Raw genomic sequence first — 142083 nt, 5'->3', positions numbered from 1 at the left:
CCACTGTCTGGAGGAAGAACCATGAAGCAGGAGTGCACAGGGATGCCCCGGGGTTCACCCCCGGGAGCCACATTCCCAGTGCTCCGGCGGAACACCAGCTGTGCTGCTGGCACGGGGAGCGCCCGGCACGGCTGCTTCCCACTCCATGCCAGGCCCATTACCATTTTTCAAAATGATAATCACATCTTCCCACTCTTGGAATTAACGAGGGGGCTCGTTGGAAGGAAAAGCAATCAGAGCCCTGGCCAAACAGCGGTGTTTGTGTCCCCTGCGCTGCCACCCCAGCCCTCGGGCCAAGGGGGTTTAACTCGCGTGGCACCGACCCCGGCATGGCCTGTGTGGGGACAGCAGGGGCTGCTCTGCTGGAAGTGACGGGATGTGCCACCATCCTGAGGCTCCAACAGCCTGCCTGGAATGTTTGCACAGTGAAGAGGTTTGTGCTGCAGGAAGAGGTTCCGAGCGGTGACACGGCAGGGGAGGTGGCAGGAGAGCTGCTCCTGGCCCAGTACGGGGCTGAGGGTGCTGCTGGGGGAGAGAACTGAGAGCCCCCTCCCTATGCAATTATTATTAATTAGGGCAGCTGTATATGGGCAGTAATTGTTGTTGCTGTAGTATAATACACTTGGATATATCAATATCCATATCCATATTCACATCCGTACATCCCTGATTTCTTTGCTGGTGACTGTGAAGCAAGAAGCCACCTCTGCCCAACCCACAGAACCCCGGCACTTCCTCCTGCTCAGTGCATAACAGGGAATCACAGAATCATGGAATTGTTTGGGTTGGAAAAGCCCTCTACGATCATTGAGTCTGACCATTAACCTGGCACTGCCAAGGCCAGCACTGACCCTTGTCCCCAGGTGCCACATCCACAGGGCTTTTAAATCCCTCCAGGGATGGGGATTCACCCCTGCCCCAGGCAGCTGTGCCAGGGATGGACAGCCCTTTCCAGGAAGGAATTTTCCATAATATTCAAACCAAACCTTCTCTGGCACAAGGGACTCCTCCTGTCCCTTGTTCCCTGGGAGCAGAGCCCAACCCCCCTCGGCTCCCCCCTCCTGTCAGGGAGTTGTAGAGAGTGAGAAGGTCCCCCCTGAGCCTCCTTTTCTCCAGGCTGAGTCCCCCCAGCTCCCTCAGCTGCTCCTGCTGCTCCAGCCCCTTCCCAGCTCCATTCCCATCTCATGGACATGCTCATGTAGCATCTCCAGCAGCCTCCATCCCTCCATCCCACCCTTGTCAGGTGGGAACCCACGGCACATGCAGGGGCTCACGGAGGGCAGAGACCCCCCCACCTCCATGCCCAGGGTGACTCCTCTCTGCAAACAGCACCGTGCAATAAAGCCTGGCTTAAAAGACCCATAAACCCAGCAATTATGAGACACGGAGCGATCTGAGGAAGGGCTGGCGCGGAGGCCTCCTGCCTTTGATGTTTATTGCCACAGCAGAGCAAAGAGGAACAATGCTGGGCTTCATGAGCCCCTCTTAGCGTTCGCTATTTCACATTTGTTTCCAATTTTAACAGTTGCCATTGTGTGCTTTCATTCTGCCATTGTCTGAGGAACCGCTCGGGCCGGGGCGGTTGTAATTTATCTTTTGTGCTCCGTAATTTGGAGCAGTCCAGGCCAGAAGGGAACATCTGTACGGAGGGCCCGGCACCCAGGCCCCGCACTCCTGCACCAGGACTTGTTGGAAGGTCACTTTCCTCATAAACTTCGTTATCGCTGTTGGTTTTATTCATTATATTTGACATATTAAGCTTCTGTATCTTGGCATAAAGGACACAATATTGCAGCATATTGGCAAGCTCATTTGCTTTTCACAGCTAGTGTTGTGTCCAAATAACAGTCCCCGGGGAGCAACACGTGTATATAGACTGCAGGAAAATGAGCCTCAGCAGCAGGTGGCCTTTTGCAGCCTAATGAACATGGCAATCTGTTACCAGCACGGCAAGGCTTTTCACCAGACAATTAGGCAACTAAGCATGTAATTATTCAGGCCAACAAGAAGAGCCTCTTCTCTAATTTCATCTTTTCATTGCTGTTTACTCACCCACACTCCCCTCATTAATGAGAGATTTTCCAGTCCATGCTAATTGGTTTCAATAACATTCATTTCAGTTGAAAGGGAACGATTCTGTTAATTGGGAATCGAAAGCGCCTTTTCATTTCGAGTGCGTCCCGCCACGGAAATCTGAACACCCTCAACAGGTTCGGGCTAATGAAATTAAGTTACACAGCCACCGGTGGTGTAATAGAAATAAAGTAATTTATTTTCACTGAAGCATGTGCTCTAGGTCCTGAACAATTAATCCAGCTCGTTCGGGAGAGCCTTCGGAGAGGGCGGCGTTGAATAAACAAGGCCTCCTGCCTCAGATCTGCCGCTGCAATTCTCAGGGTGCTGCAACTGCCAAGCTCTGCAGCATGGCCCCAAAATGTTTAATGAGGGCGAGAAGCATTTGTGGAAACACTAATTCTTTAATAGCTGCTTGGGAAATAAAAAAAAATTAGAGCGTGGAGCTTGCCAGCCCCGGCACGGGGGTGGGTTGGAGCGTCGTGAAATAAATAAATGGGCGGTTCCCTGCTCTGAAATCAGAGACCACCCTGTGGCACCTGATGCTGGGAAGGACTGGGGAGTGTAACCCGAGTTCTTCAGTGTTCAGGACCTGGAGAGCAAGAGGGAATCGAAGCCCAAGAGTCAAATGTGTGGGTTGTTTTCATGGACCACAAGTACTGGGAGTTATTTGCAAGGAAAGCTGAGATTCTTAATTATTGATGTAACTCCTGATGTTCAGGCTTTGAGAGAAGCTTTGGCCGCCTTGTTCCAACTTTGCAGTTGTAACTGTGGAGTTCCAGCTTTAGTGTTGGAACTGGATGATTTTTAAGGTCCCTTCCAACCCAACCCATTCTAGGATTCTGTGATTCCACCCCAAATAAACCCTGGCACATCTGCAGGCAGCATCGAGGTGGAGAAGCAGCTTGGAGGTGCCTGAGCTTCCTGCCTGCAGAGCAACTCTGTGGGGACCCCACCACCCCAGCCATGCCCTGCCTTTTCCCTGTCCTGTCAGAGAATCCCAGAGTGATTTGGGTTGAAGGGACCTTCAAGATCATCTCATTCCACACTTTGCCATGGGCAGGGATACCTTCCACTAGACCAGGTTGCTCAGAAGTTTCTTGTCTTGGAGTGGGGGATCTTGATCACTGCAGGTCATTGCAGTGGCCATTAATTAATTAAAAATAAATTTTCAGGCTGAGAACTACAGTCTCCAACCAACGAGAGGACTAAGGGATGGCTTTCCATGTGGGAAAAGGCAGGAAACTTTGAAAACTTCAGTGCTACACTGTGGAGGAGACCACAGATGGAGTGTTCACAAGCACTTTCTGTGTCTAGGTATGAGCCTATGGGCACAGGCACGTGGAAATCCCTGCAAATGCATGTGGAAATCCCTGCAAATGCATGTGGAAATCTCTGCAATTTCATATGGAAATCTCCGCAAATACATATGTAATTATTTGTTTTTCAACTACAATGCAGTGTATATTTAAAGTATCTCATGGTCATCCAAAATACTTACATATAACTGAATAAACAATACTACCTCAAACCATACGTTTTCTAGACTTCATCTACTTTTAAGGGAGACCTTGAGTTTTTCCTACTTTTTTTTTTTTCCTGGGATTAAAGCAGCTTGATGAATTTATTCTAACACAAGTGAAACTACAGGGTGTAACTTTTGTTTTTATCCGGTCTGATGATGGAAGGTACTGTTCCAAAGCTGTGTGAATAATCCTCCTCTGTGCAGTTCTTCCAGTTGGAGCATTTGCTTGGTGGGAGATGCCCTTTCCACCATTAAGAGGAGGAACCTGGAGTTGTTGCAGTTGCTGGTTGTGTTTCATCTTGGCTTTATTTATAAGCATTTATGCCAGCATGGGGTATGTAAATGCTAATGTTGGTTCTTTTCAAAGCTGGCTTCCAAAATGCATAATAGGCTGAGCCTTATAAACTAATACACTGCAGACTGTTATGAATATTTCAGGGAATTATTCCTTTATTTTGTGCATAGCTCATCGGGCTGACGGTTGATTCATAGCTGCACAAACGCACCTGGGGTTGCTAAGGTTACCCAATTTCATTCACCCACAGATAGTTGAGATCTACATAATCCCATCAGATCCTCCACTGCATTTCAAAGTGATATTGATGAATGGTGCCTTGCTCAGATGATATGTCCATTTACATGTGATATATCTCACGATTCCTGTCTTCTAAAATATTGCTGCTGATGAAATTTCCCATTATGTGCAGATACACAAAGCAGAGGTGCATGTCTTTATCCTCAGTTTGAACAGACCCCAGAATTAGGAGCCAGAAGGGGGGTGTTTTATGCTTGAAGCTCACTTTTTATGCCAAAATTCAGAATATTGTGGCTCTAATATCAGACTTTGGTTTTTGTCACAGTTCTCCACAGTGGTACCTTCTGGCTGCCACCAGAAAGGCTCAGCACCTTGTTTCACTGAGACAGAGCTTGCCAGTAGCATCCTCATCACCTTTTAATGTGGAATATCCCATGAAAGGTGAACAATTTTTGCAGCAGAAGTTGCAGACCCTGGAGGATGGCCCAGGATGGGCATCGTGATGTGGCAACGCTGTGGAGAGGGAAAGCAGGGAGCAACTGGGGCAGGGGGGAAGATGCATGACAGGAAACACTAATCCCCATCAGTGCTCTCCCGTTCCCACCTCACGAGGACATACATTATCCACAATATTTATTAATCTGTATGTTACAAAGCACAGCTAAGCCATGGTCACCCTTTTATTTGAGTTCACAGAAGCACAACAGCAACTTTTGGCCCGGAGTGTTTGGAGACAGGGGAGACTCAAACCCCATCAACCCACCCAATCCAAACCAGAGAGCGAGCCCCTCTCCCTGTGCCCCTTCTCCTCAGAAACCCAGCCCAAACCACATCCCACAGGGCTGGGCAGCAGTGGGACTGTGGTCCTGATGGGACCCAGGCGGGCTGGGAGGCGCCGGGGAACCCCAGGAGCCCCCAGCCAAATTCAAGGGTGGGTGCAGCCGGGGTGGTTCTCCTGGTGAGCATCCCCCGCTGCTCCAGTGCACCTCGGCTGTGCTGGGAGACAGCAGGACGGCTCCCGTTTGCATAAAAGGGATGGAAATCAAACAAATTTGGCACAGGCAGGCGTGGCTGAGGAGCGAGGCGAGGGCTGAGGGTACCAGGTCATTTATTCACAGCGAACAGACCTAGTTAGCATCTGATTTCCAAGCCCAGGGATGTTTGTCCCGAATCTTCCCAGAGATACATTTGTAAGCGAAATGAAGCGACTGCTATTGAGGCGATGTGAAGCCTGCGCAGCCCTGCAAGCCTCCGCTATATTTCATCCTTTAAAAGCTATCATTTTACTTAGCAAGCTGCTTACTACAATTATACAATGTTTTTCTTGGCCCCCAGCTACATTAAACATCCATTTTATGGCGTTCACTGTGTTACCCTGAAAGCCTGGCTCCCGAGGAGGGGGTTGTAAAGGGTTATACAGTAAAAAAGTACACGGGTTCCTCATTAACTTTATAGCTTTACTGCCTTGTTTTGGGGCACCTTCCCTTCCTCCCCTTCCGTGGCTGGTGGGGCTGAGCACGGCTACGTTACCCCAATGTATGTGGATGGGGAGGTTTTCCAACAGCATCCTCCTCTCTTGGCTGCAAAGCCCCTCCTAAAGTGGCTGCAGAGCCCCTCCTATCAAAGCCCCCAAGCTGAGTGTGGAATCTCAGAATCATAGAATGCTTTGGGTTGGAAGGGACCTTAAAGATCATCGAGTTCCACTCCCTGCCATGGGCAGGGACACCTCCCGCTAGATCAGGTTGCTCCTGCCCCACCCAAGCTGGCCTTGATCCTCTCACAGGATTTATCCCACGACGGCTCCTGTGCTATCAGGAATAAGGCACCTCCGCAGCGGCGAGGGCAGAGCTCCCTCCAGAGCCACCCGGCACAATATTTATGTTTCCCACACGTTCCCAGGCCAGCTGGACTTTCTTACGCCCCTGCACATTATCGAGACAGTCAGAGCAGGCGATTAAACCACGTTTGAAAGTGCATAAAACCTGCTCTCGTTCCTGCACAGCCCGGACAGTCTCACAGGCGGGCTCCGACTGCTGCTAATTATAGCGGATAAAAACTGCTCGGCGCTGCGGAGCCCTCCCGAGCAGACAACGTCTCGAGCTGTTGATTATTAAGCCCTATTATATATTGATAGGTCAGGATTTATTCCTGAAAGCAGAAGCCAATAGCTGGGGCTTGGCCGGGAGCGGGGCGCTGGGGAATCGGCGCGGGGGCTGTTAGCCCGGGGTAATCTATCAGCGGGAGGAGGAGTGTGCTCCGGCAATTAGGGAGCCGGCAATCGGCAGCCTAATAGAGATAATGGGTTTTACTGGACAGGACGGGTACAGGGCTGCTGGGGAAGCAGTGACAGTAGATAAATAGGAAAATGGCTCATTAGAACATGCTGCTGGTGCGGGGCAGCGCTGCGAGCGCGGGGCGCGAGGCACCAGAGTGTCTGGCTGGAGCAGATCCTCCCGATACGGGCGGATGTTGCAGGGAAACCTATATGGCTCCGAGTTTAAGGGCATACATTAAGCTGGTGTTTGTGACAGAATTAAGTTATTTCCATCCCAATGTGTTTCTTATTACAGCCCCCCCCCCATCCCCACGTTTCTATTTTTACTGCCTGCACTGGAGATGTCCGTTTTTTAACTCAAGTTTTTTGCTCCAAATACCCCTCCTGCCCTGGTGCTGCCTGATCCTCCCCAAAACTCACCTCTGCCAGGCACCAGCACTGGCTACCAAGGTGGCAAAGGGCAGCTCAAAGCCATAAACCATTACCTGGAAGAGAACATCATCTCGTGGGTGTGAAGTCCTCCATTACCCACCAACAGCACTGATCACCTAACATGAGGCACTGATTTCTGCACCCTGAGACCAGTGACAGGACATGAAGGAATGGCTGGAGCTGTGCCAGGGAGGTTTAGGTTGGATCTCAGGGAAAGGTTCTTCCCCCAGAGGGTAGCTGGGCACTGCCCAGGCTCCCCAGGGCAGTGGGCACGGCCCCAAGGCTGCCAGAGCTGCAGGAGGGTTTGGACAACGCTCTCAGGGACAGGGTGGGATTGTTGGGCTGTTTATGCAGGGCCAGGAGTTGGACTGATGATCCTTGTGGGTCCCTTCCAGCTCAGGATATTTCATTATTCTATTCTGTGAACAGCATAAGGGAATGGTGAGAACCCTCCATACCCAATTCTCCATATTTATTCCAGTCCTGCTAAACAGTTCTGATCCATTAAGGATTGGAAATTGGCTCCAAATGCAGTAATCTGGCCTTCATATAAACGCACGACCCATCCAGGCAAGGAGGTCTGACCTGCCACTGCTCCTGGAATTGGGAAGCGGATTTTGAGAGAAGCAGCTCTGCAGAATGAGAATGTGATTTACCTTCACTTAGTGTTTCACCCTTAAGCAAAGACTCTGGGCACTCTAATTAACATCTCTGCATTCCGAAGGTACCATTTCACACACAGGAATAAATTAATCCTTTACTATAAACCCGTTAAAGATGAGTGGGCAGTGAAGTGTACAGGTTAATAAAGAGTTCAATAATAAAGAAATTAAGATACTGGCAATAAACTATCTGGTTTTGTCGTCATCCAAGTTGGGAACTGCACTGTATGAGAGAGAAAATTCATATTGGGTTGGTGCTGTTTGAATTAATTGGGGCCGGGCACTGGCGGAGGCTCAGGGTGAGAATCTGGTGAACACCACACGGAGGGAGGCAACGAAAGGGTAGGGCCTGGAGATCTTCTCCTTCTGCATATTTCACTTTAGCTGAATATAAATAAATCAGGCACTTCCAGACTCAGCAGGATCCTACCTCCTGTGATATTGCTCTGTCATCCCATTCCTGCCCAGGCTTCCTTCGGCATCGGCCCGGCTGCAGCTTTTATTAGCTCTGAGCTCACAACTGGCTGGGCTTGGGTCCGGTTACCGGAAAACCCAACGGCACTTGGGAGGTTTCCCACCCACCAGTTTGTCCTACCGGTGCACAGGGAAAGCTGGGCAGCATGGGGCTGGGAATGGGCCCATCCCAGCAGTGACATCTCTGCCCTTGGCACCACCTGGCACCTGCTGCCCTCACCCCGGCAGTGGGATCGGGTCCAAAGGGAGCCCTGGTGGAGGCAGCAGGGACCATGTCCCCGGGGAAGGGATTACACTCCCACCATGGACAAAATCCCACTCGATCCAAACACTTGGGTTTGCTCTGGATTTGCTTTCTTTCTTCACAGTACCTGCCTGGGAGTCAGTGAATGTCCTGAATGTCCCTGAAGAGACAGTGAGCTGGGATGAGCTGGGACACGCTGGGGGCTGCTAGGACGTACTGGGATCAGCTGGCACATGCTGGGATGTGCTTGGACATGCTGGGATATGCTGAGATCAACTGGGACATCCTGGTACTTGTTGGGATGAACTAGTATGTTCTAGGATGAGCTGGGATGTGCTGAGGTGTACTGTAATGAGTTGGGACATCCTGGCACATGCTGGGGTGAGCTGGAATGTACTGGGATCATCTGGGACATCCTGACACATTCTGGGATGTGCACCACCGTGCTCAGCTCCCTGGTCAAGATCCACAGCAAGGGCAGCTGTGAAGGGCACGGGCACAGCTCTCTCCAAGCATCCTTCTCTTCCCACCACCTCTTCATTCCTATTCACATTTCCCACAGGCACACACAGGCATCAGGATGTGACTGCTGCTCACAGGTGCCAGACAAAGGGAGGGAAGCACAAATCTGGCAGAGAGCACCTTCATTTTGGAAGCTCTTCCATCACCGTCAATCACAGCACACGAAACACTGTGAACCTCACAGCAACAAGAAGAGGAATTATTTCCAAAAAACGTGCCTTCAGGTTTTCCCTGAATTTCTCTTAAGGTCCGTGAGCTCAGGCTGTATTAGCCAGGCAAGCTGAGTTTTCCTGCCATGCTCTGCTCAGAAAATGACCGAACCCGATAGTGATGGTCCGCACGGATGTATCGATCTCCAGCTCTCACAGTGCCTTGGCTCCAGGTGGATGAGGGCATGCAAAACGCAGATTGATTTTAGAAAGAGCTGCCAGGAAGAGCTGGGAGCACTGCAGGGATGGCAGGGGCACCTGCTTCACTCATCAAATATTTCTCCTCAAGCCTGGTGTTGTCCACAACCACAGGCACGGCTGGAGGACGCTGTTCCAGGGAGGGATGAGGGTGGGGGACCAGGGTGAGATGTGTGGCCTGGGTATCCCTGGTGGTGATGGCACCAGAAGAGGAGGGGTGATTTCATGTGTCTCGTGGTTCTTGGTGGGCTTGGAGCACCCTCCTGCCCCTCCTTGGGGTCCCCCACACCCCTCGCTGCTGCTTCGCTGCCGCAGTTGAGGAGCTGGGGTTGGTCCTTGTGGGTCCTTTCCAACCCAGGATATTCTGTGACTCTATGATTCTGACACCCCATTAAGCCCCTCACACTACCAAATTCCTGCTCTTCTCCAGGCTCTGAGCTTTGCTTTCTCTTCCCTACATGGATGCTGAAGACATTCCCGAGGAGATAAGCGGAGTGGAGGCACCACGAGACCCAGGCTTTGGGAACTGAAGCAGCACGAACCACATTCCTTCTGCCACACGCTCATTACACACTTAATTTGCATATGCTAATGTCCAGTGCACACAGAATTTGTGGTGAGCAGGACACCTTGAAAGCCCAGGTCTCCATCCTGGCTTGACCACAACCAAGGCCTGATCTCCATCCCAAGTCTCCCTGGGATGCTGGGAATTCTCAGCTAAGGGGGCTGAAGGACCACGGGTTAGGACTGGGGTGGGCTCCAAAACCCAAGGGAAACAACAACAAAAAAGCCATGACAGTCATTAAAAATGTCTTGTGTTTCTTTTCTGCACGAGGGAAACTATTTAAACTGGCACAGAATAAATTTAAGGAGCATATTCTTGGAATTACATAGAAAAATACCCCATACGTTTTGGCAGCAGCTAAACATATCCTTAATGGAATTCATATGGGGCCTGGAGTGATCACAATGTTTGGAGAGGAGCCAGATAGTAAGTAATTTAAACATCACAGGAAATTAAATTTTAGAATTCAATTTTGCATAAAGTTTTCTGTAATGAAAATGTCACACATAAATTATGAAGTCTGATTATATTCTTTTTTGACTTTTTAATAAAATAATAGAGGCACTTGACAGTCAAGAACAAATGCATATTTTATGTGAGGAGCATTACGTTAAACTAACGTCCTCTGGAAATAATGGAACAGATGTTAACACTGCTATATCAGTTATCAGGTGCTCTGTTAAACAGCTTCAAACACAAGTATTTATTAAAAATGCTAACGGGATTGTCTCTCAGGGTGATCTAATTGCGGGCTTAAAATGTAGATGTTTAATGTAATTAATTATATCTGTAGAATTATATAGTTAGGCCATAATTTATTGTGTATGTCCACATATAAATTATATGCTGTAATTAATTCAGTGCAGGCAGGGAGAATGACTTTGGTGAAAACACAAACTTGTTCATAAGAGAGAGATAAGTCAAAACTAACCCGAATTTTCCCTGCATTTTGGGAGAGGGACTTGGCTCTGGGACACCTTTGGGGGTGTCTCTCAAACTTCATCCACCCCTGGGGGCTGTGGAGGCCCCAGGTTGGGCTCAGACCCCGAGGGGAGGCAGAGAGAGCCCTGAGCTGGTGGTGGTGGTCCCTGTGGTGTGGTGGGCATTGTGGTGGACACTGCAACCAACAACCTGCCCAAATGTACCAACCCAGCCCTGCTAGAGCCACCAGGAGCAGGTTTAGATCAGCAAAACTCTATTGATTATCAACAAGGATGAGTTTTTGGCCAAGGACATTGCTCTGCAACCTTCCTCTAATAATACCAGCTCTTGGCTTTGTGGGTTTTCCCATCTCCTGACCAAGTCCTTGGTGTCTCTCTCCAGCCAGCGGGCACCGGGTGGCTGTTTTGACCCAGGGCTGGGTGGGATCCCTGTCCTCCTCCTCACCTTGGGGTGAGAGGGATGCAAAGCCCCAGCTGAGAACGCTGGGAGGTATCAGGATGTGCCCCCAGTGCTGGCTGTATCCCAAAAATTATCGTTGCAGGGAGCAGAGGGAGGGATATCTTCACTCCTAGCACGGAGATGTCAAAAAGCTGCATCCCTTTGATAGGGAATGTTAAAAAAAGCCCAGCACAGCAGCCACTGGAGCTGAACCAGCCCCGAGGATGGTCGGAGCTGCCGGAGGGCTGGGATAGGGAACATGCCCATTGCTTCCCTTGGGCTTTCCAGTACCATCCCCCCTGTGTTCCTGGCCCTAATACTTCATAAGTGTGCAAAGGACAGGCTGAAGTGAGTAAAATACATCAGTGGGTTTGCAGTTTGTGCTCATGCACAGGTTCCCTGCATCCCACTCCATCCCAGCCAGGAATGGGATGCAGGGATGGATGCAGGGAGGGACACCTGCAGCAGCAGCAGCTGGGGGAACAGGAGCCATGCAGGGGGCTGTCCTGGGGAGCTCAGGCATGGACAGGGTCTGGGGGGGCTGATAGAGCTCTGGGGAGAGACCTCTGATCCCCTTGGAGATGTCTTGGAGACGCCTTTTTCCCTCTCTGGGTGCCCTTGGGTGCAGAAAAGTTCCTGGGCAGGGGGTCCCCCTGGGGTACAGAGTCATCCCCAGCATGAAGTGGCACCAAAGGCTGACAAATCCCCCCTCCTGGCGTTGGTGGGAGACACATTTTGCCCCTGGGAGAGGATCACAACCCCCTTCCTGCTCCCGCAGCACCACGCTGGGTGTCCCCAGTTTGGGACTGGTGTTGGCTGGGAAACCAGGGCCCAGGAGGAACCAGTGGCACATTGTGGCATGTCCCTGGGGCACATCCCCATGAGGGCACCTGGATTCCTGCAAGGAGGCCCCACAGCTCCTGCAGAACCACATCCACAACAGGCTCCAAACATAATGCTTGAAACGGCTCCGGAAAATACAGCGGGATTTGTTTCCTTGGATTTAAATGGGTAAATTATTTGAATTTCTCCACCCCCAGGTGAATGATTTAGATGGCCTTGACCCCAGGCTGACTGCAGGGATTAATGTGGGATAATGATTGCTGAGGCTATCATTGCAGCAGGCATCATTAATTATCCTTATTGATTGGAGCTTTCAAAGATAAAGCATTATGCTGACTGGAAAATACCCTCTTCCTGCAAGGTCAAGGCTAAAATAGGGCAGCTAAATAATTGCATTAACAAACAAAGAAATAAAAATAACCTCTCGCAGAGCCGTGTAATTAAGATCCAATTACAGTGTTTGGCCCTGCTGGAGGAGCAGCCTTGCCTTGTTCAGAGTGGGATGTGGGAGAGAGGATGGGGGAGCACGTGGGATGGCTCCTGCCAGCTCCACCTGTGAGGAGCTGGGGGGATCCCCCTGAAAATACTCCTGAGATGTCAAATTAACAGGGTCAGATAGACAAAATGGTAATTGGCCTCAAGTCCTATTACATGACTTTTGGGTCATACAGTGGAGTTTAAGGCTGTCCCAGGGATGTTGATGTTCGTGTCTCCCACTGTTCCCTCCTGCAGCATTTCTTAGCACAGGGAGCACCGGGGTGTTATGGGGACACTTGGCTGCACTTTTGTCCCATGTTTGTGCTGCATCACTGGCCCCCAATGCCCAGAGAAGCTGTGGCTGCCCCATCCCTGGGAGTGTCTAAGGTTGGACATGGCTTAGAGCAACCTGGGATAGTGGAAGGTGTCCCTGACCATGGCAGGGGGTGGAATGGGATGAGCTTTAAAGTCCCTTCCAACCCAAACCATTGGGTGACTCTGTGATCCCAGCGCCAACATTCCAAAGGAAAAAGGTGCCTCTAGAAATGCATCTGCTCTACATCCACGTAGCAGCCTGCTGACATTTCTCTCCCTTCCTGGAAGCAGCAGCCAGGGCAGGCAGCCCCAACTCCATGTCCTCAAGTATCCAAATCCTCTCCTTAAAACCACCTAGGGTGGGAGGAGAACAAGCCTTGGACTCTGGTTCCCTGGGTGCTGGGTGAGAGGGAAGATTCCCATCTCCTTCAGCCCACGTGGGGTCTGGATGCTCATCAATGTTTGGGGAGAGCCAGGAGAGTTGAAACCCTAAAAATACACCTTGTCTTGGTGTTACTAAAGCCCTAAGAGTGGCTTTCATTGGGGTGCAGGTGACAGCTGGCCCTGCCACCCCACCACCCTCAGCCAGCACAGTGCTTTGGGAATTACCACTGTCTCTTTGAGGAATATTTGCCTAAAGGTCTCAGTTTATTTTCTGTTCTGTCATGAGCTCTGTTGCCTGATAGGATGTGATGTGAGGTTGTGAAGCGCATTTCCAACTGAAACATTTTTTTGACATCCATTTAATTAGAATTATTTTAATTAAAACATTTGTCATTAAGAACCAGACGATCTGGCGCACGATCCCGCTCCTCGTCATTAGGAATTTTCAAACCAATAAAATAATTTATTTCAACGTGAATATCAATTGCCATTTAAGGGATTGCACGGCTTGGTTTTTAGCTGAGGGAGACGGGTCTGTGTCAGCAGGAAAGAACAGGTCACATCATGGAAAATTGGTCCAAAACAAGGGGTTATTTATCCCTTACAATGGATTCCATGAAAGCTGGATCCTGGAGGATGAGAGCAGCATCCCACTGCTGGGGTTGGGCACTGCCAGGGGGAGGTTTCCCAGGAGCAGGGCCAACTCCTCAGGATGTTTCCCTGCTGCTGGAAAGGGGATGGGAATCTGAGCACAGGGCACAGGAAATCCGTGGTGTGTCAATCCTGCCCATCCCCAGGCAGGGACCTGCCCATCCTCTGTCCTCTGGCACCCAGGTCAGGGATCCTGCTCCTATCCCTGGCACAATATTACGTTTATTCCGTACACAGAGACTCCCCCAGAGCCCTGCAGAAGCATGTCGAGGATCTGCAGGGCTGTGAGGTCACACCCTGGAAGGATAAACGTTCGTTGGTTCCTCCCATTGCAGGTTCAACCTCAAGGAATCAACAGACACCAAAGGGGTTGGATTTCCAGCCTGGTTTTTTGCAGAGGTGATCCAGAAGAGCTGGAAGATGGATGTGCTGTGGTGATTCCGGGAGGTGCCAGTGCTGGATCCTGTTCCTGGGATCACTGGCTAAGGTTGGGAATAGCGGGAGCAAACACTGGCCACGGGCCAGCGCCCACGGCAGGGCAGCATGGGCAGCGTGCCTGCCCTGACAGCTTCATTAGCCAGGAGCAGTCTGTGCAGAGGTAGAGATGTCACGTTGGGTAATTAATACAGCCCCAGATATGCAGATTTCCCTGGGCTTTTTGGGCAGAATAACCTTGAGAGCAGCACGGTGGGAGCTGGGGGGGGGGGGGCAATCTCCCGAAGAATTGTGTGGTTCTTTAGAGTGATCCCTCACAATGGGTTGCAAGAGGGGGGGGAAATGTGAAAAGGCAACTGTAGGAGCAAAAAGAGTTTGTGTTATTGTTCACCCTGTGAAAAGCAAGGTGCAGGATGTAAAGCACCGGGGGAAAGCTGCCAACAATAGACCCCATGGCAACAACAACTTCTAAGGGGGAGCATGGCAGCTCCAGATCCCACTGCCCACCCTTGATCTCGGCAACCCCCTGGGGACAAAGGCCCCCTGCTGCCCACCAGACAAAGGCAGCTCCTTCCTCCCAGCACAATGCTCCTGGCACCCCGGGGTTGGGAAATGATACAGCCACACCCCTGCAGCCCAAACCTTGCACCCCAACACTGCTACACCCCTGCACCTCAACCTCCTGCACCCCAACCTCCTGCACCCCTGCATCCCAACCTCCTGCATCCCAACACTGCTACACCCCTGCACCCCAGCACTGCTACACCCCTGTATCCCAATCCTTGCACCCCAACACTGCCACACCCCTGCACCTCAACCTCCTGCATCCCAGCACTGCCACACCCCTGCACCTCAATCTCCTGCACCCCAACACTGCTACACCCCTGCATCCCAATCCTTGCACCCCAGCACTGCTGCAGCCCTGCAGGGTGCCCACTGAGGGATGGTGTGGGCAGGACGAGGGGGCTGTGGGCTGTTGGGGTATTGGGGTCAGGGTCTCATCCCAGTTGGCACGGACATGGTTGGCATCTCGGGGACATCACCAGCAGCATCCCACACAAAGGCTCAATAGATTGATTCCCTGCTGCCTCATCCCTTCCCCACCACCAGCCCCCCCACTGCCCTCACCCTGCAGGGCCTATTTTTAGCTTTGGGGGCACTGCTGGTGCCTTTGCCTGCCTTTGTCCCCGAACACAAACCACGGGGTTCAAACCACATCTCCCTCATTGCATTAGCGAGAACCGGAGCAATTCTGACTCAATTTTTACATGCAAAGGTCACCATTAAAAAGTCATAATTCAGAGCTGCTCCCAGGGCTGGGTCCTGCTGGTGCTGTCATTAGAGCAGAATTTAAGGAGGTTCTGCCTCAAACCATTGGGTATTTTTAGCTGAGAGCACCAGGAGAGGGAGCGGGGGGGGCGCGGGGAGATAACGGCGTGGTTCAGATTTCTGCCTTTACGGTCCCCGTCACATTAAAAAAAATAAATCATAATTTTGATTTTCCACATCCCTGAGGGAGAGATTGACAAGAGCATCCAGTCCTCGTAATTGGATCATTCCTCTGGGAAAGTTGGCTCCTCCGCTGAAATCCTTACATGCTCTGAGGAAAATTGCTCTCAGCGTTATTGAAAATATTTTAGGAGACTGAAGATCCTGAGGCCCTTCCAATTCAAGTGCTCTGACGGGTCATGCCAAAGGAAGACAATAAGGGGAACCAAATCTGGAGAGCATCACACTTAACTGGAGCCCAATCCTGCTCATGTCCCCCTCGAGGACTCCGATCCCTCCTTTGATGGGGACTTGCAGGAAGGAGCCATTCAGACACATTCCAAAATAGATGCCTGAAAGGAAATATTGAAAATCTTTGGGGTTTTCTTGATAATGAAAAATTCAAGTGTTTTGACATGGTTAAGGGCTGTAGGGCGGGGCTGCAAGAGGCTGGGATGAAGCCTCTCCTGCACAAGCCTTTTCCCTGCTGCTGTGGGGCCATTTGCACTTTGGAGACAAACTTTTGGGCTGTGTCTGAACAGCTGTTTGCAGCCCCTGTTTGCATGGTCTGGATGATGAGGTCCCTTGTAGAGATGCTCTGCCATCCTCACCTTCCACCTAAAGGAGGGGGGAACCGGGGGGGGTCGGGCTCTGCTCCCAGGGAGCAAGGGACAGGACAAGGGAAAATGGCCTCAAGTTGCACCAGGGGAGGTTTAGGTTGCATATCAGGGAGAATTTCTTCATGGAAAGGGCTGTCCAGCTCTGGCACAGCTGCCCAGGGTGGCAGTGGAGTCCCCATCATTCCATGTGACAGCAATGGTGCCCTGCAGCCCCGGCACGGGCGGCCAGTTTTACCCGGCTCGCTTTTGCAGAACAGGACTAAGGGAGGAGATTTTTGATGAGATATGGTCTTCCCTGCCTTCCACAGAAATTAATTGCACAGTTTAATAAACTAACAGGTGGTTCCACTTCAGACCCAGCAGATGTTTCCCTGAATGATCAGAGTCCCCCCTCGCCATCCCTCCGTCCCCCAGCTCTTTCTTCCTTTATATCTTCCCCTTTCTCCTCACCTCTTCCCTTTTCCCCGCTCTTCTCTCTCTGATTTATGAGCAGCTCCAATACGAGATGTTTTGTCTGGGCTGTATGAATATTGATGATGGTTTTAGCTGCATTCATAACTTTCTATGCTCCCTGGGATCCCCCCTTCTCGCCGGCACTGCCGCTGCTCCTCCGTCCCCATTCGTTTCGCGGAGCCCGTTTTCGGGAGGCAGCTCCATTTGTTAAACCTGCCTCTCGCCTGCACATTTGTCTTCGATTATCTTGCGAGGAGAAGACGATAAGTACTTACACAAACCCACGCAGAAATTAAACACACAGAACAAATGAGCCCGGCGTGTTCACATTCTTCCATTTCCAGTGATAATGCCCCGGAGGAAACACTTGTGCGACCGCAGATGGAGGATGGGGTGAGAGCCCCGGGAGGGCTGGGGCTGCCCTCTTTAGGGGAAGGCTCTCTTCTACTTCCCATATGGAGAGAAAAAATGAGAGCACTGCTAATGGCTGGGGCACGGCAGGGCACCAGAGGGAAGGAGGAGGTAGCTGGGGACGGAGGAAAGACTGGAAAATAATAATGGGAAATGTTTTGATAAGAAGCGTTGTGGTCTTATACAAATATTCCAAACCTTCTGGAGCCCATTTATCCCGAGATTGAACCCAGATGACAGCAAGCTGTTTGCATGGGCTGGAATGTGCCTCCAACAGACACCCTGTTCTGCGGGCTGGGGACCCGGGGGGGAATGTGGGATGGGGGCACCCACAGCCCTGGGTGGGTCATGCAGCCCTCACCTCCTCCAGTGCCCCAAACACCCCTGTCTGACCAGGGCTGGGCAGCCCTGCCCACCTGGGACCTGCCTGAAGTCACTCCCCTCCCTTCCTTCAGCAAAAGGGAGGCTTCCAACAGGGGCACAGCCCTGGAAGTTGTGAACTGCACATGGAAAGCACCTTAAGCTTTCCAAAGGCTGGAGTGAGCAGGCCCCTGGGGTCCAGCCCACACCAAAAGCCAAAGGCAGCCTGGCATGTTCCTATGCCTTGGAGAACTTCTACAACAGACCACCTGAGCATTCCCTCCTCTCCCTTGGCCACTCTTCCTTTTGCCTCCTCTTCCTCTAGCAGGAACCACCACTGAAATTTCCTTTACATCCTTCCTAAGCTGCTTCTGATGTGGCAATCAAAAGTGTTAAACACTAATCACTGATTTCCTACTGGGAGCTGTAAGTGTGATCCCGGTGTTTATTTTCCCTGGAGCAGCTGCAGCCCAGGAACATCCAGCCCTGCACTTGCAGGGCCACAGCATCATTCCCTGCTGGGGTCTGGCTCTTCACCTCTGCACTGGTGATGTTTGTAACTTGTAGTTTTATTACAAAAGTCAGCAGGAAAATCCAATGTCGGCCTCTTCTCCCAAGTAACAAGTGACAGGATGAGAGAAAATGGCTTCCAGTTGTGCCAGAGGAGGTTTAGGTTAGATATTAGGGAAAATTTCCAAGGAAAGGGCTGTCCAGCCCTGGAACAGCCTGTCCAGAGCAGTGATGGAGTCACTACCCTAAGAGGGGCATGGGGGACACTGGTTAGTGGTGGCCTTGGCCGTGCTGGGGGAACAGCTGGGACTCGATGACCTTAGAGGGCTTTTCCAACCTCAGTGATTCTGGGATTCTGTGATTCCTTGGGCTGCTGCTGGTCCCACGGGCCCGGGCTTGTTCCACCAACAGCTCCTTGGCTGAGGCAGAGCAGCTCCTGGAGAGCATCAATAGCCATCGGGAACAGCAGCAATGAACTCGGGATGTGCAGTTCCCATCCAGCAGGAATGAACTCGGGATGTGCAATTCCCATCCAGCAGGAATAATCTTCAAAGTCCTGCCGGGGTGCTTTTTGGACGCCAGCGGAGTTTTCCCTGCTGTAAATGGGAGGCGAAAGAATTAACCGGAGTTGGAATGTTATTGTTTGTGTCAGACTCTGTTAACCGCGTTAAAACTATATATAATACTTCAATTTCCTATGTCAAAACTCTCTAATGGGCAATATTCAGAAATCAAAGTCTTATGGAGCGGTTAATCTTCTGCACGGACAACGCCAAGTTTAAATCCAGTCCAAATGCCACTTCTCAGTCACAGCTTTAAAGGATTATAAATGATTATAATGGTATTTGTCTACTTGCCTGATACATAAGTTCATGTCAATGTTATCTCGAAAACTGACATTCGGTTTCATCTCTGAGGTGAGAGAATAAACTGTTGACTACCAGCTTCAGAGAGCAGAATGGATTAGCCATAATGTAATTAGAGCTCTATTCACAAATGATTATTTTGGGCCAGCGCACAAACGGCCGATAAGGCAGAGCTGGGCGGGGGAAGGCTGGTGCTGGCATTTGCTCCTCGTTCTGCACAGGGAGAGGGGCTCCCAGTGTGCAGCCCCTGTTTGACACCTACCCAGTGTTTGTGTGCAGGGCACAGAGGGCAGCGGGTGCTCAGACGCTGGAATTCCCAGGATTTCAGACACGTGTGTTAGTGGGGACGAAGGTTTGCTGCCAGTCTGCCTCCAAAGCCAGTCCAGCTCTCATCAGAGACATTCTCTGCTTTGATGCCTCCCTTTCTCCCAGGCCCTGCCCCAGCACACAAATGCCAATGCCAATCCCAACACCAACACCAATGCAAATACCAAAATCAACACCAACACCAACTCCAATGTCAATGCCAATGCCCATCCCAACGTGGCAGCCTCCTCCAACTCTTGCTATTCCAGCACTCCAAAACCACTGCAACTCTTTAACACATTATTTGTCCATGTGACTCTTTAGCTCTTAAAAAATACATGAAAGAACGAGGCTTGTCCCCGAAGATGGAGGAACAATGGGAAGCAGCGATTATTTAATGACAATAAATAAATTAATCTGTATACACTGGTGCTAATACAAATGCTTTGTGAACGGCATGACAGATTTTGCATTATTTTCAAAACAGCCCACAAAACTCTTTTCTTTTGCACCGTAAATTCAATTTAATTTTAAGTAACACGATAAATAACGGCAAATTGAACTTTATTAGGTATTCATGAACACATATAACGCATTCATGTAACACAATTGTTGTTTCTGGCGTTTGTGGTTTAAAGATAGTGCCTTCTGACACGATGTGATTTGTTAGAGTGCAAATTCAGGAGTAATGGCCCGTGGTTTCCCTGGTTGGCGGGTGCCAGTGCCGTGACGTGGGATGAGGCCTCGGCACCGGGGTTTGGTGCTGTGGGAAAGCTGCCTTCCCATCCCTGGCTCCGCAGTGGAGACCCACATGTGGGAAACTCCAGGGGAATTGTGAAGTGGAGATTATTTAATTCCGAAGACAATGCGAACTCCGAGGCATGAATGTCACTCCGGCGAAGCTCCTTCTCCTTGGCAGCCGGATAACGGCGGAGCCGGCCTGGGGAGCTCCAGGGAGCAGCTGAGACACGGCCAAGACGTCTTGGTTTGGGGCCTGGATTGTTCTGTTCCTGCATCAGCCCGGCCAAGTCCTCCTTATCCCGGCAAGGGGAGCCTCAAGGACAAGGCTGAGGGGACCATCCCCCTCCATCCCCTCCCACTGCTCACGCTGGCACGGGTGTCCCCAGCACGGAGCCACCAGAGGAGGTGACACCTGCACATCCAACTCTCACCTGCTGCAGAGAACACTAAACACCCACTCATCAGGAGGATGGACAGTATCCAACCACTTTTTAACAGAAGGGGATTTATAAAAAATATTTAAATCGTGATGGGGATTAAATATATCCATGCAAACAACAGAAATGCAAATTGCAGATGGAAATTCTGTTTGTGCACTTTGTTTTCTCGCACGGGTGGAGCAGAGGGGAGTTTGTGTCTGCAGGAACAGGATGCCAAGTCCTCAACCAGCTCCAGCGCTGGGCTGAGATTTCTTGCAGAGACTTAGGCAGAAAAATAACCACAGTTACTTTGAAAAACTTTTCCTCTTCTTGCTGGATACCCCTTAAATTTAGAATAATTTCAGATGGACAAATTAAAAAGTACACTTGAGATAAAATACACAGGCAGGCGTAGATTTAAACTCCAGATCTAACTCCAAAACCACTTGCAGTTTGACACGGCGCAATGATTTACTGTGCTCATGATTATACCCTGTGAGTAGCAGCTCTGCAAGTGGGAAATAATTCAGTCAGGGCTGTGGAAAAGCAACAACTTTCTTCTGATTGCAGGACTTCAAGGGGAGAGGCACAAAGCTGAAGCCCCACAGTTGCCACTACTCGAAGGGGGCTTGTAAAAGAGAGGGAGAACAACTTTTACATGGGCAGACAGGGACAGGACAAGGGGGAATGGTTTTAAACTAAAGAAGGAGAGATGTAGATTAGATGGTAGGAAGGAATCCTTCCCTGGGAGGGTGGGGAGGCCCTGGCACAGGTTGCCCAGAGAAGCTGTGGCTGCCCTGTCCCTGGGAGTGTCCAAGGCCAGGTTGGAGCAACCTGGGCTAGTGGAAGGTGTCCCTGCCCATGACAGGGGGTGGAACAAGGTGAGCTTTAAGATCCCTTCCAATCCAAGCCATTCTGGGATTCTGTGATTCCAAGGGATTGCAGAAGCAATTCCATCAGAGGCTGCCCTGTGATGGTGGAGGTTTGCACTGTGAGGTGGGGTTGAGGGTCCCCGTTTCATCCCACCAGCTCCTGGGATGAAACCTCTGGTCAGCAACTGTAGGGTATTGTACAATTACCCAGCAGCAGTGGAGGGTGATGATGATGATGATGGTGATGATGTGCATTTGGGATCCTGACCCCTAGGAGACCTTTCTCCTATTGTGCTCTGTGAAAATAATGCAGCCACACATGAAATAAACTCTTCCACACCCCTTTCCTCTGTGCACGAGGAAACGTTCTCTGAAGGCCCTTCATAAATACCCTGTTCCACCTTCTCAGATTTAATTATAAAAATACTTGAAATACAATAGTCCTTCACATCCAGGTCTCATTTCCTAATTGAGTTCTGATATGGATACACCCCCAGGAGACCCTAGGCTGATGCACATGCCAGATGGAGGGACTGAGCCCTCTCTCCCCTCTCCCTGAAGCAAAGTCACAGCAGGAGGATGTGTCAGATGTCCGGGCTCATCTCTCCATCCCCGCCTGCCCAGGGAGATGGAGCTTGCTCAGGAGCAGTGGATCAGCCCCAAACACCCCCTCAGTGGGGAACTGGGGGGCAGAGAGGGTTCCTGGGAACCTGCAGTGCCCGCCCCACCCTGGGAAGGAGGTACTTCAGCCTCTGTGAGGATCTGCCACCCACACTTCCCTGGGCAGTTAGATTGGCAAAATTAATTCTGAGCTAAGGTTTAAGCACCAAATTAGGAGCCAAGCCCTGTGAGGTGAGGCCTGCCCTGCCCGCACCGGCGCGGTGCCCGTGGGCAGCACGTCAGGGCAGGGATGACACCCCGGTGATGAATGACTCGCTCCTATAACACTGCCCAGCTGGAGTGGCTGGAGCAAGCCTTAATTTACTATTTATAAACCTCTCCAGCTGTATTTTGCTAGGCAGAGCAGCTGGCTCGGCGTGGGAGTGTGAAGGAGAGGATGTTAACAGGTTGGCTGGCCGGACTCTGGAGAGGGTTTTCGGCGGCACATGGGAAGGGGTTCACGTGCAGGACAGGGCTGCAAACCCTCCTCCAGCCAGGACAGGGCTGCAAACCCCCGGGGCCAGGCTGGCAAGGAGGATCTGGTTAGTGACTTGTTAAGAGATGGTGTTACTCCAATGATTGCTGATGAGAAACATCTCAGAAAGGCAGAGCCCAGGGCTGGTGGCTGCCAGCCTGGTACCCACCATGTGAAGTGGGGGAAAACCCCTCATTTACCTTTTCACCCTCATTTTCCGGCCTGGGCAGCCCCTCACCATCCTGCTCCTCCACCTCATCCCTCTAGAACCCATCCCTGGCAGCGTGGGATGCAGTCCTAGGGGAGGATGTGCCAGGAATCACAGAACCGAGGGGTCCCCCACACCTCAGCTGCCCCACTGGGGGAAACCCCACAGAGGAACAGCAAAACCCAGCAGAAATAGAGGCTTGCAGCACCCACACGCCTTCCCCGGGCCAGAACCATCCCAGGGTTTCTGTAATTCCCGTGCTCTGTGCTGGGTGACACATCCCCACGCTCTGCATAGGCTTCTCCTGCTGCTGCTAATGCAAACATTTAATTTTGATGATTTATAGCACGGCTATAAAAAATCTCTGGATTACACTTTGGAGTCAAGGTCTCAGCTCGAGAGCACATTTTTATAGAGTCAGCATCTCTGTTTTTAAAAGTTATACTTCAATATTAAATATGACTTTTTTTTTTTCAGCAAGTCAATAAAATCCCTTTAGACCAGATAATAAACTCATTTCTTCTGGGCTGGCTATTGTTTCTAAGCTGGGTCATATCCTGAAGCCTTTAAGGCTGTTCTTTGGCCTCTCTGATTAGGAATTTTGCCTTAAAACCCTCCCAGGCACGTGCTCGAGCAGGCACAGACCCACAAAGCAAGATTTCCCTCACACAGGCTCTGTTTTTCAATGCAACGTGGTTTGTAGAAGAAATCACCAGGGCTTGTCATGGTCAGTTTGTTCTCCAAGCTCTGACCCCTCTCTGTGGCTGCTCCTGGGCTAAAACCCCACCTGGGCTCAACCCATTGCCGTGCCTGTTGCTCATCCTTGTCCCTGTCCCATCCTTGTCCTGGTGTTTCTTGTTCCCAGGGCATCACCACCTCATCCTCATCCTCATCCCACCACCATCTCCGATGTGCTGCTGTGAAAACCCTCATCCCATCCCTGTCCCTTTCCCATCCTCATCCCATCCCCTACCCAATCCTTCCCTATCCCATCCCTGCAGTGCCTGGCAGCAGAGCTGGGCTGGGAATGTGGCTGGGATGCATCCCAAAGCTCTCTGTGCTGGGATCAGGCCCTGTTCCTGGGCACTGGGGGGTGGCTGCAGGGAGAAGATGCCCCTGGTGGGGGATTTGATGGTACCAGTCACTGCAGAAGCCAATCCGATGTCACAGTGTGGATGATGTTGCTATTGAAGAGCTGCACAATAAAACACGACTTCTGCCTTTAGAGGCACACAAGTGTTTTATGTTTCCAGAGCTCTCAGAATTACCCTGTAATCTTATTTATTTCCTAATACAAGTTTCTGTGGAAAAGGGTATCATAAGATAAATAGAAATTAACTGATTATAAGGATTGTTGTTCTTTAAGTACATATTTATCAGACCATTTGCTCATTCTCTTCTAATATCTTGACATAAGAGTGTCAAATTAAACACTACCCAGATTATGATAATACTCAGCACTTTTGTAGCTTTCCTATCTGATTTGCAAAGCTTTTTTCTCCGCAAATGCACTTGAAGTTGGGGCTTTATAGGGCTTGATAGAATTCATTTCAGGATTAATAAGCCTTCTCTGAACCATTTAACGAAATCTCTGCAGCATCCCAGCCTTGAATAGGGAACGGATTCCCAGCACCAAAGAGCGCTTTAATTAATTTGTCTAATTAATCGAGGGGAATGGAAGTTATTTCCTCTCTGCAAATTGGTCCGTGTTAACAGCAGCAAATGTCAGCTGAATTGGAGGGGTGATGCAGCCCCGGCTCCCCCCACACACGGGGTTATCTGGGGGGGCTGGAGCGGGACGTGAGATCCGATGTCGGCGCCCGTGCGGGGCCAGACGCCCGCGCGAGTCTGTAATTGCTTTTGCCACGTTGCCTTTGTGGAGTCATTCATTCCCAGCCCGGCCTTATCTTGTCATCCCCCGGTGTCATTAGCAATGTTTGAATGCATTAGTGACCAGAGGCAGGTCTAGCAGGCGGCGATTAGAGCAGCCTGAGTGCTGTTTGAAATATTGGGATTGTTCTGCTCCTTTCCATCCAAACAGCGCGGTGAGGTGTCAGTGGCCAGCCCGGGGCTGCTCCGAGGGGGAAACGCTTCCCTCTTTTATCACAGGCCATTGCTTTCACAATTAACCTCCTATTAACTGGGCTCCAGCCCCACGGTGTCCGGTGAAACGGGACACGTGGTGTCCTGGCTCCAAAGGTTTGTTTAAACAAGGAATGTGCTTGGGAAAGCAGCGTCTCACCCCCTCACGGCTCCCTAAAAGCTGCTCCTGCTGATGCCAGGATATATCCACACACATGTGCACCTCCAAGGGCTGGGCATGGGCAAGAGCTTTCAAACTCCACAGTGAAAAGGAGCTTTACAGGCTGAAGGACATCCCTGGGCCAAGAACAAAACACCTGTGGGCTCTCTGAGAGGTCCTTTCCTTCCAAACAGAGTTTCTGGTGTTCTGTTTTCTGTGAAGCTCCCGCAGCAGCCGCAGGAACACGGGTGTGCGCAGGGAGCACAGGGGCAGAAAGGGGAGCAGCCTGGGGGGCGTTGGATTGGTCTTGTCAAATTTGTGGAAGGGATTCTATCCTGTGGTTGCCTATGCACGTAGAATTTTCTTTCCCTGGACTCCAGCAAGTAGAAATTGTTGCCCCTTCCTGGCTCCCACGGCAAATTAAATCAGATACTCGGACAATTAGTACAATGATCATGTCAAGGGAACAGCCTGGAGATACAGCAAACACACCGTGCGTCTGATAGAGCTGAAAAATCTTTATAGTCAAGATATTTTACACGGAGCCCATTGATTTGCTGTCAATGGTTTTATATCCGAGTGTGTAACAGCGGCCCCGCAGCAAATACAATAAATACCAGCAGCCATCCATCCAACTGGCACCCAGCAGGCACTGCAGGAGCTCAGCTCACGGCCCCAGCACAGATAAATCAACCTGAAAACAAAAGCCAGCACGTAAATCCCACGTCCAACCTCCACCCTCACCAGGATGGGAATTCCAAGGGGGATGGAGAAGCTGCACATCTGGCGGAGCCGGTGGCTCTCCCCGCTCAGCCAAGAGTTTGCTTTTCTCCTCCCATTAAATTTTGCAAACATATTAGAGCTTCTCATCTGTCAGCCCTAATACTACCAAAGGGCCATATTAGCCCACGGATTACCTGGGCCCTGTCTCCTGCAAACTTTGATAAGACCAGGCAGGAAAAGCTCCAAAAAAGGCACATAAACATTCTGTGCTCTGAGTCTGGTTGATGGAAATGGGCAGGAGGAGATGGGAAGGAGGAACGGGAGGGCTGGACATGAAAAAATACTAATACTAATACTAATACTAATACTAATACTAATAGTAATACTAATAGAAAGAGGGAGAAGGAGAAGGAGAAGGAGAAGGAGAAGGAGAAGGAGAAGGAGAAGGAGGAGAAGGAGAAGGAGAAGGAGGAAGAGAAGGAGAAGAAGAAGAAGACAAGGAAGAAAGGAAGGAGAAGGAGAAAGATTAAGAGGATTATATATTATATATATGATATCTATATGATAGATTTTATATATATATATATATATATATATATATATATATATATATATATAAATACAGAATTGTAGAATCATTAAGGTTGGGAAAGACCTTTAATATCATCAAGTCCATCCGTTAACCCAACACTGACAGATATATATAGATATATATTATATTTAATGAATGCCATGGTGGTGTATTTTAGCTGAGTGAGTTTAAAGCCTCCACATTGAGTGTTTCATGTAACCTCCTGTAATATTTAAGAAGTTGCAGATGCGTCCTTGGAGCAGATACTGGAGCTCCCACGGTTTTCTGCAGCTGTGCGTGGAAGTTGCTTTTTCCAATTGATTTTTAAGCTAATTTAAAATAGCAACCCCAACAGCCTATGTGCTAAATCCAGTACAAATGTGCATACTTTAAAATGGGGTTAAAGCAATTTCAACTGGAGATATTTCTTCAGTCTGCCTGTAGGAAAAAAAATAAAATAAAATCAATCCTAACTTAATTGGAGGCCACAAAGCAACTTCCCCATTCACTGCTTGCTGTGAGGAACACGAGGGGCTGGATTTACAAACAGGATTTGGGGCAGGGAGCCTGAGAAACCTGTTGCATATTAAGCAGTTTTAATTTTTGCTGCTTTAAAAACCCGAGGTCTGTGGTGCTCCCAGGGATGGGAGTGGCTATTTCAGGGCTATGGATGTGAACAGCAAGGTCAGAAAGCCTTGAGAGTCCCTACAAGCCCTGTGGAAGTGCAGAAGATTATTAGTGTCAGATCAATGCTCGTATATCTCCTGTGACCGTGGTTATTGTGCAGCTGCTGTGATGGGATCTCTGGGAATCGGGTACCGGATCAATGGATCAATCCTGCCTGCCCAGAGCCACCTTTGGATGGGCATCTTGGGATCTCCAGGGGCCTCTGAGCCAGGGTTTGCACCCCAAGCCACACACCAGGGGCTGGATGAGGGACCACAAGCCCCCGTGGCCGGGGCAGGGGCAGGACTGGGGAATGGCTTTCCCTCCCTCTTCAGGAAAATCAAATGTTTCCTTTCCCAGTTCTCCTGAATGTGAGAAGCTTCTCTGTAAGTATTTTATCCACACGTGCAAGGAGGGGGGTTGATCCTCCCTGCATCCTCCAGATGTTGCTGTGGCAGGGAAGCAGCGACGGGGCTGCCGGGCAGTGATGGCGAGTTTAATTCCTCGCCAAAATAAACCCAACCAGAGATTACAGGTGTGGGGTGTGAGGACCAGAGTCCATGAGGCAAAACTGGGCAGGTCATGGTATCCACACTCCCGTGACTGTGAAGCAAGAAGTGGGACAAGGTTTCTCCCTTTCTCCAGGGGAAGGCAGTGCCACATCCCAGCTTTACTCCAGGAACGAGGAGCTGCAGCACCACGTCCTGTCCATCAAACTGCTGCCTGAAATGAGACTCAAAAAACAACAGAAACAAAAAAAAACCAACAAAAGAATAAAATTCACATTAGTGCTGGAAATTCAACTTTCTACTTTCCTTCCTCTACCAGAATTTAATAAACCCTTGTCCGGCCCCAGCGGCGCCGGAGCCGCACAAGCCCCGAGCGAGGGACCTCGAGGGCGACCACACGGCACAGACACCACTGCAAGGCTTTATTAAACCCAGTCCCAGGGAAAAAAGGGTATTCCTGCAAAACTGAGTAACAAACTGGAGACACAGAAGATACAAATAACACCCCCTCCAGAGAGGAGGGGTTTTCTTAGCAAGCTGCATCTGCTTGTGTGAAACTTTGAGGGAAAGAGGGAAGAGCTGCTCAGGCTGGAGGTGGCAGCAGCCACAGCTGGAGGGTGGGTGAGGCACCTCTGGCAGCTGTCGTGGTGGAACTGGGAAAAGTGACCATAACCCAGAGACTCCTTCAACAGGGTGGCTGTCAGCGACACCAAAAGTCGGGTCTAAACCAAGCAAGCCTCTTCTGTGTGCTCTTTTGGGGAATTAAATTGTTGGGGTTTCTTCTTTGTGAGTGAAACTAGTACAGGTGGTGCTGAGGGTTAGATGGAAGTGCATTCTCCTGCAGCCACAGCAGCCCTGCCCTGATGTGCTGGGCTGAGATGTTGGGGTTTGAGATGAGATTTGGGTTGGGTTAAAGTTTGGTTTGGGGTTTGGGTTTGGGGAGGAGTTCAATTGTGTTGGGTTGGGGTTGGCTTGAGATTGGGTTGGGGTTGGGGTTGGGTTTTGGTTTGGGTAGGGCTCAGGTTCAGGTTTGGATCTGGGTTGAATTTATTTTTGAGGTTGGCTGTGGTTTGGACTCAGGGCTGGGTTGTGTTCAGGTTCAGGTTCGGGCTTGGTTTGGGATTTGGGTTTGGATTTGAGTTCACGTTCAGGTTTTGGTTTGAGAACATGTTCAGGTTCCAGTTCAAGTTGAATTTCCAGTTCCAGTGTGAGTTTGGGTTTGGGATACGAGTCCAGGCCCCTCCCCAGAGCCACCCCCAGCTCAGGAGGGTCTGGAGTGGTGGCACGGACGAGTTGCACAAGTGAGGGGCTGAGGATCCAAATCCTATTAGGATGAAAGGTGTTTGCCATCAGAGCAGAACTTTCCCAGGGCACTTCTGAAGCGGAGCCTGTCGGAAGATGACTTTTCAAAATGACTTTTCTAACTTCTCTTTTGGCTCATGTTGGTAATTGGTTCATTTCCAGGTACCAGCAAGAATGTAAATATGGAATGAATCAACTTTTTCCACATTTTTTTAGCAGCCCTTTTATGAAGAACAGATTTTCCACAGAGGAAATTAAAAAGTACATAAAACTGAGAAGCCGTGGTGTTGTTGAGAACAGCATCAGCTTTCAGTGTCACTTTATAACTGGCAGCACAGGCTGTGTTTGAATGGCATTAATAGAAAGTACAAAGTTTGTTTCAATTAGCTCCGTTTTTCTTTCAGAAAAGGGATTATCATAAATCCCTGAAATAACATTTGTCCAAGAGAGATGTGTATCGTTACTTCAGAAATCTTTTATGTCTGTTTTTAAATTACACTTCCTTGTAAAAATGACTATACATTGATTTAATAAATACGCTTGATTTGTGTGTATTGCTTAAATTAAAAAAAGCCACGACACAACTCCGATTTCCTGTACAAGGCTGTCAAAGAGCTTTTTCTGCAGTAAATTCTGCGAGGAGGCTCTTGGCAATTTGTTCTGTGCATGGGTACGTTAGGGAAGGAGAAAGAAGGGGTTGCAGTTGCAGTTGGGTCGTGTTTCTTTCTGGGCAGAGTTGAACAGCTTCTAAAATAACCTTCCTCTTTGGTGCATCTGCACACGTGGGAGGGCCTGGGGTTTGATGGAGGGTGGTGGATGTGGGTGGTTCAGAGGGCAGGACCGACCATCCCAGCCCCACACCCACAGAGGGTCCTTCTGCTTCAGCTTCTCTGCTGAAGAAACATTTATGCCCCCCCAGCTGCCCAAGCTGTGGGTCATTTCAGCACTCCTCCTCCACGGTGCTGCTATCAAGCTTTCCAAAACACACCAATAAAATTAATTTGGGGATGATTTTCACCACAGCAAACCACATCCCCTCCGTCCACCGCTCCGCATCTCCGGGTGCTTCGCACACCCCTTCAGTCCTGGGGAGGAGGAGATGCTCCATGTCACCTCAGGGCTGGAGGATACTCCCCCCTGCCCCGGGGGAGGTGGGGACAGCAGTGACAGATGGCCAGCGCGGGCTCAGGGTGGTGGCAGTGGTGTGCAGTCACTGCTCAGCGCTGCCAGGGGGCAGGAGCTGATCCAGGAAATGCTCTGAACGTGTCCCAGCCTCAGCCTCCTGCAGGTACCTTTGAAGTTTGGAGGAACTTACACCCAAGCTCATAAAACCCCCTAGAACTCCTGAAACCTTGCAAGCCCCATAAACTTTATGGGTTGCACAGGAGCCCGTCCCAAAGGCCGTGTCCACTTCCAGGGCAGTTCGTGGTCTCTCCAGGAGCAGGACCTGACCTGTCCTGGCACTGGGCCAGGAGGGATGGAACCATGGAGCTGGGGCTTGGTGTGGCCCCTCCCCTGGTGCCAGGAGTCACCTGTGGGCATCCCCAAAGCCAAGGAGTGCTATGAAAATCCAGGTGCTCTGGTGCCCCCAGAAAAGAAGCCCCTTCATGAGAGATGCTCTATAAATTTTAGTTATCACAGGAGCTGGTGTTGTGCACACCTACGAAAGCATCTGGACTCGTGAGCCTTTCCACTGAAATCCAGGCTAATCCCAGCAGTTTATTTACATGAGTAGCCAAAAATATTTGTCCTCCCCTTGCTGGAGGCCTTGGCTCCCCCCGTCTCAGCAGCAAAGGTTTCCCAGGGCAGACAAGCTGCATCCCAGTCAGTGTGTGCAGCTCCTCGTGGCATCGTGGAAATGCAGATTACAGGACAGGCTGAGCCGTGTTTTAGTGTCACTGTCACATTAAATATTTGTTGCTTGGAGTCAGTAAATGACAGAGCCATAATGACAGTTATAGCTGCATCTGAAGTGGTTTTGGTGCCTAATGTGGATGCTGATATTGGAAATAAACCACATGCATTTAGCAGTAATTACACACAAGCTCTGATAACAGATTTATTTTACAAGGGCTGAACTGGGACCCGCTGCTCTAACAACAAACTGGGGGGGAAAATTGCTGAGATGAGTAACTGTGGTGCTGTGAAGGTGAATTGAACTCTTTCTCAGCTCTGCTTTGGGCATTTGGGGGCAGTTTCTGGGGTTTTGGGCTTGTGAAGTGATTAAGGAGCAGGAGACTCTTACCATGGAAGGGTAAAACCCCTGATGGGGTATTGGTTACCCTGGGCATGCTTAAATCAATGAATCTACAAAGTCCTTGCAGTGTCACACAGGGGTTAATGTGGGATCAACAAAATCCAAGGCCAGGCTGGACAGGGCTTGGAACAACCTGATCTAGTGAAAGGTGTCCCTGCCCACAACAGGGGGTGGGACTGGATGAGCTTTATGTCTGATTATGTCCATTTTGGTGAGGATTTTCAGGCACCTTTAATGGGAAATGCTCCCAGAAGTGGTGCCCATCAGGTCTAAAATATTGCATTTCATGGTCTTGTTTCACCCCAAACAAATACAGGCACTAACTCTTGATGTGCAGGAGATAAACCCAAAATCCCTGTGGTGTGGGAAGGAGCTGGAATGGTGTGGTGGCCGTGTGGGTGCCAGTGCTGGCGGCCCCAGCCCTGGTGAAGATGCACAAGGGGCTGACAAGGAGCCTGGTTTTAATTAAAATCTCACAAAGGTCTATACATGCAGCTGACAACAGATATAATTTATCTTGTCAGCTGTCCCCACATCAGAAGTGTCCTCTTTGAAGTAACAGTAATAATAACATTAATAAAAATCATCCCTGACTCCAGTGTGGAGCACGTTGTGCCTGCTCCCCTGCCTGTGCCTGCCCTGGGTGCTGGAGCAGCTCCAGGCTCTGCCGAGGCAGGACAAGGATCCATCACCCCACCACTGCTCCCGGGGACTCCCTCGCTATTCCTGCTCCAGGAAAAATGGATTTTCCCTGATATTTTGTGACTGTTGTCAGGAGACCATCCCATATTCCATGGGTGCATCCTCACCATCCCAAATGGTCCTGCCCTACGCTGAGGTGCTCTGGGGAAAAGAGTCACAATTGTGCATTTGCTGGGAGTTACACAGGACAGAGACAATTACAGAGTGAAGACAATTAAGGCCTGGAGCAGATCTGTTTCACTCCATTCCCCAAATTACATTTCCTGTTTCTCTTTTGTGTGCCACTCAACATACCTGTGATGTGTACAGTGCTCAGGGCGTGGCCTCCCCGGCCCCTCTTCACCTGGGAGCAAAATCAAACCTCACCAAGGGCTCTCCAAAACCCACCTCCTGGGTGGTTTGGTTTCCTCTCCCTTCCTCAGAGCCTCCAGAAAGTTTTAGAATTAAAATGATGACTGAACTTTTGGATTTGGCTCCCAGGGAGCAGGAGGATGAACCCCGTGGGCTGTGTTCCACAGGGGCTCTTCCCTGGTCACCCCAATGACCGGGGGCTGTGGCAGTTCCAGCCCCATCCCTCTCCCCCTGCCTGCATCCCTCCCCTCCAGCTCCCAGCGCAATTATCATGCAAACCAGCGCCTGGCAGCCTCGTTAATGCCTTTCAAACCTGAAGTTCCTTGAAGTTCTGAGGGTTTAAAAAACACTGGTCATTACTGGCAGCGTTATTTCCTGAGACACAAACGCCCAGGACACGCTGGGACGCGCTGGAAGCAGCAAAGGCGGCGTGGGGAGTGTTGTCGTGGCTGTTGTGGAAAACACCAGCGCCCTGATATGTGCCTGTTCCTTAAATTCTGTGAGCAGTTGTAAGGCAGTCGGATCCCACCCATGGGAGCGTGTGCCCTCATGAAACACAATTACAATGAGAATATCTCATTATCTCATTGGCTTTAGCTTACTCTTCTGTTACCATGGTTTCAAATACACAGAGGAGCCTGAAACTAAGCGCGCTGCTAACAAAGAACATCTCCTTGTACAATGACATCAGATCGTGTCAGACAGAGCAGACTTAATTAAATACCCCCGACACAGGGCAAAATACAGAAGTTGGGGACACTTTTGCAAACGGCGTTTGCTGGGTGTTGTGTGAGGGGGGAAGCTCTGCCAAGGCCCAGCCTGGAGGTGCCTGAAGGAGCAGCAAACACACGGCCGGAGTTCTGGCAGGAAAATTGGTTACAGAACGATCTCTCTCTCTCTCCCCTGAGCCCTCTCTGTGCCCCCTCCCCTCTGCCCAACCGCGGCACTGGCCCAGTCTGTGCGGTGCCAAGTGACTTTGGGTGATGCTCCCTGAAGGTTGGCGGGACGTGAGTGCCACCAACCCACGCTCAACCCACCTTTTCCCCCTCCTTTTCCCCCCAGGAGCAGTTTGGCCCCCGGGGAGGGGCAGAGCCGTGTGGCTCGGGGACCCTCCGGCCCCGCCGGTCCCACCACCCCTGTGGCTCCACTTCGGGTTTCCAGCGGCGGCATTAAAAATTCCACAAATCATTTATTTACCCTGGAGTATATCCCGTGACATAATGTGACAATAATGACATCCCTGGTGGTGTTAATTGATTTTGTCCTGCTAGAGGAGGTAATTTGGCGTCCACGGCAGCTTCTGGATCACGGACCTCCTGATTGTCTTGCGAGGTAATATTACTGTTAATGAAGAGAAAACATGCTTTCCTCTTTAAAAGACAATATGCTAATTAGGACAGACAATAGAGAGTCAGGGGTCATTTATTATTTTTAAACACAGAGTTAATGCTAAATGACTGGCATGGAAGTGCAAAATGCCTGTAAATTAATAAGTGCAATTCCTGGCTCATAAAATCCAACATCGCTATTAAAGAAAAGGAAGGGCATTCATGAAATATTCCAGCCACTGGAATACTTGAAGGTGTGAATAATTAACAGCCACAAGTTAACATCCACTAGCTTGTAAAAGGTCTGATTAAAGGCAGTGTTCATCATCCACCCAACTATCACAGCTCATCGGGTCAACATCTTCTAATTAATGATTTCTTATTAGAGAGATAAAACGTGTTTTCTCAGGATAATTATTTTTAAAAAGGAAAGAGTGTTTTCAGTGTAATGTGTGGAATAATTGGAATTCATTTGATGGGGATGAGGCTGCCTGGGTTCCTGAGGGGAGTTGGTGTGGGCACCAGTGGCTGCTGGAGAGGTCCCTGGTCAGGGGCTTCACCTGGAGCCTCCCACTCTGAGCTGAATTTGCTAAACCCCAAGCCCAAAAGTCCATATTTTCAACTTTCCTGAAAAGTACCATCACAGCAGCACCCAAACCAGCCACCAGCTGACGGTGCCCCAACCCCTTCCCTGGTTTCCCTCTCTGAGTGTCCCCAGACAGACCCAGGGAAGGCCAAGGAGAAAAGGCTCAGTTCCTGGGGTTTGTCCCAGCTTTCTGCTGGCAGAAGCTGGTGGAGGTGGCATTCCACGTGTTTTCCAGCACAGTGCAACTCAGGGAGCTGCTCTTTGGCAACAGGTTATGGATTTGTGGGCTGGGAAGCAGATACCAGTCAGGATTGGGTGCAAGGCAGGGGCTGGGGTGAACCAAATCCTCCAGGAGATGCGAAGGACAGGTCACAGGTTGTTTAACCACCCCCTGGTTCTGCTTGTTTAAGCTGCCATCACACAAATGCACATTTTTAGAGGCAATGCCAAAAGCTGCAAACCGAGTATGAGGGGAGAGCAGGATGAGAGATTTGACAAGCCTGATTCCAGCAGCAGCCAAGCACAGACAGACTTGTCTCTTTTGCTGTATTCATGTCATCTCAATCAGGTTTAATAAAGTATTAGCTGAATTCAGGGGAAGGGAGCTGACCTTTATTGCTCTTGGTTGGAAAACTTTTAAAAATTCATTATAGGCCATCACTGGAGGTGTCACTCTGCCCTTCATCTCTCTCTGCCTCTCCTGTTCCCAGCTCATCCTGCCTCGTGTTTTATGTGCAGAACCACAGCTCACCTGCAGCTGCCACCTCCAGACCTTCCAGAACCAGGGTCCAGCTGCCCCATACTCACAAGACTGGGTTTTTTTAGCTAAACTAGTCTGAAAACCAAAATGTGCTTAATTTTTATTTGAATTCTAGAAGACCTCCTGGACACCTTTTTTATCCTTTTACAATTTTAGTTCACAAGAATGAAGGCCACTTTTTTATAACCTGTTTTAACCTGCTCCACTGAATTTGTATATTTATTTTTACAGCTTTTCTTCGTAGGAATAAAGGACACTTTTTCTGATCTGTTTTAACCTCCTCAGTTGAACTTGTACATTTATTTAGCTCCAGAAATTGGGACTCCTTGCACTCACTTCACCTGCTGCAAAGTTCACAACAGCAGAAAGAGCTGGCATCACTTCAAACTCGGGATCACTGCTGAGGTGCTGCTTTCTTGACTTTACTCCTTGTGCAGCTACATTAATATAACTCTTATTTTCAAAAATAATTTGATTAATGGCTCCAGGAATGGATTTAGTGTTTGGGGTTTGTTTAAGGATAGTGGTTACAACACTGTGCAAGGTAACCTTGATGAAAAAATAACCCATGTTTTGAATATTAAAAAAAAAATATCCCTGGAAGGGTGAAGACAGTATCCTATAAATTAGGGATATAAATTGAAGACATTTCCTATAAATTAGGAATGTTGGTCACCGGGTTACTACAAACTATGTCAATCTGAATATTGAAGCACAGGAGGAAATACTATTTTAGTGCATTAAAAATCATCACAGGGTGAGTAAATCCCTCTCAGGAAAGGATGACAATGTCCTATTGAACCCCCTCCCCGAGTTATAGGGTGATTGTAATCCTATAAATATCCAGTTTGGAGAGATTGACTGAGACTGGTGCTGACAATTCTGCTCCCCCTGTGGAACAGGAGACATCACTGGGGTTGTAGGGGCTGTGGGGGGCAACCAAAAAACGTCTCTGCTCTGGGCCATGAATTATGAAGAAAGCTGGAGACACCCAGGTCTGGTTAATGTGACAAAAGGGAGAGTTAAAGGGCAATATCCCAGAGATACAGAGTGTCCTGGAAGGGAGGAATTAATGTGGATGAGATGGCAGAGACAGTGAATAATTGAAGAGCCACAGGGAACGGGCTGACAGGACCTTCCGGGGCAGGTCCGAGGATCTGGGTGCCACAGGAACAGTTTGGAAGGACTGGGATTGTTTCTTGGTCCTGCTTTCCTTTCTCTTGTTGTTGGAGATTGGGGTTAGTGCTGGAAGTGGGAATAGTTGCCCAGTCCCAGTGCTCCAGGTGTGCACTGCATTCTTCCTTCCCCATTGTAGGCTCCCCATCCCTGGAAGTGTCCAAGGCCAGCTTGGAGCAACCTGGTCTATGGAAGGTGTCCCTGCCCATGGCAGGGGGTGGGACTGGACGAGATTTAAGGTCCTTCCAACCCAAACCAGTCTGGGACTCTGTGATCCTGTGGTGTCACCCATGATCCTGGTGTCACCCATGATCCTATAGTGCCACCCATGATCCTCACTGGAGCAAGTAATCAGAGGAAAATGGGTTGTGGCAGACCTGGCAATTCAGGCCTGAACCCAGAGGAGGGAGGTGCTGGTTTATCACAGTCGTGGGACCACACAAACAACAACAAAGAGCTCTGGTGGCAGGTGGTCCCTGATGTTTGGGGGTTTGGGCTTTCATTTACCTTTTAAACACCGATTTCTGAGCGGTGACCTGCATTAAAAGCACCTCCTGGTGCTCATTTGCATTTGAAGAAGAGAAGTTCAAGCTCTCCAAACTCCAAATTGTGCGTGGAGCTGGGGCTGATGAGCCAATATTTACACTGGTTTCATTTTGGGGACTAAATGGCATTTTAGTCCCGGTTTAATGAGGGAGCTCTGCGCATGCCCCTGTGCTGGTTTGGACCTGCTCTAATGATCTGGGGGAGTGGCTATGCTTTAATGATGAGCTTTAATAATTTATCAATAGAGTTTGTAAGTGCTAATTTGCACTTTTAGGTGCACATTCTCCTTTTGAAGCCGCAGTACAACCCCCTATTAATGTTAATGGGAGTTGTGCTCACATTAAAAGGAGATTATACCCCCAAGGTGTTTAACATCTGACTTACCCAGGTCTTAAATTGCATCGCTGAATGTCACTCCTTTCATATGGGAAGATGGCTTTTGGTTGTGCTGTCACCACACCACCGCAAAGGCAAAGACAACTTCAAGGGAGGGAAAAAAAATTGAGAAGTGGTAAGTCAGTGCACCAGCCTTGACTTCTTGGTCTTGGGCTTAAATCCAGTTTCAGCACGAGGTTGGTGATGGAGCAGCTCCGTTGAGACGTGGCCACCAAAGGCGACGGCGTCACCCTCTGTGGTCACAGGGGGCTGCTGGGATGTGGGCAGCAGGTTAATTTATGCCCAGGGAGAAAGAGAAGGCCAGTATTCTGGAAGACAGGTTTCCTGCATGGGTTGAGTGCTGGAGAGAGGCTCTAATCACTTCTGGGGGCAGTTTTTGCCGTGGCGTCAAACGCCGGCGTTCCGTGTTCGTGGACTGACATCTAATTAAGGGGAAGGAGGTGAAGGCCTGTATGTATCAAATCACTTAAGCAGAAATTTAAACCCTATTTACTCGGCTGGAATTAATTGGGTTAAATGACACGTCTAAGGATCGATGCAGGAGGTTTTCACCTCTTAACCCTTTCCTAAGCCCACACTTATTAATAACTGGGATTTGGGAAGATAAGCGGAGAAGCAGGGAGTTATTTGGGGCAGGCTGGTTTGCACAGGGAAGCTGATGCAGAGAGGGGTGTGCAGACAAGAGGGGAGAGGATTAATTAGTTACTGAAAGCCATCTTTTTCCCCAGAAATGGTATCAAAGCTGGTCCCAGCTTGACCGCTCACCTGAGGTCTTCAGATTCGCCCTTAACTCCTTTGCAGGGGTTTGGGGAGCGAGCAAATTATATCCCTGGGGTCACCTGGGGCCAGATGTCCTGGTTGTGTGTCCCCAACTGTTTGTACACCCCCAGCTCCTCACTGGTGGGGTGAGGAGCAGAAAAGCCCTTGATTCTGTGTGAGTCCTGCTCAGCAGTAACAACATCCCTGGTTACCAGCCCTGTTCCCAGCACAAATCCAAACCACAGCCCCATCCCAGCCACTGTGAGGAAAATTAACTCTCCCCCAGCCAAAGCCAGCACATGTTAATCAGGAGTGAGGCAGAGCAGGCTGAGCCTGCTCATGAATTATGCATTTGCCCCACCTGGGAGTTCATATTTACCATATCTTGCTGAAATCCATTAGGAAGAACAAACATTGTATTTATCCAACAAGCTCCAAACCCGTTCATTTGCATCCCTGCCTGCGAGGGGCAGGTCCGAGGGCGGCTCCGGGGTGAGCCGAGCTCCGAAGGGTCGTGTCCCGGGGCAGTAGCCTCCGGAGGGGGAGGCTGAGCTCAGGCTGGAGCTGCTCAGCACCGGGATCCTGGAAAACCCTCGCCTGGACACGCGTGGGAACCACCCCCCCCGTGGGACCTTGACTGCAGGTGATGGGCAGGGAGGAGGAAGGACTTGGGCTGAGACCCGTGTCTGCACACCCTGTGCTGCTGCTCCCCCAGCACGCTCAGCACCCCCAGCACCCAAGTACCTCCAGTTCCCCAGTACCTCCAGTGTCCCCAGTACCTACAGTTCCCCAGTACCTACAGTTCAACAGTACCTACAGTTCCCCAGTACCTCCAGTTCAACAGTACCTACAGTTCCCCAGTACCTCCAGTGTCCCCAGTACCTACAGTTCCCCAGTACCTCCAGTGTCCCCAGTGGCCTCAGCACCCCCGGAACCTGCAGCACCCCAGTGCCCTCAGCACTTGGAGCACCCTCAGCAACCCCAGCACCCTCCGCATCCCAATACCCCCAGCACCTCCAGCACCCCAGTAACCCCAGTATCCTCAACACCTCCAGCACCTCAGTACCCTCAGCATCCTAATACCTCCAGCACCCTCAGCACCCCAGAACCCTCAGTGCCTCCAGCACCCCCAGCAGTCCCAGCACCCCCAACACCCGTGGGCAGGCTGGGGGAGCCTGGCCCGGGAGCCCCCCCCAGCTCCCCGAGCCCCTGCACAAGCCACGGCCGGGTTTGGGGAAGAGGGAAAGCAGAGAAATCCTGTTTTTAAAGAGATCGATGGTGGGAGGCAGCGGCAGGAGAGGCTTCTAAGCACATTTCATCTGCGGCCCGTCCCGTCCCCGCAGGACGCGCCGGCCGAGGCTCCGAGAGCCGCCGCTTCAATCGCTGCGCCAGCGCCGCGTTTGAAGATGCCAGGGGAGAACGGGGCTCTCTGTGAAGCGAGATTCAAGCAAATAGACTGTTCCTGTCCCTGCACAGAGACTCGGGATCTTTAAAGCCTCCACAACCCCCCCAAACCGGCACCGCTCCCCTCCCAGAGCGCGGCCGTCCCGCCGCTCCGCGCCTGCCTCACCTGCCCGGGCTGGGCTCCAGCACAGCAACACGGCGGGGCTGGGAGGCTCAGGAGTCCTCGGCAGCACTTGAGAAACCCTTTTCCTCCTTTCTTCCTGCTCCTTCTTTCTTCTTACTTAGCTGGATAAGAAAAAAATAATAAAAAGAGAACTTTTTGCCTTTTTTTTCTGACAACGTGTCGAGAACAGTCGCAGTGGTTTCTGCAAAGCAGGAGCTCCAGCGTCACCCAGGGTCTCCTCTACCCACCCTGGCAAAGCCTGGGCAGGTCCATGCTGGGCTGAGATAATCCCCATCCTCAGCAGCCCAGAGGACTCTGCAGTGATGAAATGGAGAGAGAAAATGGGAAAACTCCTTCGTGAGTAGCAGAGATGTCCCATAATTGAAGTGGGGTCTCTACAGAGCACGTGTATGAGAAGGGGGAATGGCTTCCCAGTGACAGAGGGCAGGGTAAGATGGGATGTTGGGAAGAAATTTCACCCTGTGAGGGTGGGGAGGCCCTGGCACAGGTTACCCAGAGAAGCTGTGGCTGCCCCTGGATCCCTGGAAGTGTCCAAGGCCAGGTTGGACGGGGCTTGGAGCAACCTGGGCTAGTGGGAGGTGTCCCTGCCCATGGCAGGGGTGGGATGAGGTGATCCTTAAGGTCCCTTCCAACCCAACCCAACCTGTGACTCTGTGACTGATGGCACTGAAAGAACAAGTGGTTAAATACTGATATAAATATTTAGACTCCACTGACGGCCCCAGCGCCTGTTTGCTCCAAAGCCTCCCGGTGGAAAGTTTACCCGACATGATCTGCAAGTTAAACAACTTTTCAAAAGACTCACCAGGGGACACACAAAGGACCAAAAACTCTCTGTATTGTCACGGGGCTGTGCTTTAACCCTGCCACCCTAAAAATGGGTGGTGGGTGTGATCTGGGCAGGGCTGGGCAGGGGGCGAGGGAGCAGAGGGGTCCAGGGGCCGTTCCCGGTGCCGCCCGTGGGCTCCCGGTGGCTCCCGGCAGGGGTGGGCACTCCCCACAGCCCGGGGAGAGAGCAGGCACATGAAAGCAGGGCTGGATTTGCCTTGCAATGACAGCTGCATATTAATCTAAAGAATTTCTGAAAAATCAAAAAGACATTTTTCAGCAAAATACACCCCTAGAGCCTCAATCCTAAAGCAAGGGAATAAACTTGAAACAGGATTGATTTCATCTTAAAGGGAAGAGCTCTTTGAAATGCTACCAGCTGCAGTTGTCTTATTTGGTTTTCAATACTATAACAAAATTGTGCCATATTGTGTCAAATAAGGAGATAATATAACAGCTTTAAACAAATTTTGTAATTATGGGATCAATCAGAAATGAATTAAATCCATGTGCATTAGAAAAGTGGTGCCACTGAATACTGAGTAGCTCCAAATACCAGCTCCGGGCCCGTCTCCAACGGCAGAGCTGGACCTGGGAATGTGGTGTGACACCAGCCAGGGGATGTGGGAGATGTGGGAACTCCCAGCGAGTGCCCCTGGGCTGGGCAGAGGAGCACAAGGCATCGTGTCCTGATTCAAAGCTAAGAACTAAAAAGAAAGTTATAAACTTCACAAACCTGTGCCAACAGAGCAATGCCCAGCACCAGCAGCACCTTCTGTCCCCTGTGCCAGTGGCTGGGGGAGGGTTGGGGCAGCTCAGGGTGGTTTTGTAACTGGCAGTGGGAATGCTGATCCCACATGGGGGTGTGCTGGGGACACTCCTTTGCTTGGGGTGTTCTCACTGCCTCAGTCCCAGGGTTGAAGGTGGGGTTGTATTCCTGGAGTCAGCTCAGATGGAGAGCCACTTCTCCATTAAGGCTGTGTGCCCCACACAGCCCCTGAATTCCTGGGAATTTATCTTGGGGTTTTAGGTTTATTCCAAGATGGAATGAGCCCCCATGCCAGCCCAGTGTCAGGTGTCACCCTGCCTGTTGGGTCGTGGCCAGAGTCCCCTCCCAGCCCATCCAAACACGCGTGGCCAAGGCACTCCACAAAAACCTCCTTAATCAAAAGCAGGACGGATAAAAAACCTACACAATGTAGTTCTGGGGCATCACAGAGATTACTGGAAGAAAATACACATGGAACAGTGTCACTGCTCCCACGAAAAGCTCCACAGTGGGATCCTGCCCATCCAGTGCTGCCCTGCCTGCTCAGAGCTCTGGGGCCCATCAGTTCCTGCCACTTAATTACCTGTTAATGAAGTTCTTATGCAAATGAGGCACCAAGTGGCCCTTCCAGCCGTGATGTGGGCACAGGGTCAGCTTGGGAGCTGCAGGGAGAGGGGACCCGGGAGCTGCAGGAGCAGGAGCGGATCCCGCGGCGGGAGCAACGTGCCAAATCCCTGTGTGAGCCCACCAGGGACTAATAAAACTATTATTTGGAAGAGCTTTTGCATATTTAATATTCTTATATAAACTGGAGCATTCCAAATCAGGCATTTCAGCTGTTTCAAAGGATGAGGAATGCTGTCAGGGAATAATGCATCAATAGCTGGAATGCTGCACACACTCGCTTTGCTGAGGCTGTTTCTGCACCACTTGAATAATTCTGTTGATTCCTCCACTTTAACATAAAATTCGTATTTGAACTGCTTTCTCAGAAGCTTCTGCCACAGCTGGAGGTACAGGATGAGTCAAAACAAGAATATATGAACACAGGGAGCACAGGAAGGGGGGATTGTGTGCAGCAGTGCTTATCATCCCTCCCGAAAATTTGGCTTTTCATTTCTTTGTTTGATTTCCCTTTTTCCACATTCCATTCAGATTCCTGTTTTCCTTCAGGGCAACTGAAGAGCTTGGCTGGGACAGGGTTTGTATGGAGCATCAGGAGCCCAAGTTTTGTGTGTCTGGGAAAAGCAAACCTCGTTTGCTCTTTTGGAAAGCAAATACCAGCAGTGTGAGTGATCAGGAGCTGAAAAATTTTGCAAACCCCAAAATTATCAATAGAATTATCACAAACAAAATCCTTCTCCCCACACCTTCCACCCTGAGCAGAACCCAGGAACCCCAAACTCCTGTAGATGAGGGGACCCAGAGAGCACCGTACCCCAACAGCAGCACCACCAGTGAGAAGCAACCATTCTCCTAAAAGCTGGAAATTTAATGTCCTAAAGTCCAAAAATGCCTTTGTTTGGTTGTTTTTAAAAGGACTGAATAGTTGTTCCTTCCATGTTGTGCAGGGCATCCTGTCCTGGGCACATCTCTGGGCACTGCACCCCTCACACCCCTGGGGCTGCTCCCCAGAGGTAGAAACATCTTGGGGGATAATTCTGAGAGGAGCTGGATTTTTTCCAAAGGAATTTCCAAATCTCCTCCTCCTCTATGTGTTTTATTGACTGGGGTCTTATTACTTAAAATGATTTATGATGAATTTGGGCTGATGCTCCTCCCTCAGCAACACTTTCTAAATATTTGGTAATTGCTCCAAAGACAAACCTCGGTTCCGTCACCCCTCTCCTCTGGCTGGTGCCTGCATTTTCAGTAAAAAAAAGGGGAATTTTCAGTAAATGCATGTTTAGAGTGCTCCTGAGTGGGCTGTCAGTAATGGAAATGCTTTTCTTCTGGAATACTCAGAGGATACAGGTTGCTCCTGAGCAACCTGCTCTGTGGAAGGTGTCCCTGCGCACGGCAGGGGGTTGGGATGAGATGAGCTTTGAGTTCCCTTCTGAGCCAAACCATTCCATGATTCTGTGGTGCTGGCTGGGAGGCAGCCAGGGAGGAATCCTCAGCAAACCAGACTTGCTTTATAATGAATGTATAATAAATTTGGGGTGAGGGGACAGCCGGGGCTGTGGTTGGGCCGTGATTTAACCCAGACTGGAGACACGAGCAGTGTTTGGGTGCTCATGTGCTGATGGGCTGCACTTCCACCAGCTTTTGTTTGCTGCCAGGGGCACGGGAATGCTGGAGATTCCCACATGTTTTGGATGAAGGATGGCCACGTGCAGCTGGTGCTTACAAGGCTTTACATCGCTCTGGATTCCACATCTGTCATGCTGGTTATTAAGGCTGGGATTACACTGCACTACCCTCTAACAGGGAGATGTATGGCAGAGAGGGGAGTGCCATCCCTGCTCCTGCAAAGGACATTGTTTTCCCATATTTCTCCGGGAAGATCACACGTTCTAATCGCTGTGTACACTGTACCCTGTGAAATGATCCCCATTTGTTTCATACAATAGATACTGTGTCGTTTAATTAATTTAGACTAAAGAGGAATGATCAAGCATTCACTAACAACTTTACCTTTGGGACTGGAAATGAAAAACCCTCGTGCTGTGCAGCAGCCAGAGCCAGGAGAGCATTCCTGGAGGGAAGGTTTGCATGGAGAGGGAAACGGCCCCTGTGCCCCTTGCTACCTAATGAAACATGTGAGTTCATACAGGCAGTGCACAGCTGGCAAGAAAAGTCTTTCTATATTATAGAAGTGAATTCATTAAAACAAACAAAGAATTTAAGCAGAACTGGGGAAAAAAAGTCCAGGACAACCCCATAAGAATACAGGACAGACCCACGGAAACGATGCCAGTGACTGAAGGAACCACCCACAGGGAACCAGCCTGACCGAGGGCACAGCCAGTGCCAGCAGAGCTCCTTCTTTTCCTGATACCTGGCTTTTTGGGGTGGTTTTTCTTTGTTCTCAAACGAACAACAGGAAAGCATAAAGATGCCCCTGTAATGATGATGTTTATGGTGCAGCAAGCCCGTGGCTGCCCGGGGTGGTGCTGCCTCCTCCCAGCATTCCCATCCCTGCAGAACCCAGCGCTGTATTATGGAGATTTCTGCAGACCTTGGGCCATGAGTATTGACCAGCCCTCACCCCTCCCAGCTCCTCATTGACCCACAGCACAGCACAGGCTTTTTTGAACATAAAAGCATCATTGACAGTGCTGTCTCACTCCCAGATCTTGGTTATCCACGTGCTCCAGGAGACTTTTAAACTTGCCGCTAATTAGCAGTACGTTGGGAGGCCAAGCCTGCAGCCAGTTCTCCCAGCTCCGGGTTTGCTGCTCCCACTGGAGGCATTCCCTGAACCCTGGCTGCACTGGCTGGGAAGTGTTCAAAAGCCATGTGGATGTGGCACCTGGGGACACGGGTTGGTGATGGCCTTGGCAGTGCTGGGGGAATCGTTGGGCTCAAAGGTCTCAGAGGGCTTTTCCAACCTAAATGAACCTCTGATGGATGTTGAGGTCCAACCCTCTGCTTTTTCACTGATCATTGTGCCTTGGGCACATCCCCTGCCCTGCCTGACAGGGGTGACACCACCACAGGCCCCAGGGTGGGACTGCAGACCTTCGCTGCATCTTCTACCTCACTTTTACCTTTCCCTCTCACATTTATATCTGAGATTTATTTCTTATACTCCTGCAGCCACTATTTCCAGCACCCAGTGAGTGAATTACCTTCATCACCCCCAGCAGAGCTCCTCACTCCAAAACAACTTCTTTTGCCTGAGGGAGATGCTGTGCCCTGCCCCAGCCTCCACCACACTCCTCAGTAAATTAGCCATGGAAAAGTCCTCCCTTGCAGCCTTTGGCAGTTGGAGTATTTAAAGACAACCACACAGCTTTCCTTGGATGGAATAACAGATTCTCCTCTGTGTTGCTGGGTTCGATATCAGTGGTTTGCCTCTCATGTATCACAGCTCATTTCAGGTCTGGTGATACAGTAATAGCTTCAATTGTGCCTTGAGGTCAAGGACAGACATTGATTCCTTTAAACAAATCCTGCTATTAATTAGAGGTGGGCTTGCCCTGAAATACCTGCCCTTTGTGGGACAGAAGAACTGGCATCAGGTATTTTCCTGATGGCTCTGCTGAGGGGGTTGGTCAGTGGAGGGTGAACCCTGACCACAGGATGAGGAAGGGTCGGGGGGACACCCAGGGGACACCCCTGCTGGGCTTCCCCCAGGTGCAGATCCAGCCAGGACAACCTCAAGGATAACCTCAGAGACAACCTCATGGATAACTAAAGAACAACCTCAAGGATAACCTTGGGACAACCCCAAGAACAACCTCAAGGATAACCACAGGACAATTTCAAGGACAACCACAGAACAACTTCAAGGATGACCTCAAGGGTAACACCTTCTGTCTCAGCACCTTCACTCCACTTCCCATCAATCCTCTTCCCACGTCTTTCTCTTCTTTCCTTTTTAAAGCCTCACCAATTCCTTTTAAATGAAGATGATTTCTCAAAGTCTCCCAGGCCATTTCCCATGTCTATAACTGGTTTATTACTCAGGCAATATGGCCAAAACCTGTCCCCTCTCCAAGACCTCAAACACACCAAACCAGCTCCCTGAAGTCCTCCCTGCCGAGCACACACTCATTTCCTGGCTACCACCGGCTCACCTGAAGGAAATCAATGAGTTTATACAAGCAACAGAGCTGTCAAGGAAAGCCTTTTTTATATTAGAGATTTGATTAAAGTATTTCAAGCAAAAACAAACAAAGAACTTGGATCTGGGGGGAAAAGTCCTGGACAAGGGATAGTGGGAAGCCCTGTGGTATCAGCCAGGAGCAGGGCACAGGGGATGTCCTGGGGTAGTCAGGTCTTCACCCAAAGGTGTTTGTCTGTAAGCAACAGGGGGAGGCAGGCAGGGGATGTACAAAGCTGAGCGTGGTCCCAAGTGAAAACCAGAGACAAACACAAAGCAAAGGCAGGACGAGCCCAGGCAGCTGCTGAGAAGTTGCAGAGTTATCCATCACTGTCAGGGCTCCCTTCCCTGCAGGAGCCATCCCAGCCACTCAGAACACGGGCAGAGCTGCTCCTGAGCCTTAAGGATCTCCTGCACAGGAGACAGCAGTAACTACAACACAACAAAAATCCCCTCCTCTTTTTTTTGTTTTTCAAGGGTCTCATCACACTGAAAACTTGCCAGGGTTTGTGACAGCACTTTTACATAAAGTTACAAGAATTCAGATTTTCCGCCAGAAATCACATTAGCAGAGAGTTGAGCGAGAAGGTCAACGTTTAATATGTCCCCATCATACACCTGCTTTTAAGTATAAAATGGAATATTGGATAAAGAGGGATTAAAATAAAACCTGTCTCCAGCTTTGTGCTTGAGGCAGCTTCACGTGGTGCTGCAGCCTCCAGGGTTGGGTTAAATTTGTTGGTGGTGGTATCAGGATCCAAATACACAACTAAAATAATGTGTCTGTTGTGCTTAGGGAAATTAAGCTGATAACTGTGGGCACAGGGAAGACTGGGAGGAAAGACAGCTCTAAAGGCTGAGACATCTGGATTATGTGTTATAATCAACAGGATCATCAAGTCCAACTCCTGGCCCTGCACAGGTCACCCCCAAAATCCCACCATGTGCCCAAGAGTAATGTCCAAATACTCCTTGGGCTCTGGAAGGCTGCTGGGCAGGGAGGGTGGCAAGAAAAGTGCTTGTGCTGCAGGTTCTTCTTGCACTGAGCAGCAAGATCTGTACTTTGGCAGCACCTAAATCTGTATTTTCGTGTCCAGGCAGCAGAGCAGGAGCCCGTGAGTGACTTTGCCTGCCCTGCCTCTCCCGTGGCAGCACCAGGAAAAGGCAGCAGGTAGGCATGGGAGAGTTACCTGCACAGGCAACAGTGAGTTTTGGGGTCAACAGCATCCTTTTGGGGGGTCTTTTGCAGCAGCAGCAGCAGCTCAATATCCAAACATTTCATCTCCCAGGACAAGCCGTGGCTCCCATCCTGCTGCCAGCCAGTCCAGCTGCTCCCAGCTCACCCTTTGCAGAAGTTACTGTTTCTAGGCACAAACGGGCAAAAAAAATGTTGGTTTTCTTTGCAAAGACTTCACCCCATCCTGTCCCTCCAGCCCCCCGGGTGGGAGCACTGATGGGTCCCCACCAGGAAAACCAGGAGAGAGGGTGAAGCATCCACAGCTGTGCAGGGAGAGAAAGCAATAAATAACAAATGAGATCTGACTAAGTAACATAATATTACCCTCAACGTAAAAGTGGATTATTCTGCGTGTGATAATAAATCACACGTTTGTTTTTCACCAGAGCTGCAACACGTGGAGCTCAGGCTGAGCCTGCCAGCTTTTGGGGGTACCTGGAGCCCAAGGTTCACCTCCAGCAGCTCAGATGGGAACCTCCCAAGTTCTAACTCCGCTGGTTCTCAGGAAAGCAGCCGCAGGCAGGGAGCAGAGGTGTCGGCTGTGCGGGCAGCACATCATTTGCTCCCACCTGGGAAAGACCCCCCCAGTCCGGAGCTGGGTCACATTTTGCTCTTAAGCGTTGCTTGATTGTAATCACCAGCTCGACGCTTTGGGCAAACCAGGTGAGAGGAGTTTGCCAAAAAAGCAAAGTTGGGCAAAACATGGACAGATCTTGGCCGTGCTCAGAAAGTGGAGGCTGCCAGGAAAAAAAAAAAAAAAAAGGCGAAAGACTAAAAGAACAGGAGCTGGGTTTTGGTTCTCGTGGCTCTGGGGCAGATTCACACCCGGGAGTAAAGACAAGAGCAGCGGGTCCCTCCCGGGGCTGGGGCTGCAGCCCCTCGGAGCCCGCGGGGTTTGGGCTTTCCCGGCTCGGCAGCGCTGGAACAGCAACTGCTCCATCTGCTGGGAACGGCCCGGAGGGTGCGGAGGAGGGAACGGACCGGCCACGGAGCAGCGGCGATGCCCGGCCAGGACGGAAAAGAGGGGCTCCCACCGCCCCAGGAGGGAGCAAACCACCCCAAAAAGGGACAAGTTACTCCAGAAGAGATCAAAGTGCCCCAGAAGGGATCAAACCACGCCAGAAGGGATCAAACTGCCCCAGGAGGGATCAAACCACCCAAAAAAGGGACAAATCACTCCAGAAGAGATCAAACTGCCCCAGAAGGGATCAAACCACACCAAAAAGGGACAAATCACTCCAGAAGAGATCAAACTGCCCCAGGAGGGATCAAACCACCCAAAAAAGGGACAAATCACTCCAGAAGAGATCAAACTGCCCCAGAAGGGATCAAACCACCCAAAAAAGGGACAAATCACTCCCGAAGATATCACACTGCCTCAGAAGGGATCAAGTCACCCCAAAAAGGAACAAATCACTCCCAAAAAGATCAAACTGCCCCAGAAGGGATCAAACCACAGCAGAAGGGATCAAACTGCCCCAGGNTCAAGTCACCCCAAAAAGGAACAAATCACTCCCAAAAAGATCAAACTGCCCCAGAAGGGATCAAACCACAGCAGAAGGGATCAAACTGCCCCAGGTTAAATCAAACCTCCCCAGAAGGGATCAGATCCCCACAGGAGATATCAAACTGCCCCAGAAGGTGTCAAACCATCCAGCTGGGGGTTCTTAGATGTGTGATGGGAGAGGTGGCCCACGCCTGGCCCTGCTGGCCCCGTGGCCAGGGGCTCACAGGGGATTTCTGCACCATCCCACTGACAAACAGGGACAAACCTGGATGCTGGAAGAAGAGGGGAAGAAATACTTCCTTGCTTTCTCAGCGTGGCATTTTTGTACCTCAGCAAATTGGCGTCGCCGCAGCCGCCAGTCCTCGCCTTAAAATATGGGCATTTCTGTGCTGCAAATGCTCCCCTGCACCACTTCTGAGAGCTGGGAGTGTCAATCCATCAGCACTGGAGTCTGCTGAGTGCCCAGAAATGAGGGGATATCATCTCCCAGATGAGTGACCACCGGGCTGCCGTGAGCCCTGCCAGCACGGGGGGGAGACAGCTTTTTGCAACTTTGATTTACTGGCAATTGTTGGGAAAGAAGCAAGCGAGGAATGAAAACCCAATATTTCCATTACCGTTTACTTAATAAAAAAATATTGTAGGGAAGTCAGACATCATAAAATGCCCGTCCTGGCTCGGTATTTACAGGGTCACACAATAACTCGAGCCAGAGCAGTAATCAATTTTACAAAGCCCTTTGCAATCGAAGGCACAGACAAGTGAGTGCTCAATATCCCCATGGCAGAGCTGCAGCCACATTTCATCGGGGCACCCCCGGCACAGCATCCTCTGCCAGAGGACAAGGTGGCTCCCAGGGAGCTCCCAGGGAGGGGGATGTTCCATTTCCAAGAAGCCTCTTTGAACAATTCTGCCTCCAACGTGCCCCAGAGCTCTCCTGCATCGTCCGCTCTCACCTTCTCTCCTTGATGGGGAAGGTATTTTTACCATCAAGCTCTGGAGTTCTGGCCAGTCCCTCAGGGAGCAGTGCTGCCTCTGGCAATAAAAGATCCCTTCTGATGAGGGGGTGTCCCCTCCCCTCTCCCCCAGCATTACACCCCCTTTCTGGGCTTCCTCTGGTCCTTCCCATTATCACAGAATCACGGAGCACTTCGGGTTGGAAGGGACCTTAAAGACCATCTCATTCCAACCCTGTGGACTGGTGGGTTTAGGGGCTACCTCAGGCCCACCTATGGTCCCCCTCAGAGCTCTGCTCATGGCCCATAAGTGGCTTGGGCAGCTCCACGTGTTCAGCTTCCTCAGGAGAACAGAGCCCTTCCGTGGGTCAGGCACTTTGGGCCATATCTACAAGGATTTCCTTTAGGAGGAGAAAGTTCAGGTTGCTGCTGAAGGAAATAAAAGGTCATTTCCCTGTGTTCAGACATTCTCCAGCTTGGGACTCCAGGCAGGGGAGGGTACAAGTCTGTGGCCCACCAGAAAGCCAGACAAAATTCTTTCTTCCTTAAGTTTGCAACCCATCCTCCAAAGACATTTAAATATAAAATATACTGTTTCAATAGTTGTTAATTTTGAGGCACGTGATGCTCGTGAAGAACAGGACCTGGGACCTGAACCTCCAGGGAGCAGCACAAGTTCCAGGGAGCAGGAGGAACTGCTGCTGTGGAATCAAACCAGCCCTTCTGCAGAGTCAACCAGCATTTCTTATTTCCCAGTCGATAGTTTAATCTATTTTAATGATTATCAATACTGATGTTGAGTGTAATCACCTTGTCTCATACAATTGCAAGAATCTAAAAGTCAACTTGGTTTTAATGGTTTATCATTAGGAGTATTATTTAGTGGGATTAAACTGGTCTTAATTCCTTCACAGCCATTATTTAAAAGCTGTTTGGATGACCCCCCTCATCCTGGAAGGAATCAATGCCCTGTCTCCATCCCATATATTTCCAGCAGCATCTCACAAGCAGCCACGTGATCACCAAGGTTTTACAAACTATTAATATTCATGAATCATCCCTGCTACATTCAGATTTCCTTAAAACACCCCCCAGCAGTGGCTGGATTCACCTCTCCTGGTGTGATGGGGGCCATTAACACCACCCTGCCCTGGGGATGGCCAGGAAACGCTCAGGGGCTGGGATTTGGAGAAGCTGGAGCAGCCCTTGCTGCAGTGCTGAGCTTTCAGGGGACAGGTCCAGACCTGCTGGAGCAAGTGCTGTGGTACCAGGGCAGCTCTGGGAGCAGTCCTGTGGCTTCCCAGGGCCACGTGGTGCCCACAGTGGCACAACCCAGCAGCAATCAGGGCTCATCCAAGCACGGAACAGGGGAACTGGGCTTCTCCAGCAGCACGGATGCTGCCCCAAGGCCCCCGAGCCCAGGGAGCATCGTCCTCCTGACTGCCCAACTGCTGCAGGGAGCAAGGACACGTCACCAGGGGCTTTGGGAACAAAACCTCTGCATCTCACCCAGGCCTTGGCCCCGGAGCAGGAGGTGGCTCCTGACCCAGGCCCTGGAGCAGGAGGTGGCTGCAGACTGAGCAGGGCTGGATCCATCGCTGCCTCCTCCTGCCTGGGTACCAAACCCACCCCTCCTCCCTCCTCCTCACAGGCACCACCAGCCCTGCCCACCCTCACCCACAGGTCCCTCCAGTGCAGGGCATTCCCTTCCCAGCCCTCTGTCCTTGGATTACTGTGCTGCTGAGGGCATGTCTGAGGTCCTGCCCTGCCCTGGCTCGGTGTTGTGGCATCAGCTCCCAGCAGCCACTGAACCAAGTCTTTTCCTTGTTATCCATTGAATCTTCCTCATTTTCTGTTACCTGGATACTGATAAATATCATTTGCAAGGACTCAAGTCCTGGTAAAGTTTCTTGTGGCTCCCCCAAAAAGCTTTGATTTGTGTAACCTGCAGCTTCTCACCGACGGGGCCGTGCCGGCGTTTAACTCTCCACTTCAAATTCCCCCTGGTTTTCCCTGGCATCCCTGAGGTGACAGAGGAATACGTAATCAAACTGTGATGGAGAACCAGAGCAAGGTGGGATAATCTTGCCTGGAAATCCAGAGGTTTTCGTGCCTCTGGATAAAGCCATGACCCTGCACCGACGGCAGGGACGCGGCCTCGGCTTCTGCTTTGGGAACCCGAAAATGAACTTAGTTTTCTTGCTGTGCTTTTGGCACCGCTGTAAAAAACCCCCCTCCCACTGGGGTTGTACTCAAAACATCGGGGCAGCACTGCTGCTGCTTCCAGAAGATTCTACAGACCTGAAAAGCTGGAAACAGAGGGAATGAGACGCCAGAGTAGCCAACAGTGGAGGTGCTCCCTGGGTATGAGGAACCAACTTTCCTTTGGACTAGTATCACTTTTGTCAGTGAGAACACAAGGGTGAATTTAGGGAAACCCTTAATTCCAACAGACAGTCAGAAGTTGCAAATTAAGCACATTTTTCTTATTTTAAACACAGTTTTCTTATTGAAACGAGTGATCGAACCCGACGTGTGACAGCCAGGAGTAATTCCAGCCCTGGAAGAGTCTTCTGAGGACAGCTGAGAACTATCTGAGCTAAATGATGTGATAATTTGTTTAAAAATAAAGCCCCGAGGACATTTTAGATGTTCCCTTTAGTTAATGAGATTTCCATGATAGTTATAAAAATAAAATTAGCACACAATGCTGTTAATCTGGGATTACAAGCAGCACCAGGGAAGAATTAGTAAAATAAATCAAGAAGATTAAGACACTTTGCTTTCCATCAAAGTAGCTGGGATGGAGCTGCACGCTGTGCTTCCCTGAGATTAAGGAAGAGGTGATCAGGATCTGCCCTTCAGCCTCTAACCTGGAATATTTGGGCATGGAAATAACATTTTTCCAAGTATAAGCATTTACTTAACCCATGGATTTATATATGGCCTATCAATAAATAACTATCGCTGCTTCACAGTTAAAAATTTGAATTATTTGCCATTAAAAAAGCCTCACATCAAATCACAGCAACTTTCTACAGCCCACATTTGGCTGTTCCACTAACCAGTATGAAACGGGGATAAAAAGCCATCCAAAAATAGGATTACACAGAGCAGCAATAAAAGGGGAAATAATCTTTGAAGAAGTGATGGAAGAACAAATTCTAAGGGCATTAAGAAGGAACAAGTCATGGTTTCAATCACCAGCCAGGCAAGGATTGCTAAGCTCGTGTGTGCAGCACATAAATCTGCGAGGAGACAAACTGCAGATTAATTCATGGGCTGGAAAGGTTAATTTTTAATACCCTTTACTCACTTCAGAAATCAGGGAAAGTACAGACTGAAACTAATAAAGGAACAGTTCTCTGAGGTGGATCCTCAGAAACCCTTCCCAGAGAAAACCAATTCATTTTTAGTGCTTCTGGCAGGGATTGAAATACAATCAATTGAAGTCATTGGTTTCGGTTATTATTTTTAAATAATGTTATTATTTATTTATATTTACCATTTATTTATACATTATTTAGTAATATTATTTATTAAGTTTTATTATTTAAAAACTAAAATTAAATTGTATCCCTTTAACTTACCTGAACTCAAAGGAAGGAGCTTCATGATCAGCCCACAAATGTATAAAAGGCTCATTCTGAGCTATTAAAACCCAGCCCTGTTATTCATGAACTTGGTGCATTATACACATTACACACAGATTCAATGAAATATTAACGAGAAGTTTATTCTTTGAGGTAATTTATTAAAGTTTTCTTCCAACACAACACAGTATTGCAAAAAAAAATCCTTTCCACCTCAGCCTTGTGCTTGCAAGGGTCCTAAGTGTGAAATTCAAGAGGAGAAGGATAGGAAAAAGGTCAGTCTAGGAAAAATGTGGAATAAAACATGTTGCCCTGCACCATTCCAGCATCAGTGCCCCAAATGCAGTGGGGTGGGCTGAGGTTTGTAAGGAGGGGAAGTTATTAAAAAGTTATTTAAAAAACTCTTCTTGGCAATAGAACAGCAGAGCCTGAGCAGAAAAAACAACTCTCATCTCCTGTAAAAATCTAGGCAGTTAAATTTCCAGGCACTGACACCCAGACAACAAATGACTCAACATTTAACGCTGTTTTCAACAAGAATTGTGCAATTAGACATAATTATTTATTCCCATTGTAAACCAGACCCTTGGAAACAGTGCTGATCTAAAAAGAATTAACAAGTATGTACTTGTCTTTTTTCCTGATGGTTCCAGCTCTCAAGTAAAATTATTGAGCAGGAACACAGCCAGCCTTTAAATAAAATTTAAAAAAAAAAAATCAAAATTCTTCAGAAGTTTTGCTGGATAATTGAGGACTTTTATATTTGAGTTTTGAACTTGAAACAAATCACTTTGTTTTCTGGTAGAGGTTATGGATGAGGTCGAGCAGGGAGTCTCCAACATGAGGATTTGCATGGAATTAGGTTTAAAGGGCTGTGGAGTAGCACTGGGCATCACTCTTGGCCACCAAGCTTTTATGGTGAATAAATGGCAAACACAAATTATGTGGAGCTTATAAAAGAGCATTTCCAGAGTATGTTTTTGGAGCAAATGCCCTCAGCTGCTTCTATTTTTTAAAAAATGCTGAACTGCCAAGAATACTTAATACAGGAACTAACTTGTTGCTTAAGCCTGACTTTCTGGGGGAAACTTTAAGATCTGAGCAGCCCAAAGTGGAGGAGACAACCAAAGTAAAGTTCCACAGTAAACTTCCTGACAGCCACAGAGCTACATATCCAATTTGTTCCACGAAATTAAGCTATTTAAGGACAATTTGAGAACCGAGATGGATTTCGAAAACTGAGTTTTTAAAAACTTAGGACAAAACCAAGCGTTTGCAGGAGTGCAGAGAAGTTGTGTGTTTGGCTGGGAAGCTCTCCTGGCTGAATTGTTACATTTTTAGCACAACAATTAAATTCCAAAGCGTGGTGTTTTGTGGAAGGACATAAAGGATTCCAAAGGTGCAGGAGAATTTTGTGTACAGACTCCTGCTGAATAAACTTGGGCTATTGAGTAACAACCTGACTATGCTTAATGAAAGGAGCCCACGAGGAGGAGCTGAACACAGCCCTGACAATGGCTGATGGCAAAGGAAAGGAAACAAGGCAAAAAAAAAAATCTTGGTGAAGGGCTTTGTCTGTCTAAACACAAAGCAGAGTTGTTTGGGTTTGGAGGGAGCAGGGGAGGAAGGACACAGGGCAGGAGATGGAGAGAAAAAGAGGAAGTTTTCCAGAAAAACTTGCATTAGATTCAGTCATAGAAACTTCAGTGATGGTTGCTACAAAACCAAGGGCAGAACTGCTCCCTGACTGATTTAATATTCTAAAATGCGTAGTATTGCATCCTTGTGTGCAAGGGGAACATTAAATAACCATGCACAGAAAATAAAGCTCTAATAGGATCCAAACCTGGATTAAGCATCTCTGACAAGACCCTTTAAAACCCTGAGCTCCTCAGGATCTTGAGAAACTTCAACCACCTCCTGCTGCAAAGGGGAAGGAAACATTTACTGGAAAAGAAAATGTGTCTAATTTATAATTCCAGTGTGTAATGCCATGAAACTCCTCTTAGAATGAAAAGGAGGACAGCTCCTACTTTACAAACAATTGGGCACTTGCATTATTTATGGAAATCACTGTCTTATTGTGCAATCAAATAACTGCAGCCACCAAAGGATGGGATGAGAATGTCACCCTGTCAAACCCAGACTCCAGGGGAATCCTGCTCTGGAGCTGCTGTTCCAGCTGGGAGCAGGAGCCCATTTATTCCTAGAATTAGTCACTGCCAGCCCTGGCAGCTGGAAGCCAAGGAACAGCAGCAGACACAGAGTGAGTGAACTCCTAATCCTGCCCTGGACCTTGAGAAATGAGAGTTTATTTTCCACCTAATGAAACTCTGGACACAATCAGGAATAAAGTCCACTAGAATTAGGCAGTTTCTGCGACTACTCCTCAAAACAGAGACTGGTACACAAATACCAATTATGAAACGTTTCTCTCTTAGAAATTAGGACTTTTTTGGGTTAATTCCTCTGTTTTCCAAAGCCCAGGTGACCCTATTCTTTCGTTTCTGGACTAAAGTGATGTATAAATGTCGGATTTTCATTTTCTTGCTTGGCAAGAGACAGTAATGAAGCTCTTTCTAAAAGCACTGCCTTCCTTACCTTCAGGGCTTCTCGAAGCAGGAGGTCTGCTTTTGTTTTCTCTTGATTACAAATCCTTCATCCATTCCCAACTAACACTATGTGCTCCACTAGATTCCTGCGAGCTCCTCACCCTGATTTGGGAGCATCTGTTTTCCATATAATTTGAACTGGAGGACTATTAGCAAGATTGGATTCAGACCCCAATCAAGAGAGAACCCAGGAATTAATGTCATGTGCAGGCTGGCACTGCAATCCCAGGGCAAGGAATGGAGAGGGGGGAGCCTTGGGGCCAATATAAAGTTGATTTTCAGAGCACACCACAGAAAGGCAGCTGCAAATACGTACAGAACGTACTGTAAGGGTCATCAAGATCGAGTTCTAGGAGGTTTTTGGGTAAATAAATACAGGTTTATGTTTCCAGCCGGGGGCTGGGGCAGAAGAAAGTCACTACTTTGTTTGTGGAATGAACTCCTGAATCCCCACAGTCTGCTCACAGAGGAAACTGGACTGTCCCATACAAAATAAAACCACACTTTGTTTCAGAACAGGGCAGGAACCCCAGTTCAGGCTCCCCAGTGTGGGGGAGGTATTTGTGCAGAATGTTTTAAACAATGCACAGAGCCCTGGACTTGGAATGAGGCTGGAATGCCATGGAGCATCCCAAGGCCAGCTCTGGCTCTCCAGTCACTCATCCAGTTTCAGTGGCTTAGGAAATTCCTTTAATCAGAAAGACAAGGCTGATGCCTGGGAATCATAACTTCTGGAGCAGCTCCAGGTAAATCTGGGAAAGAACTCCCCTTTAATCTGGAATGGATTAACTCAGTGTGCTGCAGCACTGCTGGAATCACTTCAGCCTGGTTTGAGTGCAGGGAGTGAAGCACCAAGAGGTTTTCACACACAAACCTACAGTTCTTACCTGAGGAAAAATCAAAATATCTCCTCTTTAAGCCCTTTTAAGTGGAAATCCAAGCAATGGCAACAACACAGGTGACTATGAACCTGTGAGACCATCCCTGTGCAAAGGCTTTTAAAGCAAAGGCACAACGTCACTCTGAAGATTTTGCTTTTCCTTTCTTGAGCACAACATGCCAAAGCTCCACCTAGAAAGAGCAGGGCTAACAATAACTAATGTACTGTGGGAATCAGGTATGAATACATTAATTATAAATATAGATCAGTTATAGGGGGTTATGTTTGCCCAGGATTTTCAAGACACTGGCACATGAACCTGGAGAACTGTGTAGCTGGTTGGCCCTTCATGACTCAGAGAGCAGAGTTTTCAGAGGCCCAAATTTTGCCCCAAATTACGCAAAATTAAGGGCTGCTGCAGCACTGCTTTGTTAAATTCTATTTTCTGAACCCAAATTTGCCAAACCCTCGTTGTTTGTCTCTGACAGGAACACAGTCTCACAACAGCAACTCCAATTTACCCAAACTCTCAAAGCTGTGATTCTGTATTTGCACTTAAAGACAGGGAAGTTTGGGGGTTGTTTTGATATGTTTGGGTTTTTTGGGGGGTTTTTCTATGCATTTAGCAGACAGCAAACCTAAGAAAAACAGCACAATATGGACCCCCCCAACTTGCAGTATCTACCTATTGTCTCCAAGACACAAATTACCCTGTGCAATGCAGCTGTAATGTAGGTATTTTAGATAAACTTGCTATTCTCAGCATGAATTATCATTATAAAAATCATACAAATCATTGTTCAGAAAGAAGATTTTATGATCAGGTCAGAAAAAAACCCCATGATTTCAAAAAAAATCCACTTCATTTCTGATCCACTTATGAACAAGCCTATCCTGAGAATCTCTGTTGTAACAGGAAAAGGACACAAAAATGTCAAGAAACAAGACTCCAAAGCTGCCAGTGAGCCAAGGAAGGTGGTGGACAAAGTAGAGGCCCCTGGAGGATTTGGTTTCTGGCATCTTTAAGGCAAGGCTCAGTTTTCCATCATGACCAAGGCAAAGACCAGGTAAAAGGTGCCTTCTGTGGCCCTTCTTCAGAACTAAACACAAATTTTGTACACATGTTGTTTAAACAGACATTTTATAAATACGTATTTTAACATTTCTTTGTATCACAGTAACCAGCTGTAGGTAATTTTGGCATTTTGTGGTATAACACATCCAAAGACTTTCTTCTCCATCTCTTCCTGGGCTCTGAATTTTCTCAGTTCAGTAGTTTTAGCACAAATCACTGAAAATACAGGGATTGTTACAGTTCTTAGAACTCTGGTTAATACCATTTAATGCCATTTTTATGGAAGTGCAAACAGCAAGGATAATCTGCTTCCAAATGCTAACTAGTTCTCAGGGAATCTGTTAAGAAGTCAGTCTTTTTAGTAGAGCTGTTTGAAAATACTGTGGCATTCCAGTGAAGGAAAAGGTAGAAAGGGAATATGAGTAAACTCAGCAATTAATTAACCATTTCCATAATCTGTATACAGTTGGCAATGAAAAACCTTCTGTTCTTTTGAAGTGTTTGTTGGGTTTTTAAAATATACTGAGAGTGAAAAAATAGAAGTCAGTAATGGCACCTTTGTGAAAAAGGGCTAAAATTCTAAACTAACTGTCCTCTGTTCCTAACTTTTATTCCCATGGTTGGTGACTTAAGGTGGAATAGTTTGGAGAAAGAAAAGGGGAGATGTTATTTGCTCATGACAACAATCATACAAAGTATGTTCCTGCTTCTATCTGATAAATGCAGCTGTAAATACTCCACTTCTTCCTCTGCCAATCAATCCTCTTCCAGCAATCAAAGACCATCACTTCCCTAAAATTTGCTGAACAGGAAAAAAACCCCTGTAGCCCCAAACCCACTCAGGTTTTTCAAGAGCTGAGGGAATCTGCTGCCCAGGTCAAACCCACAGGATTTGGAGCCACAAACGAGGCCTGACAGTTCAACCACACCAAGGGAGTTCTGCAAAAGAAAAGTGTGTTTTGGCAAGAATGGTCTGGGGCCTTTCAGAGGATTAAACTGAGAGTCCAGGGGCTGATTCTCTGCGCAGAAGTCCTCTCAAAGCCCTTCAGTGCTGCTCCTCAAGCGAGGGCTGGAAAGGGTTTCGTCTTTATCTCACAACAAAGCACATCAAACCCAGTGCCAGGCTTTGGGGTATCACACTAATATCAATCCATCCTAAAAAAAAACCCCAGGCACAATAATTCAGACCAAAACTAACAACTGGAGCTCGAGCCACTAGGAAAATAAATATAAAAAAAGCATCATCCTGTCTGGAGAAAGCAAAATACTCATTTTTCACAGCTTAAGAGTTCTCTCACTCCGGCTGTGTTTTGAAAACAAGCTGCTTCCCTGCTGGGCAATGCTGCTGGATTACAATTATTTCCCTGGCATTAGTAGGAAGGCCATCAAACTGCTGGAATAGCCTGTGAACTTTCCTGCTGGAATGACAGCAGCAGGTACAATGGGGATTTTCCTCTTTTATTGATTTTTGGGGGCACTGTGTGGGCTCCACGTGGATGTTTACAGCACTTCACACCAGCAGAAACACAACATTTATACACATTATCCCAGAGATGACCCAAAGGACTGAACAAGCCCAGGAAGCCACTCAAAGAAGCGATTTTATAACTTCTTTATTTTGGGATTTATGGGTAAAACATCCACATACATGATTTCTAAATCACTGTTAAAAAAGTCCAGATTTCTTTGAAGGACACAGACTTTCCAAGACACTTTTGGGTGGGAATTTTTTGGAACAGAAACAGGTAAGAACTTACATTATTCCTTGGTGCTCTGCTCCTGGTTCCTCAGCCCCAGCTGACAGAGGGCAGTGACACCCAGAGCTCCACACACCACGACCCAGGAGATGCAGAAATTCCTCAGGTTGTGGCTGCCTGGAATGACACACAAACAAATTAGCTGGAAAAATAACATCTGCTGTTGATTTGAGGTTACTTTCTGTTTGCAGTACAAATATGTAAATGTAAAGGTAGAATTTCACGTCTCTTTTTCTTGGCAGCAATGTCCGTCCCACCTCTTTTTTTTTCTGGGCTCTGTGCCCACCCCTGCTCACTGTCACAGTTGTGCTTCGTGCAACAACTGAGTGGTAGTGAGGGAACAGAGAGAAAATGTCCATGCTCACCTTATCTCCTACATTAACCCCTAAAAATTTATCATTAAATAACAGCTGATACACAGAAAACTGCTGAGCAGAAGTTTCTTTCAATATGCCTTGATTAAAAACTGCAAAAGCAAGGATATTTGAAATGGAAATTACTAAAATATTATTATTTATGATCATATAAGTTTATTTATATTTCTGTCATTGGGATTTATGTAACCCCAGGGCTGTGCTGGACCAGTCTCTGTGTCCATGGTTAGTTGGTATCAAGCCTTACTGAGACTCACAAAGTCAAAGACAGACTCCACTCACAATGGACATTTCCAAGACAACTTGAAACTGGTGGGAAATCCTACAGAAATCTGGAGCCACAGGACCCTCTGTATGTGCAAGTCCCTGCCACCAGCAACACAAACTGCTGTGTGGCCTCACTAAGCCTGGCCTAAAGACCTGGAGTCTAAATAACACCGACCCAGTTCCACGGGCTGCACTTGGAGATGCAACACTGACCCACTTGTGTCCGACTGCTCCAGAAGTGGGCACTGAAAAGCCTCTTTTTAAGGTCTAATTCTTCCCTCCCCAGCTCTGCAATCCCCTGAGTTGGCAGTTAAAATGCACCATGGCCTGGGTTTGTTCTCCAGAGGAGGCAGCAGGAAGGAAACCCCTCAGCACTGACCCATCTCCAGGTTCATTATCAGTTCCATATTGAAGGAATCTGCTTTATCCCTGTTTAGGCTGCTGGGAGGCATCTGTTTTGCTTCAGCTTTTTGTTACCTCTGCTGTACCATGGATTTTCTTTCTTTTTCTTTTTTTTTTTCCCTTTTTCAGATTGAGGAGTTAATGGTTTTGATTTGATACAATATGAACTGAGCTTTCTGTCTTCCCTTTCAGTCAAAACAGTAGTTCGTGGGCAGGCTGAGCACTCCAACCACTGCCAGGTTTTCTGAAGCCCAACTCAAGTGATTTCATTCCCCTTGAATATGTTTTGTTAAACGTAGAGATTGAAACAGGACACATGAAGATGTCAAGATATTCGATGCCATAAGCAAATAAAGTCAGGTTTCAATCAACGTGGAGGAAACCAACTGAACCCCACAAATGAGGCTTGCTTTCAACTTCTGCAGATCTCCACAAACACCAGGGAATAAGTTAAAATATGGAGCCAGATTCCACAAATCTATTGCATTTTTTATGTCTGTATAAAGTGAAAGTACTACATGGAAAATATTTAAAGGTACATGTGGGTCAGAAAAGAAAAGGAAGGGGAGAAGAAAGGGAAAACTGGAAGCAACAGGTCTGACAACTCCAACCAGAATTTGTACACTCCATTTTTTTATCCCTCTGAAAAAAAAGTCTTTTAATGGCGTAGGAAAATATGTCAGTAAAGACTGTGCTGCATCCTGGAGAACATTTCAATCATTGAAAAAACTTACATTTTGTCACCTTCTGATTCTTGAGCTTATAGTAGAAAAATTGTGAAATCATAATTAGATCCATGTTAACATAAAAAACAGCAGTGACAATCTGAAAGAGAAGATACATTTGCTTGTTTAGTAGACAAATAGTCTGAAACACCTTAACTGCACGGAAATGTTGCTTCATAATCATAATGGGAATGACAAACACCAAATCACTGCCAGACAAACAGTGTCAATGGAAATATTTGGGAAATTATGACTTGTTTTATGGATGGCACATCAGTGAGCAGAATACAGAACTATTTTCTCTCCCAGTATTTGGCTGTGCAATGTTAAGTTGCCCCAGAGTTTAAAGAGACAGTTTGAAAAGGATAAATGGAAAAGCAGGAATATTGGCAGATTACCTGGATTGGCAGCTGATTTGTTAAATAGCAGCCTATGAAGTTGGTGAGATCTCCAGCAACCCAGCCCAGCAGGAAGCCCCAGGACAGTGCTTGATCCACTCTTCAGTTCTGGCAGGAAACGTGAATTTGGCTGGAACAAATTCCAGAAGAAATTGTAAAACACTGTAAGCAAAAAAAGGTTGAATAAGTCTGAACTTCATCTTCCAAAACACGAAAAAAGAAAGAATCAAACTGCAGCCACAGGAGAGCCATCACAGCAATGCTCCACCTCCCTCCTGGAGAGGAACTCGGGGTCACTGCAGCTCCTCATGTCCTGCCCCTACACAGAGGCCACAAATCACAAGCCCAACACTTGCATGTGCTCCTTTCTGGTGGCCTGCACTGAAACAGCACCTTCTGGCCACCAGAACTACACCCCCCTGCTGTAAATACCAGCCTTGCAAAGACTGGAAGAAGATAAACCTCTGTTATTTCACACAGAAGGGCTCGGAATGAACAGAGTTGACAACTATACTCAAGGCTCTGAGCTGGAGAGCTGGGACTCAGCTCCACGAGGAGGAGGAGGGAGCAATCCCAAACCTGAATCCATCACACAAACCTGGATGAATTCCATGCTCACTAACATGTCAGTTTTAATGGAACACCCCTTTCCAATTAATATTTCAACTCCCATTTCTGAAGCTCAACAACTCACCAAGCGTGGTTTTACTGCACTCGTTTCCACAGCCCTCTTTACCAGTGCAGTAAATTATATCCCCCTTATGGGCACAGGTTTGGAGTCCTATTTTTCCTCAGGCATTTTTACCTGCTGGGATCACTCCTACTTTTGCTTTGTCATCTCCTACCTACAAATGTGAAACCTGAAGCCAGTGACCAAACAGCAAGTGATTCAGCACTATGGAAGTGCCAGCTCAGGTGCTGCTTCTGACCTTTTCCCAATCCAAATTCAAATGGCAGGAGCCAGCACGACAGGATTGGTGACAGGGCATGGGATTGAAATAAAACCTTGAGCAGCTTCTGCTGCAAGTGCATACACAACTCAGGGTGCAGAAGATAAGAGGGAAGAGGTGATTTATTCTCATTTGCTCTAAGTGGCAGAGATTAGTGTCAAGTCAGTACAACAGCACAGTACATCAAGCTCATTTGTCAACCACCAAATATTTTTGCAAACACGAACAAGATGCTTCTCTGGCATATTATATCTGTATTATGCAGACAGAGAAACACATCCAAGATAAAATAACAAAAAAATAAAAAAAGGCAGCTTTTGCAAAAGGCTCCAGGCGAGATTACTCATGTTTGAGAAGTGCTTAAGACTGGGAACTCACGGCAGAGCAGCCAAGAGGAAGCAGACAATGGGAAGGAGCTCCAGAACTCCCCGCGCTCTCCACATGCTCCTGCAGCAGGTGCCAAATCCAGGGGGTTCCATCGAGGCACAACCTCCTGTCCTCTGCTGGGGACACTCAGAGCCCGTGTGTGCAGCTGGGCAGCCACAGCTCCTGGACGGGGATTCAGTTCCAGGAGCTGATTTCTGCCTCCATTCCCACCCCGCGCAAATCCCCAAATCCGGTTACGGGTGCGGAATATCCTCTGCGGAAAGGCCTCTGCATCCAGGAGCTCCCAGGGAGCTCCAATCCCCAACAGACCTGCCAAATTCCAAGGCATGAACACAGCCAGGGTGAAGGAGGCATTACCCACACGATGCTCGCTCGTATTTGCTGATCACAGACAGAAACTGGACCTCCAAGAAGGAAAAATACTTTGTGGGCCCTCACATTCATTAGCTCTTGATAAACAAGCAACACTCCAATTCTGCATCACTGCAGCATTTCAGTCTGAGGTTGTGTTGGATGAGACTGGCCAGAAATCTGCTCCAGGATAAGCGAAACCAAGGAATTTGTTTGAATTTAAGACCAAAACTCTGATTTTCACTTTAAACGTGATGCCAATAAAGCCACGATATTTTCTTTCAAGGTACTGGCCCAGATTCTGAACACTCTACTCACTCTTACAAAATATATTTACATGAAATATTTATATATTTGTTGCTTTCCATGCAACTAGTATCAAGGTAATGTTATGAAAACAAAGTCATTTACGACTCAGGTTCCAGGTGAGCTCTAAAACCTACTATAATCCACTCAGCCCATCACACCTACCAGTGATTCAACACAGAGTCAAACAGTCTGTTATTTAATGCTCCAGATGAGAGATGGAAAGCACAAAAAGCTTGCAGAAGGCAAATGTAGGGTGATCCTGCCCCCAAAACCCCCAAGAAGAGAACAGAACAGTCCCATACAGCTGAAATTTTGAAGCAAGGGAAGGTTGGCTTTGACCTTTAAAAATCTTTTTGTGTAGTGAATTATGATAATTCTGCATATTTTTTCGTTCCTGCTGAAATATTAATGAGAAATGTTTACTTAGAAGACTGAGCACTACAGGACTGAAGAAAATTTTAACAAAAAAGCAGAATTTTCAAGTACTACACCTCGAAACTTCCTGCTGACAAAACCCAGCTGATATCCTGCTCGCTCTCATGATAATTTAAGTCCTCTCAAGGTTAATAATTCCTCATCCAGAGGAGCCTAAGGGGAAAAATAACAGAGCAAATGCACTGCTTAAATAAACAACCCAAAAAACGAAGTACTAGAGCAGCAGGTTCAGCTGTTTAGTATTTAAAGCCAGATGCAGAACCAGGTTGGAACCACAATTATGCATCAAACCACTCTTAAGTCTTGATAAAGTTTCCAGGCTTGTTTTCATAGAGCATCATCCTCTGCAAAATTAGGACTTACTTCGCTAGTCAGTGAGAAACTTTTTCTTTTCATGAGACTTCAGGTTTTTGTGTTTTTTAAAGGCTGGAACAAGTTTTCTGCAGGAACTGGCTGCCTCTCCAGAGAACTGTCATCACTGGACCTAAAATAATTAAACAATACAAACACAACATATATTCACATGCTGAGAAGTCACCTGAGCCTGCAAGACATACTCAGTTTATTCAGCATTTATTTATGCTGGTGAAGTTATTAGACTTTGTAGCCACCTTTGAAAATAACTTTTAAAGTTAAAAAAAAATGTTGCAGGTAATGTTTTAAGGTTTTTTTTATGCCATTTCTGCAGCTGAGCAGACTCACTAAAATGGGAGAAACCTCCAAAAAATGGAATATGGTATTTAAAACCGTGTCTAAACACTGAGGTTTCAAGTGTTTTTTAAAGCCATGACTGAATATCACGACTAAAGTTGGACTCACACATGCAAAAGTTCTGCTGTGAGATCCAGGGCTGGGTGGCAGCGAGTCCAAACCAGGCACTGCAGCTCCTCTTCTGCTCCAAACCCTGCAGCTATTCTGGAAAACCAAACAGATTAAAAAGTGGTGGGAATCAGCCACTTCCACTTCCCAGCTGGGCTTTGGCCTCCTGCCCCCACAACCCACTTCACACATTTCAGGCCCGCGGATGCTCTTGGGTTGTTGTTCCTTCACATTCAAGCAGCAGAATATTTGTGTTGCCAGTCCCTGGCACTGTAATTTTAATATTTCAATAATTACTGTTTTTCTTAAATCCCTGGTAAAATATTCTGTCCCAGGAAGAGCAAACCCAGGAATTCCACATGAAAAGAGGATGAGGAGACTGCCAGGACATTTCTTTTCTTCCTGCAGTATTGTTGTCAATGATGAGAAAATCATAGAATCACAGACTGGTATGGGATGGAAGGGACAATAAAGATCATTTAGTTCAAACCCCCAAATAATAAAGTGACATTAAAAGGTGATTTATGTTCCTATAACAGTTCTTTGCCTTCATATTCTCTGTTAGAAATAGTAGTCACTACCATTTGGAAAAGTCCCAGTGAAGGTGTTTTCACAGAACAGTTACCTGGGAACCTTGACATCATCGCTTTCTGCAAAGGTTTAGTGTTTGTCCTGCTAAAAATAAAACTGGTTTGGTAAATATTTGGATATTTAGGAATATGGAGTCAGTAACTTGAGACTCTTGTTTGGAGACATTTTCCCATTTTAACACCTTACTCTGGAGTAAGTAAACAGAAATAGACACCGGTTTAGAAGTGAAATCCACTTCATTAAGGACAGCTTCACAGTGCAGATGAGGAAAAGCAAGTTTTCCTTGGAATTTGGGAGCCTTGCCCCAGCTCCTGTGCCTCTCCAGCTGCTCTAACATTCCAGTGCTGTTGTGTGTTCCTGGATGTCAAATACAGACACTGCACGTGATGTGTGAGGATGTCACATATGTGTGTCTGGCACATCTGCAGGGGCTCTAAATCGCTGTTAATAACAGCTCAACCCCCCCAAAGCTGCTCAGTTGTGCAATATCCACCAGTAATTACTCCTGGGGGAAAGCAAAGGTGGAGCTGGGCTCCGGAGTGAATCAGGGTCCTGCAAACACAGGGTCCCAGGATTAACCTGGTCGTTGGATTTTGGCTTAAACTATCCTCTAAAAGCATTTTTATGCACTCCTGACTGTGAACGGCAGCCGGGCAAATTCCACCTGGAAACCCATCCCAGTTCCCACGGAACAATTCCGGCTTATCTTAACCTGGGCTAGGGAAGGGGCAGGGGGTGGAACGAGACGGGCTTTAAAATCCCTTCCGACCCAAACCGCTCTGGGATTCTATGATTCTATGTATCTAGGATCTTATTAAAAATAATAAACCGAATAAAATCAGTGAAATACAGGGAAGCGCCTTTGTCCACCGGGAGAGCCCAGCGGGCATCACCTCCCCGGGATCCCCATCCCTGCGGGAACGGGGGGTCCCGGCGGCAGCGCGGCCGCTCCCCTGCTCCCGGAGGGGGAACAAGCGCCGGGAATGGCAGCGGGCACGGGAACAAGCGCCGGGAATGGCAGCGGGCACGGGAACAAGCGCCGGGAATGGCAGCGGGCACGGNGGCAGCGGGCACAGGCACGGGGGGACCCGCGGGGCGAACACACGGACCCGAGCGGGGCCGGACCGACCTGCGGGGCTGCGGCTGCTGCTCCGGGCTGTGGAAGGACACCCTGCGGGCGGGGAGGAGAGAGGGGAGGACCGGGATAACTGGGATAACCGGGGTAGCCGCCCCTCCCCTCCCCTTCCCGGCCACCACGAGCCGCCCCAGCGGCGGGGCCGCGGCGCCCTCTGCGGGCACCGTGAGGCTTCAAAACCCCCTCCTGCTGGAAACCGCGGCGCTTTGCTGATTTGTTAATGGTTTTAATTAAACCCTCTAATTAGCCCTTTTAATTAATCATAAGCCGCGCGAGGCCTTGAGTTATTTCTCGGCCCGCTTTTCAGCGAAAGAGCTGCGGTGAGATGCTGTCGGGAGCTCGGGCAAACCCCCAAAACTCCAATTTTGAGTTTTGCTGAGCTGACCTTGATGGGCTTCAGCGAACGGAGCCTGGGGAATAGATATATATTGGGGAAGTTGGGCATCTGGAAGGACCTTTTGCAAAAACCAGGAGATGAGGAGGAAGATGAACAAAGGCTTGGTGTTTGCGTTGGGAAAACCCCAGCGGAGGAGAAAAGATACTAAAAAGAGTAAAGATATGGACTAATTGTTATGGAAAATGAGGAGTTAATAACCAACAGAAGGTAGAATGCTAAGTGAGGAAAGAGAACGATATAATTTAGAAGCAATTAACATTAATCTCTTTGTTTCCTAAAAATGGATGAATTAAGAATTATTATGAATTAAAATGGATGAATTAAGAATTATTATGAATTAAAATGTATGAATTAAGAATAATTATTGGGCAACCTGCGCCAGGGCCTCACAGGGAACAGTTTGTTCCCAATATCCCACCTAACCCTGCCCTCTTTCAGCTTGAGCTCATTCCCCCTTGTCCTGTCACTGTGTGCCCTTTGGAAAGCCCCTCTCCAGCCCTCCTGTAAGCCCCCTGTAGGTGCTGGAAAGCCGGGCATGAATATTTTAAAGTATTTTGATAGGGGAAAAAAAGCGTTGTATAATTTACTGCATTTTTAATACAGTTTTACTTTTTATTCTAACGCAGGCTCATCATTTCTGTGGTTGCTGCAGCCTGGCTAATTAACACGGGCTTTGGGAGGATGATTAAAGGAAGGCTCCGTGTATCTGCATTGTTCTGGTTTAATTGCTGCTCAAGCAATGATTCAGAGTTGGTTTTGGCAGTTGAGCAGCGTTTGTCTGGCACTGTGAAATTCCCTGTTTATATCCATGAGACTCGTCTGGTGTTGATGGGCAAAAAGCATGAGGATTTGTAACATTTTTAGCAGCAGGCTCATGGATGGAAGAGGTTTGGTTACGTGCCCTCCAAGGTTCTGGCTGAGGTGCTCGGGTGGTGCTGGTGGTCACAGAGCCCACAGCTGGAGTGTCCCCCCTGGGGGGACAGAACTGGGTCTCGTGGCTGGTGCAGGGCAGGAGAAGAGGGAATCAGGCTGGAAGGAGCCCCTCACTCTGCAGGACCACGGAGGATCATTCCTGCACCTCCCACTGCCTGAAGAAGAGCCCTCTCAGTGTAACCCACGTGAGACCCAACCCAGAAGTGGCTGTGCCTGAAGCACACGAGGGCAGTGACAGGAGCCCCCACGTGAGCAACTGCAGAGGAAAAACTAAGCCACAAATGCTCCTCATAATCCATGAAGGCAAACAAATGGAACCTGGAAAGTGGTTTTGTGCTGAGGACACTGATGGACTTCACTGGCCCTGAGCAGCCTCACCCAGACCTCTCAGCAGCCCCAGTTCAGCTCAAGCTGAGTTTTCCACAGTCCTGGATTGACCTCAGACTGATGCCATCAGCAGCTTAGCTCCTGCAAGCACATTATAACCTGCAGCCACCCCTGTTTCCTGGCTGGGCTTTGGATCTGTGCTGTAGCCCTGTCACAGGTCCTGGCTCTGACCTTGTCTCTTTTGCTTCCTGGGTTTATTTAAAAATGCTTGACATTAATCATAAGGAAAAAGGAGTAAAACAGCAATTTGTATATGGGAAATCACTTCCAGAGACTAGAAGACTTTTCCAGAAATAGAGGTTGAAATTCCAAGCTTTATCCAGGCCTGGTGCTGTCTCTGTTCCTGAATAAACACATCTTTGATGTCACAGGCTGCATTTTATGACATCCCCTTAAAAAAGAAGTGACTAAAGAGAGAATAATGTGAAAGACAGCCAATTATTCCATAAATGTAAACTACATTAAGAAGTGGTGTATAACATTATATATTTATGGCTACAATTTTGTTCTGCTGTCACATAACAAAATGAATAATACATTAGTCCAAGGATTTGTCATTAAGTGAATTTCTACGTTGCCTTGCTATTAAAATATAAAACTCCTTGGTGGGTGTATGTGTGTGACATTAACATTAACCCTTTTCTGGGAGCATAAATAGGGTGGGTGAAGGTACTTTTAGGCTGGAAAATTGAATTTATAATTTTATAATTTGATTTTTAAGGTGAAACAATGCTAATTATAGTCACTGGAAAGATCTGAAGACATTCAGGAAGGTGTTTCTGTTAATGAGATGTGACAAATGCAGTTCTCTTCTAAGAGACAAACAACTCCTCAGTACAAAAAAAGGCAGGAACAGGAAGCAAATCCAGTGAAGAGCCATGAAGATGATTCAGAGTCCAACTGGAGGTGGCTCTGACCAACCTGTTCTGGCTCATCCTGCTTTGAGCAGAGGACTGGGCTTGGTGGTCACTGGAGATGCCTTCCAACCTCAGTCTGGCTCTGTGAAATGGTGCAATGAATAATTAAAAAAAAAAAATTAAAAGATGAGACTGTTCCTCATATGGTTGAAGTTAAGCTAAAGAATCCGTTGAATGAAGACCAAGTGCCTCCTAAAAACATTTCTCAAGTTCATGGTATCTCCCTCTAGTTCCTGTGGCTTTCAATCTTTTTTCCATGTTGTCTTTTTTTAATTCTAGTACCTCTGAGAAGAGAGAGGAACATCTATTTACAGCCCGACAAGGGAGACTAAAGGGTCAATCTAACTTATGATTAGGAGAAAATTACCTGTATGGTTAGGGTCAGCTAGACTGGATATGGGATTTTCAGGCCCAAGCCTAAATTCTTTTTTTTTCCCATGAGTCCTGCTGAGGGGAAAAAAAGGAAACCCTGATCCAGTTAGATGAGGGCGTGACTTTCTTGGTGTGGAGCCTTCCAGGTGTGGTGCAGAGCTGCCCATGTAGATGTACACGAGGAGTTTGCACCTTTCAAAGCTGAGATTAAACTTCCCTGAAATACCATTTATCTCAGAATGCATTTATCTGATTTTTTTTTTTCTATTTTCTCCTATTTGTCCCTAATGTAATTGGCAGCAAAATTGATTCGGCTTCCTGCTGAGTTGGACTTGAAAGGTGAACACTGAATTTTCTATTACTTGGGTTTAATGCAGTGTGAAGACCCCACAATTTGATAAATTCAGACCTGCTGGGGAAGAACTGAGGAACCCCATTTTGGACACAAAGGATCAGATCTTGTGTTGCAGAGACTATTGGTTTGAATTTTGAGTTTATGAGAGAAAAGTGGTTTCTCTGCAATATGTTTGGAAAATTCAGGGAGTTGTTTTCCTACTGGGGCTCCTGCTGTGCCACGAGTGTGGAGCAGCAAGTTCTCAGGTTTGGGGGAAAAAAAGACGATGGGTATAGTGGTACCACCCAAAAAAACCAACAGCCACCCCACAAACAAACCCGAAGTAACCAAAAACTCCCCAAACCACGGAGAAACTGAGGTAATGAAAATATTGTGAGGATGGCCAGGAGCAGGACAGGACAATATGAGCAGAGTGAGAAGCTGGAAGAGATGTTTCCTCCAAAAGGAGATGTTTGGGAAAGCGAAGGAGCACAAAGTCAAACACCAGAACAAACCAGTGATCTGTTGTCCTCTGTGTCTAAGGGAGTAGGAAAAGGTCTCTGGCTAACGAGTAAATTCCTAATTGTGAGGTGTTGAAAAGCTGTGCTTAGAGAAACAAAATCAGAACAAACACGAGCTGTGCCTGGACTGACAGCTCCTGCCTCAGCAGAGGACGTGGGTGAGGTAACCTCGAGGATTTTCCAATCCTACATTTCTACAGTTTCACACTCTTATTTATATAAAGATTCCCTTCCATAAATCCAGCAAACAAACCTTTGCCTGGAAAGCCATTTCCATACCCCATTAGTGCTGTTATTAATTAATTTCAATAACTTATCCCATGAGGTGCTGCCTGTGTTCTGTTTTTCCCTGGCTGGTTTCCTTAAGCTCCCAGATAACTGCTGCTACTTAGCTCTGATTCCACTATGAAATGAGTTTCTGGTGGAAGTATGTTCCTCTTCCAAAGCCTTGTGCTCATCTGAGGTGCAGCATTAATGATGGAAAGCTTATTAAGCACCTGAACAGATGTTTTAGTGGGTTTTAGTGTCTCGCTGTGTTATCTCCCCACAGCCAAGAGGAGAGCCTGAGCTCCAGGAAGGCGTGAGCACCTTGTAGCACACGTAGCTCAACATAAATCCCCGTGTTCATTCCCAGTGTGGATCCCTGGTACGGATTAGCTGGTTTCATTAGCAGCCTCAGAGCCTGGCTGTTTAATATTAATAATCCCTGTTAGCCTATAGACTTAATTAGGGTGAGAAGCAGCTGGGTGCTGGGCAGGGCCAGCCTTGGCTCCAGACGTGGCTCTGCCCTGATTGCTGAGCTCTTAACTGGGGGCAGCTGGGAACAGCACAGCCTCGTGGCTCCTTATCCCCCCCTCCTTCCTGCCTACAGGACCCTTTTAAAGGCTTCTGGCTCCTGATCAGGAGCTGGGAGTGTGGTTGGAGCAGTCCTTGTAGTCAGGCAGTTTTTCCTCTGCCTGGGAGTAGCTGCCTTTGCTCCTCTGGGGTGAGTGTTCTTTGCCTTCTGCTCCCAGGGACAGAATACAAGGGTTACTTGGGCTGTCAGCACCAGCCTAATTCATTTCTCCTGGCTGTCCTTACAAAAACTTGCTCAAGCCAAGGGCAGGTTTTGACCCGTTTGGGTGTTACAAAGCTGGAAAAACATCCAGGAATCTTAGAGGTGAAAAATGCAGCAGAGCTGCTCGAGTGCTCCTCAACTTGCAGAGCCTGTAACTGCAGTGGCACCAGTCCAGCACTCGATATTCCTCCTGGTGGAGGGTATGAAACCCCGGCAGCAGCAGAGTTCTGCAGCTCAATTAGCACAGTTCATAAACTATGCAGCTCAATTAAGAAAGCCCTGTCTGTGGAAAGCAAAGCAAATGGAAATGGATGCCTGAGGTAATAAAATATGCAGTTCAGTTGGAAGATGATGCAGGTGGTTAATGAAAGTGTTATCTGATATGCAAAATGGGAATGGGAGAGCGTGTGTAGAGGTAAAAAAAGAGGTTGGGTGTGTCTGAGTTTGTCCATCGCAGCAGGGGAGGCTGTGGAGCATCTGAAGTGGCCTTTTTTGTTGCTTATGAGTATTTTGGAACCATCTCCAAACCAGCAATGGCTGTGAAGAAATGAGTATCCGAAGTTTTTCTGTTCCTGATGTGGTGTATCCACAGGATGTGCAGCAGATTTTGTGTTTGGTGATGCAGATGAGCCTCTGGAGCCCTGCAGCTGCCAGTGAGCTCTGGGTGTTGTACAGGGTAGGGCTGCCAGGCAATGCCCACCTACGAACCTGCCCAACCAACACCTGTAGGGCTGGGAGAGGGCCTGGCTCCTCAGAAACTTGGGTCAAATCCGAGAGTTTTTAGGGGAAAATCTCTTTTAATTTCAGCAGGAGCTTTGACTCTGTCTGGTGCACAGGATTTGGCCTTTAGAATTAAACAGTTATTCTGAAAGTGTCAAACAGGATTGCTGTGCTTTGTAAATAACTGGGGAATAAGCAATGCCAAGTATGGGGGGAAAAAAGAGGAATAGTTGCTCAGAGAGGTTGTGGATTCCCCATCACTGGAAGTGTCCAAGGCCAGGTTGGACGGGGCTTGGAGCAACTTGGGATGGTGGGTGGTGTCCCTGCCCATGGCAGGGGGTGGCACTGGATGGGTTTTAAGGTTCCTGCCAACCTAAACCAGTCTGGGATTCTATGATTTTAAAATAGTTTTAGTAATTAATATAGAATTTGATAGAAATATTAGTTTGACACCTAACATTTTTTATTTGGCTGTGGTTACAATCCTGAATAATCCACTTAGTGTATGAAACTATGCAAATACACTAAATACTGGGCTGCTGCCAGTCAAATGCATGGCCTAGAAATGCTTCTTCTTACCTGGTCCTATAGAAACAAAATACTACTTTCTAAATGTCTGTGGTGTTATCCACTCCTTTGCCAGGGACAGCATAAGGTAAAATCAGGAAATACCTGCTGGGAGAATAAAAGACTATTGATCCTTGCAATGGCAACAAGAATCTCTCCATTCATTTCAGTGAGCTTTTGAGAAGCTCTGGTACTTTTTTCTGGAGTGAAATATTTCCTCCTCCCAGGAAGGGAAACACTGGGATGTGTTATCTGAAGGGTGTGGGGGGTGATCAAACTGGGGATCTCCTGTCATGACAGAGGGGACACTGCAGCTGGTTCTACAGTCCTTGGGTGGAATTCCCAATATCTGTGAAAGCTGTGAATTAGTGAACTCTAAGGCACAGGATACATAAAGACCTTGCTTGCAAGGGAGACCCTTCCCTGGTCCTCCAGGTGTTTGTGTCCAGCCTGATTCCAGCAGAATCAGGGATGTTGCTGCTTTTAAGAACGACTGGATTGGGGGACTGCTCATCCGTGTCTTGCTTGGCAGGACTTGGAGAGGCACAAAGCCACATATTTAAAGGACATTAATAGGTGATGCCCCATCCTGTGCTGACAAGGCCACGCCACCACCTCCTACAGCATTTTAAACTTATTTACTGCACCACAGATTTCAGCTTCAGAACCTGACAATTATTAGCCAGACCTGAGCCATTTGGAGGTGTGATCTGGGATTTCTGCCTTCTCCTTAGTTTTCCATGGCTGACTCTTGGCACACAGCAGATTTTTGGCCTCAAGACAAACTGCAGGGACACAAACCTGTTCTTCCCATTAGCCTTTTAAGTCGGTGGGTTGGGAGAGGGTGGGTTTTTCATGAATACCCTAAATTAAAGAGACTCCAGCCTGACTGTGAAATTAATAGAGCTATCAAAAACCCCACTGTCATTATACAACAGTTGTTAATTATTTACAAGCAAACTTCTGCAAGAGCAGTATTGTAGCTGTCAGCATTGTCGTTATTACAGTTAAAGTGCTTTGTCTGGGTAGAAGATAACATGACTCATTTTGGTGAAATGCAATGAATATGGAATATTCTGTTTCTCTTCACCAATTAGTCAGAGGGAGAACAATGGCGTGTCTCTTTCCTAACAAGATGTTTGTTTTTAAGAGTCTAACAAAATAAATATTTTCAGGGCTTTGCTTACAAAGGGCGTAATTCATTGCAGCTATTATAATCAAAGTTAAAAGCTAAAACCAATTTATTCTTTTTCTAGAATGGGGAAAAACAAATTTCATCAAGCAAATTCTCCTTTTTCAGCTAGTGAAAAATGCATATGAGTCTTTTTATTATTATAATATCTTGGTTTGTCTTATTATTTCAATGAAGGCTTTAAAGCTCAGCCAAGTCCCTGGGCAGGGACACCACCTACCATCCCAAGTTGCTCCAAGCCCCGTCCAACCTGGCCTTGGACACTTCCAGGGATGGGGAATCCACAACCTCTGGGTGATTTTGGTTGCTAATAAAGTCAAAAGGAGACTTGCAGTGAGCAAAGGAATGAACCTCTTAATTCCTGCTCTACAATGACTTGACTGGTTACCGGATGCAGAGGTAAAATCCAAGCCTCTCATTTATGTTCTCCCAGATCGTGCTGCCCTTTGAAATTTATTATTTTAAAATCTCTTGTTTGGAACACGATTTTTAGAGTGAGAATATTGATGTTCTGCTATTATCTCAATTTTTTTACAGTCTCACAAGGGTAGGAGAGAAGCCAGCTGTGCCCTCCTTGTACTTACTAAGGTAAAGGGAAGCTGTAGAGAACACACAATTGCATTTTACTTAAAGAACAACAGCAATGACTTAACATCATTAAAAGAATGTGTTCACCCCCCATTAATTCTGTATTTGGTTCAGAGGCTGTGGTGCAATGAACAGGAGCAAAAAAGCTATTTGGAGGAACTGCCCTCGAAGTTGAGGACTGATGTGGCTGACTGTGTATTCTGGGGAGCAGATCTTTTAAAACTGTGTGGTTTAGAAGTTCTTTTAATATTAAAAAAGGCCTGACAAGAATGGTACAAACATTTCTCCTCATTATCTCTGGGCAAACAGCCTTTCCTTTCTCCCAGCAGTTGGCTGAGAGTGCCTGACCTTCCACTTGGCCCTTGTGAGTTGGTTTGTTTGATATTTCTTTGGCTGTTATTAGAAAAATGTCAGTGCTGGGGCACTCCCAGGGTGGCTTTGCTCCTGTGCCCTCCCAGGACAGGAGGGCACGGCCAGGACAGGATCTGTTGGGATGTAGGGGAGGTCTGAGTTAGGGCTGACTTGTTGGGAATCTGGGATTTCTTTAGCAGAGGGAAGTTAAGGGGAGAAGCATCCAGCCATGGTTAATGTGGAAGGGAAGCACAGTCAGGTGTGTGCAGAATGCCATGGAATGACTTAGAAATCATCCCTGCACTGCAGCTGCCAAGCTTTGGAGGTGTTCAGGTCCTGGGCACTGGTTCCACCTGGGAAGGGCTGGCTGAAGGTCTGGGAGCTGGGGAGTTGCAACGGGTGTCAGGTGAAAGGATGTGTCTCCTCCAGTGTCCTGCTCCTTCCCGACTTTTCTTTTGGCTCCTGTTCCTCCAAAGATGCTGACGGGGTCCAGCCTTCCCACCAGCCTCTGAGAAGAGGCCCCATAAGTAATATTAACTTCTGCAATTTCCTTGTTACTCTTAAGCAGGTTATTAATTAACTGAATGTAACCACTGGCTGTTGATAAATCCTTTTAACTAATTCAAATTCCATATTGAGCCCGGAGCGTTTTCACTCGAGCTGCTGCTGGAGTTAAGCTGGGTGAGGAATTAGTCCTGAGCTGTTTTTGAGTGCAGGAGTTGGGGAAAACGGAGAGAAGATATTTGTTTGCTTGATTCCACATGACAACTCCAGGGTAACTGAGCAGACTGTACGGTTGGGTTGACAGGGCTGTGCCAGCAGCCTCACATTCCAGAGGCAGGGGGATGGAAGGGGCACTGACAACTGCAATGGATCCCACCCGAATTTCTCCAAAGAGCGACAATTTGCCTTCAATTATTAATGGTTTTCAGAGGTTTCCCTTCTGAGAGGTATGAATAACTTAATGTGTGTTCATGTAACGTTTGCAATGATGAATAAATTAGTGCATGGGAAGAAACTGAGCAGCAGATCCAAGTATTAAATAATGGAAGAGGTTTTTGAGGAAATGTAGTCATTAACAGTGGGACTGTTGCTGGTTTTTCTCTGAGTTCTCAGTGGTTATTGGATGTAGAAATGTATTAGTGATGTTGGAAGTGCCACAGAAAGAAAAGCAGTGCCTCTGTGTGTGTGTGTGACAGCTGGACATGAACCTGCAGTGCTCCTGGATCATCCTGGGGCTCCCATGGGTTTCCTTTCCCTCCCCTCACTCGGGGGCACTTTGTCCCCTGTGCTGCAGAATTAATGTCTTACTTTAGGGGGACTTTGACATGCTGGGAATACACCTGCTCCCATTAAATCGTGAGCTGAAGAGACACTGGAGTGGATTCCCAGGTACCTGGGAGGAACTTCAGGATGTTCAATGATTATTCAGTGGCTGCTGTTTCAGGAGACTTTGAGGTTCAGTGGTTGTGCATTTATTTATTTATTGCAAAAAAACCAATTTTCACTGCCAGTGGCATTTTTCATAACAGGGTTCCTGTATTCTGACCCTATCCTGTGGTCCCTCATGCTCTGCCTCCTTCACCCTTTAGACAGAAATACATATTATTCCCTTTGTAAAATGTTATAAGGAGTTCTTTTTCTGTAACATCACTACAGTCTTGAAAATATGTCACAGATATAAAAGCCTGTTAAGCAACACTTAAAACTGAGCAGCTTTTGAAAGCACCACCGTGACAGTGAGTGAATTGGTGTTTGTTATGAAGCAGTTTATTCCATCTTGGCAGCGTGTTGTTTAGTTTAGTGTAATATTTTAATATCATTAAGGTATTTAGGCATGGGACTCTTACAAGACAGATCTGTCTTCCTGATGTTAAAAAATGCTAAGTCTTATGAAGTGTTATATTGGTGTGTGCTGAAACAGCAGGCAAACAGAAACCTTTGGGATTCCTTATGTGCTGAAAACTGCAGAAAGCTGTCTTGGCAGCACGTATTTATAAAAAAATTGTATTTATAGGTATTTATAATATAAAGAATTGATCAAGTTATCTGTTTGCTGGGAAGTTCCTAAGTCCATTCTTCCCCCTCTGCATCAGTGGGTTCTGCCTGGATTATGCAGCCAAAATTGCCTCAGAGGTGTGAAATCTGCTTCACTTCAAGCATCCCTTGCCCCACAGAACCTGCAGAGCAAGGCAGTTTATCACAGGGGGAGTTATTTACCCGCCTGGGAGGACACTGAACTTATTCCAGGCTGTGAGAGTGGTGCAGCCCTGGAACTCTGCTGGGAGGGATGAGCCTAAAAGGCTGTGTAATTCCTCTGATTATTCTGCAGTTCCTCCACAAGGATTCTGCTTCCTTGTGTGGAAGAGCTGGATGTTGAGAGCCGGTCAGCCCACGGCTCCAGGACTGAGCAAGGTGTTTCATTAATAAACCCCAGTTTTACCCCCAGCCTAATTAGTAGACTTCATAAGTTATTGTGTCATCATCTGGTCCAGCTCAGCATCCACGGGATTTCAGGACATGAAGTGTGGAAACCTGTCATGACAGAAAAAGAAAACAAGAGGCTTGTAGGAAACGATGTCTTGTGGGAAGAGCTGGAATGTGTGCAGCTGATCCCATGGGAACTGCTGTAGTCTGTTCACCCTGTGTGGAAATGATGCTCTTTCAATATAATCTTTAATCCTTTTCTTTCACTGAAAAATGTAAGGACTTTATTTCCAAATTTTGGAAGAGTGCTCTGTTTTAGTGAGTAAATGCTTTTCAAAAACACTAATAATTAGATTTATTTTTATAACATGGAGGGGAAAGGTTCTCTGAAATATCTGTAATATTTTGTCCGTAAATTGCGTATGTGAATGTTTTTGGAAATATGTCCAGGCCTTTTTTGTTCCCCTGGGTGGGCATGGTGGGGGGAAGGAAGTGTCCAACAGTCTTGGTGATATTAAAACTTCTGTAACTGTTTGAGACAGAAATTCCACAGAACAGATTTTTCCTGTGAGGTGGAGAGGAAGAATTTCAAGAGAAGGGAATTCTGTCTCAAATTCCAAGTTTTCCTTGGAGAGGATTCTAATCTTCCTCCTATTCATGGAAAAGGAAAATAAAATGAAATATGCAGTTGTTGCAAACATTTCTCCCCACCCTCTGAGAGGATGGAAGTCCAAACCAAGTCCAAACCTTTCTCTGTTCACCCCACGTGTGAAGAACATCCCCAACCCTCCAGGGTTTGGCAGAGCTGCTGTCCTGGTCTTTATGGGACTGTGTCCTAACTATTAAACCCTGTTTGGTAGAACCCTCAGTTGTGTTCCTGTGTATCCTGAGGTGTATTTCCAGTCTGCACACACAGTGCTGGAAAGGCAAAGAGTCTCTGATATTATTTTACTTCTACTTTCCTGTAGCATCTTTCCTCTGAGACATCCCAAGCCTTTCCCATAACCCCGTGTGCTCAGCATGGACACATGTCTGCCAGGTAAGGAAATGCATTTTATTGTTTCCTTTTCCTTTTTACAGATGCTCAAAGCCCTGGGCTCTGGTTTGCCCAAGATCCCCATGGTAAAGCAAGACCTTTGGCCTGCCAACCCTTCAATACCAAACTCTCCATTTAAGGGGAATTCTCGGATCACTTCCCTCTCCCGTGTAATTCAAGTTCCTTTTTTTGAGCCAGGTGCTCGTTTTACACCTTTTGATTTTCTTTCTTTAACGTTTCTTTAATCTTACCTTGTGTTCACCAAAGAGCTTTGGCACCTGTGCTGGCTTGGCCCCCGAGCACGGAACGGGAATCTCCATATGGGAATTGTGCTGCAGCACTGGAGGAGAACCACATGTGGTGTCCGTGGCAAACTGAGTGTCACAGAGAACAGGGGGGTTTGGGAAGTGCTGGGTTGGTTGGATTCACTCAGGAGCCCTGGCTGTGCCCTGGGTTTGGGGTATCCCTGAGCTCACTGCACCTCCAGCAAGTGAGCAAACCAGGAGATCCTGTGAGGTTCACTAAAGGTGAACTCTACTGGCTTGGGCTTCCTAAAATTCCTTAAATATAGTGAAGCTTTCCTTGATTTATGTTGCTTAGCATGGAATTAGATTAATAATATTATTGCACGGTTCTCCGAAGGTTGGATTTTGTTCATAAATAAAATTAGGCAACCATATTTACATTTCTTTGGAAGCTAAGGAAAACAATTTTTTTTTTTTGTAGAATTTCCTTCACTGAAAATATAAAAATTTTTATCCTCTCACTTCCTCTTTGGTTCAAAAGATATTTTTTCCTGTCCTTCTAATGTCATTCTGCAGGACCTGAGTTCCTGGTAAACTGGGAGACTCAGCCTTTTAGCTCAAAGTTCAATTGGCTTTTGGATGCCCTTAGGTCCAACTGCCCTTTTACATGGAATTTTTATTGTTAATCTTCTATTATTGGGGGAATTATTTTGCAAACAGACCAATTCAGTCCCTTCAAGCTCTGAAACCTGTCAGTCTGCCTTTCATTGTGATTGCTTGTGATAAGGAGCTTTGGTAAGAATGCTGTGCCTGCAGCAAGTGGAGACACTCACCTTGGAGGGGAACAGCTTCAAGGGCCCAGGGAACGTGTGGCCCTTTCAGCTTGTCATGAAAAGGGAAAGGAGGTGTTGAAAATCTGATCAAACCTTTGAATTAGATGTGGGACTGCACCAGGAACCAGTGGAAATGGCCTGTGTTATACACTGAGGCTTTTTTCCTGCCTGGAGTTGCTGCTTTCTTCCCCATGTTTTGGCCGTGGGAAGGTGTGGGTGATGTGGAGTCGAGGTGAGGTGGCCTCAAAGTGATGGGACATCCCTAACCCTAACCCTGAAGCAATTTAATCATCCAAACTGACCCTTTAAAAAAAAAAAAAAGGTAATTAAAAATGACACTTTATAAGACACATGATTGTTTTCCCTTCTCCCCAGTGCCAGCTGCCCATTAGCAGCAAACAGCACAACCTTGCAGAGAGCAAGGAGATGCTGAAGGAAAAATTTAATGCCTTTGCAAGGGAAGTGTTTTCAGCACTGTTACACAGTGTAGGCATTAGGAAGACTTGCTATAATTCCATTTCAAAGAGCTCGTGGTAAGTCAATGATTTTCTGCACCGTCCTTAGTGCTGTCTATAAAACCCACATCAAAATGTCTGTTCAGGTGGAGATCAGGACCTTTCCCGTGCAGAAACACACTGAGCAGAGTATAGTCTGCCAAAGGCCAAGGATCACAGAACACCCCGAGCTGGAGGGGACCCACAAGGATCGTGGAGCCCAAATCCTGAGGAAGGGGCTGCTGAGTTTCAGAGCAGCTGATCAAAGGGAGGGTTCAGTGGATCTTCCTCCCTGGAGCATTTCTCTGCATTTCGTGGGCACGTTTTGTTGTGCTGCTTCTGAGAGTGATGTTAAAAGCCAAAGCAAACTTCAGCCTCTCTTTTGTGCTCATGTAAAGGTTACAGAACGACAGCATTGATTCCTCTGGCCAGAAATTCTCCTCTGTAGCAGGTCTGTTCACTTGTTCTTTTTCTTTCAAACAGCGTGAGCTTACCGAGGGGTTTTTTTTTCCTCCTTCCCAGGGAAGTATAGCTTTCACCAACACAGAGAGTTCTGTTTTCTCCATTAAAAACAACTGCCCTCAAGTGGAGCGGGCTTTTGTGTTTAGCCCTGGAAACAGAGCAGCTCATTCAGAGATAAGGCCTCTCTGCATTTGGGTTCCTGCAGTCACCTGACAGAGCCATGGGTAACTTTTAGGCTGCTTTATTCTGCATTCCTGACGTGCCTCCCTCCTGGCACTGCAATGAACAGCCTCGGGTTCAGTGCCTGCCACCCCAGCCCGGAGCTTTCTGCCCGCCGTGCCCTCGGATGCTGCCCGGGGTGGCAGGAGGGCAAAGCCAAGGGTCAGGCTTTGTCCCCAGAGCACCTTTTCCCCATCATCGAGGATGGTCTGGGGGAACCCTGAGCAGGTAAAACCATCAGTTTGTGCCCGTGGCTTTTCCAGCTTTTATTTTTGAACTTGAGACTTGCTGAGAGCGAGAAGGATGGGCTCGATCTGAGCTCGCATCACCCCCGATCTGAGCTCACACCATCCCCGGCACTCGGGTGGGGGGTGGTTTGTGCCATCCAGCCTGTTTGTGCCTCGGGCTTTGCAGTCTCAGGAGCTCCTTTCTGCTTTCGCGTTTGCATGACCATAGGAATCGTTTTGGCAACAAAAGGGACCAGTTTTTTTTTCTAAACGAGAGTCGTTATCTTCTCCATCTTGCTAATAATGGCTTTCTGGAGTCAAGGCACAACAAACAACCCAAAAAGCAAAGGAAGAGGCTTCACCCACCTCCTGGAGCTCTGCTCTGCTGCTGACCATGGAAAGGTGTTTTGTAACCCTTGTCAGCTGGTCCAGTCACCAGCCTGCTCGGGTTATATTTATGCAGATGAAAAAAACTTAAGTTTATTTATTAAGCTGTGTATTGTTTCAAGCTATTTGTTGTTTAAGAGCAAAAAATCTCTAGTCGAAGGGTGGGGAGGCCCTGGCACAGGTTGCCCAGAGCAGCTGTGGCTGCCCCATCCCTGGAATTGTCCAAGACCAGGTTGGAGCAACTTGGGCTAGTGGGAGGTGTCCCTGCCCATGGTAGGGGGTGGAACAAGATGGGCTTTTAGGTCTCTTCCAGAATTCTGGGATTTTATGATTCTAAAAGGTCCTCCAAGATGCACTTTGTGTGCATGTGCTTGAGGACGTCCCTGGTTCAGGAGATCCTGTCTGAGGCTTTCACACACCATTTAAAAGCCTTTGCTAAGTTGGAATGTGACAGTCAATGCATTTGCTAATTTTTCTCTTTTTTTTTCCCTTTTCCTTTTAGATTGGGGCCAAGGAAGTCTTGAAATACACCCGAGATTTATTCCTCGTATTAAATTGATCCCTGCTCGCCAGGACTGTCTCCATCCTGTCCCCATCTGAGTGGTTCATGCCCATGGTGCCCTCAGAGGGTGGCTGAGCACAGCCATGCATCAGCTCTTTGGGCTGGTTCTGGCACAGAAGGACCTTTCCCGGGCGGGGGATCTCTTCTCCTTGGAGGATGCTGAGATCGAAGGGAGCCTCTCCGAAGCTCTGGAGCAAATCAGGATCATTAGTTCAGCTGCAGTAAGTGAAACACTGACCAGGATACTTTGTCACGAGATTAAATGTATAAGTAAAAAATTCAAAACAGGGACACACACAATTTAAGTTTCTATAAAAAAAAAAACCAACCACCTGAAGAGCAAAGTGTAAGACTTAAAAATGTGGTAACAAAATCCAGTTCCCCACAGCTGGATTTCCTTTAAAGCTATTTCAAGTTCATCTTTATAAGAATTTTTATTAATCAGTTATTTAAAGCATATTAAAGATTAACATGAGGTTAAATAATCCATACCTTCACAGCAATGAGAATTAAGACCTAAACCAGTGAGCTGCCCGTGGGATGAACTAATTTCTGTGTTTTTAATCCCACTGAACGTCCGTTGTAAAGGCGGAAGTGGGGAAAAGGGATCCTGTTACAAAAAATTCATGTCTTCGGGTGAATTTTGTGAGGTGCTTGAAACCCAGCTGACTGGGGGATGTCTTTTGAATTTGCCCCAGGACTACCAGAGCAATGACAACGACCAGGCCGTGGTGGAGATCTGCATCACCCGCATCACCACGGCCCTGCGCGAAACCGCCTCCATCGAGCGGCACGGCCGGGCCCTCGTGGCCCTCTGGGAGTCCTGCCTGGAGCACAACCTGAGACCCTCGGGCAGGGAGGAGGATGCACCACACGCCAAAATTGCCTCTGACATCATGAGCTGCATCCTGCAGGTAACACTGAAAGTTCCCTGCGTTACTTCCACCGAGCTGGAAGCGCCCTCGGTGCTCGTCCAGTTTTTGCTTTTAGAATGTGCTCGTGCTTTTTTGGGTGCACGGGAGGGATTGTGTTTAAAATCAAGGGCTTGACTCCAAATGTTAAAATACAGAGCATGGTAACACATCCTCTGAGGGGCAGTGGTGCATCAGGGGGTTGTGATCCTTCTACTTTCCTCTGGGAATGGCTGGATTTGGTGGGGACCGCGCTTTGTGGTGGGCAGTGCCCTTCTGGAGGGGTTGGATTTGGTGGGGACCATGCTTTGTGGTGGGCAGTGCCCTTCTGGAGGAATTGGTTGTCTCCCTTTCTGCCTCCTGCCCCTGGAGGTGAGACAGTAACCAGCAGCAGCACAGCTTAAACGTTCCAGATGAGAGACTGTATGTTGTGAAATCCTAGTTTATCTTTGTGGCACTTCAGAAATCAGATTTCAGAAGAATATTGAAGTGTTAAGTGGCTGCTCTAAACTTTCACTCTGTGGCTGAACCAAGCCAGCTCATCTCCAGAGTTTTGGGGACTGCACTGTGTTGCAGATTGGTCTTTTTGTGAGGTAATTGAAATGAAATGAGGTGGTTCATGGCATTATGGACAGCATTGGGTAGGAAGGGATCTTTAAGTTCTCTCAGTCCCACCCCCTGCCATGGGCAGGGACACCTTCCACTAGCCCAGGTTGTTCCAAGCCCCGTCCAATCTGCCCTTGGACACTTCCAGGGATGGGGCAGCCACAACTTAATTATAAAAGTACATTTGCTGCTCCCTGAAACAAAGCTGTTAATAGCAAGTTCCTTTGCCCCCCCCCCCCAAAAAAAAAGAAAGAAGGCATAAAATGAGGTTGGTGGGGTTTTTTTCTACAGTATGTGAGCGATGGTTGAGGCTGCAATGAAGATAATGAATATCTGCCAGCTGGGCTGGCTCTCCCAGCATGTCTCTGTTGATATGAACAGCAGGGAGGTCCTCGAGGTTTGCAAACATCACTAGATCATATTATTGAAATGTGGTCTTTATTATCACCTTCCCATTTTCTGAGTGTGCCTTCATGCCCTGATACTCATCGTGGAACAAATGAAACCTTTCTGCTTCCATCTGAATTCCAGCCTTTTCTTAACTAAGTATTTTATCTTTATTGTAGAGGGGGAAAAAAGAATTGTTCTTTGGAATTCTCTTAGATCTTTTAAATCCCAGTACAAGGGCCAAACCTTATCTTCCCATTCTTTTGTGGGGAGTAGCAGAGTAGAACTTGGAGGCAGCGTTTGGCTCCTGCTCAGTGGTGCCTCTCAGCCAAACATAACGAGGCATTATGTTGATTTAAACATGCTGCTGCGCGAAGCTCTATTTATTTTAAGGGCTTTTCTCATTAAAGACACAGTTTTTGGTCCCATGGAAGTTGCCAAAATGATCTATCTTGACATGAAGAAGTTTCTGCAGCCCCTTCTCCCTCAGGGGTCTCTGAAAGGGACTGTCCAATTCTTGGCAGGCCTCTGCTGCAAGGAAAAATCCTCAGAGCCACTTAAACTCTATGGAATAAGGAATAACAGATTTGGTTTTCCTCAGTCTAAATTTAGTCTTTTAAGTGCTGGTCCAGAAGGAAAGTCCAGAAAGTCTGGGCTGCCTTGCTTTGCACTGTTCTGTTGCCTTCTGCAACATCTGGGTTCCAGTGGTTGCCTGGGATTTCAGATGCTAATTAAATATAATCATATTGCAGGATTATTTTCAAAACCAGGGACGTGCTCCAGTTTCAAAGGGCTGTTCAAAAGTGAGTGGAGAAGAGAGGAGGGCACTGCTTAAGGAGGCTCCAGAGAGGCTGCAGGTCCTTGGTTACACACAAACATCCTGCTGGTTCCAAGGGCAGTTGGGGGGGATCTCAAGGGGGAATATACAGCAAATATGTATAGTTTGTACACAGGGTTTCATGTGTATAAATAGTAGCAGAAAACCTTTTCTGACCTGAATGTCAAAAGCCAAGTGTGTGTGCAGGTACCCTGAGATTCCTGAGGCTTGGTGCCCCTTTGGAAAGGGAAGTTTGTACTCCTGAAAAATGTCAGTTGTCCCTGGTGTTCAGAGAAATTGGGGTTGCCCAGAGAAGCTGTGGCTGCCCCATCCCTGGAAGTGTCCAAGGCCAGATTGGACGGGGCTTGGAGCAACCTGGGCTAGTGGAAGGTGTCCCTGCCCATGGAAGGAGGTGGGACAGGATGGGCTTTAAGGTCCCTCCAACCCAAACTATCCTGGAACTCAATGAGCTTAAAAAAAATGGAAATCTTACCTATGACAGGATAATTAATGATCAAACCCAAAGCTACTGCACTGTGAGCAGGTGTCCCAGTGCACTTACTGGCAGTGACTGCTCCAAGGTGTTTCCTATGCTTTGGGATGAGAATTCCTTGCTCTGTGTGGAGGATGGATACAGCTCCTGGTGTCTTCTCAGAGAACACCAGTCACCAAATGTCTCATTAGAAGTGTACAGCAGTTAGCATTTAATTAGTGCACTTCATCTCAGGTTTGCTCCTCTTCTAGCAGAAGACAAAAAAAGGTGCATTATGAACATTTCCCAGTGCAATAATTTTAAATTTCTTCATTTGCCCTTTCTTACATCTTCCTTCAATGGTGCTACCAGAACACAACCTTCCTTGACATGTTTTGTTTTGGGGTTTTTTTTGCTCTTTTCCCCTTGTTTTAATTTTCTTCTTCCTCCTCTGCTCAGCACGAGACTTTATATTAATGTTTCTTTTTTTTTCAGCTGCTTCTTTTTCACTGCTTTTTCCTTGTTCCACAGAATTACAACCGCCCCCCAGTCATGGCCTTGGCTGTTCCAGTGGCAGTGAAGTTTCTCCAGAGGGGGAACAAGGAGCTGTGCAGGAACATGTCCAGTTATCTCTCCTTGGCTGCGATTGCCAAAGTGGATCTGCTGGCTGAGCACACAGACACCATCGTCAGGAGCGTCCTCCAAGGTAGGAACGTGGACATTTGGGGGTCAGGATGTGTCAGGTGTGCATGGGATCCTGAAAAATCTCGAATTCCTAAAATCTGGAATCCTTCTGGTCGGGAAAGACCTCCAAGATCATCAAGTCCAACCATTAGCAAACACATTATACGTAAAAATATGAGGCACGTTTGTATAAAGCAGACATATGGAAATACCTACAAATGTGATAAAACAGGTTAGACACAAACTAATAACAGATTATCAAGGAATATGGGAATTTGCTGAACCCTGTTGACTGTGGAGGTTTTGTTATGGATTGGGTGACCCCTGGGGCAGGAAATCCAGCTGTACTTGTTAATATTCCTGACTAATGGACTTCAAATTATCAGCCATGATACGAGGCACTAGTTCTGGAGCTCTTATCCTTTCTATTAGTGTCCCTGGCAAGCCTCCAAAATAGAAATGGGGATGAAATTAATCCCATTCTGTGGCAAAATAGTCAGATGTAAGATAGAAAAGCTTTGTGGTAGTTCTTTAATTTTGCCTACATTGTTAGCTTTATATAGAATATTGTTGCTAATCTCCTTACATTTTATTTTTATGATTGAAAAAGCCAAAAATATTCATTCTTCTATAAAAGGAAATCCAATTTAATTGAAGTAATAAAGTTCCCAGTATTTGTTGTAGTACAGTGCTACTGCAGTAGTAAATTCACTGTTTTGCTTCAAGGATGGGTAATAATTAGACAGTTACTGCTAATTAGTGCTATTAAAAGAAGATTATTATGGAGATGTTAAGCACTCAAATTAAATGTGTGCATTCTTTATCAAGTTATTATTTCTTATATTCTTTTAAGACTTGGCATTAGTATTTATGTGCTGACATTGTGCACTGTCACTCAGTGGTAGTAATAAAGGAAATAAAGGGAATTTAGTCACAGGTTTGGGAAAAGGTTTCAGCACGGCTGAGTTGTGTACTTACGTTGTTCCACCAGCAGATGTTGCTGTGGATATCAGGTTTGGGAATTGCAGCCGGGAAGAGGGCACCGAACAGCGAAACGATTTGTTTTGCGAAGGGGCTCGATCGCGCTGTGCATAATTCGTGTTTCAGGCATGAAAAGCTGCGTTTGCAGCAGGCTGAGAACTGCCCTTGCAGACTGCTTGCTGAGGGGAGAGGGAAGCTGCTGAGGATGGATTTCCAGAGCAGTTTCTGGAGACAAAGGGCCTTGTTCTGGGGCTGCCCAGCACGGCCGAGCCTCGTGGCACCAGGGCAGAGCAGCTCTGGCCCCTTGCCGGCGACTGCCGGAGCCAACTGGATTTTGTGATTACTTGGGGCAACTCTTTGGCTGCATAATCAGGTTCTTATCTCCTCAGCTAAAAAAGAGCACTTTGGAAGGAGTGTTTCACTGCTCTGTTCCAGTGAACTCAGCTCCCAAACACGCGCCGGCTGTGCCGGCGATGCCGCAGACCCGTGCCCGCTGTGCCTGCACCTCCCACGGGCACCAGGGACCACACGGAGCTATTCCTGCTCCCAGGGGACAGCAGCAACACCACCCTGTGATCTGAGAGTCCCGTGGCTGCTCCCCCTTCCAAAGGCACCATGGGGATGCTGCATCCAGCAGAGCCTTGCGAGAGGGCAGGGCTGGGCTCAGCACCCACCCCAGCCCCACAGGGCTTACCCTGCTCCTCCACTTCTCCATCCACAGTGCAAGGGCAGGGCCATGGTGGCTCTTCCATGTTTGGAGCCCAAAATCCCCCCAAAATACTATTTGGTGTTTGTTAAACTTGGTGTTTTCCAAACAACCAAACTGCTGGCCAAGAAAGAACATAGTTGAGTGAAGAAGGAAGGGGAGAAGTGTGAGTTGTGGTGCTGGGCTGTGGGAAAGCTTTGCTGGTCCACAGAGGTGATAAAGGGAGAGCAAAGCAGTTGGAAAGAGGAAAGTTTTCCAGCTGAGTCAGTGGGAATGGAAGGACTGGCTTTGCACTTGGTCCTCTGCCAAACCAGAGCAGAGACAGGAGAAGGATCCTTCCCAGACAGAGCTTTTCAGGTATGAGATACAGCAGGAAAAGCAGCCAGGAAGGATTTCTGGTGATCTTCCTGAGGAGTTTCCTTTTTCTGCTGCATTTCATGGACATTTGTTTTCATTTAATGGAGGTAACTGAATGGGAAGGGGATTTGAGAGTGATTTTGCCCTTGCACAATATTGGGACCTGAAGTGTTTTTATAACTCTGAGGATCTGTTTTCTGGCTGCCAGCAGATGAACACAGGTAATATTTCCTTGTTCTGTTGTTAAGGTTATTCACAGATATTATTTAGGAAGGGATTTCTGTCCAGTTTACTACTAAGCATTTATAACTTAGATCCAGTTTTATTGCAGGGTAATAGGAGAAATTCCAGCAATCAGAGCAATTACTTTTCCCTTAAACAGTGCTGCCAGAAATTTGGAGCAGGTAATATAACACTGGGTATGAAGCACAACCCCCTTCAATTGCACAGTAAAGGGGAATTTACCTTGTCATGGCTTTTCCTTACTATTTTTGTGTCCTGGAACAAGGATCTGGAGTCGTGTTCAGGAAGGAGTGTAGCAGCAACACGCCAAGAGATTTTTCCAAGTGTGTTCTCAGGACATCTGTAGAGAATGAGAAAGGCAGAGAAACGTGGGAATAGAGAAGAAGGATGGCCTGCTTCCAGGGGAAATGAGAATTGCTCTGAACAAGACATCCCTCATGATAACTTGTTCAGAGGCTTCGGCAGCGCGTGATGCTCTCGTTGTAAATGGTTACGGATCCAGTGAGTAGCTATTCATCATCCCCTGCTCGGGCTCTACTTTCTACGTGGAAATCACCCCTGCAGTCTGGGCTCTGCACCTGCTGCCTGTGCTCTGTATCCAGCCCTGGGTTTTTATTGGGTTTGGGATGAGCTTGTGAGAGGAGAGGAGCAAATCCCTGGCACTGAGAAGCAGTTCCTTGTACAAACCTCCTGTCAGCAGCAAATGCCTTTGGGTGTCTAAATGTACCTTAAAACTGAGTCTGTCCTCAGAGGGCAGCATTATGGGGGGGGACTGATGGATTTTTATTTGAGGATATCCCAAACCAAACCAATCCTTCCTTCAGCCTCCAAGCACTGTCCTAGCACAGCCTCAGCTCAATGCACATGAGGATCCCTCTGTTTTTATGAGAGGTCACTATTTCTATGCTTTTTCTAGAACTATATGGTTCAAAACATGGGAAGATTCCCACATGGGACTTGGTTTCAGAGTTTTGGTTCATGAGAAGCATGGAGAGTTTTAGTTTAGTAAAGTATCTTTATTTACAGAACAACTTTACAAAAATAATTTCAATAAAATTATCACAAAGTCCATTTACAATATAATACAGCTGCATGTTCTCCCAATGTAACATCAGATTATGATGGGGAATATTACTTTGATATCAATCCATGGCATAAATAATGATTTAAACAAGGAGCTAGTTTTGTTATAGTCTACAAATGACTAACAACGATTAATAAGCAACACATTTCTTGACTTAGGTGGTTCCTCTGTACAATTCACATTAATGCTGTAGAGCCCGAGGGCTGGAGGAGCCTGGAAGATCATGGAATCAGGAATGGTTTGGGTTGGAAGGGACTTTAAAGATGATTCAGTTCCACACCCTGCCATGGGCAGGGACACCTTCCAGTATCCCAGGTTGCTCCAAGCCCCGTCCAGCCTGGCCTTGGACACTTCCAGGGATGGGGAATCCACATCCTCTGTTCTGCAGAGAAGGGTCAGGTTTCCCTCAGCAGGGATGTCGGGAGCACCCTCTGACTCCCGAGTGTCCAAAGTGCCCCTCTCTCTGATCCGTCAGAAAACACTGTGCTGGACAGACAGAGCTGCCAGACCTCAGGGACAGCTTTTCCAATGTCCTGCCTTGATGTGTGGGATCTTTTCAGTGTTTTCCCAAAACAGCAGGCAGAGATCCGACCCCATCTCCACAGCGCCTCATTTTGTAAACTTGCAATGCTGATCTTCCTTGGGAATTTGGGACGTGGGCTCCTACAGCTCTGTTTAGTTGGAGTGCTGGTGTTCAGCTCTTTGGGAAATACATTCTCTGTGCAGAAACAGCCGTGCCAGGGTTTAGGACACGTACTGGGCTCCTCCATAGGGCAGAACCTCCGTGACCCCCCACCCCACCACGTTGCCCCTGGTGCCACACGCGCCCTCCCCGCTCTGTGCCGTGATCTCTGGGGCACTGAGCACTCTGTCCCACAGGTTGAAGCCAGTTAGTTTTCCAGAGAAGGCTAAAGCTTCATCAAACCCCCCTCCGACGCAGCAGCCGTTCTTCTCCTGCCCGATCTGCAGGATCCCTCCGTCGGGAACGGTGTGAGCGCTGGCAATGTCCAGGGCACTGGCTGCCAGCTCCCCCTGCACCCACAGGGCTGCAGATCCATTCTCGGAGCTCCATGTGCCACACAGATGGACCCACTTCCCAGGAATAACTGCATTTTGGGCAGCCACCTTGTGCTGGCCACCCCCGACCACGAGCACTGCGGAGTCCCGGCGGAGGTAAAGCTGGATTTCATAGGGATTGAACTTGGTTCCATAGGAGAAGACAATGGTTTTGTCCAAAGCCTCGGTCACCCTGATCCAGATACAGGCAGTGAAGGAGTGAAGGGTCATTCCAGCAGTTGGGTGGACGCTCCCAAATATCTTTTTGGAACGCATGGGGAACAGAATTGCGGTTTCACACCCTGGGGAAGATTAAAAAAATCGTCAGGGAAATAGAAACTGGTCTGCTTCTGTGTGCACAGGTGGGACCTTTGATATATCATGGAATCATTAAGGTTGGAAACGACCTCTAAGATCACCAAGCTGTCGCTGCCCCATCCCTGGAAGTGTCCAGGATGAAGCTTGGAGCAACCTGGGCTAGTGGAAGGTGTCCCTGCCCATGGCAGGGGGTGGCACTGAATGGGCCTTAAGGTCCCTTCCAACCCAAACTGTTCCATGATGGGGCTTCCCAAGGATCTGTACGGAGCAGTGCCCCCTGGGAGAGCAGCTCTTTTGCTGCCTCACCTAAAGAAGTCAGCCTTGAACTGGGCAGTTGTGGCAGTAACCCTCCCTTAGGTCTTGGTTAAGCCTCTGAGTTCTTTTTAAGTATTAAATAGTGAAAATAACCTTGTGGTGAGGGGCTGAGGTGAGTGAGCCATCAAACAGCAGGTTTGGATACCGTGGCGTTCCTGGGATAGAGTGGAGGCTGTGGCTGGAGGAGGGAATTGCTGGGCTGTGTCCTGAGGTTGTCTCATGGATAACTGGGCAGCAGGGGAGGACAAGAGCTACCAAAAAGTAGCACAGGGAGTGTCGGCAGGAACATGCTGAGATGGGCTTATTTATTTAATACAATGACTCCCTGTCCTGACCCTGCCTTTAGGATTTTTGGTCAGTAACATTCCTGGGCACTGGGTAAATGTGGGAAATGTATAAGACGACTCATGATTTTAAAACAGTTCATCTCTCATGTCTCATTAATCAGGGTGTTGATTAATAGAAATTAGATTAGTTAAAACCACTGACAGGACTCTGTGAAACTTGGAAAAGTAGCTGATGATGACTAAAGCCAAGACACTTTTGGTATTTTATGTGCTGTTCCCTAGTTGTATGTAAATTAATGTCCAAGGTGACATGGGGGAAGAATCAGCCCCTTCTCCAATTAAGCCGCTTCATTTCCTGTCTAAAGGAGCTGGAGGATCTGAAATGCCTAAAACGTGTGTGGAAGTTTGTGCTCCAGGGAATGAAGGACTCTTTGTGCCCTCCAGGATTGCTCTGCTCTGGTATTTCATGGGCTGCTTCCCTCCAGCTTCCAGCAGATTTTACATCTCTCCACTGGCCCTTTTGAGGAGGAGCAGGGTGAGCGAGCAACTGCTGGGGATGCTCCTTAAAATGCTACTTAGGAGCACTATTGTGAAAAAGCTTTTAATTAGCGGGCTTTCAGGCTTTATTATCAAAGCCTAAACAAAATTAAAACCAGCCTCAGCGAAGAACAAAAAGTGTGATTAGAAAATCCCTCAAGAATAGGGCTGGCAGGAATTCAAGAAGTGAGAAATTAAAGTCAGTTGCTAAAAATTCCCTAGAAAAAAATAAACCCGGAGAGAGGCTCTGGAAGTACTTAAAATGTAGCCTTTAAATTGAAAACTATGAAGGTTTTATATAAAATCATGTAGGAACCAGTGGAAATAAAGTGAATTTCCACTGCTGAGGTTGAGATGCTTGGTGCAGATCGGGTTTGTTGCTCTCACCTAGTGCAGAGTAGCTGAGTGAGGCTGGCTGGGCTACAGGAGAAGATAAGGAATGAGATCATGCTCTGGAAGGCAAGAGGTTTGAGTTTGGGGAAAAGAGGAATATGCTGTAAGATGTACCCCCAGCACACAGAGGTTACTGAGGTGTCGTGATAAAGGAGTGAAAGCAATTTACTCTTAACGCTGGATGGGTGTCTGGCGTGAAGGGACAGATTCAGGGGAGCTCATAAAGCACTTTGATGGGAATTATGTTGTGTCTGTGGAAGTTTAGCAGTTACAAGCTGTTCCTTCTTGCTCCCCTGTGTAAGATCTCACTCAGGAGATGCTGCTGCAGGTCTCTGGTAAGGCTGGTGTACCTGCACCTCCACCTCCCCACACACCCACTCCCCAGGACTCTCTGAGTGTAGATTTCTATGGGGCTTTTAAGCTGTAATAACTTAGATTTGTGGCAAACACAGCCATTAATCAGCTTTTAGAGGCAAGGCAGTGACAGCTCACTGATATCCAGTGTAGCTGTATCATGCAGGTAGCAGTTGTGCACCCACACTTCAAACAGATGAGGGGCTGCTCTGCCACAGCCAAGTTGCTTTTTTGGGTGTCTCATTGCACTGCACAGAAAACTGAGGTGGAATTTGAGGTATGAGCTCATCTTTCTGTGGTCACCTTGCTTGCTGAGCAGCGCAAAGGCTTTGGAAGGGCAAAAATACCCCCAAACCACCACCCCGGTGTTCCTAACGGACCCATCCGGAGGAAGGACTCTGCCCTGACAGTTGGGTGCAGGGGATGTGCCCTCCCTGCTGTGGAGGTGTGCCTGGCTGGCTGACACCAGTCCTCTGCTCTGGGGCAGCTGGAGTGGGTGAGGAGGTGTTAATTTAGGGAGAAGAAGGAGTGGGAACATGCAGGGAGAGAAGAGGAGAGCTCAGTAATGCACGTGCATAGGTGTTACCAGCTGGGCAGGTAAAAGGTGTGAGAACATAATTTGGATGTTTAAAATATGTTTGCTGAGCTGTTTTGATCTGGGAGAGCCTGGAGGTGGGATCCTGGCTGGCTTTGCCCTGTGTAAGGACTTGAATTAAGCCCTGCTTTGATCCCACCTTTGACAAGCTCAGCACCTCTTTTCCCAGAAGTTAATGGGTTTCCCCCCCTTTCTGTACAGACTGTTTAAAGCTGCCCTGCTGTTCCTAAGGTTTCTTTGGAGTCCTGTGGAGAGGGAGGTGCTCAGGAGGGTGTTTGTAGGGTCCCTGTTTGGACAGACCCCCGAGGAGCTCTGGTGAAGCTCCTGTGGACTCACCTGCTGGCAGCAGGTGCTGAGCTGCCCATTGCTGCGACACCTTCAGCTCAGCCCGGGTCTGCTGCAGCTCCTTCCACAGCGAGTTCAGGAGGAGATTGTCCCCTCTGGTGGCATCCAATTTATCCTGCTGCAGAGCTGTCTCCTGCTCCTCAGCCCTGCCCAGCCAGGCGCTCTCCAGCCAGCCCAGCTTCATGGACAGGTTGTGGCTCAGCTGCAGAACGTGCTCCAGAACCTTTCCCTGCTCAGACTCCCGAAGCCTCTTGGCCTCTTCAGCTTGGTCCCTGGTCCTCAGGAGCACCTGCTCTACCTGGGACACGATGTGGGAGGTGACTTTGTCGAGGGTGGCGGCGAAGGAGCTGGCGAGGTTGGTGGTGAGCTGGGTCAGCTCTGCCCTCAGGGTCTGCAGGTCCACCTTGGGGAGCTCGTCCACCGCCTGCAGCATCATGTTCTCCTTCATCTGTGAGTTCTCCAGCATGATGAACAGCTTGTCCCACTCGGTGTGCTCCCGCTGGCAGTCGCACGAAGCAGCTGGAAGGCAAGATACAGATGTTGCTGTTCCTTTGTACTTAGTTTTAAACAGAAGGAGGTTGACAAAATCTGGCTCTGGGCAAGGCTTATGTGCTCCAGACTGTCCCAGAATCATGGAATTACAGCTTGGGTTGGGTTGGAAGGGACCTTAAAGACCATCTAGTTCCAACTCCCCTGCCGTGGGGGGAGTGAGTGCATTTCCCTCTATACAGAAACAGAAAAGTAAAATAGTGTGTTTTAAAGCAATTCTAAAACTGTCATTGACAGTCTTGTGCAGGAAAGCTGAAAAATTAAGAATATAAAGCAAATTCTAAGGTACCTCATCCCAGTGCTTTAGCACTGTTATCCATAATAACCCATTGGTACAAGCACAAGCTTCTCCCTCTGAAAAAAAAAATGCTTGCAATAATAACTATTGCAAGAGCTGGGCAACAAAGAATGCAATTCTGCATTTCCACAAATTTGGTTTAAATTCACTTACTGTCCTCGGTGCCAGGGGCTGGAGCCTCAATCTCGTTATCCAGGTTCACGTACATGAGGTCGTAGTCGTTGTCTTCCTCCAGGGCAGAGCCAGAAGCCCTGAGGACACAGAAGAGCGTGAGCAGAGAGAGTATTTCTTGGGGCAGCATTCTCCCAGCAGCTTCCCGGAGATCCCTGGGCTGTCTGGAGCTGCGCTCGGGTTTAGCAAGGCCGGGGCTGGGAGGGAGCCCCTAATAAATGCTGAGAGCGCCTCAGCCCGAATGAATGAGCAGCCCCCGTGCCAGTGGTGTAACCGGAGCACTCGGGGCTGTTGGTTTTGGCCGGGAGAGAAGGGGGCGTGCAGTTTGCTCAATCCCAGCCTTCCAGGTTCCACTGGGGGATGTACTGACTCGTGGAGGGGAAAAGCGGGGAAAAAGCTGCTCCTGGAGCCGCCGCTTCCCCCGAGAGCGGATTTCTGGGACGTGCAGCAATGCAGGGGTGGAAGCACTCGGAGTTCGCTGCCTGGATTGGCTGTGCCGGGCTGTGTTATTTGGGGGAAAGAAAGCGCTCCCTGCAAGCTCGGTTTGTGCTCGGTGTGTGCCAGGGCTGGGGAGGGGACTGCGAGGAAAATAAACATACCTGGAGCTGCTTTGGATACACGTGGCTGGTTTGACTAAATAGTGCAGCTTTTTTGGATGGTTATGTGATGTTACATAATAAATTCTATTATATACTCACAGTTTATTGCTTTAAGCAGTAAAAGAGAACTCTTAAGGACAGCTTGTTGGAGTTTTGCTTTTCCAGCCCTAATTACCCCTAACCCCCCCATAACTGTGTGGATAATCTGTTAGTGCTGGATCTGGTTTTGGGAGTGTGTAAATCAGCAGCTGTACGGTCAGAGCTGCGTCTGTTACCTTTGAAAAAGCAAAACAAGGCACTGTTGGATAAGACATTAATGTAGTGGAAGGATTATTGGTGCTAATCTGGTTCGAATTCCATAATCTCATCAGTTCAGTGGGCCATTAATCATTTCAGAGATGCATTGCTCAGGTGAGATGAGGGATAATATGGTACAAATTATGTATTGCCTATGAAATATCCAGAGAATAGCAAAAAAAAAAAAACCAAACATGTAATTATATCTAACTTGCAATGTGTGTTCCCTTTCCATTTGTGTCTCTGCTTTTGCTCATGCAAACCTGGGTTACCTGTGCCTTGGATATTGGGGAGAAATCTTTCTCTGTGAGGGGGGTGAGGCCCTGGCACAGGTTGCCCAGAGAAGCTGTGGCTGCCCCATCCCTGGAAGTGTCCAGGGCCAGGTTGGATGGAGCTTGGAGCAACCTGGGCTAGTGGAAGGTGTCCCTGCCCATGGCAGGGGGAGGGAACTGGATAGCTTTTAACCCACTCAAACTCTTCTGTGATTCTCTGGTATGGGGGTTCCTGCCACTGTGGGCCCTCCAGCTGCTCTCCTGAGAGTGTAAATAATAAATAGCAACGTCAAAGCAATATTTTAGAAACCTGGGAAGTCTGGTAAAGTAGAGGTGATTGTTATTTTTGGGAGGAATTTCTCCCTGGAAAGGGTGGTCAGGCACTGGCAGGGGCTGCCCAGGGAAGTTTGGAGTGCCCACCCCTGGAGGTGTCCCAGGAAGGCCTGGCTGTGGCACTGAGTGCTCTGGGCTGGGGGACAAGGTGGAGATGGGGCACAGGGGGGATCCATGGGCTGGGAGGGTTTTTCCAACCTCAGTGATCCTGGGATTTTCAAGTAGGTATATGCCTAACTTGGGTTACTCTTGGTGCACAGGCTTTGTCTTTGGACACCCACTTTGGAGTGAGGCTCAAGCCCAGCTGTGGGACTTTGAGAGCTCCTCTGTCCATGTGACACTGCCACGTGCTCCCAGGCTCGTGGCTTTTCCCAAGCTCTCTGTGCTGCTGGGATGGGCAGAGCAGGGCTGGAGCACAAGGCAACCTTTTCCATTTCTGGGTGCAAGGAAGGCAGCCAGGAAGGGGTCTGTGGCCTGGGCTGGGCTGGGCTGGCACCACCACGACACACCCACACCATCGTGGTTCCTCCTCCTGCCTCTCAACCATCAGCTGTCCCCAACTGGAGGCTGGTTTGTGCCTGAGTTGCATAATTCCCAGTGTGTGGTCTGTTGGAAAGTCTGAGAAAATCTAATCTGGAAAGTATTGGGGGTAAGGGAGGTGGGGATGGAAGAGGGAAGGAAGGTAGTTAAGGAGCTGAGTAGGATGTTTTTCCATTCTCAGACAACAAATGTGTTTTCAGGCACTTGGTTTAGTCTGAGACAGATGAAGCAAGATTGGTGAAAAGTGAATTATTTGTAACACACAATATCACCTCTGGCTGTGATCTGAGAACCAAAAGGTGGGTGAGCTGTGTGTGTAAATCCCTCAGAGACAAAAAAAGGTGTGACAAACAAACAGCAAGAGGTACTCAGAGCTAACTCAAACATGAAAATACCAAAGAGTAGCCAATTGGGTTGTGCCTAATGACCTTTCAGGAGCTCTGTGGAGAACAGACACGAGCTGTGGTATCAGGGGGATTGTTTACACGTGTGTATACACAGGTTATCCAGTTAAAAGCAATTCCCTGTCAGTGAGGTCACTTCAATATTGCTGCAAAGGGATGGGTTTGCTCCTAAATTGCCTTTGCTTTTCATTTATCTTGGTTAGTGAATATAAACCCAGCAGTGTTGGCTTCAGGAAACTGCCCAAATCTGTGTTTGCACAAAGTGGTTTTTGTTCAGAGAGGCTCTGTGGCTGAAATCCATCACCTTGTGTCACATCCAATTGCATCACTGCCCTGATACAGCCCACACTTCAAAGGCTTGTTTTCCCAGATTAAATAATTAGTCTTACTTTCCAGATCCCTTCCTATCTGTGACATCCCAGCTTAGGCAGTAGCATGTCCCAGGTTTTAGTGTCTTTGCTTGCTTAAAGCTGTTATTTTTGTTGCTCTCTGTTGAATTCCTTCCCACCACACTTCCATAGTTGAGATGACTTTTGCCTGTCCAGGAATAGGGGAATTTCTTCTTTTGCCATTGTTACAGCTGCTGAAATTCTACTGGAGCTTAAGGGCTCTGCTCCATATGGGCAGAAAACTTCCAGTGGAAACTAAACAAGGGCAAGTGCAAAGAAAAGACTTATTTCTGCGAGCACGACGTTGTCCAGAGGGAAAATAATTCTTAGTGTATCCAGTGCAAAGCGTTTCAATTTTGAACTATGGTGTGAGTCTAGAAAAGTTCAAGTAAATACATCCTCTCACCTTTTTGTCACAGAATCACAGTTGAGTTGGGAGGGACCCACAAGGACCATCCAGTCCAGACACCCCAACAACCCCACCCTGTCCCTGAGAGCGTTGTCCAAACCCTCCTGGAGCTCTGGCAGCCTTGGGGCTGTGCCCACTGCCCTGGGGAGCCTGGGCAGTGCCCAACCACCCTCTGGGGGAAGAACCTTTCCCCGAGATCCCAGTTCTCCCTGTGGGTGAGTTGGTGCCCACAGTGCCTTGGTGGTGACACTTTTTAGGTGGATTCACTTGTAACATCTGGAAGAGACTTGCCCAGAGAACGTGGGTAGAAAATGGCCAGAATGGAGCATTTTGCTCATCTTTTTAGGGTCATTCATCAACAAATCCCTTTCATTTGCCAGTGGCCTTTGTGATTGTTCACAGAACAGAACAAGACCCAAATCTGCCGTGTCCACGGGGTGAGAGGTGGGCTCTGACCTTGCCTTTGGTTGCACAGAGGGCTCAGAGTGGCCTTCAGGGAGGAGCCAGGGATTCTCCAGGCAGGAGAGGATGCAGAAGTGTGGCTGGCTGGAGACACTCCCCCGGAGGTGAAGGACCCCTGAGGGATCATTACGAGCTGTTTGACTCACAGTTGTCTGAACCTGCAATGAATTACGTTCGTTTCTTGGCCCAGGGGGGACGTTCCAAGACCCAGCCGTGTCCTGGGGTGCGTTTGCTGTCTCTGGCAGGAGCCCGGCGTGCTCCAGCCTGAACCCAAATATCCTTTTTCTGCCATCCATGAAGAGATCTGCTTATCTTCCCAAATTACATGGCTCAGGTTTAAATGGGAGAAAAAGCAGCAGGCCAGAGAGCAGTTCCTCTTGGAAACCAATCCAAAGAGACCGTGAGCACTTCCAAGGCTTTGCAGAAAGGAGCCACACTAGGTTGCAACACGCAGATGTTTTCCATATGTTGCTCAAGTGAAACTTAAATCCACGGAGGCAGGCGTGTACAGCACTGGGGGGTTATGGATTTTGGTATGAGCCTGGCCTTCAAATTGAATTATGCACAGACATCTTCAGGAACCGTGTGAGAGAGGGTTCAGCTCTGCCTGCAGTCGACTCTCCCTGGCTCCCTTCTCCTCCTGGAAATGGCATCCTTAACTATTTCTGTACAAGTGCATATTTAGTTCTCTTAATAACCAACTATTCTTTCCATGTGCTGCCTATTTCATGTGAAAACCTGAATCTCAACAAAGGAGAATTAGAGCTTTTTTCTCTTTTTTTTCTCTTCTTTTTTCACTTCTTTTTTCACTTCTTTTCTCTCTCCTTTTCTCTCTTCTTTTCTCTCTTCTTTTCTCTCTTCTTTTCTCTCTTCTTTTTTCTCTTCTTTTTTCTCTTCTTTTTTCTCTCCTTTTTTCTCTTCTTTTTTTCTCTTCTTTTTTCTCTTCTTTTTTCTCTTATTTTTTTCTCTTATTTTTTTCACTTCTTTTCTCTCTCCTTTTCTCTCTTCTTTTCTCTCTTCTTTTCTCTCTTCTTTTCTCTCTTCTTTTCTCTCTTCTTTTCTCTCTTCTTTTTTTCTCTTCTTTTTTTCTCTTCTTTTTTTCTCTTCTTTTTTCTCTTCTTTTTTCTCTTCATTAACTGAAATCACACTTAGTTTGGTCTAGGGCTCAATTGAGCATCATCCCAATCTGAGAGCTCATTAAGCAGCATCCTCATGATACTGCACTTGAGAAATAAAATGATAATTAATAGTTTTTTTTTTTTTTACACTTCTGTTGTTACACCTGATTCATTCTATTTAGGTTATTTATTGGGCTTCTTGGCTAGGTACGTAATTTTCTACGGTGCTTTTTATGCCTCCCTGGTTTTGTACAGATGATCCTTCCAGGCCAGGTTGGAGCCTGGAGCAACCTGGGATAGTGGAAGGTGTCCCTGCCCACGGCAGGGGGAGGAACTGGTGTTATTCTCAAGAACTGGTGTCTGTGGGTGTGTGCAGGTTTTGTGGGGCTCTCTGCAGGTGTAGGGCACTGCCCACCAGCAGCCCCTGCCCTGCCCTTGCTGTGTCCCCAGGGAACTCGATGCTGCTCCGTGTCCTGCCCGCGCTCTACGAGCAGCAGCCGCGGCCGATCGCGCTCCGGCTGCGGGACCTGCTGGCACTGACGGCCCAGCTGGACCAGGCGGAGCAGCTCCACCTCCTCAGGCTCCTCCAGGCCATGGCCAGGAACAGAGAACTCGGGGTAAGCACCTTGGGGGTGGCTCACTGCCCCCCTTCTGCAGGGCTGTAGTGTTCAGATGGCTCGGGGAGGTCTGGGCCAGCAGTGAGCCGTCCTTACGACATGCAGGCAGTGACTTCCCATGCTACTTCCACAGAATTCTGTGATTCCGTTCCAAATTCTCCAGCTAGTCATAAGGAGAGCATAACAGCGACGCTGCTGGACCAAAAGGTTTGGGTTAAACCATTTGTTTTCAATGATTTTGGCTCTTCCTCTGCCATGGGAGTGTGAATTCCCATAACTGTGTTTCTGTCAGAGGACATGAGCTGTATTGAAATACATGTCAAGGAAGATTAAAATGAGTTAGGAACTGATGAGAACTGATAATCCTCAACAAGGAAAACTAGAAGAATGGGTTGTTTTATGCCCCACTTCTGTGTCAAAATGTCTTTCACACAGATGCAGGTCCCATTGGATCTGAGGTGCATTACTGTGCATGTGTGTTTACACAAGAATTAATTACTCAGTGCAGAGTTGTAAACACTCCATCCTGTTTGTAAGATGATTTTAAGCCTCAGCCTCCTCAAAATTGGGTTGTTACAAGAAATGACAGCTCACCCATGGCATGTTTTTTAGGCAGTGAGGATCTTGCCCTTTGTTTTCCCCTCTGTTCCAGCTCTTGACCTTGTCACGTCCTTTAGTTTCCTATGGAAACAAAAATTTCTACAAGTCCTTTAATTTACTGTATCATTGGGGAAGGTTGAGTCTTCTGTTGTTTTAATCAATAAAATATAGTCTGGCCTGGAGGGAGGGAAATATAAGGGTGGAGGTTTGATTTTTTTTTTTGAACAATTGGCCATTTCCTTACTTATTTATGCATAACTGCCATATTTCAAGGCTAAAACTTACCCTTATTCCATATGTTGAGCTGAACTTGGGTTGACCCCTATGCAAAGGTCAGCAAGGGTGGAAAACTATTTTATTGAATCAAAGTCTAGTGGTTTATTTTTATCACTCCAGTTACATCTCTCTTGGTTATTTGTGTTCCCAATTAAAAATATATATATTCAGTTTGTTTCTGTCTGATTTTTAATAGGTGCTGACAGAGAGTTTACCCTTTTTATTTGGGCATTTGAGGGACCCCAACCACAGTGACTTGATTCTAAACATCCTCATAGAAATATCCAGCTATGAACCAACAGCCTTGGCCCCTTTTCTGCCGACGCTGAAGGAGGTTGGGGAGAGTTTTCCAGGTCTGATTGGGCAAACAGCAAAGATCTTTGGAGCTGTTGGGCACATTGATGAGGTGAGCTTGGAAACAAAGGTTGGTTTGGGGGTTGTTTTTTTCTGAATCCTGTAAAATGATACGTCTAAATATGTCTTTCTTCACAAGTAGCCAGACTGCCCTACCAGGGCACAGAATCATGGAATGGTTTGGGTTGGAGAGACCTTAAAGCTCATCCAGTTCCACCCCCTGCCATGGGCAGGGACACCTTCCACTAGCCCAGGTTGCTCCAACCTGGCCTTGGACACTTCCAGGGATGGGGCAGCCACAGCTTCTCTGGGCAACCTGTGCCAGGGACTCCCCACCCTCCCAGCCAAGAATTCCTTCCCAATATCCCATCTAACCCTACTCTCTGTCAGTCTGAAGCCATTCCCTGTGTCCTGTCCCTCCAGGCCTTTGTGAGAAGGTGTTTAGTCACAGACAACACTGTGGGCTCATCAGTGGTGGAGAATCCCCAGGGAAACCTTTGTCCCCAGAGAAAACAGTTTCTTTTGGCCCCTTTTCAAAGCCATTCCCTTAAATCCTGGGGCTGGGAGTTGGTGGCTGGCTCCGTGCCTGTGCCACAGCTCGACTGGCACACGGGGATGTCACAACCTCTTCCCTCGTTTCCATAAGGCCCATCCTTCCCTTTGGATCTCACTTTGGGTGTGTATTGGCCAGGCCGTGGGGGTCTGATCACTGTGGGTGCAGCACAGGGAGACACTACCCTTGCTGTTTCTACTGATCTTGAGCCTTATGTTCATTTAAAATTAAATTTATCTCATAAGAATCAAAACCAGATTTGGTTTGGCTTTGTGAATCGCATTTCTGTTGTGGGGGAGAAAGCCAAAATCCCATGGAAGACTGGGAGCCAAATACAGCTTGTTGTTGCCTCCTTGTTTACTTCCATCCCCCCAGCAAGTCTGACTTTTACAAGAGCTGCAGGTGACCATGTTCAATTCTGCATTTAATATTTAGGAGTCAGCATCTCCTAAAAGCTTTACAGTTTATAAGCAGCTAAGTCTGAGCTGAGCACAGCTGGGATCAGAACTGAGGGATTTAATTCTGTGTTTTAGTGTGTTGAACCAGCTCTTCCCATCTGAGTGTCTCTGAGGCTCCATTTCTGCCGTGTTTGTTACTTCAAAGGGGCTGAGTTTATTTATTTTGCCTTTTGTTGTTGTTATTGTTTTATACCAATACCAAGAATAAGCAGGGAACCCACTGGCCAGGTTGTATTTCATATATTATTGGAAATTGTAGCCTGAGGTAAAGTTTACAAAGACTTGATTTGAAGAATCTTTTCTCCTTATATTTTTAATCTGTTGGTTTATGTGGGTACACGTAGTACTACAGATGAGTAATTCATCTGTAGTAAGTGTTGAGTAGCTGGCACTGTGTCCTGGGTCTTATTTTTGTAGGGAGCTGCTGACTCAGCAGCAGGCTGCAATTCCAGTGCCACATGTCCAGGGGAATGGCACCTTGTCCTGTGTGTGCAGGGACACCCAGGGGACCTTGCACTTGAGACTTGAGAACATGGAGAAAAGCAGCAGGCAAAGGGTGGCAGAGGGGAACGTTCCAACAGGGGACAAATGGCTCCCCTCGTGTTTTGCTCCCTGAAAAGATAGAAGTCATGAATCTCTCTGAATTATGGAACATCATAAAATCCTAGAGTGGTTTGAGTTGGAAAGGACTTTAAAGCTCTTCCCACTCCATCCCTCGATGGTGTCGGAGATCTCTTCCAGCCTGGGGGATGTGATGATTCTGTGGTCTCACCTGTCCTCAGGAATCAACCTTGGAGGCATTTCTTTCTCCTTTAAAAGGAGATGATTCTTTGTCAAGGCCAGGTTGGACGGGGCTTGGAGCAACCCTGTCTAAGGAAGGTGTCCCTGCCCGTGGCAGGGGGTGGAATGGGATGATCTTTAAGGTCCCTTCCAGCCCAAACCCTCCTGTGACTCTGTGACGGAAAGGAAAACCAATGCCATGGATCTCTGGTGCTGCAGGGCAGGCAGCCAGCCTGCCAGCAGAGAAGCACAACCACATCTGGCATCATAAAAGCCAGGCAGATCTTAGAGGCTCCTGTGGAGCAATGAGAATGAATTAAAAGGATACTCTGATCTCCAGTGTCACTGCAAAGCTCAGTCACTGCTGCACTTTGTTTGTCCCACTCAGGGGAAGCAGCAGAGCAGTCCCTGCACGCACAAGTGCTGCTGCTGCTCTCGTGTCTCAGCCCCCCGTGCCAATGCCTTCCTGAAACCCTCCGTGTTCACTCCTGCCCCTCTCCCCTTCCCTGTCCCGGGGCTGTGCCACAGGAATGCTGCTCGTTCTGAGGCGTGACTCGGCATCTCCCTCCCGGCCAAGCCAAACAAGCGGGGAAGGGAACAGCGATGGCAGTGCTGGAATTTTAGTTGTTGATGTTTCACTTCACTGGAAGGTCTGCTTGGGGAAGAGAGGTGGCAAGGATCGAGGCTTGGCCCTCTGTGGTATGGATTGTGGGTGTGAGCAGCAAATCCTTTCTGCTGGCTCCCAAAAACAACCTCTTGTGTTGCCCCCGAGCCGCTCTGTCCACCTTGGCAGTGCCGAGGGACCCCTGGAGAGATGAGAGCTCTGGCTGAAGAGAGATCCCTTTATTCTAAAGGTTGCCCCTTGTTTACACCCCCCACTTCTGCTGATGTCAGTGACAGGCTCAGGGGTGAAGCTGAAATCAGAACTTGTCCCTTAACCATGAATTTGTGCAAAGCAAAACACCATCTTGGGGGAGAGGGCAATTGGACATTTTAATGTATTTTTTCTCCCATTAACTGTGTGTTTTGAACCAACTGAGAGTTTTAACCGACTTCTGAAAGCCTCGTGATCTCTTTTTGTGGTCTCCTGAGCCTGATTTTAAGCTAAAGCACAACACTTTGCCACACCTCATCACTTGTATTTTAGATCTTCACCTTCTGGCAGATGTAATGCCATAAAATGCAAGGGCTGCTTATGAAAAAAACACATGAATACATCAAATAAGCCCTGTTAAAATCACAACGGGCTCTGTACATCCAAATAGGCTTTTTGAAGAATTTTGGATAAGAATTGGGGCAGGGATAATGACTGCTTTCATGTTGAGCTATTTTGCTGTAATTTTGTTTTGTATAACAGTTACATATTATGTTACTCAGAGTTTATTGTTCTTTTACCTCACTCCAGGCGAGTAGCAGCATTTCAGCGAGGCTGGAGACACTCCAGCTGGATCAAAGTGACAGGAAAATGGTCAAAAACTGCTCCTCCAGTTTGTCTGCTGCACAGTTTGTTTAGGAAACAAAAAATGTGTTTTAAATGTTAATTGAGCCTGTGTTTATCTCTTGGGGGGAGGGTTGTCTTTCAAATAAAAGTCAACCTCTTTCAAGCCACTGAGGAAAAAGCTCCTTCAGCCACATCAGCCCAGCCCAGGGTGTAGCTGGACCTTCCCCCCGCCCCGGCTGAAGGGAAGCAGTTTGTCCGATGCTCTTTTCCCATTTATCCCGGGTTTCCCTGAGCAAAGCCATACCTGGCTACCCAGCGGAGGATCTGATGTGAGTTCCTGAGTTAATTGCTGGTTTCTTCACTGCTTTTTTAGGTATTTTTAGGGCTGTGGAACTTAATGTACTTAGAACAACTATAACAAAACAGGGGAGCCCTGATCTGGAGGTGCTCAGGGTCAAGCTGGATGTTCCCTATCCCTGGAGGTGTCAGGTGGCACTTGGAGCAACCTGGTCTGTGGAAGGTGTCCCTGCCCATGGTAGGGGGTGGAACAAGATGAGATTTAAGGCCCCTTCCAACCCAAACCATTCTGTGATTCTTCCTTTAAGCTTCTGGTTTAGGATGGGAATTTGGACACGTAGACACAGAAACAGCTGGCACTGGAGCTGTGTGTCCTGGCCAGGCAGAGATGATAAAGTGTCTCTGCTAGAAAATATTTACGTGTTTAATGTTATGATCTGAAACAAACCCCCTTTAATCCTGATTTGCGGGGGATGTGATCTCTGCTGATAAACTGGGGAAAGCACATTGCCCTGAAGAACTGGGTGGGAACATTTTGGCTGCAGAGGGCACATCAGACTCCAGGGCATTGGCAGTGACTGACAGCCCGTGCCAGGCAGCGTGTGAAGACATCTTAGAGTGAAATCTCAATTTAAACTTCCCTTTGTTGTGCTGTCAGTCACGGCTCTAATCTGAGTGTTGCTCCTAAACTAAATGCTGTGGAAGGAGAGAACCCCTGTGATTTATGAGGTCCTTTAACCTCTCACCATTAGGGAGAGGAGATGCTGACAGGACCCCAGCTCCTGCCCCTCACTGCTCTGCCCCCCTGTGCTGGAGGAGCCCTGTTCTCTGTGGGCAGCACTGGTGACAACAGACCCTGGGGTGACACTGCTAAATGTCAGCAGCACCCAACAGGCCCAGAAAGGAGTCCAGAAAATCATAAAATCCCAGACTGGTTTGGGTTGGAAGGGACCTTACAGCTCATCCACGCTTGACACTTCCAGGGATGGGGCAGCCACAGCTTCACCTCCCTGCACTCTTTTTCTGTGCCTTTCTCTTTCCAAGACCAGGTTGGATGGGGTTTGGAGCAACCTGGTCCAGTGGAAGGTGTCCCTGCCCATGGCAGGGGGTGGCACTGGGTGGGCTGTGAGGTCCCTCCCAACCCAAACCATTCTGTGATTCGATGAAGTAGCTGAGCCAGGCTCAGCACAGATGAAAGGGGAGCTCAGTGCTGCTGGTGCCCTGAGCCAGGCTGACCTACCAACTAGAAGAATGTAGGGCCCTTCAAAGGGCCTTTAGGGACTCTGGCTCGAGGTCTGAGGAGGAGACAAGATGTACTGAGTTAGGCTGGGTTAGGTAATACCAAGAGGAACAAAAGTCACGTAGCAGCACACACAAATAAACTGTGTTTGAGGCACAGTTGGTTATCGTGGGGCAGCCACTCTTCCCCAGGGACAGTGACTCAGGCAGCACCACACAAACCTCCCTGCACAAGCAAACACTGAATTAATGTGTTTAAAACTCTTCTTATCTCCCCGTGTTGCCCAGGAGAGAGCCAGGACCTGCCTGCTGTACTTGGTGAACCAGCTGGCCAACATGGAGCACTCATTTCACCATATTCTGCTGCTGGAAATTAAGAGCCTCACCGACACCTTCTCGAGCATCCTGGGCCCCCAGAGCAGGGACATTTATCGCATGAGCAACAGCTTCACTGCCATAGCCAAGCTCCTCGTCCGGCAGCTCGAGGCTGACAGCACACCAGGAGCCAGGTAGTGTTTGTGTGACAAAGCCCCTTCAGGGCCGTGTGAGGCAGCATAAATTCATATTAAATCTATTCAAATTGCCATGAAAAAAGCCATGTCTCAGGTAAGCACAGTCAAAAATCAACCAGGGAAGTCAGCCCACACAATTATCATTGAGTTTTTCTAGAAAATACCCACCGAGGGTGATGAGAACAATGACTGGCTTAACTCCCTGGTAAAGGTTTGCCTAAGAACAGGCTGGAAAAAATTTATCAGGCATCTACAAAGAGATGTTCTGCTCATTCAGCTGCTTCTGAGTGTGTATCCTAAGGTTGGAGGGTTGGGAGCGTTGTGGCGTTCCTCAGGGTGAGAATGTAGGTGTTATTTAAATGCACGGTGGTAGTCACTTTTAATTAGTGAGGGACTCATAATTAGAGTTGTGTATGCTGACACAGGTCACGAGGGCACAAAGGAATAGTGATTCTCTGGAAAAATGTAACCCAGATGTCAGAAAAGCCATAACCATGAAGGACAGCCTTGGAGCCAGGCTGGGAGCGCTGGAGCCAAAACACTGAGGTCATTGGAGAAACAAGTAATTGGTGTCCTGGAGAGAGTTAAAAATGAAAAAGGAACCAGGAGAGAGTCCCTCCCTTTACTGCAGGGCTGTGAGAAATGTCCAAACTTCACCTGGTGGGAAAGCCCTCCATGGAAACGAGCCCTCGGCACTCGTTTATGAAAAATATCCTTGGAGATAATGCCAAAGCCAAGTGGAGATAACAGAGTGAGCATGAAACAACACACTTGTTCCAAACTAGCCAAGTTTACTGGAAAAAAGAGGCAGCCAGATGTCACTTGGTGAAGGGACTAGAGGGATGTCATGTATTCTGGGAACTGCAGAGGACCAGGACAGGGATTGAGGCCCAGTAATAATTTATACAACCCATCATGGTCCCTCAATTTATGGCTGAAAAATTACTTTATTTGTTAAAATATTCCCATATTCCCACTCCTTATTATCTTCTGTGCTTAACATTTATCTGTAGAGCTGATAAAAAAAAAAAAAAACACTTAAAAACAAGAGAAGGTTTTCATTAAAACCTTGCTGGGTTTCCCTGTTTCTCTCTAAAATCCCCTTTGTTAAGGACTTGCTTTGCCAAGGAGAAGAAGCTTCATCATCTTCACGAGTGTGGTTACAGATGATTTTTTTATTCTCCATCTGCCCCCGATTTTATTTACTTATTTATTGATTTTAAATTTTATTCCCTCCTCAGCCCTCTTGCTCCTTGTGTTGTCTCAACGTGTCTGGGAGAGATCACAGCAAACCCCCGATTTTTCACAGTTACAGTTTTTAGCTCTTTGGTTTTACGTTTCAGGCCTGTGTGGAACAAAGGATCAGCTCAATCAGACAAGGCTAAAATGAGAGTTCTCTGCTGATTTAAGCTGAGTTGACTCTGATTTGTGCCTGGTGAGTGGGACTGGTCCAGATGTTGGCATGGAAATGCCCTCCCAGCTCTGGAGCTGCTGCAGCCACTGAACTCAGAGCAATCCAGAGTATTTGTGCTGTGAAGGGGAAATAGGGTTTTAAAATGTGTGGCTGGATTATAACCATTCCTCCCAAAACTCGGGTGTTTACATAAGAGGAAGCCGATTCCTTTGGAGCCACGGTTGGCTCGGGGTTGTTTGACCCAGGGAATTTTACATGCAGGGAGTGCAGAGCATAATTAAAACCAGGCCATGCTCTGGTGCCCCTTACTGTCACAAAATTGCAAGTTATTCAGCCTCAGAGGTGCTTTTTAAGAACATATAGAGTTTTAATGGACTTATCCAGCCTAGGAGTGTAGTGTAGTCAATTAAAAAAAGGCAAGGAAGGAAATTTGGAGACACTTCCAAGCCCTGGATCTGGGTAAGAACTGAGCACACCTGGCTCCACCAATGCTGCCCATCTCAGTGTCGTGGCTGCATGAAATTACCTTTTAAACTGAAAGAGGAGAGATTTAGATTAGATACAAGGAAGAAGTTCTTTACTCAGAGGGTGGGGAGGCCCTGGCACAGGTTGCCCAGAGAAGCTGTGGCTGCCCCTGGATCCCTGGAAGTGTCCAAAGCCAGGTTGGACGGGGCTTGGAGCAATCTGGGCTAGTGGAAGGTGTCCCTGCCCATGGCAGGGGGTGGGACTGGGTGGGCTTTAATGTCTTTCCAACCCAAACCAATCTGATCATTCCATGATCTTTTCTCCACCACTTGCCTTCTTCATACCTGTGTCCTGCCTGAGGAGGTGATCAGTGATTATGTCTGTCCAGTGGCAAACCACAAGGACCCACAATTAACCCATTCTTGCTGCCTCCATCCCCTCAGAGGTGAAGCCCTGGCAGCAACCAGGGCTTGGTTAAAATACACCTCGAGTGTATTTTTAGCAATCTATGTTTGTGATGCTCTTTTTCCCTAAAACTCAATTTCTGATGCTGATAATGGTCTGGAAAAATGTCCTTCCTATCCTTCATACTCATGTACCACCCTTGAACTGGTGACCTGTGCACTGGGCTCCCTCTGCACGTGGAATCTCAAAGCCTGAAGTGATGAGCAGCCTGGTGCCATCTCTCAGGGCAGGTCATTGTGGTTCCCCCACAAGCTCGTGCATCCCGAAAACAGGCTGAGCTTGGGTGTAAACTGATCCTGCTCAGCAACCTCAGCAATGTCCCCAAAGCCTCCTGCCAAGATTTTAAACAATGGTTTGTTTTGCAGGGGCTGGGAGGGGGCCCAGCAGGAAGGGCTGCCAGGCCCCCCCCTCTGAACATCCTGCTTGGGGCTGGTGCTCGTGGCTTCCCCAGGGATTGGTGGGAGTGCAGAGCTGGCACACGTGAGAGCAGATGGTCCCCAGGGATGGGCACTCGGGATCCCTCCTGCTCCCCTGCTCCGAAATCCTGGGCACCAACAGGGTCAAAAACCAGGTGGTGGCTTGAGGAGCACCAGGCAGTGAGAACTGCACCCTGCACACCCTGAGGAGTGACTTCTTTCTGCTCCACACGTGGAAAGTAGGATTCATTAACATGTTTCTCTGAGGTCTTTTCCAACCTTAACAATTCCATGATCCTTTAGGAGAAGTATTTCCTTGTGTTCCCTTCCCGAAGCCATCGGAGCCCAACAGGAGAACACTGGACAAAGAGAGGTGCTGTTCTAAAACACCATTTTTGTTTCCAAACTTCATCAAGGCTTCCTGGTTTGGGTCTGTCATTCACAACCCCCCCCAGTCCATCAATCCCCTCTCTGTGAGCAGAGGCTTTCCATGTATTTCCATATGGAACAGACATTTTCCTTAGTGCTCAGCTCCCACAATGGGAGCAGTGTTGGGAGTCCTGTTGGAGTGACAGCTTCCCCATAAATTAAATCTTGTCCTACATCCCCAGAAAGATTTGTTAGCAAAGGTCATATCAAGGTTCTTTATTACAGAAGAATATTTTTAAAGTGCTCCTCGGTGTTAATATATTACGAGATCTTGCTTAAATTAAAAACAAGACAAAACTCGCCAGCTCCCCTGAGAAATATCCTTGAGCTGCCTTTATCAAAACAAATGAAAAAGTGCATTTTGTGCTGCAGTATTTCTGGTTGTTTCTTTAAAAACATGCTTTGTACAATTGGTAATTTGCAGTTTGGGGAGTTTTTAATGGGCCCCCCGACTGTGAGCGTGACTTGTTGAGACTCTGCTGCTTTGGAAGTGCTGTGTTAAAACTCTCATTTGTGGTTTTATATATCCAGATTTTACAGATTTAGCTATTCAGATGTTTGTTCATCAGGAAACATACAAAAAAAAAAAAAAGAGAGAGAAAATCAAACAAAGAAATGATCAGAAACAAAACAAACTTTGTTTAAAGCTGTGGGTAGAGTTTAAAAAGTAAATACTGTCCAGGACCCCTTAGTTCTCTAAAATTCCTCTAGTTAGAGGGTGGAGGGGCCCTGGCACAGGTTGCCCAGAGAAGCTGTGGCTGTTCCTGGATCCCTGGGAGTGTCCAAGGCCAGGTTGGATGGGGCTTGGAGCAACCTGGGCTGGTGGAAGGTGTCCCTGCCCATGGCAGGGGGTGGGACTGGATGGGCTTTACAGTCCCTTCCAACCCAAACCATTCTAAGAATCCTTAATTCTGGGATTTTAAGACTGACATAACAAATTTAAACCAAAACTACTTGTCCTGTTCATTTTAACTCTTCATTTTCTCATTCCTGAACTACAGTGACATTGCTTAGAACTTTTCCTGAGCCTGTTTCTGCTGAGTTTTAAATTATATTTTTCTTACTCAGGGTGCAGTAATTTGGTAAGAACTTCATGTACTTTGGTCAAACATTTAAAACCACAGAGTTCTATAAACTCTGAAAATTGCTTGACTTTTGCTTTGTGAAAATTATGTAATAAGTCAGTGTTTAGCAAGCTTGGGAGGATGGTTTGAGTTCAGATGAAAAACTTTCTCCAATGGACAATCAGGAAGAGTTGTGATTTGCTTATGGAGATACAGCACATGGAGTTTCTAATCCAGGGTTGTCAGAGTTGTTCAGTGTTTCTGATCCATCAGAGACATTCATCTAGAAGATGTTCCTGAAAATAATCTAAGGGAATCTCTGCTAAAACATATTTATTTTACCAGATCCACGATACAGGTCACAGGCAGAAAAGCAGCATCAGCATCACTGTGAACAGTGGGCCAGGGGTAAATCTCTGCTCTCTGCTTCCTTAGGGTGGAAAAGGACACTGAAACAGAACCTCCTGTACCGCTGGAGGACTTAAAATCTGTCGTGGATGGAAATGAGGAAGATGAAAAGCTTCAAGTCAAAATCCAGGCTTTTGAAGAGAAAATAAATGTTGACAACAGCACTCCTGGTTCAGTGAGGAGATACAGCCTGGGTCAGGTTTCCAAAGAAGAAAGGAAGGATATGAGATTTAACAGGTATGGCTCTGTAAAGTGTGTCAGGGGGTTCATGGATATCAGCTTTGCCATAAACTTTATCCAAACAATGAGGATTTGGTCCATTTGCATGATCCCTACGGGCACCATCAGCCTAATTTTAGCCAAGTCTCATATCCACGAGGTCAAAGGCTGGGTGAAATATTTCTTAATCATGGAATCATGGAATGGTTTGGGTTGGCAAGGACCTTAAAGCCCATCCAATGCCATCCCCTGCCATGGGCAGGGACACCTTCCTCTAGCCCAGGTTGCTCCAAGCCCTGTCCAACCTGGCTTTGGACACTTCCAGGGATCCAGGGGCAGCCCCAGCTTCTCTGGGCAACCCATTTAATCTCTTGTGTGCCCTAAAACAGCACAAGGGATTGGACAATAACTGCACAGAGAAATCAGGGAAAGGAGGGTACAGAGACCTTTTTTGGGGTGTTGTTAGTAACAATGCACATTGAAGGACACAATGTGCACCCAGTGTGCCCTTAGGCTGCCTCTGCTCAGCAGCTTCCCACAGAGCTCTGCCCTTCCTGCTCCAGGACTTGCCCTTTGAGTCACTTCTACCCCCTGACTCTTCCCCCCATCCCAGGGCGGGACAAGCTGCAGGCTGAGCCCTGGACCAGAGAAGTGCTGCTGGATGGCATTTTTGTGGTGTGATCAATAAGGCAGACACACCACTCCTGGGGTTATAAGACCCTTGCAGAGAGGTTCCCTCTGCAAGGGAACCCATGGAATGCAGATGTTGGGATATATGGATATTGTTTAGTTTCCTTTGCTTATTAAAGCTGTGGCTTGAACTTGGCTCTTGAAATGCTTATTCCCCAGCAGATCTTTGCCCCTGGCTGAGTGAGCCCCGGGCTGGGCTCTCTGAGGCAGCTGCACAGGGGCAGAGCAGGGCCTGGGGTGGTTTTGGTGCCCTACCTCTATTCCAAACCCTTTCTCCTTTCCTTGCCCCCCTTGCAGGTCCAAGAGCCTCGCCCTGCACGCCCTGCGCACCAAGGGGCCAAGCTCGGAGGGGGGGCAGGACGAGGAGAGCGGGGAGGTCCCTGCTGGAATCTCCTTTACTGAGATCTACATCAGCCAGGACAACGAGAAACTGCCCTTTGGGGTGGATCCCGAGGCAGTGCCACGGGGAAATTCCTTGGTGTCACACCGAAGTGTTGATTACCCGGAATCAGCAGATTTGGCGGAATCCACTCAAGAAAAGGCCCTGGAAGGAAGTGCAGAGGCAGCACCTGTGGAATACCAGGATAAGCTCTACCTGCACTTGAAGGAAAACCTGGGTAAAGTGAAGGAATATGTGACAGAGATGGGGAGGAAAATTCCCATCCCTGACCAGTGTGTGATCGAAGGTAAGCGGGATGAGCCTTTCCCATTCCAAGACTTTGACACTCCACTGAGATTCCTCTCAGGGTTCGAGCAAATGGGCAGCAAAGACTCTCCAGCACAGGCCTCGTGGACAGGGAGGAACATCAGTTTTATGAAATAACACTCCAGCCCAGACACACAACTCCTGGAAGGCACAGCAGGATAAGATTCCCGGAGGTTGGACTGGGTGGGATCCCATCTCCCAGAGGTTGGGTTGGGTGGGATCCCATCTCCCACGTCCCTGGGGCTGTTTTGGGTTTGCTGCCTTCACCAGGGGCGGGTGTTTGTTTGCAAACGAGAGGGAGGTGGTTTTGTGAGGCTGTGGGGGAGGTGGGTGAGATGGGTCTGGGGTGCTCCTGCTCTTTGAAGGGAGTACTTTGGGTTGGGTTGGGATCCTGCTGCTTATCCCCTTTAACCTGAATTTCTGTGCATCCAACCACTCACTGGTGGCCCTGAGCTATTTACAGCCCAGCCTTCAAGGGTTGATTCCAAACAGTATCTGATTCCACAAGTTAAATTAATGTTCAGTCCCTTAAAGCATCATCATCTAATACAACACAACTTCAGCTCCAACAAATAGCAACTTAAGTTGATAAAATATTTATTTCTTTTTCAGTGGTCAAGAAGTGGAAAAGCAGTTTCCACTCACAAAAAGAATATAATTATATATATTTTGAAAGCTTATGCTTCTGGAGAGTTTCCTAAATGTCTTAAATTCCAGGTTTAGTGATTGAAATAGTTATTTGGTAGAATTATGATATTTTTTTTTCCGTAAAATGGTAGTGAAAACATGAGAGTGAACAGCCTGCCTTTTGAAGGGCTGAGTGTTATGACCCTGCATTAATCAAATACCATATATTGAATATTTTAAATGTGTTACTCAGCTTCCTTTCTGCAGTGCCTACTATGATACATCCCAAACATGGGACTGTTTCTAAATTCATTCAAACTATTGTAATTTCCTGAAAATCCTCAACTAGCATTCTTAGGAAAATTCTTTGAGTAGGGACACATGTGCAGAGCAGGAGATTTATGTGACTCATTCTAAATCTGCTGAAGAAATGCAGCCTGGCTCAGTGCACGGGGGACAGCTTGGGTAATATTCCAGATATTGCATTAACCACTCCAAAAACTTGCAGTTCTTGGACTTCAGTGATTCCTAAACTCTAACAAGGCCCATTCAGATGTGTGGTTTACTTTTCAATGAGATGTTTTGGGGAAAAAAAATAATTAGAAAATATTCATATCCCATTTGGCTAATTTTCTGTTGGTCGTGGAGGAATCTGAGCTGGAAATTTGATATGCAAGACGTGAAAAATGTGAAAAGATAAGAACTGCTGAGCAATCCCTCATGAAACAGAGTATTTGAAGGAACTAGTGGCAAAGTGTGTTGCAAGGAAATAGCCCTGTGGTGAGCAAAGAAGGGCAGTGCACGTTCCCCACGCAGCCTTTCCTCACTCAGGCCTTTCTCGGCCTTTCAAGGGGCAGCTCCTGGAGCTCAACAGAGTGTTCATGTCAGTTGTAAGAATTCCTAAGGGATGATGGGCCAAGTTCTGTTCCCTTAACCAGAATTCCACCCCCTGCTCACATTTCTGGTGGTGGTGGCTGGGGCAGACTGTCTGGGAGGGGGGTGAATGCCCCATTGCTCAGCACCCAGACTGGGTGGCATCTCCAAAGGATCCTGTGCTGGGCAGGACAGAGGCCTGGGGGCCTTGGGGTGTATCCAGAATTCTCACGTAGGAACCCTGTCAGGTCTGGGCACTATGAGACAGTGGAGGGTGTCCCTGCCCATGGCAGGGGGTTGGAACTGGGTGGTCTTCAAGGTCTCTTCCCACCCAAACCGGTCTGTTGTTGTCTGCATTAATTGGAGCCTGAATTTGGAGGATAAAGGAGAAAATCAGAGACCTCCATGTGAAGAAAACTAGAGACTCCTCAGTCTGGAAAAGAGAGGGCTGATGGAGATTTGCAGTGTCTCGAATGGCAGAGCATTAACTGAGGGTGGCTCACTGTCTGCCCTGGTACAGGTGCTGGAGAACAAGCACTGAAGTTGTCAGAAGCAAATTCAAACCACACAAAATAGGCTCCTCTGCTCTGTAAAATTGTCTGTGATTTGCAAATTGGCTTTTTTACAATCGAGTCAGGCATTTGCTGTGCAGGTCTTAACCCTCACAGAACATTCGTGCTTTGCAGGCTGTGATTTTCAGTCTCCTTGTTGACTTACAAGCTTGTTGGATTTATACGATACGTCCCAGTTGATGTAATATCAGCTGAAGTGTTGGGTTTTACAGCTCTGAAGGGAGGCAGGTGAAGAACTGTCAGGGTGGATCCATGAACTGTCTGTGACAGTTTGAAGATGCCTCATAAAGACATTGAAAAATTGCCATGTCAGCTCTGTTATCTCATTTAAAAGTTGCTATTTTTGGCTGGATGTGCTTTGGGCAGAGGCAGAGTGTGAATGGGGTGATGATCCTACAGCAGGAGCACGGTTAGGGCTGGGCTGTTGGCCAGAAGGTCTTGCCCTAAGAAAATGGCAAAGTTGAGGGTGTTTCAAAGAGCAGAAAAGCTCCAACAGCACCCCAGACTCACATGTATAAGTGAATTTTTTGGGAGACTGCAGTCAGAGAGGGGATTTGAGCTGGGTCAGAAAGAAGGAACCCAAACCCACAAAAATCCATTTATTTGAGCTTGTTTCAGCTTGGGGCTGATGGTTTGGGTCAGTCCCTGCTTAGTTTGAAGCACTGTGCCCAGATCCACATCTCTGCCATACCTTCAGCAGTTTGAGGAATTCTTTTACATCATGTTTATCACTTTAATCCCCTTAATCCTCGGGATCTTTTCCTCAAAAAAAAAGGGAAAAACCCCACCATATTTGTCATACCCTTCAGCTTTCATGGAGTTAAGCAAATAGTTTTCATCAGCCCATATTTTTCCAGATGGTTTGTGATCCCGTATCTTATCGGTACCCCCAGGATCTTGCAGATTCCAGAGGCCCAGGCCGTGCCTCAGGAAATTCCTGAATGCTCCCAAGGTTGGTTATTGCTGTTCAGTGAGCACTGGGTGGGATTTCTGCTGCCCCAGTGGGACTGGGGTCCCTGTGGTTGAGATCAAGGTCCCCCAGTTTCCCCACTGGTTTTATTCGGTGCTGTCCAACAGGTCCTTCAGCCCTCCTGTTTTTCCATGTCTCCCAAACCCTTCTGGGGAGGTGGGGCTGGTGGTGATTGAAGTTGCTTTGAAAGGCTTTGGTGCAAGATGGAATCCCTGTATCGGGTGTTGTTATTACCTGGTCTGAGGGTGGGGAGGCCCTGGCACAGGTTGCCCAGAGAAGCTGTGGCTGCCCCATCCCTGGAAGTGTCCAAGGCCAGGTCGGACAGGGCTTGGAGCACCCTGGGCTAGTGGGAGGTGTCCCTGCCCATGGCAAGGGGGTGGCACCGGGTGACCTTTAGGGTCCCTCCAACCCAAACCATTCTGTGGTTCTCTGATGTTTCTATGATTACTGGTGTTAAGACCTGCCAGTGTTGGTTTTGGGAAGGGCACAGCACCCAGGTGGGAGCTGAGTCCTCCCAGTTTTACCTGGCGTGGCCCCCGTCACCCTGCAGGCAGCACAGGGCTCTGGAGCAGCTGCAGCCCCACCTGCCCCAGCCTTGCTGGCTCTCACCTTGACCCTCTACAGGTCAGAGGACTTTTGACCCGCTCTTGTTTCCCAGATGCACCGGGATGGTGGATCAGATCCATGGCCATGTGTATCCTGCCATTGGGAGGGGCTGCTTTCAGATGATTCCCAGACACAGGCTTGTACAGCTGCTGGGTTTGCTTATAATGAGGGAAATGTTTTCCACTGTAGTTCTGGTTGCTTTTTGACTAATTTGGATAAAAACACCCCCATTAATGCCAACAGCCCAGAGCTCTGAGTGTCGAGTGAGCTGTTGGAAGGAAGCACCTGACCATGTCTGTGTGTTGAGGATGCTGAGGGATTTGCCATCTCCAGTCTGCCCAGCCTCCTTTCGAAAGGATAGAGTCCAGGGAGATCGTGGAATGATTCCACCCTTGGTCACTGCAGCCACGTTCAAACACAACGTACTCCAGTGAAAAGTATTAGAGCCTTTTTCCAGCAGTAAGTCACTGCTGGCTCCTCGGTGCCATTCGGGAGGAAAAATATCCAGCAAACATTTCATGGGATTAATGACAGAATGCTGAAAGAGGAGGAGGCAGCAGGGGAAACAGGTTGCAGCATGCTGGCCCTAAATCTGGTAGTTATTATGTTTTATGGGGTACCGGGAGGTAATCGGGACCATATGACGGTGTGGATGGAAAGGCTCATTGCTCCCCTGCAGTGCTCACCCTGCACCGGCCTGAGGAATTCCAGCATTCCATGAGCCCAGCGTTGATTTGGAACAGATGGGCCTCTGGTCCTTCAGTGGGATCACAGAGCTGTGCAGGCTCAGGAGAGCGTTCCCAGAGAGCGGTGCTGGGGCCGCTGGGCCACAGCAAATAGGAGCTGGCTCTGAGTTCTGCAGGGCTGGTGTTCCAAAGGCATCCCATCCAGGAGGACAGGCAGTGGGAATGTGTGCTGACGCTCAGGATGGCCCCCGTGCTCATGGTGGTCCTCGTCAGACGGGGAAACTCCCCGGGGAGCGTAACGGGAACAGGGACAGCTCTGAACCTGCTGCCCCCACACACGTGGTGACAGACCCTGGGTGTGTCACTCCTGCCCTGGAAGCAGCACTTGGAACAGGCTGCTCTCCACATGGGCTTTGCCTGGGAAACTCCTGGGCGGGGCCATAAACAGGAGCACTTGGACTTTGATGGGGCTTGGAGCAACCTGGCATATGGAAAGTGTCCCTGCCCGTGGCAGGGGGTGGGATGGGATGGGATGAGTTTCAAGGGCCCTTCCAACCCAAACCAGTCTGTGACTCCATGACTTCGGAGCTTCTGGATTTGCCAGAGTTTGGGCTCTATGTGTTGGGTGCATTGTTGTACCTGTCCATACCCCATCCCAGCCCTGCCTTTTCCCTTGAGTTTTGTGTAACTTACTGGAGGTGAAATCTGCTGGATGGAGTTAAGGCATGCACACAAAGCTAGCAGTGGTAAAAACAATACAAATCAGCACTTCTTGAAGGTGGCTGCTCTAAAAATTACCCTTTTCTCCTATAAATGTATTTATTGTTTGCATACTTTGTGTAACCCAAACCGAAGAGATCAGGCAAAGGAAACTGAGGAAGCCGAAAAAGCTTAAAACCAAAATTTAAAAAGTCATATCCATTTCTTATTGGTTCCATGTTTATGTGTGGGTTTGATTCTATTTAGGAAATTTATGAGCATACTTCTCCTCCTATTAACAGATTTTATTTAACAGTGAAGGATTACCAATGCAAATCAAATAATGCATTGATTGTTCCCAGAACCAGTGACTCTGTACCCTCCTGGTTCAGCACAGCGTGTGGAGCTGGAATAAGCAACAATTAACAACTCTACTGACGTTCTTCTGGTTTTATTTTGTTCTTTTTTTCCCCAGGCACAACCACTTAGTTGTGAACTTTAAAATTGCAACATATATTCTCTTGTTTCCTGTAGGAAAAACAAGTTGTTGCTTATTCTCTTGCTAGAATTCAGAGACTTGCCAAGAGGCGGGAATGTTTCTTGACTAAGGAACATTTCCTTGGGGATCTTGACCAGCCATCTGGGCATTTGGTGCCTGTGTGGGGTTGGTTTGTGTCTTGTGTTGCTGCTCACATGTTCTTCATGTTCTAGAATCCTTCTCCTGTGTTACTTGGACTCTCCTTACAAGGCAAGCCCAGCCAGGCTGAGGAAGGAGGGGAACTTGGTAGATAGTGACAGGACAAAGGGCAGTGGTTTCAAGCTGCCACAGGCAGGGATAGATGGGATATTGGGAAGGAATTCTTTACTCAGAAGGTGGGGGTGGAACAGGATGGGCTTTAAGGTTCTTCCAACCCAAACCATTCCACGATCCTATAGACTCACCCTTCATGGAGAAGATGTTCCCAAGTGTCCCCAGCTGGTGCTGCCAGCGCTGCAGGGGAGCAGGATGGGGGTGCAGCAGGTCCAGTGCCTGGGGGATGTGAGGTGAGGAGCTGCTGGAGTGGGGGGTGCCCAGAGCCCTCCAACGCCTTGGCTGAGGTTTGCTCTGAGGTGCTCATCCATAGGGATAATTCCAAGTAACTGGATAAAACAGGCGTTTGTTGTGCCTGCTCAGTGTTACCCAGACCCTGAGCCAGAGGTCTGGCTTTGGTGCTGCTGAGATGAAGCAGAGACATGAACTCCCCTCCTTTGCTGAGTCCAAACGAGATCTCAGCCGCTCACACAGACTTCTCACCCCATAAACCCACCTTGCACAGAGCCCCTTGGCTGAGACAGGGGAGGTCCAGCCTGGGCTCCTTTCCACCTGGGTGGGGGTCACAGGCTGGGACCCCCTTTCCTCCCCATCAGTATGTTCTGGTGCATTGACAGGTGCCAGGGATTGTCCTGGCCCAGGCAAAGCCGTCGTATCCATGGTCCAGCTCCAGAGCTCACACCCAAAACAGCCACGAGACGAGTCTGTCTCTGGGATTTTGTCATTCCCTTTCCCTCAGCCTCCCCCTCTCTGAGCCCTGCAGTGCAGAAGTGCTATTCCAGTCACAGAGCCAGGGGATGAAATAAAGGGTGTTTCCACAAATCCTAATTCAGGTCAGATGGGACAGGTTACTCAGGGAAACAGAGGCTGGCATAAAAACCCTCCTTCAAATTTGCTTTCAGGATTTAGAATTGACAGGAGTTTTTAGAGTACAAAACTGGTTCTAAAGCCTGTAAAAGTGTAGCTTAAATGTGACCAACATAATAGGCTTAATGCCCTTGGGGAAGTCAGCTAATTTTTCCTTCCTCTCTCCCTTACATGCTTCTGACCATTTATTTTAAAGAGCTGCATATCCATCTTGACCATAATTTGGATTTCATTGCTTTAAATCACATCAAAAGGACCTTTAGTCACCACTGGATCACCAGCACTCGCCAGGACGTGCCTTGTGCTGGGGGAGCAGTTGCAGAGCAAGGAGGTTCTGGTGACAGGACCCTGTGTGTTGTATCTTACTGATATCCTGAAAGTTTCCTGGGACCCAATTAATCTTTCCTTACCAGGTGAATTTAGGGTGTGCAGTTACGTGTAATGGAATTACAGAGGGATTCAGGGAACTGAGTTGTCTCCACCTTCCCAGCCTGGGATTGTTTTTCTTTTTACCTTTTTTGCTAACTCAAGGCTGCAAGTGATTTGGTTCTGTTCTTCCTACCAAAAATGTTTTGGTTTGTTGTGAATAGGCCTTTTTATGCTGAATTATTTCTGCCTTATCGCTGAAATCCATGAGGATTACTCAAGGTGGACATTTTATCCATAGTGTTCATATAACTTGCCATGATGGACTGGGAGAAGTGTGAACCACACCTTACCTAGAACTGAGCCCACTTATGCACCTGTGTTTTAGGAAAGTCCAAAATGTATCTTAAACTGCACATTACACTGAGTTACAAGCAATTTGTAAACACTGCAATGATTTTAAAAGCACCTTTTTCCTTCTCATCCCTGGAAGTGTCCAAGGCCAGGCTGGACAGGGCTTGGATCAACCTGGGACAGTGGAAGGTGTCCCTGCCCAGGGGAGGGGAGTGGAATGGGATGGTCTTTAAGGTCCCTTCCCACCCAACTCATTCCACGATTCTGTGACTCTGCTGACACTGGGATAACTGAGATCAGCTCTTGTGTGTTGAAACTGGTAGTTCATTGCAAACGGTTGAAAAACACCCGCAGCAAGTTGGGCTCGTTCTCAGACATTGCCACACTCAGCACATCCAGCAGCAGGAACAGCTGTAACAGCCCCTCTCATGGCAGAGGTTTGCAGATTGTCTGGGCTGCAGGCTTTTTGCCCTTGGTATTGACAAATCAAGGCTGCTTTTTTCCAGGAACTTCCTGCTCAGCCAACCTTGGCTCCAGTGCTGGAGCTGATGTCGATTTTGGCACATGTTCTCAGCCTCAGAACCTTTCTCAGTGTCATCCACAAAGTCTTGCTAAGCAATTTCTTAAGGGTTTGTGTCTCTCCACACATCTTTGTCATTTTTTGTTCTGTGGTATTTAGGAACCTCCTTCACCCCCTTGTTGCCCAGAGAGGCTGTGGCTGCCCCATCCCTGGAAGTGTCCGAGGCCAGGTTGGATGGGGCTTGGAGCAACCTGGGACGGTAGAAGGTGTCCCTGCCCATGGTAGGGGGTGGGACTGGATGAGCTTTCAGGTCCCTCCCAACCCAAACCATTCTGGGATTCTGAGATTCCCAGTCCCACCTGGCACTGGGCACCTTTTCTCAGTTGTTACCAGAGGCTGGAGCCTCCCAGGCTGGTTTTTCTCCTGGCCATCTGGCCTCTCTGTAGCATTTTTGGCAGATTCCAACACCCTAGTTTTGAATTTTCTGCATTTTCAGTGACAATTTGACCACTGTTACTTTGTTCTGGTGACCCATCCCTTTGTACCTCTGGTAAACTCATTCCTCATGTCGTGATTTCATGTGAAATACTGCATTTATTTCATTTCTTTCCCGAGCTTTCACATCTTGGTTAGACGAAAATGTTGAAACCAAGTGTTCCAAGCTGGTCTGTGGCTGGACAGCCAGGCTGCCTCGTGCTCTCAGCCTCCCTTGCTGCTGACTCCTCTTGTCAGCAGGTCCAGAAACCACCTCCTGTCAGCCACGTTTGCTGAAAAGTCACAGCTCATTTTTCCAGTTAGGAGGTTTCCTTAGAGCACTTTATTCCTCCACCTTCCCCTCACAGTGACTCACCAGGGCAGCATGAGACTGTGAGTCAGCCCCTGCCCAGCTGGTGCTGGGGGTGACTCACCCTGGGGGGGCTGCGGGACAGTCCTGGCTCTGTGACCCCTTCCCAGTCCATCCCCCCACACGTGTGCTGAGCCTGCAGCTCTCTCCTGCACTGGCATCCAGGTCATCATCTAAGGAGCTCCTCCTTTTCTTTTCCGTGCCTTTTTCCCTTGGATAGCTGCTTGTTCCCGTTCACAGGGGCTATAAAATGACACCACTGTTGGAGGTAACAAAGAAGCCTCATTAGACTGAATTTCTCTCCTGCTTTGGGGGTGCAGACACAGCAGTGCCAAGGAGTGAGCCCCAAAGTGGAGCTGTCTGCCCACACACTGCGTGGCCACACCTGCCCTGGGAAGGGGCACTTTGGTTTCTCTCATTTCTGTGGGTGATTTTAATGTGCTTCATGTTTCTCCCCAGACACTGTCAGAAGCTGTGTAGCAAAGCTGTTCTTCAGCTGTCCCCTGAAGGGCCACTACTGCTTGTACAGCACGTCCAGCTTCACCCTGGTGAGCCGTCAGCCTCCCCTGTGGATCCACATCATGTTCCTCTTCCAGCAGGTGCGTGGGACACAAACCAGTGGCACCTCTGGGGCGTCCCTGTTGCACTTGGAAAAATGTTTAGGCATTAATCTCATTGAATACACTTCTAATTCACTGTAATATGTGACCCTCGTGATGCCTCAGACAGTCATTCAGCTGGGCTGAAGTGATTTTGCACTTTATGAGCTTTTGTATTTCTATTAATACCCCGAGTTCAAACCGGCTGGGGAGATTGCAAAGCCTGGGGATGAAAAAGTGGGACCAAACCACATTGTCCTCATTCAGGCAAAACTTCCAGCAAATCCCAGGTGCCTTGCAAGCCCCCAGGAGCATGGCAGTGGATTTTCAGGGCAGCAGAACCAACCCCCAGGCCGCAGGAGGAGGTTGGAGGTGCAGAACCCACTGGGATATTTTAGTGCACAAGTTTTGATGGAGTAGGATTTGTAAATCTGATCAGCACTGTTCTACCTCCCCTGAAGTGATTTTCTCGTGTTTAATACTCTTTCCAAGTACAGCCCAATATTTGGACATGTGTGGGATTTCCTGATAGGTTACAAATAGTATTAAACTGTAAGAGAAACCCCTACAATCCCACTTCAAGGTGAAACAGGTGAGTTTTGAGTTAAAATATAAGGCTCAGTTTTTTAACCTACGTAGAGCTGTTCATCCAGTTCATCCCACTCTAATTCAGCCTTGGAAACACCCAGGATTGATCCAAAATGTAACACATCCACAGCAAGGGATACTGCAAATTTAACAGCCCTGGTGGCTCTGCCCTGCGTGTATTCCTAGAAATAAGCACAAAAACTGCTTTTCAAAAACGCTGGTTAGTTAATTTGAAAAATATTAGTGAAGACTTACATCGTGTTTCGAAACCCTTGGATGGACATTGGGAAATTATCAGTGCAGGACAGCAGGATTAGGCTTGACGGGGTCGCTTAGAAAGAGGAGACAGAACGTCCATCCAGGAATCCTCCATTCAAAGGACGTTGCTCAGATTGTGAAATCAAATAGCTGTAGGGTGGAAAATCAGATTTCTTCGTGAGCTCTTGGCTCCTACCTGTAAATGCATTTTTTAATTCCAGGCTCATATAGTAGACACAGTAGAGACAGAAACATTTTGCTCTCTCAGCCACAGTGTTCTCGTAACATGGGCTTTGAGAGCAGTTTAGAACTGAAGAACTCAGTGGTGTTCAATTATGAGAATAATTCCAGGTGTAGAAGGTTGTGTCCTTTGACAGAGGGAGCTTTGGAGGGGAGAGCACCCAACTCAACAAGGTTTCATCTTGTTCTGTGAATGTCCCTGGGCTGAAAACCCCTGTACCCTGTGCTGAGCATGTTCGGGGGGGTTTTCCTCTCGCATTTTGTCCACTGTCTGTCCAGTGCAGGCACAAACATTGTCCTGTTACTCCTCCCTGCACAAAGACCGAGAGCTGAAGGAGGTCCAAACAAACATACACAAACCTGGAGTGGAGTGAAGCATCTCTTCCCACTGCCTGGTAAATGCCACATCTTCCCAAAGAGATGCACATCCCTGAGATCCCTGGGTCCTGGAGGCCAGTGCTGCTCAGGTGGTGAGAGATGAGCATTTCAAGGCAAAACCAGTGTGCAAGTTGTGCAGTGGTGGCTGGGAGATAATCCTTGGTGAGCCACAGACCTCAAAGACATGGAACACACAACCAATTTAAAAAGCCCCAGAGGAAATGGAATATTTGAGGGTGTATCTAATTGTGTGTCTATTGATCCATCAGAACTCCTTACCTGGAGCTGAACCAACCCCTGGTTACTCTCATGGCAAGGCCAAGATGTTCTTTGTTAATGGCCAAGCAAAAAATGCCTGAAATCCTGTTTTCACCATCTTTCCAGAGCTTGTTTGCAGAACCCTTGTCCATACAGAGCAATTCCGTGCAAGTCCTCAAGGCCCTGTGGGAGAAGACTCAGCTCAAGGGGACGCACAGCTTTGAAACTGCCATGATCCAGTCGACATTCCCCCACCAAAAGGTGAGAGTTTATTTTTCTCACAAATAAAAATGGTAAAAGGACTTTACCCTGCATTTTGGAACAGCTGTACAAAGACCTTTACAGTAACTACAGCGAGTCTTTGCTCCACAGAGGGTCCACAGGGGTGTTTTGTGCTGTTATTTGAAAGGTCTCCAGGCTCGTTCTCCATGTGAATTGCTCCCAAAGTGATGAAAATTAGGGATGCTGCCCATGGTTTTTTTCCTGCTCACAGCTTTCACCTCAAGATTCAGATTAGCTGCTGCTGTGGGGTGTTGGGCAGCTCCTGGGAAGTTCACCTGGTTAAACAGGGCCTTGGATTCTATGGAAATGATGGTGCGTACGTGTGCCATTCCTTGCCCCCCTCGGTTTAAAAGATTACTTGCTCAAAGCTGTTTACTGTCTCTGGGATTTCAGCGAGTGCTATTCCAAAGCTATTAATCAGACTTCTTGGAAAAGGCAGCTGGAGGATTGTAAAACAAATATCTATTTATTCCTGAGCGTCTCCATCCAGCTCAACGGGATGAAACGACTTGTCAAACGTGATTTTAAAATACTCTCTCTTGGAATATTGTGGGCATGGAGATGTCTCACGGAATAAGATTAAATTATCAAGGCTGTGGCTGATTTAAAACCAGGGGTTTTGTTAGAAACACCTTCTGAACCCCCAAGATAACGTTATGCTGAAGTGGGAACTCGTGCTGTGGCTTGTCAGAGGAGTGGGAGACCCCCACATGTGAGACCAGTTTTGGGGCCAGTTTTACTTAGACACAGTGGAGCTTGTGCTGAGTATTTTAGCTGCTGTTGAAATCCCAGCCTGACTCATCCAGAGGCATTAGAACAGCTTTGCTGCTCAACACTGGCTTAACTTGAGCCCGTGCCGAGATCTGCTCGTCAGAAGTCGGAGCTGGTGGAGTGTGAAGGAGCTTGGGGTGAATAAAGAGCTTAGGGAAGATTTCATGGCAGTCGTTGGGCAGATTGGATGTGCTGCACCAGGCACACAAAGTCTACAAAACACATCCAACACCCTGGCAATGGGATTAGTCTCCAGCACGTGGTTGCATAACCCTGTTAGTGCTCAGATACAAGTGTCTGGCCTATTTTGGGAACTCTCATCAGCCCACGACAGTCAGAGTATCTCTGAGTTCCCAAAATAGCAGAGCTGGGAAATGAGATCCTGATCTTCGCTGGGTGAATGAACCGAGCAGTGAATTGGGGTTGGGGAGCTTCCGAGCTGGGATTGGCCAACAGCCCTTGGGACAGTCGGGCAGATGGAACTCATCTGGCTTGGGAAGGGGTTTGTAAAGCTCAGTCTTGGGCTCCACAGTTTGCTGCTGGGTGTGCTTTCTGGTTTGGTTTAGTTTATTGACACAGAACCTGAGTTTGTTTGGGGTTTGTTTGTTGATAAGAATCCGAGTTTGTTTCTAGTGCAATTTCCATTCAGTTTTTTGAGAAAAGTACATTCCCAGAGTTTTCTGGGAATGACGTCTAGGACTGCCATAGAGAAGGTCTTCTTTGGCTTTTACATTCCCAAAAACTCTACCTGGGAAATTCCTGCCATGACCTAGTCCTTACTTTGCTTGACAAGCTCACCTTCTGCCATAATCTGAGTTTGTCATTTCAGAAGTTCCTCCCATTTGTAACAGAACTTCAAATACTGTGAATTATTTGACAAAATTATTGTAGTTGTTAATGCCAGTAGTTCAGGAAGCAAAATGCTGGGAGTGTGGTTGCTTCATTAAGTGCAGCACTTTTAACTGGAAATGTTTTGGAATCTGACAGTTCCAGTGCAGCATCAACATTGCCTGTTATATTTTACATTGAGTCTTATGCATTGTGTTATCAGAATTTGAGAAACCTGGTCTGTGAAAGGTTGCACTAGATGGTCTGTAAGGTCCCTTCCAACTCAAACCATTCTGTGATGATGATGATGAATTTCTGTGAGCACGTGAGGAAGGTTTGACCCCCAGCACTCAACAGGAACGACGGTGCCACAACACTGCTCTGCCATCACTTCATGTTCGTCCTCTGCTCCTGTGTCTAATCCAGAATATGTTAATTTATTCTTTTTCCCAGTTGTGGACTCTAAAGCATTTTTCAAACCTGGAGAAAAATCCATTACATCAGTGCTTTATTCCAGACTAAATTCTGAGAAATGTTTTCAGATTTCCGTCACCGCCCGCGACTCCCGAGGTTGGCCCAGACCCGCGGCGAGTACCTGGCTCACACAGAGCACGCTGTGCTTCGCTGGGCAGCCTCTTCGTGCCACAAAGAAATATTTATCCAACAGGGCTTAGGATGTGCCAGAAGCAAAGCACTTCCAGATGTACATCCTTCCAGATTTCCGTTCGGTTGCTTCACAGCTCTTTATCAAAGGCCGCGGGGCCGCGTTGCGCAGCCGGGGCCGGGCTGGAGCTCGGGGCTGGCTCTTTGTGCTGCCTCACGTGGGGCAGAGCAGGGAGATGGGGATGCTTTACGAGCCCCATGTGATGCCCTCAGAGAGCCTTTTGTTGCTCAGCCTGGCGAGAGCAGAGCTCACATTTCTGAGCCGTTGTTCGCACTGTCCCTCCCTTTCCCCGTCGCTGTCTCAGAACAAGCTCCACGTTTGCACAATGGACTCACTGAAGTTTCCAAGATTATGGGGCAGGGGGGTGAGATAAATCTCTCCTCTCCAATTAGGCTTTTCCCCCATGCTTCCGCTCCTGAAATAAGTGGCTTATTGCAGGGGATTTCAAGCGTGCTCGAGTACAGAGGGGAGAGGCCAGATTGGTGCCCTGATATTTCACTGGTATTTGCTCTCTTTCAGGCCACAGTTGGCTCAGTGCAAACACTGTCAGATTTTTTCACGGGATGGGGAAGCTCCCAGGCTTTCTGTCCAGCCTGTCCCCATGTCCTAGAATGTGCTGCACAGACCCAGGGAGGGCAATGCCATCATTTTGCCCAGTTGTGCCCTCCAAGGTGCCACAGCAGGAGGTTGGGGCACATCGGGGGTAGGACAAGTCACTGACCGTGCCCTGCTCCCTCTGCTATGCTAAAGTTTGTCTAAAAAGGCTGGAATTGGACAACTGCATCCTCTGCAGAGCCTTGCTCAGTGTGATGGACTAATGGCCCTGGCAAGGGATGGTGTTTTCCCCACTGACTGCATAAATCCGTGTTTTCCTTGGGCTGCAGCTTGGGGTGTTGCAGACCTGTGGAGACCCTACACAAACAGGGTTTTCTGGGCAGTGCTGGCAATGCCCTTCGTGTTTGCAGTGAGTAACTTGGCTGGTGTTATTTAACACCAACGTTTGTTTAGGTGTGAGATCAGAATTGCTTTCAAAATGAAAATAAAATACACTGAATTATACACTGTTATTAATGACCTCAAAATGAGTATCCTCTGGCTTTTCCCATACTCACAGGTGCAAGTCTATGTTATGTAGGTTCCTCTGAGCAAGTCATATGTTCACTTCTCTTTGGGGATTCACAGTCCTGCTTCCCTGGCTTGTCACCCCTGCTCTGATGGGAGATCTGGAGGGACAGGAGGGAGTGCCCAGCACTGCATTGTGTCAGCAGAGGCCACAACCTTCTGGAGCATTGAAAAAACCCTGGGGATAACAGAAACATGGAATTGTTTAGGTTGGAAAAACCCTCTAAGACCATCAAGTCCAACCATCCCCAGCACTGCCAAGGCCACCACTGACCCCTGTCCCCAAGTGCCACATCCACAGGGCTTTTAAATCCCTTCAGGGATGGGGATCCACCCCTGCCCTGGGCAGCTGTGCCAGGGCTGGACAGCCCTTTCCATGAAGAACTTTTCCTTAATATCCAACTTAAACCTCCCATTGTACAACTTGAGGCCATTCCCTCTCCTCCTGTCCCTTGTTCCCTGGGAGCAGAGCCCGAACCCCCCCCAGCTCCCCCCTCCTGTCAGGGAGTTGCAGAGCCAGAAGGTCCCCCCTGAGCCTCCTTTTCTCCAGGCTGAGCCCCCCCAGCTCCCTCAGCTGCTCCCCATCACACTTGTGCTCTGAGGTTGGGGAACGTGCCGGGCTGCGCTGCTGAGGAGGCAAAAGAAACCCCATTCTCTGCCTCCCACAGACCAATCTATGATTTATACATCAGCTGCTACTGATGGTGGGGAGAGAGACACGTCCTGCTGAGCACATTGGCCCTGGCAGGTTGTCCATCCACAGCAGACACGGGAAGGGCCCTCGCTGTGAGTCCCTCTGGGCTTTGGGGTTATGAGCTGTTGGCTTGCAGTGCTTCACCTCCTGAGTGAGTTTGGTTTCTCTCATTCTTGGCCCAGGACCTGGACCACGTCCAGATGCACCTGGAAGAAGTGAGGTTCTTTGATCTGTTTGGCTACAGCGAGGAGGCAGGAGCTTGGCAGTGCTTCATGTGCAATAACCCCGAGAAGGCAACAGGTACGTGGGCAGGTCCAGCCCCTGCCACTGGTGAGGGGGTGTGGGGAGGGGGGAGGATGGAGGGAGTGAAGCTCATCTCTGGTGGTGGTGGCAAGTGTTGGGGAAAAGGGAAACCAAACTTTCCAGTGGCTCTTTTAATTGGAATTCTCCATTACCCTCCTCTCGGTTTCTCCGATGAGAGAGGCAAGCACAGACCTGCCCTGGTGTGTGCCCAGTCCAGAAATAACAGCCAGAATGCTTCAGCTGTGTTGGAAAAGAGGGGCAGTGGAAAACAGGCAAACAGACTTTTTCCCAGGTAGAAGATCCTGGTGAGCTGTTTTGAAGCTCTCTGGCCCTCACGTGTTTTAAATCAGTGCACTGAAACACAGAGGAATGGCTTGTTCTTAGGTGGGTTTTGCCACTCTCTAAAAATCTGCCCAGTTCTGGCCAAGAATTTGGAATATTTTGGTCAAGCCTTTGAATAATTGGATTTTTCAGCTATTTAACAACTCTCTTTGTACTCCTCAGTGAGTCTTGCAAGGGTGGCACAGCCCCTGCTGCAGGCCAGGCTGCCCCTGCTCTTTCCGTGGGGCTTGAGCACCTTCCTCCTTCCACAACTCCCATGGGACTCGATAGCCACAAGAGAAATCACACTTTGAGCCAAAATTTCACATCCACAGTGGTCTGAGTGTGGTTTGTCCCTCACACCAGTGACAGACGGGTGTCAGGCTGCAAGGGAAAGGAGTCTCCTGCTTAAAATGTCAAGGCTTCATGAAACAGCTTCGGGCTGAATTTCCAAAGGCATTTAACTGGTCCAAAGAGGAGTGTTTGGACAGTGGGCCCAGGCACAGGGTGGGATTCTTGGGGTGTCCTGTGAAGGCCCAGAAGTCAGAGAGAGGGGGAGTCCCCATCCCTGGTGGGATTTAAAAAGTGAGTAAATGTGGCATTTCACAATATGATTTAGTTGACATGGTGGTGTCAGTCAAAGGTTGGACTTGATCCTGGAAGTCTTTTCCAACCTTTATGATTCTCTGATTCTATGATTAATGCAGCCAAAGCTCTGCCATCCAGCCTGAACAGGTTCCACCCAGCAGTGGAGCTGTTCTGTGCTTCCCAAGAAGTGCCAAAATCCCCCCTCTCTGGAGATGTGTGAGGCAGGAGAAGACTAATAAACATCAGCACCCACAAAATCCCCATTTCCCCTTTGCTTTGGAGCCAGGGCTGAGTTCAGGGATGCCTTTGAGGATGGGCAGGAGCAGGAGGAATGGGCACAGAATATTTTTGGGTGGTAACTGTCCTTTTTATGGGCAATGACTCTCTGTCTCAGTTTAAAGATAACTTTGTAAGAAAGGCACATTGTGAATATATCATGATTTGCTTCTCTGCTCCAAAGGCCTTTAGAAGGCCAAGGAAATAAAGTCTTGAATGGGCCATGTGAAAACTCAGGAAAGGAACATGGAAGGTAGAGCTCAGTGGAATAAAATCTGCAGGGAATGGCAAATTCCCCTCTGTATTGGTGAGGGGGAGCTGTGGCAGCTGGGAAGAGTCCAGAGTGGGACCCTCCGGGGTTTTTCTGGATTTATAAGATCTGACACAAGAAAGACGATTTTAAGGTCTCCTTGGCTTGATGAGGAATGTGAAGGCTGTGAAACATCTTTTATTTTCATTTCAGAGTGGGACAGACACTCTGAAACCCCAAATACTTTTGAAAGACAAGACAGTAATTTCTTCCTCTCAGCAATGCAGTTTAGCAACCTAATTCTTCTTGGAGAAGGAATTCAGAGGCAAATTCTTTTTCTATTATTGTCTTCTGGTTTCTGTTCATGTGGGGTTTTGTTGCATTTTTTTGGATGCTGTGTTGCAAGATGCCTTTTATCCTCCAGACTTGGGCAAGCATTTTGTCCTAAGGCCTTGACCTTGGGATGCCCAGAGAAGCTGTGGCTGCCCCAGCCCTGGAAGTGTCCAAGGCCAGGTTGGATGGGGCTTGGAGCAACCTGGGATAGAGGAAGGTGTCCCCGCCCATGGCAGGGGGTGGCACTGGATGGGTTTTAAGGTCCCTCCCAACCCAAACCATTCCATGATACTGTGATCACTGACTTTTTGGCGGATTTTTGGAGCTGGACTACACTTGGAGGCTGATCCTGTGTGGAAAGAGCCAGTTATGCTTCAGCAACTTGCTGGATGAACCCACAGTGGCAACGAACCCAGAGAAAGTTGGAGTATTTCTCATGCATTCCTTTGGTTGCAAAGCATGTCTTGTGCAACCATACATTTCCAGAGGTGCTGTTAAATCATCTCAAATTGGTTTTCCCTGCCACTGAGGAAGAGCATTCCCACAAATCGTCCTCAAACACACGTACGTGCCCTGGTCTCAGGGGCAGGAAAACCAGCCTACACTATTATTTGCTTAAGTTATGGACATTCAGGCACAGTCACAAGGCATTGGAATGCTGGTAAACTGAGAATTCCTCTCCTTAGGAAGAGCTGGTTGTTGGGAGCCTCATTTCAACACAACCCCCTGTTGACAGTTGGCTTCACGAGCTCTGGCACAAAACAATTCTGGAAAACCACTTGCCGGGCAGTGAGGGAGTTGCAGCACATTCCCTGCTCTGGAATCCTGCAGAGCCACGGCAGAAACCCCTGGGGGTTGCACCAGAGCCCTCGTGCTCGTGGGCAATGATTGGGGTGAAACTGAGGGGGTTTGGTGAATTCCTGTGCAGGGACACCCTGTGCTGGGTCAGGAACTGGCTGGAGGGCCGGGCTCAGAGAGTGGTGGTGAATGGTGCTGCATCCAGTTGGCAGCTGGTCACCAGTGGTGTCCCCCAGGGATCTGTGTTGGGCCCAGTTCTGTTTAATATCTTATCGATGATTTAGATGAGGGAATTGAGTCCATCATCAGCAAATTTGCAGATGACACCAAGCTGGGGGGGAGTGTGGATCAGCTGGAAGGCAGGAGGGCTCTGCAGAGGGACCTGGATAGGTTGGAGAGTTGGGCTGATTCCAACGGGATGAGGTTCAACCAGGCCAAGGGCCAGGTCCTGCACTTTGGCCATGACAACCCCTGGCAGCTCCAGGCTGGGACAGAGTGGCTGGAGAGCAGCCAGGCAGGAAGGGAGCTGGGAGTGGGGATGGACAGGAAGCTGAACAGGAGCCAGAGTGTGCCCAGGTGGCCAAGAGGGCCAATGGATCCTGGCTTGGCTCAGGAACAGTGTGGCCAACAGGTCCAAGGAAGTGATTCTGCCCCTGGACTCAGCGCTGGTGAGGCCACCCCTGGAGTGCTGTGTCCAGTTCTGGGCCCTCAGCTCAGGAAGGACATGGAGGGGCTGGAGCAGGTCCAGAGGAGAGCAACGAGGCTGGGGAAGGGACTGGAGCACAAGTGCTGTGAGGAGAGGCTGAGGGAGCTGGGGGTGTTCAGCCTGGAGAAGAGGAGGCTCAGGGGAGACCTCCTCACTCTCTGCAACTCCCTGACAGGAGGGGGGAGCCGGGGGGGGTTGGGCTCTTTTCCCAGGCAATGATCAGCAAGACAAGAGGGCTCGGTCTTCAGCTGTGCCAGGGGAGGTTTAGGTTGGATATTAGAAAGAATTTCTTTGCAGAGAGGGTGCTCAGCCATTGGAATGGGCTGCCCAGGGAGGGGGTGGATTCTCCATCCCTGGAGATGTTTAAGATGAGATTGGATGTGACATCAGTGCCATGGGCTGGGAACCACAGCGGGGTTGGATCAAGGGTTGGACTTGATGATCTTGGATGTCCCTTCCAACCCAGCTGATTCTGTGATTCTATAATTCTCTGGAAAAAAGCAATTCCCTGGGATAAGCCCCCACTGGAGTAACTTGTGGATACATCTCTCTCCCTCCAGCAGTGGGGATCACACAGGGACCCAGAGAGCCCAGCTGTGACACTCACTTGGAAATCACCGAAAGTGGCATTTGGTGCCGTGTTCTCTCCAGCAAAACCCAGTGTGATGATTCGTGGAAGAGAGGATCCATATTCCCTGGGGTTAACTGCATTTCTCTGCCACACATTCCATTCTTTCAAGTTCATAGGAGTTTATTATCGTTGAGATCATTCATGAATTCTTGTGGAGGATTTTATGTTTCACCAAATGCAAGATTTAATGCTTTGGGGTTTATCTGTCTCATCTTGGAAGAGTTTGGAGGGTTTTTCACTTTTTATTCAGTGCCCAAACTACTTAAAGCTGGATGTGCTGAAATTCTGCAGAGAAAGCAAGACAGAACATGGGAAATAATTCCAACAGACACATCAAACAGGAACTATTCAGGGTTAAATTGGAGTTGGTGTCTCTACATTAAGATGCTTTAAGAACTGGATATTTCAAGACCTTTAGATATTTCATGACCTTTTCAAACCAAAAAAGGAGAAATTTAGATGGGATATTGGGAAGAAATTCCTCCCTGTGAGGGTGGTGAGGCCCTGGCACAGGGACTGGATGAGCTTTAATGTCCCTTCCCACCCAAACCAGCCTGTTGTTCTGTATTATACTAAATAATTTTTGATTTTGACTTTGGGTGATAGTTTTTGCCTTATTATGTGTTCTGAAGAAAAAAAGAAAAGTAATCATAAATATAAAGTAAATATAACCTTTGGAACTTTTAATTTCTTTTTCCAAGCTAAAGATCCCATGGTCCACGTCAAGGTGCCACCACACAGAGGGATTTCAAACCCAGCCTAGGGACCACCTAGGCTGACCTAAACAGCAAGGAATCCTGCCCAATAATGCTGATATCAAAGAAGGGTTTTCTCTTTGATCTCTATCTTTTTGCGTGTTTTTCTAAAGATGTCTAAACCTGATTTTTAGAAGTCAAGTGAAGGAGAACCCATGACATGCCCAGACTGTTGCTCAGGTGATTTAACCACATGTCAGACTAGAAATAATCCCACTTTTTATCTGTAACCACTGCACCACTTTATGCCCTTCCCTGCTCTGCAGAAAATCGTTGTTTGTAGAATTTATTGTGCCACATCTTGATGTTTGCTTGGGCAAATTAAGGAGAATACACTTTATTATTTGTTTCCCATGATATGAATAATCATAGGGAATGTCAGTCTTAAATTACTCTTCAGTCACTTTCTATTTGTCCTTGTTCATGCAAGGGGAAGAAATCAAAACTGGCTCTTCCTGGGGTGTGGGGGGGGGGAGGCAAGAGGCACAAATTGGAACAGGAGAGGTTCAGACTTCCCACAAAGGGAAACTTTCCCACCACGAGGGTGACCAAGCATTGGAACAGTTTGCCCAGAGATGTTGTTGAGATTTATCAAGTCCAGGATGGATAAATCCATGGGCAGCTCAGTGTGACCCCAGAGGGGACCTCGCTTGGAGCAGGGGGTTGGGGGAGAGACCCCCTGAGCTCCCCTCCAGCTGAATTATCCTGTGGTTCTGTGAAGTCAACCACAAGGAAAATAAGCAGAAGAGCTTAGAAAAATATTGGAAAAGAGCTTTATTCTTATCTTTCATGAATCTTTCTCTTCTAATCAGCCCCTCAGACACACTGGCATCAGATTCATTACAACCACTGACATCAGAAATCCCCATGGGCTTCTTTGTGGATGCACAGGAGAAGTGCTCTGTTAGCACTGCCTAAAGTCCTTAAAGAGAGATCAACATTTCTGATTTTGAAAGATTTTGGCCATAAAAATTCACTTTAGGCCAAAATTGCACATTCACTTCCTTTCTCATGTTGTGCTCCTGACCACAAACTATCTCAGCATCTTCTGGTCCCTGAACCTTTTGTGCTTTACACCTTCTTAGTTGGGGTTAGAGCACATCCCTACTGCACTGGAATCAGATGGATGGTGTTCCTGTCAGACCAAGAGCCAGGTAGAGAACAATATTTAACACAGTTGCACAGTGTTTATTAGGGGGGACACTGTAAAACGTGGGTCTGCCCCACTAGCAAGCGTGTGGTGAGACAGGGCAGCCCCAAACCAGCTCCCTGGTAAATCTGGGCCATTTTGCAGTGACAAAAGTTATGCAAAAAGAAAACAACCCTCTGCTTTGCTTTATCCCATGGTGTGACCCAACACACCAGTGCTGGCATGAAAATATATGGAAGAGAGTTGTGGAGTTACGTGGAGCAGAGCACGACCCGGTTCTGTGGTAGAAACCCCAGCTGCAGTTCCCCACCGGCACTGGGGCTTTGCCAACCCCCTTTTCATTCATCCCTCTCCTTCCAAACACTCCCCATCCACAGAGACAGAAATATTTATGGTCTTTCCTGAGGAAATTGCTCCAGTCCCCCCTGCAGCCCCCCTGCCAACATAAACAACAGCAGGGAGAGGACACGGCCTTTATCTGCATCTGATGTGTTGTGGTGGTGTTTGATTTCCCTCTTCCAGGTGGGAGGGAGGTGCCCAAAAAGCCATAAAGCCCAAGGCACTGCCTTGGGTGGCTGCACTTGGCCACCCCACTCACCTCCATCCTCACCAAGCCCCTGGGCTCCCAGAGCCTCGCGCCCAGATGACAACAAACACTTCCAAGGAAAAGCGTTGCTGGACAAACTGAGGCTGAGGGGTGGGAGAACAGCCAGGGGCCAACTGACCGTCTGACAGATGCTGGGATGGGCTCCAAGTCAAACATCCCATCAAAAACCATCCGTTCTCAGTCTGCCTGTGCCTTGGGCTGCCCCCAGTCTGGCTGATCCTCCCTGTCCTGGCTATCGGTGTAAAAATAGAAGAGAAAGGGAAAAGAAACCCAGAGGAGATATTGGGGTGATGGCTTCAAACTGCCAGAGGGCAGGGTGAGATGGATACTGGGGAGAAATTCTCCCTGGGAGGGTGGGGAAGCCTTGGCACAGGGGAAGCTGTGGCTGCCCCTGGATCCCTGGAAGTGTCCAAGGCCAGGTTGGATGGGGCTTGGAGCAACCTGGGCTAGTGGAAGTTGTCCCTGCCCATGGCAGGGGGTGGCACTGGATGAATGCTGGAGGTTGGGAAAATGAGGAAGGCAAAAGAACCTTCCTGCAGCCTGGCACGGGCCTGGATTTTGGCTGGGAGAAAGGGAGGGCAGGACTGACCCCTGGCTGTGTGTTCACCTCCCCAGTTGTGAACCAGGACGGCCAACCCCTGATCGAAGGGAAGCTGAAGGAGAAGCAGGTCCGGTGGAAGTTCATCAAGAGGTGGAAAACTCGCTACTTCACCCTGGCTGGCAACCAGCTGCTGTTCCGGAAGGGAAAGTCTGTGAGTCAGAGACCATCCCTTTGGTGTCTCCCTTTCCCTGCTCCCCAACACCATTTCCAGAGGGTTTCACTTTGCCTGTGGTACTTTTGCCACTTGCAGAGTGCGTGGCAGGGACAGCCGGGGATGGAACAGCCCCAGCCAACGTCCTGCACGGGAGCTGTTGGTGGTGGGTCCTCAAGTTTCCGGGGCCTTAAAGACCATCTCCACCCCCTGCCATGGGCAGGGACACCTTCCACTAGCCCAGGTTGCTCCAAGCCCCCTGCAGCCCGGCCTTGGACACTTCCAAGGGGTGTCAGATGAGATGGTGGGTGGCTCACCCCGGGTAACTGAGCTCTGTCCCCACTGTGTTCCAGAAGGACGACCCCGACGAGAGCCCCATCGAGCTCAGCAAGGTGCAGAGTGTCAAAGTGGTGGCGCGGAAGCGGCGGGACCGGAGCCTGCCCCGGGCCTTCGAGATCTTCACGGAGAGCAGGAGTTACGTGCTGAAGGCGCAGGACGAGCGCCGGGCGGGGCAGTGGCTGCAGTGCCTCAACGTGGCCGTGGCGCAGGCGCGGCAGCGCGACAGCCACGAGGCCACCACCTACCTGTAGCTCTGCTGCCACCACACCTGGGACAGGGTCCCTCACCTCCCAGCCCCAGCTCCTGCCCCCCGGGGACCCGTGGGGAGACCTGGTTTGCAGAGGGGGCCGTCGGTGACAGCACTGGGTGAGTGGTGCCTGCCCGCCCTGGCACGGGGACATTGGTGGTGTGGGAGCAGCTTCCACCTTCTCGTGGGAAATCCAGGGGTTTTTTAGCTCAGCCCAATGTCCTGAAATACAGGGAATGTGATTAGAAACAGCCTGGACCCCAACCCCTCAGCCTGTGCCCAGGTCTGGGTGGCTGCTGACGCTGTCGGGAGCATTCCAGGCCTAAGGACCTTCTGTTTCCCTCAGTCGCTTGGATGGAAAAAGTTAATTTTCTTTATTATTTAATCCCAGTGGACTTCATCCTTTTGCTGTTTATATGTGTCTGTGCTGCTTCTTTCAGGTTTAAACTGGGCAAATCTGAAAGATTTCACACTGCTGGGAAATGATTTAAAATATTTAACTGTTTCGATTTTCCCTCTTTTTCCTGCTTTTGCTCCCCTTCGTAACTGAATGTAATTTTTAAATTCTATTTCCCCTTTTTTTGTTTTAAATTGTCTTCTCTGACTGTAACTCTTCAAAATTTCTCCAAACCTGAAAAATTCCCAGTTTGCTTGATTTTCTTTGTTGCTTTCAATTGATTCCAAAGTGAAGGAAGTACTGCAGGAGAGACTGAAAGCAAAAGGGGGGGGAGGAATGAGAAGTCTGCCAGTGAAGAAATTAACTCAGAGATCAGTCAAGGCTGAGCAGAAATAAAATTTGAAAATTTCCAACCTAGAAAAACGTATATATTGCAAAAAACAGTTGTTGCCAAAAAGGTGGGAAAATCAGGAAAAGCTGCTTTTTGCTGTAACATGTTCCTTGCACTTGGTGGCAGAAGGAGCCCACTGGTGTTTGGCAGCTCCTGGCAGAGCGTGGCAGTGGAATCTGTTTTCTGGAATGTTGTCCTGCTGATTGTGGGTGGTTTGGTGAGGAAGTCAGAGGGGCAGGAGGAGAGCTCTCCCAGTGGCCCATGAGATGCCTTAACCAGCTCCAGACTTCCCAAAGCTCTCAGCATCTGGAGAGACGCTGGAACATTCAAATTCCTGAAAACCCTCGTATCAGCTGAGATGTGGAGGTGAGAGTCAGGCCACAGGGTGTGGCAAAGTGAGCAGAAGAACCTTGTTAAAGCTCAGTTCAGCCACAGAGGCTGTGGGAAGCCCATCACTTCCAGGCAGCAGGGCCAGGGGAAGGAAAGGCACACAGGGGGAAATTTCCACAGCTGCTCTGGCCCACGAGGAAAGGAGATTTCAGCCATTTCATTTTCAATCCCTGGACCAATAAATCCTTTCTTTGCCCACAGGACACACCACTGAGTCTGAGGGGAATGAAGTTAATTTCTAGGTGTGAACTCATGGGTTTATGGTCCTGAGTTCCAAAATTCTCTCCTGTACTGAACCCTGTGTTCACCCACCACGGTGTGAGTTCAGTGACACGGGAGGTTGGCCACTAAAAACAAGTTTTACAGACAAAATAGTCTGTATTTCTCAACCTGGATGCCAAGTTTCAGTCTGGCACCAAGGAGTGATGTCATCAATGTCATGGCATCATGAGTGTAACACTCCTCGTGTGGGAAGCAAACAGGGCTCTGTTCCACCTGCTGTCCCCAGCCCTGTCACCAGCACTTCGCTGTCACCAGCCCTCACATCCTGCCTCCCAATCCCAACGGGATGGGAACAATATGGGATGTGCAGCTCTGGAGTCAGAGAGAGCCTGGGTCCTGTGCCAGACAACCATTCCCTCAAATAAGAAGCTCAGCCACACTTCTCCTGACTTAAATTAAAACTTGGAGGAAAATAAAAGAGAAATTCAGCTGGTAACTTATTCTAGTCATGCTCCTGAAAGGAGAAACACAGAAATTGTCAATCTAGTGTAGGATGAGAGCAGGGAACTTCTCAAGCAAATATATAAATAGTTTTTACTGGTTCTTTTTAAAACAACATGTATAGGAACGCTTTGGATTTAAATCTCTGCCACCCTCTGAGCGGGGAAGGTGTTGGTGGCTCTGGCTGTGCTCAATTCCCTCAGCTGGTTTGCTCATCCTTGCAGATGACAATGTGAGAGCTCTTGGTGGGCTCAACAGAGGGTCCCTGGGCTCCTCTTGGACAAAGGGATGGATGCAAGGGCCCTCCTTGGCCCCAGCACCAGGACTTGGGGAGCATCTGCTCCTCCCTGCCAGGAACAGCCTCTGTCTTGCACAACTTCCAGCACAAAAGGTGTCATTGTCTCTCTCTGGGGGTGTGAGTTCCCCTTCCCTGCGCAATCCTGTTCTTCAGCAGGGTTTGGGGGGGGAGCAGAGCCTCACGGAGATGGGGAGAGGGATAAATCCCAGCCCTGTCCCTAAGATACACCAACCCCTGGTGTGTCCCCCAGGGGCAGCAGCAGTGCCACTTGCAGGGGGTCCATGGGAGCAGGGGGAGCTCTGGGGGGGTCCTGGCCGTGACCCTGGGGCTCTGCCAGCCTGTCCCCCTGTCACAGTGAGGCATCACCTCCCTGCCAACAGGGAGAGTTCCCAGTCCAAACCAACTCCCCCCGTCCCTCTACAAACTGGGGGCACAGACCAAGGCTTAGGATCTAAACCTGAGCCAGCAGCTGGAAAACCAGACCCAAAACCAGGCCAAAATCCAGACGTGAACACTCCTGAATGGGACTAATTCCCAAACCCTCCAAGCTTTACAGATCAGCATCACTTCTCCAGTAAACAAATCCTTCACCATATTGCCTCCCACTTACGTGATCGTGCTTATGTGAGGGCAACAATGCGTATTTTCCTGGAAGAGCTGGTGCCCACCGTAATTTCTGTGCCGCATCACACAGACCTTCCGTGTGAATCCCAGCCTGGGTGAGTGTGTGGCCTCACATTGCACTCAGGAACAACTGGAGCTCAGGCACCGCTTCCTCACCCGCCCGATGCTGGGATGACAAAGGGAGTGGTGGGCTGGCTCTGGCACAGAGGAGCTGGCTCACACCTCGGGGCCATGCACTGCTCCCATCACACAGCACCTCTGCAGGGAGGACGGGAGCCGACCCAGCCCAGGAGCTGCTCTCCCACTGGCAGGGTGGGAGCACTGGTGGGATGAGGGGGGGCTTCCAGCTGTGTGCAGTCCACAGGGGAGCCCCTGGAGCACAGCCCTGCTGGGAATGGGAGTCAGACTGCATGACCTCCCCAGGGTCCCTGCTGGGGGGACTTATAATTCTGGGACAGAATTATTCTGTGACCTACAGCAGGGAAAGAGGATTCCCAAAAATGCATTGGCAGCTGCATCACTGCATCCAAACACCCTGCAAAGCACAGCCCGGAGCCCTCCTGTGCTGAATGGGGCAGCTGAGGGCGAGTTCCCTCCTCAGAGGACTGCAGAGAGAACAGGAATGAGGAACAGACTTCTCTGTGCCTGGCCATGAGTTGTGGGGGGGGGGGGGAATAATGGGGGAAACCTGTTCCCCTTCCTTTCTTCAAAACTCTGCATGTCACTGATGCCCAGAGGCACTGCAGCTGCCCCAGCCCTGGGAGTGCCCAAGGCCAGGTTGGACAGGGCTTGGAGCAACCTGGGCTAGTGGAAAGTGTCCCTGCCCATGGCAGGGTGGCACTGGATGGGCTTTGAGGTCCCTTCCAACTCAAACCATTCCAGCATCACATGAAGGGAGAGCAGCACTTAGAGCTGCTCCCAGGCCGAGTTACATCACAAGTAACGCCACCTGTTTCTGCAGCTCAGGGAACATGGAGAACAAAATAGTTCCATGGTAAAAGGTTTGTAGTATAAACAGGAAGATTAGTGATATTTAGCCAGGCAAATAATACAGAATCATTGATTTCTCTAACAAATTTAACTACTTCCTGTAATTCTTTGTTGCTCACAAGCAAATAATTTTTGTTTCAAATATTCTATTTTGTTCTATTATTCCCCAAGAAATTCTTGTGTTCCTTCTGGTTAAGTGTTTGCAAATAGCTCTCTTATGACCCCTCACACCTGGGCCACGCTGGTCAGATTTTCTGCCCAGACAGATATTCCTGTGCCCAGGTGGGATGGCAGGATCACCATTCCTGAGCCAGGTGGAAAACAAAAGTGTTCACCCACAAACCTCCTCATTAAAATGTTGTTTCCTCCTCGGTGCTAAACTGTGCTTGAAAATTCAAATTAATTTTTGTTGTCATATTTGCTGGTTTACTGAGCCCCAAGGGGGTCACATCCTGAAATCCAAGCCAGGATTTCCAAGCCGTGTGTGTGTGGGGCTGGCTGGGTGTGACTCTCCCAGCCCTGTGCACTTCCATGGGGCTCCCACTGACGGTGTTTCCCAGAAATATGAACCATATTGCACCGACACTGCCTTCCCAGGGCTGAGCCCGGTCCTGGGAAGCTTTCCAAGGAAATGTTACCCTACAATTCCCTCCTCCTCTCCGCACAAAGCGCTCCCCAGCGTGTTGGACAGGAACGGGGGAACACGGGCGATAAATGCTCAGGTGTTGCCCACAGGCATCACACACAGTGTGGGGAGAAATGCAAGAAGCTGGATTTATTTTTCCAGCTTTTCCAACTCCAAGCCCAGCAGCCCACGGGAATAACCTTGCCTGCCTGTTGTTGACAAGTCATCTAATTCATCTCGATGCTGGTGACTAATATTCCTTGGGTAAAATCCTTGACCTCGCTAAGGTCAAGTGCAAAATTCCTGTTAACTCCACCAGGGCCAGGATTTTAACTCCTGTTAACTCCACCAGGGCCAGGATTTTACTGGGATCCCTGCCTGTCCTGGTGGCACCCCTACAGCTTCCTACACTCACCAGGCTTGGGCACCTGCAGGAACACCATCCCTTCCCTCCCCACTGACAGCCCTCAGGCACCTGCCTTGCAGTGAGGAGTATTTTGGTGAGAAAGCTCCTTCTCTCACTTTGAGCAGCAACAAGGATCATCTGTGCCTCCAGCAACCTGCACTGTGCCCATCCTGTGGGGTGTGACCACCCTGCTCCTCGTGCCCTGGGGCAGGGACAGTTCTCCAGCAGCTTTTCGTGCTGAAATCGTAGAAGGAAACAAGAAATGGGGTTTAGTTGGGATTTTTTTCCCATAGAAACATGCCTGCAGCAGTTAGGAAGCACTTACACTGCACCTGTGTAGGAACAGACAGTGATTAATTAGATGTCAAATTACAGCTCCATTGAGTTGGCTCAATTATACCATAAATCTCCCCGTTGTCCAATTAGGCAAAGAAAGAAGCAAAATGAGACTTGATCCATCTGAGTGTTTCAGTGAAGTGAGCTGGAGCTCTCACAGCAGTTTGTGTTGGGGTTGGTCGTGTCAGGACAGGGGTGTCCCTGGACAGCCCCCCTGGGCTCCCAGTGCCCCATCCAGAGCCTCCATCCTGCTCACCGATGCCATGGGAGCCGATCCCGGTCCTGCCCCACCAGGGGATCCCCCTGGACCAGGGAGCCCTGAAAGGTCTCATACAGTCCCAAGAGACCAAAAGATTTAAGTTTATTTGCTCCTACAAATGGGGACAATATAAACATAATATAAATGTTCTGTCCATCTTCTGTGGATATAAACTCCCCATCCCTGGAAGTGTTCAGGGCCAGGCTGGACAGGGCTTGGAGCTACATAGTCTAGTGGAAGGTGTCCCTGCCCATGGAATGAGATGGTCTTTGGGTTCCTTCCAACCCAAAGTCTTTTATGATTCTGTGATAATCCAGGCAATTTAATTAACTGCAATTTTTAGTACAAACTGGAATCACTTGGCTTCGTTAGGACAAAAGTACCAATATGTTTAAGCAACAGTTATTGTTTAAGAGCCAAGTTTTGCCCCCCGGTCTCTGTCCCTACCCTTCCCTTCTGGCTCCTCCTCAGCAGGGAAATCACCCCAGTTTCAGTGCACAGAGCCTGGGTAAAGATCATTAAAAGTCCATGATCACAGAAGGGACCTGCCTCCAGGTCAGGAGCAAAAAAACCCCTGTTTTCTAGTTACTGGAATTATTCATGGAAAAGATGTGTGTCTGTGAGGGGGTCCTTTGTTTCCACTGATTTTTTGTAAAAGATAACTTTGTGTTGCCACGTAACAGTCTTGTGAAGGGCTCCAAACCTTTGTTAGAACGACTCTTTATTCAAGAGTAAACAACAGGAGGAGGCCACGTGTCACAGAACAGACCCCATTCCCAAAGGTCTCTGCCTGGCTGAGCTCTGGGGCTCCCAGCCCAAGGGAAAACATTCCTGGCCGGGGGTGTTGCTTTTCCTTTGAAGGACAGAAGTGTGAAAATCCTTTGCTCCAGTGGTGTTCAGGCAGCAGCAGAGTATGTTTTTCCAGCTGTCCATGACTGTGCCTCAGTTCACAGAATCACAGAGTCCTGGAGTGGTTTGGGATGGAAGGGCGTCTAAAGCCCGTCTCGTCGGAG

The 142083-nt window shown here is 48.3% G+C and overlaps 3 protein-coding genes and 1 long non-coding RNA gene across 6 annotated transcripts; 1 reads left to right on the top strand and 3 right to left on the bottom strand.

Moving 5' to 3' along the window:
• Window positions 1–39045: 39045 nt before the first annotated feature.
• On the bottom strand, window positions 39046–46768 carry LOC108505416. The gene is made up of 3 exons (XR_001877499.1): window positions 46609–46768; window positions 45299–45392; window positions 39046–39151 (listed from the first exon to the last, which is right to left on the bottom strand). It is a non-coding gene; the product is annotated as an uncharacterized LOC108505416 (long non-coding RNA).
• Window positions 46769–57049: 10281 nt separating this feature from the next.
• On the bottom strand, window positions 57050–65093 carry PQLC2L (PQ loop repeat containing 2 like). Its single transcript, XM_017831363.1, is given in 9 exon segments — window positions 57050–57240; window positions 57243–57295; window positions 58114–58217; window positions 59022–59152; window positions 60813–60903; window positions 61202–61331; window positions 62530–62577; window positions 62579–62654; window positions 65078–65093. Coding segments are annotated over 9 exon segments (840 nt in total).
• A 10069-nt stretch (window positions 65094–75162) lies between these two features.
• Window positions 75163–136286, top strand: VEPH1 (ventricular zone expressed PH domain containing 1). 3 transcript variants are annotated; one of them, XM_017831412.1, is made up of 15 exons: window positions 75163–75464; window positions 77910–77980; window positions 81347–81627; window positions 82105–82320; window positions 85131–85305; window positions 99146–99312; window positions 100385–100594; window positions 105599–105819; window positions 110511–110720; window positions 111690–112078; window positions 121353–121492; window positions 123341–123475; window positions 127758–127875; window positions 134909–135045; window positions 135402–136286. In XM_017831412.1, the coding sequence occupies exons 3-15, from the start codon at window positions 81490–81492 to the stop codon at window positions 135633–135635; spliced, it is 2490 nt and encodes an 829-aa protein (XP_017686901.1). In that variant the 5' UTR covers window positions 75163–75464; window positions 77910–77980; window positions 81347–81489; the 3' UTR covers window positions 135636–136286. The 3 variants fall into 3 exon arrangements, with proteins under 3 accessions (XP_017686901.1, XP_017686899.1, XP_017686900.1); XM_017831410.1 differs by having other exon boundaries at window positions 135399–136286; XM_017831411.1 differs by lacking the exons at window positions 75163–75464; window positions 77910–77980 and adding an exon at window positions 79433–79588 and having other exon boundaries at window positions 135399–136286.
• PTX3 (pentraxin 3) lies at window positions 88540–94109 on the bottom strand. Its single transcript, XM_017831414.1, has 3 exons — window positions 93855–94109; window positions 92846–93373; window positions 88540–90012 (listed from the first exon to the last, which is right to left on the bottom strand). The coding sequence occupies exons 1-3, from the start codon at window positions 94000–94002 to the stop codon at window positions 89399–89401; spliced, it is 1290 nt and encodes a 429-aa protein (XP_017686903.1). The 5' UTR covers window positions 94003–94109; the 3' UTR covers window positions 88540–89398.
• Window positions 136287–142083: the final 5797 nt, after the last annotated feature.

The sequence above is a fragment of the Lepidothrix coronata genome, unplaced genomic scaffold (genome assembly GCF_001604755.1).
Source record: "Lepidothrix coronata isolate B3197 unplaced genomic scaffold, Lepidothrix_coronata-1.0 Scaffold190, whole genome shotgun sequence".
NCBI lineage: Eukaryota > Metazoa > Chordata > Aves > Passeriformes > Pipridae > Lepidothrix > Lepidothrix coronata.
Note: the sequence above shows the minus strand (reverse complement) of the source record. Positions and strands in the feature narration are given on the sequence as shown.

Bases quoted from the DNA above. Each gene is read 5' to 3' on its own strand.
- VEPH1 (XM_017831410.1), top strand. From the start codon at position 81,490: ATGCATCAGCTCTTTGGGCTGGTTCTGGCACAGAAGGACCTTTCCCGG. The intron at 81,628-82,104 runs GTAAGTGAAACA...AATTTGCCCCAG, and splicing joins GGATCATTAGTTCAGCTGCA to GACTACCAGAGCAATGACAA. The intron at 127,876-134,908 runs GTACGTGGGCAG...TCACCTCCCCAG, and splicing joins TAACCCCGAGAAGGCAACAG to TTGTGAACCAGGACGGCCAA.
- PTX3 (XM_017831414.1), bottom strand. From the start codon at position 94,002: ATGCTGCCCCAAGAAATACTCTCTCTGCTCACGCTCTTCTGTGTCCTC. The intron at 93,374-93,854 runs GTAAGTGAATTT...CTTGCCTTCCAG, and splicing joins AGCCCCTGGCACCGAGGACA to CTGCTTCGTGCGACTGCCAG. The intron at 90,013-92,845 runs GTGAGTCCACAG...AATCTTCCCCAG, and splicing joins TCAGCACCTGCTGCCAGCAG to GGTGTGAAACCGCAATTCTG.